Source organism: Ranitomeya variabilis, chromosome 3 (assembly GCF_051348905.1).
Source record: "Ranitomeya variabilis isolate aRanVar5 chromosome 3, aRanVar5.hap1, whole genome shotgun sequence".
NCBI classification, from domain to species: Eukaryota; Metazoa; Chordata; class Amphibia; order Anura; family Dendrobatidae; genus Ranitomeya; species Ranitomeya variabilis.
The window spans coordinates 399340186-399484364 of NC_135234.1; the positions used below are offsets into that span (position 1 = coordinate 399340186).

General features: G+C 45.0%; 2 protein-coding genes across 10 annotated transcripts in view; one reads left to right on the forward strand and one right to left on the reverse strand.

Moving 5' to 3' along the window:
- The first annotated feature begins 26578 nt into the window (after nucleotides 1–26578).
- TRIT1 (tRNA isopentenyltransferase 1) lies at nucleotides 26579–71557 on the forward strand. Its single transcript, XM_077296164.1, has 11 exons — nucleotides 26579–26780; nucleotides 50827–50967; nucleotides 51045–51140; nucleotides 51236–51402; nucleotides 53459–53601; nucleotides 53729–53840; nucleotides 54725–54834; nucleotides 57878–57955; nucleotides 61343–61452; nucleotides 70587–70704; nucleotides 70795–71557. The coding sequence occupies exons 1-11, from the start codon at nucleotides 26646–26648 to the stop codon at nucleotides 71055–71057; spliced, it is 1473 nt and encodes a 490-aa protein (XP_077152279.1). The 5' UTR covers nucleotides 26579–26645; the 3' UTR covers nucleotides 71058–71557.
- Nucleotides 71558–130576: 59019 nt separating this feature from the next.
- Nucleotides 130577–144179, reverse strand: part of LOC143816149 (CYFIP-related Rac1 interactor A-like) — a 180259-nt gene continuing 166656 nt past the window's right edge. For all 9 annotated transcript variants that reach the window (XM_077296184.1, XM_077296179.1, XM_077296181.1 and 6 more), the window contains 3 exons: nucleotides 139796–139922; nucleotides 132410–132480; nucleotides 130577–131703 (listed from right to left, as the gene is read on the reverse strand). In XM_077296184.1, the coding sequence (XP_077152299.1) occupies nucleotides 131640–131703; nucleotides 132410–132480; nucleotides 139796–139922 (262 nt within the window). In that variant the 3' untranslated portion in view covers nucleotides 130577–131639. The remainder of the gene's footprint in view (nucleotides 131704–132409; nucleotides 132481–139795; nucleotides 139923–144179) is intronic.

The window sequence follows — 144179 nt, forward strand, 5'->3', positions numbered from 1 at the left end:
TCATGAGATAGCAGCGCAGGCGCCGGGACACTTGAAAATAACACTGAGGAGGCAGTGCCTGGCGCCAAGAGGGCACGAGTGACGGCGGTGCTGCGTCTGCATTAGGGGGGAAAGACCTGCCCTCAGGACTGTTTCAAGGTATTTTGGACAAATTACAAAATGGATTATTTCTGCAGTTACAACACCAATAACTAAAAGAGCCACCTTGTCAGAATGCAGCATTAGTGCTGCACAAGTTGGCTCTTTTACTTACAAACGGCTGGGGGGGGACAGGTTCCCTTGAAGTTGGACCAGCCTGTAATTTGATTTTCCACTTTGATTTTGAGTATCATTCCAAATCCAGACCTCCATGGGATATTCATTTTGATTTACATTGATCATTTTTATGTTTTATTGTTCTCAATACATTCCACTATGTAATGAATAAAGATTTGCAACTGAAATATTTCATTCAGTGAGACATATATATACACTGCTCAAAAACAATAAAGGGAACACTCAAATAACACATCCTAGATCTGAATAAATTAAATATTCTCATTGAATACTTTGTTCTGAACAAAGTTGAATGTGCTGACAACAAAATCACACAAAAATCATCAATGGAAATCAAATTTATTAACCAATGGAGGCCTGGATTTGGAATGATACTCAAAATAAAAGTGGAAAATCAAATTACAGGCAGGTCCAACTTCAGTGGAAATGCCTCAAATGCTCCTGATGAGGCAGTGGATGGTCTCCTGAGGGATCTCCTCCCAGACCTGGACTAAAGCATCCGCCAACTCCTGGACAGTCTGTGGTGCAACGTGACGTTGGTGGATGGAGTGAGACATGATGTCCCAGATGTGTTCAGTCAGATTCAGGTCTTGGGAACGGGCAGGCCAGTCCATAGCTTCAATGCCTTCATCTTGCAGGAACTGCTGGCACACTCCAGCCACATGAGGTTTGGCATTGTCCTGCATTAGGAGGAACCCAGGCCCAACCGCACCAGCATATGGTCTCACAAGGGGTCTGTGGATCTCATCTCAGTACCTAATGGCAGTCAGGCTACCTCTGGCGAGCACATGGAGGGCTGTGCGGCCATCCAAAGAGATGCCACCCCACACCATTACAGACCCACTGCCAAACCGGTCATGCTGAAAGATGTTGCAGTCAGCAGATCACTCTCCATGGTGTTTCCAGACTCTGTCACATCTGTCACATGTGCTCAGTGTGAGCCTGCTTTCATCTGTGAAGAGCACAGGGCGCCAGTGGCGAATTTGCCAATCCTGGGGTTCTATGGCAAATACCAAGCATCCTGGGTCCAATCTCTGGACGTTGGGCACTCAGACCATCCTCATGGAGTCGGTTTCTAACCGTCTGTGCAGACACATGCACATTTGTGGCCTGCTGGAGGTCATTTTGCAGGGCTCTGGCAGTGATCCTCCTGTTTCTCCTTGCACAAAGGCTGAGGTAGCGGTCCTGCTGCTGGGTTGTTGCCCTCCTACGGCCCCCTCCACGTTTCCTAGTGTACTGGCCTGTCTCCTGGTAGCGCTTCCAGCCTCTGGACACTACGCTGACAGGCACAGCAAACCTTCTTGCCACAGCTCGCATTGATGTGCCATCCTGGATGAGCTGCACTACCTGAGCCACTTGTGTGGGTTGTAGAGTCTGTCTCATGCTACCACGAGTGTGAAAGCACAACCAACATTCAAAAATGACCAAAACATCAGCCAGAAAGCATTGGTACTGAGATGTGGTCTGTGGTCCCCACCTGCAGAAACACTCCTTTATAGGGGGTGTCTTGATAATTGTCAATAATTTCCATCTGTTGTCTATTCAATTTGCACAACAGCATGTGAAATTGATTGTCAATCAGTGCTGCTTCCTAAGTGGACAGTTTGATTTCACAGAAATGTGATTCACTTGGAGTTATATTCTGTTGTTTAAGTGTTCCCTTTATTTTTTTGAGCAGAGTACACACATATAAATATTTCATACAGAGATATAGATAGCAGAATAGCCGGTAATTCAATTGTCGGCTTTTGCTAAATCATTACCGAACCCGACAGGATATGAGATATGGTTTACATACAGTAAACCATTGCATAGCCATTATATTTTTATATTTCCCTCCCTAATAATGTTAGTAGTGTGTGTGTGTAAAATTTTGGAGCTGTAGATGGATGTAAAGGATTAATTCACAGAAAAAACTGGTGTGGGCTCCAGCGCAATTTTCTCCACCAGAGAGGGAAAGCTAGTGACTGAGGGCAGATATTAATAGCCTAGAGAGGGACCATGGTTATTGGCCCCCCGGCTAAAAACATCTGCCCCCAGCCACCCCTGAAAAGGTGCATCTGTAAGTTGCGCCTGTTCCTGCACTTAGCGCCTCTCTCTTCTACTGCCCTGTAGTATTGGTATATGGGGTAATAAAGGGTTAATGTTACCTTGCTATTGTAAGGTGACATTAACCTGGTTAATAATGGAGAGGTGTCAATAAGACACCTATCCATTATTAATCCAATAGTCTGAAAGGGTTAAAAATACACACACACACACACACACACACACACACACACACACACACACACACACACACACACACACACACACACACACACACACACACACACACACACACACACACACACACACACACACACACACACACACACACACACACACACACACACACACACACACACACACACTGGGCAGCACGGTGGTTCAGTGGATAGTACTGCAGCCTTGCAGCGCTGGAGTCCTGGGTTCAAATCCCACCAAGGACAACATCTGCAAAGAGTTTGTATGTTCTCTCTGTGTTTGCGTGGGTTTCCTCTGGGTTCTCCAGTTTCCTCCCACATTCCAAAGACATACTGATATGGAATTTAGATTATGAGCCCCATTGGGGACAGCGATGATAATGTCAGTAAAGCGCTGCGGAATATGTTAGCGCTATATAAAAATAAAGAAACAATGAAACACACAGGTTTTAACATCTTTACTCTACTCTCAATCCAAGCGAAGCCCTCGTTCTCCTGTAAAAAATTCCAAAATAAAAAAGCAACAATATCCCATACCTGTCCGCCGTACTGTCAAGTCCCATGCAGTAATCCATATCTGGGTGCATTTACATTTTACAACCGGGAGTGCTGCTAATGCGGCCACTCCCGGCTGTAAATGACTGGGGAATGAATGAAATGCAGGGAACGGAGCTTCGGTGACTAGCAGTGCCATCACCGAAGCTGCGCCTCCTGGCGGCATAAACTCATATGAAGTCTTCAGCCTGGGAAAATGCCAGCTTCATGGTGTGGCCAATCATTTAAAGGAGTAATCCCATCTCAAAGATCCTATCTCAATATGTAGTAGGTGTAATAATATTAGCAAATACGGTACCTCCAATTAGAAATGTAGTATAGTTCTTCTGATTCACTATGTTGCTAACCCCATGTACAGGGCATTGCAGTAGTTTAGGTATCCATTGTTATGACCACCCATATAGTGACAAATTTTAGTGGTCATAACCATGGATACCTAAGCTACTGCAATGCTTGGCACAGCAGGCACGATGACTTCCAACCTGCTTGCTTTTCCTAAATCTCCACAACCCTTCTTTGATTGACACCTCTGGCTTCATAGAGACAGAGAAGGGAGGAGTTAGCGGGAAAACAAGCAGGTTGGGAGGTGCATCTGTGCAGAGCTTCAGACTAGTGATGAGCGAACATGCTGGAGCATGCTTGTGTGCTAACCGAGTGTCTTCGACATGCTCGAATAAAATGTTTGAATCCCCGCCACCACATGTCTTGCAGCTGTTAGACAGATGCAACACATGCAAGGATTGCATAACAGCCCCGAGCCATTCAGATGCGGGGACTCAAATGAAGACACTTGGCTAGCACAAGAGCATGCCCCAGAGACTGAAGCAGCACGGAACGGGGAGAGGTGTGTATATTTTTAAATCTGTAAGTACTTTGTGGAGTTGTTTTGGGGACCATCATACTATTTGGAGAATTATTTGGGGGGGGGACCATCATACTATTTGAATGGCTATGTGTGTGTGAGGGGGTGGCATTATATTATTTGCAGGGCTGTGTGGTCGAACAGTTATACTGTTTGGAGGGCTGTGTGGGGGCCATTATACTGTTTCGAAGGCCGTGTGGGGGCTATTATACTGTTTGGCTTGCTAGTGTGGGCCAGTATACAGTGTGGAGGGTTGAACAATAGTTTGACATAGTTTGATCTGAGTGACGTTAGTAAGAGTATAATCAGCCCGATTCTCTCGCATGAGAGAACCAACGGCCGTGTGAGTAAGCCCTTAAAGGCACTGGTTAATGTACAATGAATACACCAGTGGACCCACAGATAGTTGCTGGGATCACAAAATTATTAAATTGGTTGTCCACTACTTTGACAACCCCTTCTCATTCCCACGTTTGGCTCCAATAAAATAAAAAGCCTATACTCACCTCACATCCCGACGCCGTTCCTGCGGTGTCAACAATTGCGCTCTCGGGGCTCTCGTACGGATGTATAACACATGATGCCTGGAGCCTAATTAGTGCTGGTGTCACTGTCCCCGCCTTCTGTCGAATTGTAGAGGAAGTCAGAGATCAGCTGCTGCCCGGAGCCGGCAAGGGAGGTGAGTATAGGCATTGCAAGGCTGCACAGAAAGAAAAACAAATTTGACACTGAAAAAGAAAAGAAAAAAAGATAACTCGGTAAGCGTAGTACATCTCAGGCTCTTGTTACATGTGTTAGGGGTCAAGTTCCCGCCTCTGCACAGGGGGAATCTCGAACCATCTCTGCTGTGGTCTCCCATTCGTCTCCAGCCACAGTGGAGCCTGCTCAGCGGAGACGTTGGTCCCAGCGTCTGGCTCAGCCTGATACGGTGCGAAGGGTTACTGCTGCCTTTCCAGGCTCAGCCATTGTAGCCAGTACTGGTCAGTGGCGAGCAGACATCTCTGGGACTAAGTCCTGCTTTTCCCCTTCTGAGCATGCCCGGGGTAAGACCTCTCATTGGAGGTCGGGGGTCACATGCTCCGGTACTGTGGCAGCTCCCATTGGTCCTCTAGGAAGGTCCTGAAGTTGCTCAGGTACTGTAGCAACTCCCATTGGTCCTCTAGGAAGGTGCTGAAGTTGCTGCAGCTATAAAAGGTTTGCATGGCCGCACGGCCATGCGCTACTATTAACTAAAGTTATGTGCTCTGCGCCAGTGTGGTCTTATGCATGTGGATTCAGGGTTCGGCTGTAATAAGCCCTTAGAATACTGGCCCCTCCTGTGAGGAATTTTGTGTGAGTGGATTCAGGGCCCAGCTGAAATAAGCCCCTAGAATACCGGCACCTCCGGTGAGGAGTTGTGTGTAAGCTTTGCTGACTGCATGACCACTGTTCACTCTATTTGCTAGCTGTTCCCCTGTGAGGTTAACAGGGCACAGCGTTCTCTTTTCTCAAGCGTCTCTGTGAAGCAACAGAGTTCGCTTATACCGCCATATAGTACCGCCATCTACTAGCAGCAGGTTTCTCTCCTGCACGGTGGACCCCGGGTTGCGAACGCACCTACTATTCAATATATATTTACGTTCCGCCAACCCTAACAATATGTGCATCAGATGCTCTATTGGGAGTCTCCGACGCAGATTCCACTGCATTTGATGGAAGGAATAATATTACATGAAGTAATGTTCTCTGTTCAAATGATGGATACCACAATGGAACCCCAGCGAACCCCATTGTAGAGATCTGTCAAGGACTGTTTGTATCTATCATAGGACAGATCCGGCAGATCATTGGGGCTTCACATATAAACAGAAGCCACAATAAAAATGTGAATAGCAATTCTCAGAGCCAGAACTACTGTACAGAAGGGACTGCTCATGGAAGAGGAACAACCCAGCTTTGTTGAGTAGTGTAGGCCACTCTATAACAAAAATGTATTGACTGGTACTATAAAGAAGTAAAAATCGCAGCTAACAGCTTAAAAATAGAAATAAGGACTCAAAAATAGAATGAAGTCGTGTATGCTGCAAATCAATATGGACACATATTAGTTCAAAACCCTAAACACAAACCAAAATAGTCACAAATTAATATGTTTCAGCAATGAGCTTTTTTAATTAAGCAGATGCTCATTGACAGAAAATATTAATTTGTCAACGATTCGATACAAAGGAATGAATCTTTGTCAAAGATATCTGTTATGTAATGTGAGGTAGGAGGAAAGTAGCATGTGTCTGCAGAGGCATGTTGTGCTGTTGGACTGGGGTGCCAAGGGCCCACCAGAAACATCAACTCCAGGGCTTCCATTTTTCAGCTCCATGCAAATATGACTTTACTAGATTGTGGCCCGATTCTAACGCATCGGGTATTCTAGAATATGCATGTCCCTGTAGTATATGGACAATGATGATTCCAGAATTCGGAGCAGACTGTGCCCGTCGCTGATTGGTCGAGGCAACCTTTATGACATCATCGTCGCCATGGCAACCATTATGACATCTACGTCGATACTGTGCCCGTCGCTGATTGGTCGAGGCCCAGGCGGCCTCGACCAATCAGAGACGCGGGATTTCTACGTCGATACTGTGCCCGTCGCTGATTGGTCGAGGCCCAGGCGGCCTCGACCAATCAGAGACGCGGGATTTCCAGGACAGACAGAAAAACCCTTAGACAATTATATATATAGATTCTTATTCACATATTACTATAGCAATAAACTGTGTTGATTACACAAAGGCAGCATCTTATTTATTTAACAAAGTGAATCAAGTATACAGTGCCAAGTACTGCTCATATAAGAGGGTGGTGACCCACTTCTGCACAGTGGCCCACCAGGGGATTGTCCTGTTCTCCAGTGTGCTAGTCTGAGCCTGCAAATAACATGTCCTTACCTCCACAAATGTACACTACTCTGCTTCTATATACCACTACCATAACATATCCTTGACAAAAATACTACTAAATAGTAAAGTTGGAAATCAATATTATGTATTGATCACCTGTCTATGACTCTCCGTAATTGTGCCATGGGTTACTTTATACTACAAATTGGAATATAGCTGTGTTTAGAATACACATTATCAAATAGCCTATGAGGCTTTCTAAGTTTTCAGTTAGAGGTTCTCACTAGAGCAAAGATCACTACAAAGAACATGGGTTTCTCTGGAGACCCAGCATGGCCAGCATCACAAGGATATGCTATTGACTGCAGTGCACATTGTGTAATTCATCAGTTGCCAAGTGGTTGTGTTGTTGCAGGCAAATTTAACACACACGGCCCAGTTCCCCCCCAAAACCAGAATAAATCACTGTGAGTCCCAGGAGAAAGAACCTGTGGGCAGCTATTCAGCTTTCTATCTAAAGGTACCTTCACACTAAACGATATCGCTAGCAATCCGTGACGTTGCAGCGTCCTGGCTAGCGATATCGTTTAGTTTGACACGCAGCAGCGATCAGGATCCTGCTGTGATATCGCTGGTCGTTGAACAAAGTTCAGAACTTTATTTGGTCGTCAGACCGGCGTGTATCGTCGTGTTTGACACCAAAAGCAACGATACCAGCGATGTTTTACACTGGTAACCAGGGTAAACATCGGGTTACTAAGTGCAGGGCCGCGCTTAGTAACCCGATGTTTACCCTGGTTACCAGTGTAAAATGTAAAAAAAACAAACAGTACATACTCACCTTCGCGTCCCCCGGCGTCCGCTTCCCACACTGACTGAGCGCCGTAAAGTGAAAGTGAAAGTACAGCACAGCGGTGACGTCACCGCTCTGCTGTTAGGGCCGGCGCTCACACAGTGCAGGAAGCGGACGCCAGGGGACGCGAATGTAAGTATGTACTGTTTGTTTTTTTTACATTTTACGCTGGTAAACATCGGGTTACTAAGCGCGGCCCTGCGCTTAGTAACCCGATGTTTACCCTGGTTACCCGGGGACCTCGGCATCGTTGGTCGCTGGAGAGCGGTCTGTGTGACAGCTCTCCAGCGATCAAACAGCGACGCTGCAGCGATCGGCATCGTTGTCGCTATCGCTGCAGCGTCGCTTAATGTGAAGGTACCTTAACATTGTAAAGGTATGTGCACATGACAGTAAAGAGCGATGTAAACCAGCACTGATGATTGGCTAAGATTATGAACCCGTAATGGGTTAGAAATATGTAGGCCAATATGTTTCATTTTGTATAGATTTATTTTAACCAGGAAGAAATAAATTGTGATTTTATCTTCTTCTGTGCTGGTTTACAACTCTTAGCTTATTACATCAAATAATTTACTACTTTCATCTGGAAGTCGCCTCAGGACTCCCTGCATGGCCTTCAAAACATCCTACAATTCTATACCCTGGACTGAATGGTGAGCTACCATCTTTATTCATCTATGTATATGTGCTCGTGACGCCTTTTACATGCGAGTGAACCCGCCGAGTTTTTAAAGAAGACTCTTCAGGAATCACGGATGTGTTTTTTTCTGAAGCGTCTTTCTTGTTGGTCATATCCTGAGCACTTTTTTTTAATCCTTTTTGCTTGTCTTGGTTTTCGAGCTATCCGATTGCTTTGTATTGTAAAGTATAGAGAATCTTCTGAAAGGAAAATTCCTGTAGAATGGGTCCCTAACTTCCTTTAACTGCGAGGTGGCTTTGGATACTTGAAGTAGTTCGAAGATGTTGAAAAAACTGAACCTATGAACAGTAAGTTATTTTACATAGCCTCTAGAGCAGTGGTGGACAATTAATTTTCCCGAGGAGCCATATGAGAGACCGTGACTGTTGTGGAGGGCCAAACCAATAGGCTGAAATGAATTACGCTCAATATTAATATCAACATATAATTATTAATAAAAGAATTATAAGTAATATTAATTATGTCACTTAATATTGAGCAAAATTAAGTATGCTGACATTCCCCTATGTACCGTCGGAACTCGAATACAGCCCCTTCTATATATCGTATGAGGCCCACACAGCCCCCCCATGTTCAGCATATGAGGCCCACACAGCCTCCCCATGACCAGCATATGAGCTCCACACAGCCCCCCCATGTCCAGCATATGAGGCCCACTCAGCCTCCCCATGTCCAGCATATGAGGCCCACACAGCCTCCCCATGCCCAGCATATGAGGCCCACACAGCCCCCCCATGTCCAGCATATGAGGCCCACTCAGCCTCCCCATGTCCAGCATATGAGGCCCACACAGCCTCCCCATGCCCAGCATATGAGGCCCACACAGCCCCATACCTCCCAACCGTCCCGATTTCAGCGTGACAGTCCCGCTTTGGCACCGGGGTCCCGCTGTCCCGCTTCGGGCATTTAAAATCCCGAATTTGCGGCCGCTGGTGAAGCCCCGCCCACTTCCGGGACGTAGAGAGAGCCCGATTAGGACTCCCGCACTCCGGGCGGGGTCAGGAAGGAGTGACGTAAGCGGCCGGCATGATCTATTGTCTGGTCATGCTGCTGCATCACTCCTGATCGTTTCCGGAGGTCTTGGTGGCGGGCAGCCCGTGCAGTAAGCAAAGTGCGGTGGAAGATTCTGGAGGCGGCGGAGAGGTGAGTAATGGGGAGGGGGGTCGGCAGCATACTTATTACCGCATCATGATTGCTTTGCGGTAAGCATTGCTGCCGTATTTAGCATTTTGGGGTGGCAATAGTAATACCTTACCCCTCTAAGCATCACCTCCAGCAGAACCCGCCGCTGTGCCCCATTGCCTCTACTAGTACTGCTACTGCCCCCCCCCCACTGTGACCTCCAGCATGCCCTCATCGCCTCCAGTTGTTCACATTAATTGAAGTAGGTGGAGTGTGGGATGGGTGTGGCCAGGGGTGGGGTTATGAGGGTGGGCGGGGCTTGGTTGTCCCTCTTTCCGTTCCTGTAAAGTTGGGAGGTATGCAGCCCCCCCATGTCAAGCATATGAGGCCTACACAGCTCTCCCCATGTCCAGCATATGAGCCCCACACAGCCTCCCCATGTCCAGCATCTGAGGCCCACACAGCCCCCCATGTTCAGCATATGAGGCCCACACAGCCTCCCCATGTCCATCATATGAGCCCCACACAGCCCCCCATGTCCAGCATATGAGGCCGACGCAGCCTCCCCATTTCCAGCATGTGAGGCCCACTCAGCCTCCCCATGTCCAGCATATGAGTCCCACACAGCCTGCCCCATGACCAGCATATGAGGCCCACACAGCCTCCCCATGTCCAGCATATGAGGCCCACACAGCTTCCCCGTATCCAGCCTCTGAGGCCCACACAGCCTCCCCGTGTTCAGCAAATGAGGCCCACACAGCCTTCCCATGTACAACATATGAGCCCCACACAGCCTCCCCATGTCCAGCATATGAGGCCCACACAGCCTCCCCATGTCCAGCATCTGAGGCCCATACAGCCCCCCCATGTCCAGCATATGAGGCCCACACATCCTCCCCATGTTTAGCATATGAGGCCTACACTGACACAGTCTCCCCGTGTCCATCATATGAGGCCCACACAGCCTCCCCATGTCCAGCATATGAGCCCCATACAGACCCCCATGTCCAGCATATGAGACCCACACAGCCAGGGCCGGTTTTAGACAAAGTAGGGCCCTAGGCAAAAGTTTAAAATGGGGCCCCAAATGCTAATATATTGCACATCACACAGAAGCATTTCTGTTGTGTTTACATGCGCTGAGTTCAGGCCGCTAAACGTGCCAAAAGATATGGGATGCACTACTATCACAATTATATCGATAAATATATTTGAAAAGTGGAGTGCAACACCTAGTCTGTATAGAAACGAGCAAACAGAAGAAAAAGACTAGACTAATAATGGTCTGCACATCCACTAGGTAAAATATGAAAAAACCTTTATTCCACCTCAAAAACAAACAACACACATAAAATACATGTTTTAACATGACCAATAAACCAACACCCCCGAATAATGCAGAAAAAAAAATCACAACATGCGTTTGTAGAGAGTTCAATGACCCTGTTATCCCATTCTAATGAACCTAAATGGTGCACGCAAACAAGTGTGAATGGCGACCTGCACAAACATCCCAAACAAAAAGGAGGGAGTGGTGTGTCAATGAGATATGGAAAATAGACACACTACGCCCTGTTAAGTATGCTGAAGGATAACAGCATGCGTATATATGTGCCACCACGAGGACCCCTGTCAGTGTAGCCAGGGCCGGTTTTAGGCAAAGTGGGGCCCTAGGCAAAAGTTTAAAATGGGGCCCCAAATACTAACATATTGCACATCACACAGAAATAGTAAAAAGATCTAATGTTAAAAATAATAAAAAAACAAAAAGACCGCTAAGTCATCTGGGTAATTTCGCAATGCATCTCTGGGAACGGAAGCTGGCAGCAGCAGCGCGTACATTGGGACAGCTTCGCTGGACGCCGGAGGTGAGTATATAACTATTTTTTATTTTAATTATTTTTTTTAACATGGATATGGTGCCCACACTGCTATATACTACGTGGGCTATGTTATATACTGTGTGGCTGCTATATACTATGTGGCCAGTGTTATATACTGCGTGGGCTGTGTTATATACTATGTGGGCTGTGCTATATATTACGTGGGCTGTGTTATATACTGCGTGGCTGCTGTATACTACGAGGGCAGTGTTATATACTACGTGAACAGTGTTATATACTGCGTGGGCTGTGTTATACACTGCGTGGCCACTGTTATATACTGCGTGGGCTGTGTTATATACTGCGTGGGCTGTGTTATATACTGCGTGGGATGTATTATATACTGCGTGGGCAGTGTTATATACTGCGTGGCTGTTATATACTGCGTGGGCTGTGTTAGGCTGGTTTCACACTTGCGTTTTTGTCCGCTGCGTTTTAGCGCTAAAAAACGCATGCGTTTTTTTCCTATACTTAACATTAAAAACGCATGCGTTTTTTTGCATGCGTTTTGACGCGTTTTTGGCAACGCATGCGTTTTTTATCCGTGCGTTTGTTTGCAGAAATGCAACCTGTAGTAATTTCTAGCGGCGTTTTTTTGCCGCAAAAAAACCGCATGCGTTTATTCGCGGCAAAAAAATGTATTGTTGTCTATGTAAACGCATGCGTTTTTAAGCACATGCGTTTGCTTGCGTTAAAAACGCATGCGTTTTTATAGAAAAACACAAGAAAACACAAGAAAAAACAAGAAAACCCTAACCCTAACCCTAAACACAAGAAAAAACAAGAAAAAACAAGAAAACCCTAACCTTAACCCTAAACACAAGAAAAAACAAGAAAACCCTAACCCTAACCCTAAGTTTAGGATCCCTAGTAACCCTAGGGATCCTAACCCTAACCCTAGGGTTAGGGTTATGGTTAGGATCCCTAGGGTTACTAGGGATCCTAACCCTAACCCTAACCCTAGCTATTTCTGTTTATAGTGGGTTTTCTAGTTGATTTTGATGATTGGCAGCTGTCACACACTTCTCAGCATGCGTTTAAAAAACACAAACGCAGGAAAAAACGCATGTAAACGCGGCAAAACGCCGCGTTTTTTTTCTGCATGCAAAAATGCATGCGTCTAAAAAACGCAGCGTTTGCACGCGTTTACATGCGTTTTTTCACCACATGCGTTTTTTTTTTTTAAACGCTGCAGGTCAAAACGCAAGTGTGAAACCAGCCTTATATACTGCGTGGGTTGTTATATACTGCGTGGGCTGTGTTATATACTGCGTGGGCTGTTATATACTGCGTGTCTGCTATATACTATGTGGCTGCTATATACACACATGCATACATATTCTAGAATATCCGATGCATTAGAATCGGGCCACCATCTAGTAGGTTACATAACCACGATATGTCTGGTATCTGCTCAACATATACTGTACAAATATACACACATATACTGTACATACATACAGATACACATATACATACAGTATATGCAAACACATACATATACCATACATACACACAGATACACATACATATACCGTCATACATACACATACCGTACATACACACAGATACACATACATATACCGTACATACATATATCTTACATACATACACACATACCGTACATACATATACACATACACGTACTGTACATACACACGCATACTGTACATACACACATACAGTTATATACACGTATTGTATACACATACCGTACATACATATACCATACATACTTACAGTCTTCCTTCAACCTTAATACATACACACAAATACACATAAATACAGTATACCGGACATACATACACATACCATACATAGATATACCGTGCATACACACAGATACACACATACCGTACATACAGATACACATACATGTACCGTACATACACACAGTATATACACATATAGTATAAACATACCGCACACACATATACATACACATACTGTATGTACATGCACATAAACATACATATATGCTATATACATACAAATTTATTGCACATACACAGATACACATACATATACAGTACTGTACATACGTACACATACTGTACATGCATACACACAGCCATACAAATATACCATACATACACACATACACCGTACATATATACACAGATATACACACAGATAGAAACATACACATAGATACACACACATACACAGATGCACATACATACACATACAAGCATATACACACACACATACTAATCTGTGATATCAGCTCACAGGTGATCAGAGGAGCCCTGGATGAGGTCACATAGTTCAGCTGGAGAGGGCTGCAGAACCCACTACTGTGGGGGATGGGGCACAGAGCAGGCAGGATTGATATCAGCCCCCTGGTGCTGCTGTGCTGTCCCGTGCAGTGAGCCTCCTCCCCATCTCTTCTCTGTGAGGAGACGCTGCAGCCTGCTCTGAATAGAACAGTGGAGGGAGCAGAAGACCCCCTGTAAGTCCTGCTCTTCCTCCACTGCTGTCTCTATGTGCTGTGCAGCCGGGGCCCCTGACTGTAGGTGAGCACTCACCATTGGGACGCTCCATGCAGGAGGGCAGACGGCAGTCAGTGAGCGCTCTCCTCAGTCTAGTGAGGAAAGCGTTCATTGGCCAGCGTCTCTCCCTGCATGACACGCCCCTTTTTTATCTCCTGCACTTCGCGCCCCGCTCTCTCCCCGGCACTCGGTGTTCCATGATTACAGGAGGGAGTCAGAGGGGCCCGATCCTGCATGATACCGGGCCTGCCTGCAGGGGCCCCCCTCCACCTCTGGGCCCTGGAGCAGTGCCATCAGCAATATGTCCACCACTGGCTGGGGGCCCCTAGGGCAGTGGGGGCCCTAGGCAGCTGCCTAGTCTGCCTGCCCCTAACGCGGGCTCTGCACACAGCCTCCCCATGTCCAGCATATGAGGCCCACACAGCCTTCCCATGTCCAGCATATGAGTCATACACAGCCTTCCCATGTCCAACATATGAGCCCCACACAGCCTCCCCATGTCCAGCATATGAGGACCATACAGCCTCCCCTTGTCCAACATATGAGGCCCACACAGCCTCCCCATGTCCAGTATATGAGCCCCACACAGCCCCCCCATGTCCAGCATATAAGGCTCACACAGCCTCCCCATGTCCAGCATATGAGCCCCACATAGACCCCCATGTCCAACATATGAGGCCCACACAGCCTCCCCATGTCCTGCATATGAGGCCCACACAGCCTTCCCATGGCAAGCATGAGAGCTTGATAACCTCACCATGTCCATGATAAGCCCCCATAGCCTCACCATGTCCATTATGAGACCCCCATAGTCTCCTCATGTCCACAGTAAGACAGTCATAGCCTCCCTATTTCCACAATAAGACCCCCATAGCCACAGTAAGACCCTCTTAGCTTTCCCATTTCCACAGTAAGACTCCTATAGCCTCCCCATGTCCACAGTAAGACCCCCATAGCCTCCCCTTGTGCAGCCAAACATCCCATATACATAAATAACTAAAAAAAGAAAAAAAAACAACACCACATACTCACCTTGGTCCCTTTCCCCAGTGCTCTGCTTCTGTTCCTGTCTCAGTGTCTCCGGTGCGCTGACTTGCCGCAGTACACAGCTGATGCGATCAAATGATGTCATCGCGTCAGCTGTTTCACATGCTGATTGGTGGAGGAAGTGGACGGAGGCTCCTTCTCCACCAATGCAGTCAGCGTGGATATAGACAGTGGAGACAGCAAGAGGGCGGGCATGGTGTGGCCCATGGGCCACTGTTTTCAGCCCATCGGCTGTCTCGGTCCACATCCGGCCCTATGGTTGCTCCAGCCCGGCCCACGGGCCGCAATTTGCCCAGGTCTGCTCTAGAGCATTTTCTGGTGGCTTTTACAGGTGGGTTTTAGACTGGACCTGTCTGAAAAGAACATCCTGTTTAAGTTGATTTTCTATACTGAAGAAACTAAAACAAAAAACCTAAGAGATGAACTGAGTTAGTGTGCATGCAGTGGATAGGTGCATGTTCACACTGGCCACTAAACACACCAAAACCCAAGATGAAAAACATACTAACATAGCAAATACACTGCAGTAAATGCAAGACAATAGTGCTTGAAAATAGCATAAAGTGCTTATTTAACATCATTTTGATAATAAAAAGTTTTGTTTTTTTTTGTTTCAGTTTGCATTCAGTGCATTTAAAGGTGTTCCCTGCCTTTTCTTTATTTTCATGTGGTCTCCCATGGCTGCATGTCCAATTGCCAGGTTCAGTCCTTCTCGGCCCTTATCCACATATACGTCACTTGACAAATAGTAAGGTTTTAACATTAGAGCTTAGCACCGTCCTGAATAGGGTCACCGTGACGTGGTGGGGCGGCTTTTACTTTTCTTTTTATCAAATTATGTCAACTAAGCTCCCTATGTTATTGTCATGCACTAGTGCTATTTATTTACTGCAGGGTACTTGCTTTTATTGTTTTTATCTTGGGTTTTGAGTTGACTGAAGAAACTAAAGTACTTGGCCGAGAACCTCGGCCCATTAAAACAGCTGATGATCTGGGAAACCATTTAAATGTAATAAGGGTATGTGCACAAGAAGTCTCTAAGAGACTGGCGCACCCACAAAGGTTTTCCTAGGTGAAGACGCTTTAGGAAAAAGCCTGAGGTATTTTTTCTTAAATGGCTCAACTGATGGTTTTGCTGTTATTTTTGTGATGTCTATTTTCTATTATTTAAACTACTAGACGGTGGCCCGATTCTAACGCATCGGGTATTCTAGAATATGCATGTCCACGTAGTATATAGCACAGCCACGTAGTATATTGCCCAGCCACGTAGTATATTGGCCAGTTACGTAGTATATTGCCCAGTCACGTAGTATATTGCCCAGTTACGTAGTATATTGGCCAGTTACGTAGTATATTGGCCAGTTACGTAGTATATTGCCCAGTCACGTAGTATATTGCCCAGTCACGTAGTATATTGCCCAGTTACATAGTATACAGCACAGAGCCACGTTGTATATTGCCCAGTCACGTAGTATATTGCCCAGTCACGTAGTATATTACCCAGTCACGTAGTATATTGCCCAGCCACGTAGTATATTGGCCAGTTACGTAGTATATTGCCCAGTCACGTAGTATATTGCCCAGTTACGTAGTATATTGGCCAGTTACGTAGTATATTGGCCAGTTACGTAGTATATTGCCCAGTCACGTAGTATATTGCCCAGTTACGTAGTATATTGGCCAGTTACGTAGTATATTGCCCAGTCACGTAGTATATTGCCCAGTTACATAGTATACAGCACAGAGCCACGTAGTATATTGCCCAGTCACGTAGTATATTGCCCAGTCACGTAGTATATTACCCAGTCACGTAGTATATTGCCCAGCCACGTAGTATATTGGCCAGTTACGTAGTATATTGCCCAGTCACGTAGTATATTGCCCAGTTACGTAGTATATTGGCCAGTTACGTAGTATATTGGCCAGTTACGTAGTATATTGCCCAGTCACGTAGTATATTGCCCAGTTACGTAGTATATTGGCCAGTTACGTAGTATATTGCCCAGTCACGTAGTATATTACCCAGTCCCGTAGTATATTGCCCAGTCATGTAGTATATTGGCCAGTTACGTAGTATATTGCCCAGTCACGTAGTATATTGCCCAGCCACGTAGTATATTGCCCAGTCACGTAGTATATTGCCCAGTCACATAGTATACAGCACAGAGCCACGTAGTATATTGCCCAGCCACGTAGTATACAGCACAGAGCCACGTAGTATATTGACCAGCCATGTAGTATATTGCGCCCAGTCACGTAGTATATTGCCCAGCCATGTAGTATATTGCCCAGCCACGTAGTATATTGCCCAGCCACGTAGTATACAGCACATAGCCACGTAGTATATTGCCCAGCCACGTAGTATGTAGTATATTGCCCAGCCACGTAGTATATTGCCCAGCCACGTAGTATATTGCCCAGTCACGTAGTATATTGCCCAGCCACGTAGTATATAGCACATCGCATGGAGTATATTGCCCAGCCCATGTAGTATATTGCCCAGCCACATAGTATATAGCACAGCCCATGTAGTATATTGCCCAGCCACGTAGTATATAGCACAGCCCATGTAGTATATTGCCCAGCCCATATAGTATATTGCCCAGCCACGTAGTATATAGCACAGCCCATGTAGTATATAGCACAGCCCATGTAGTATATTGCCCAGCCACGTAGTATATAGCACAGCCCATGTAGTATATTGCCCAGCCACGTAGTATATAGCACAGCCCATGTAGTATATTGCCCAGCCACGTAGTATATAGCACAGCCCATGTAGTATATTGCCCAGCCACATAGTATATAGCACAGCCCATGTAGTATATTGCCCAGCCACGTAGTATATAGCACAGCCCATGTAGTATATTGCCCAGCCCATATAGTATATTGCCCAGCCACGTAGTATATAGCACAGCCCATGTAGTATATAGCACAGCCCATGTAGTATATTGCCCAGCCACGTAGTATATAGCACAGCCCATGTAGTATATTGCCCAGCCACGTAGTATATAGCACAGCCCATGTAGTATATTGCCCAGCCACGTAGTATATAGCACAGCCCATGTAGTATATTGCCCAGCCTATGTAGTATATTGCCCAGCCCACGTAGTATATAGCAATGTGGGCATCATATCCCTGTTAAAAAAAAGAAAGAAAATAAAAAATAGTTATATACTCACCTTCCGGAGCCCCCGGATCCAAGCGAAGCGGTTACCGATGCTGCTCGTGCGCTCTGGTCTCAAGAGTGCATTGCGGTCTCACGAGATGATGACGTAGCGGTCTCGCGAGATCGCAGCATGGACCGGTTACCGGACGTCGCGAGCGGGAAAGGCCTGTTGTCGATCCGGGGGTATATGATGATTTATTTTTTTTTTTTTAACATTAGATCGTTTTACTATTCATGCTGCATAGGCAGCATGAATAGTAAAAAGTTGGTCACACAGGGTTAATAGCAGCATTAACCGAGTGCGTTACACCGCGGTCAACGCTGCCATTAACCCTGTGTGAGCGCAGACTGGAGGGGAGTACGGAGCGGACACTGACTGCGGGGAGGAAGGAGCGGCCATTTTTCCGCCGGACTGTGCCCGTCGCTGATTGGTCGTGGCTGTTTTGCCACGACCAATCAGCAACTCGGATTACATGACAGACAGAGGCCGCGACCAATGAATATCCGTGACAGACAGACAGACAGAAGGACGGAAGTGACCCCTAGACAATTATATAGTAGATAACTCAAAAACAGCTTCCCAAATATTGAGCTTGCTACTTCTTTTACCCATTCACGGTTTCTGAACTCTGAAGCAGATAAAAGTAACAACAGGCTGAACATGTGAACAGCAATGTTGTTTCTACGTTGTGATGCATTATGTTCACTTTTTGCAGAGCTTTATCAGGCTGAATTCAGGCAGACATGGTGTGCACATATACTTAGTGCTATCAGTTTCATTGTCAGAAGATTCTTATTTTCAGTATTTTAGTATACTGGACATTGGCCTAAGCACCGTGAGAAAAAAGTCAGTGAGTTCACCGCAGTTCAGCTTAGTGAGTTACCATGAGAAATTCTACAGTGAACGCATTGACTTTTTGTGACGGTGCTGAGGTCCCCGCAGTTAAGCCTGGCTGGAAATGCAGCCTCAAGTGACCCATGGTAACCTTGATGAGGTCACCGCTGCTCACTGATGCTGCGCTCGTAGCAGCTCATTCACCAGTGGTTCTCAGGATGGACTGTCGCATCTTGGCACCATCTAGGATGAAAACTATTAATCTCCAGACATGGATTACAGTGTGCGACAGAACGATGGACAGGTGAGGGATATGGATGTTTTTTATTTTTTGTTTTATTATAGGAGACGAGGGATTCAGTGGAATTAGGCATTAGGTGAGTATAACTGTCCTACAATGAAGAAAAAAGAAAATCCGCACCGCTGCTTATCATAAACCCATAGGTTCCATATCACCATATAGCTGTATTTTCAATGCCTCAAAAAACTTTTTGGGCCACCTCGGGTGCTACATCCATAAACAAAAACATAGTCCAGAATCAAAGGAAAAAATGGTGTGCACTCACCGGTCCCGTAAAATAGTTTCTTTTATTTGGACATTTGGCGGTTACAGACAGGGAGAAACGTGTAAAAGGACCTTTTACCTACACGTTTCTCCCTGTCTGTAACCGCCAAATGTCCAAATAAAAGAAACTATTTTACGGGACCAGTGAGTGCACATCATTTTTTCCTTTGATTCGTGAGTATAACTGTGTTTGCTATTTTTAAATAAAAAAAGGAAAAGTGTGGTTTGTTTTTATTTCAAATAAAGTACTTTATACTTATTGTGGTTTTTTTTTACAATAGAACTATAGGATTAGTAATGGCTAGGTAGAAAAGCAACAACCGACAGCACTCAGATGACTGGGATGCACGCTCCAAAGTCCATGGATCCCACTGGACCAATACTCACAAATATAGAAAAGGAAGCAGCATCCGTTCCAGGTGAAAATTGTATCAAAGAAGTCTTTATTCTGCCATCACATCATACAACGTTTCGGCCAAACATGGCCTTTGTCAAGTATACAACATGGTTCAAATGGCCACCTTAAATAGTGTGGAGCCAAAACAGGCACCAATCACCATCAAGGGGCGGCCTTTACTCAATCATTTAAAAGAGCAAAAAAATACATATGCAACGTAGCTAAACCTTAAAATACAGACAATATACAAACAGTGGATTATGTGACATAGAAAATATATACAGTATCCAAGAAGTATGTAACTCCTAAAGAAGTGCTCCAATCGTAGCATAGCTGTTTGATTGTCATGGTAACATTCCACCAATCAGCTGTTCTATATTCGTAAACAGACGTCTCATCCAATCCCAGGAAGTCTTCATATCGGCGCTTCAGCCCATAACAGCCAATCACCCCATGTATAACAACATGTATCAACAACGCTATATCCGCCGGTCAGAGACCGCCAGAGCGTGCACATAAGACACGCTCTGGCGGTCTCTGACCGGCGGATATACAGTGCCTACAAGTAGTATTCAACCCCCTGCAGATTTAGCAGGTTTAATAAGATGCAAATAAGTTAGAGCCTTCAAACTTCAAACAAGAGCAGGATTTATTAACAGATGCATAAATCTTACAAACCAAAAAGTTTTGTTGCTCAGTTAAATTTTTATAAATTTTAAACATAAAAGTGTGGGTCAATTATTATTCAACCCCTAGGTTTAATATTTTGTGGAATAACCTTTGTTTGCAATTACAGCTAATAATCGTCTTTTATAAGACCTGATCAGGCCGGCACAGGTCTCTGGAGTTATCTTGGCCCACTCCTCCATGCAGATCTTCTCCAAGTTATCTAGGTTCTTTGGATGTCTCATGTGGACTTTAATCTTGAGCTCCTTCCACAAGTTTTCAATTGGGTTAAGGTCAGGAGACTGACTAGGCCACTGCAACACCTTGATTTTTTGCCTATTGAACCAGGCCTTGGTTTTCTTGGCTGTGTGCTTTGGGTCGTTGTCTTGTTGGAAGATGAAATGACGACCCATCTTAAGATCCTTGATGGAGGAGCGGAGGTTCTTGGCCAAAATCTCCAGGTAAGCCGTGCTATCCATCTTCCCATGGATGCGGACCAGATGGCCAGGCCCCTTGGCTGAGAAACAGCCCCACAGCATGATGCTGCCACAACCATGCTTGACTGTAGGGATGGTATTCTTGGGGTCGTATGCAGTGCCATCCAGTCTCCAAACGTCACGTGTGTGGTTGGCACCAAAGATCTCGATCTAGGTCTCATCGGACCAGAGAACCTTGAACCAGTCAGTCTGAGTCCTCCAAGTGATCATGAGCAAACTGTAGACGAGCCTTGACATGACGCTTTGAAAGTAAAGGTACCTTACGGGCTCGTCTGGAACGGAGACCATTGCGGTGGAGTACGTTACTTATGGTATTGACTGAAACCAATGTCCCCACTGCCATGAGATCTTCCCGGAACTCCTTCCTTGTTGTCCTTGGGTTAGCCTTGACTCTTCGGACAAGCCTGGCCTCGGCACGGGAGGAAACTTTCAAAGGCTGTCCAGGCCGTGGAAGGCTAACAGTAGTTCCATAAGCCTTCCACTTCCGGATGATGCTCCCAACAGTGGAGACAGGTAGGCCCAACTCCTTGGAAAGGGTTTTGTACCCCTTGCCAGCCTTGTAACCCTCCACGATCTTGTCTCTGATGGCCTTGGAATGCTCCTTTGTCTTTCCCATGTTGACCATGTTTGAGTGCTGTTCACAAGTTTGGGGAGGGTCTTAAATAGTCAGAAAAGGCTGGAAAAAGAGATAATTAATCCAAACATGTGAAGCTCATTGTTCTTTGTGCCTGAACTACTTCTTAATACTTTAGGGGAACCAAACAGAATTCTGGGGGGTTGAGGGGTTGAATAATAAATGACCCTCTGAAAAAACTTTTCACAATTTAAAAAAAAAACAAAAAACAAAGAAATAACATTCTTTTTTGCTGCAGTGCATTTCACACTTCCAGGCTGATCTACAGTCCAAATGTCACAATGCCAAGTTAATTCCAAATGTGTAAACCTGCTAAATCTGCAGGGGGTTGAATACTACTTGTAGGCACTGTAGCGTTGTTGATATCACCCTGTTTATACACCATGGTATCCAGGAATTGTATCCTGTCAGTGTAATGTGTAACAGTAAATTTCAACTCTGGAAGTACATTATTCAATTCAGACAAAAAATCAAAAAGGTCAATCTGGGTCCCTTCCCATATGCAAAAAATATCGTCGATGTAGCGCCACCAGGATCAGACATGGCGCCAGAAGCTGGAACTGTACAGAAATTGGTCCTCGAGTACCTAATGTCTCTGGGGGTGACGTACGGCTTTGTACCGCTGCGCGTGCGCGGTGGGCTACATCGGTGCTGCGGTCATATGACCGTGTGCACGTGATGTGTCTTAGGCCATGTTCACACTTTGCGGTTTTTACCGCGGAACCGCCGCGATTTTGATGCTGCGGGTCCGCAGCAGTTTCCATAGCGTTTCCATTTACATGTAAACTCTATGGAAACCGCAAACCGCTGTGCACATGCTGCGGGAAAAACCGCGCAGAAACGCAGCGGTTTAGAACCCGCAGCATGTCACTTTTTTGTGCAGAATCGCTGCGATTCTGCACCCATAGGAATGCATTGAACCGCTTACTTCCCGCATGGGGCTGTGCCCACGTTGCGGGAAGTAAGCGGCTAATGTGCGGGTGGTACCCGGGGTGGAGGAGAGGAGACTCTCCTCCAGGCCCTGGGAACCATATTTGGGGTAAAAAAAAAGAATAAAAAAAAAAAATCATGATATACTCACCTCTCAGCGCTGCACGCGGCCGGCCGGTCAGAGTTGCTGTGCGAACAGGACCTGCGGTGACGTCGCGGTCACATGACCGTGATGACGCCGCGGTCACATGACCGTGACGTCACGAAGGGTCCTTCTCGCTCAGCATCTTTGGAACCGGAGCGCCGGGTGCAGCGCCGAGGAGATCCGGACATCAGAGGGTGAGTATAACCAATTTTTATTATTTTTAACATTACTATTGATGCTGCATACTGCTGCATATGCAGCATCAATAGTATAGGCGGAAACCCGCAGCGGAAACCGCGGAACAAACCGCGATAAATCTGCAGGGATAACCGCAGCGGTTTTGCGCTGCAGATTTATCAAATCCGCTGCGGGAGAACCCGCAGAGGGACGCCGCAAAGTGTGAACATGGCCTTATGCGCACGCTCTGGCGGTCTCTGACCAGCGAATATAGCTTTGTTGATACATGTTGTTATACATGGGGTGATTGGCTGTTATGGGCTGAAGCGCCAATATGAAGACTTCCTGGGATTGGATGAGACGTCTGTTTACGAATATAGAACAGCTGATTGGTGGAATGTTACCATGACAATCAAACAGCTACGCTACGATTGGAGCACTTCTTTAGGAGTTACATACTTCTTGGATACTGTATATATTTTCTATATGTCACATAATCCACTGTTTGTATATTGTCTGTATTTTAAGGTTTAGTTAGGTTGCATATGTATTTTTTTGCTCTTTTAAATGATTGAATAAAGGCCGCCCCTTGATGGTGATTGGTGCCTGTTCTGGCTCCACACTATTTAAGGTGGCCATTTGAACCATGTTGCATACTTGACAAAGGCCGTGTTTGGCTGAAACGTTGTATGATGTGATGGCATAGTAATGGATAGGTGTCTTGATGTCACCAGACAATACAAAGGTGACATCAACCCTGCAGATATGAACCCCACTTTCCACCGCCACAGGGCAAGTGGGAGGAGCCAGGGCAAAGCGCCAGAATTGGCGCATCTAATGTGAAGGAACAAATTATGAAAGGTTCTCCATTTTGTGCTAGATTCTCCATTTTGTGTTTTTGACTCCATTTTCTTGTTGCTTAAAGATAAACTCTGTTATTTCATTAGGTAAAAGGTTACAGCTGCCATGAAGTAATTTTATCTTGTTGTTCACAAGCCTGGTATGCAACTAGGCTATGGTTCATAATTGGTATAAAGACCTTGAGTCTTCTGACTCGAGCCAGATAATAGATTCGGGGGTGTATCACTATACAAGACTAAGGCATCTGTTAGAAAAACACATACTATGCCAAAAAGACATGACCATATCTGTAGTTTCCATTTTTCCTGTATCCTCATGGGTTAAGTTTTTCCTGCATTCTTATAGGTTAAGAACTGTGAGCGTGTTCTTATGCTGATTGGTTGAAGTATAATTTCTATGACTATGAAAACTCATACACAATAAACGGGGGCCAGAGATCTGCTCGATCCCCCATACAGAGGCACACGTCTCCGTCTGGTCATTTTCAGTTGCCGGCAACGCCCTGTAGATTAATTTGGAAATCACTGAGTTAACCGTGAAGGATCAATTTAGATCCTCCCTCAACACTAATAGATGTGCCTTTTCTGGCCAACTGTGGGCTGCTTTTTTTAGGCTGGCTATCAATGGCCCCTTACCAGCCTGAGAATACCAGCCCCCAGCTGTCAGCTTTAGCAAGGCTGGTTGTCAAAAATGAGGGGGGACCCCACGCTGTTTTTTAAAATTATTTATTTAAATAATTAAAAAATATGGCGTGGGGACCTATTTGTTCTAGATAACCAGCCTTGCTAAAGCTGACAGCTGAGGGTTGCAGCCCGCAGCTGCCAGTATTTATCAAAAATACAGGGGATCCCACGGCATTTAAAAAAGAAATAAATATATATATAGTATATATTTATAGTGCAGGTGAAGCTGCTGAATACTCTCATCAGCTGCCACCTGCTCTTGCTGTTATCAGCGGAATACAACTCTCAACATTCTCCCCTGCTAGCACTGATCGCAGCGTTAGCAATGATTGCAGTGCGAGCAGGGGAGAATGATGAGAGCTGTCTTCAGCAGCTGGAGCTGGAGAACAGCATGAACAGTACCACTGATTCACAGGCGCCGGTATGTGTCACACTGATGAGACACAGATGTCATTCATATGTCATCAGTGTACACGTGTATGGGACATTTTGCTGATCGTGCTGCTGTTAAAAAATGGACATGTCAACGTCTTTTGCGAATGGACACATGGTGCGTGGAAACACACTGACATGTGCACAGACTCCTTCACTTGAATGGGTCTCTGTGTGTGTCTCCGGTACGTGTGAAAACTGTCGCCACACGTACCGGACACACAGTGTGACAGAGGCCTAACCAGTACTCTCCAGGAGGTTTTGGCAGATTTGCCAACTGTTCCAAAAGTCCGAGAGGTCTCCTTTTTCTTAGGCCTTTTTCAGAGTAACGTATAATCGGTCACACAGCTTTATTATAGCCAGTATTCCTGGCCAATTTTCAATGCAGACCGAAGGGGTGGAGAAATTTCCAGCATGCAACACTTTGGTCCATTTCACGGACCAGACTAATGCATGCAATGAAAGGCAGATTCTGCACCCGCCTGCAATGCGAAGATGCATATAGATCTGCACACTGAGCCATGTCTGCAATTAGCGGACACGACAGGCACATTTTCTAATATGGCCATCTGAAACCGGCCTTAAAGGGGTATTCCCATCTTGAAGATCCTATCTCAGTATGTAGTAGGTGTAATAATAATATTAGCAAATACCTCTAATTAGAAAGGTAGTATAGTTTTTACTGATTCGTTCTCTTTCCTCATGTGCAGGCATTGCAGAATCTTAGGTATCCATGACTATGACTACTGATATAGTGGCAGTTAGCTAGTTGCTAGTGGTTGTAACCATGGAAACCTAAGGTCCTGCAATGCCTGCACATGAGGAGAGATGTAGCAAATCAGAAAAACCATACTACATTTCTAATTGGAGGTATTTTCGAATATTATTATTATTACTACTTCTACTACATATTGGGAAAGGATCTTGGAAATGGGAATACCACTTTACAGAGTTTGTCCACTACTTTTACATTGGTGGCCTACCCTTAGGATAGGTCATCAATGTCTGATCGGTTGGCACCCCGGCCGATCAGCTGTTATTGGTGGCTGCTGCCCAGAAGTACTTACTTGTGGAGATGGCTGGGGCTTGTACTGACATCCGCCTTCTATTGATTTGTATAGGAGGTGGATGTGTAGTAGCCCGCGGCAGCCACTACAGGTAGAAGGCCAGCTCCGCAAGTACTTCTGGCTGGCGGCCACCAATAGCAGCTGATTGGCCGGGGTGCCGGGTCCCAACTGATCAGACATTGATGACCTAGCCTAAGGACAGGCCACTAATGTAAAAGTAGTGGACAACCTCTGTAAGGAGGCTCCGGGTGAGTCCGGGGAATCGGCAGGACCAGTTGTCTGTAGCCGTGGCTCTGGATGGAGCCTCCATCACAAATGTCACCGTAGCCTTATGCCCCCATCACAGGTTTGCCTCAGTTCCATCATGTTTCTGCAACCTGATGCTCTCTTCCATCTACCACCCTATACTGCTGACTATGATGAATGGTTGTTGCCATTTTTAGGATCCAGTTTTGCTACCACAGAGCGAGGCACAGTATTTCTCTCTAAAATCGTGTTTCCTGAGGGATATCACAAGAGTCGTCGCCCCTGTCACTGTCAGGAAGTGTCTTCTGGGCGCGAGCGGCTTTGTTAGGCTGCGTCGCTAGGGGCCAGCTGGTTGTTAGGGGCCAGCTGGTTGTTAGGGGCGTGGCTTACTCTCGGCTGTGGGCTGTGTGTGACGGCGGGAAGATGGCGGCGCACAGTGTGAGACGTTCTCTACCTCTCGTAGTGATTCTAGGGGCCACTGGAACCGGGAAGTCCAAGCTGGCTCTTCAGCTAGGCCGGAGGCTCGGAGGGGAGGTGATCAGCGCGGACTCTATGCAGGTGACCGGAGACATGGCGCCTTCACATGCCTGCCTCATGGCTGTGCTATAAAGCACTGTCCTCCCATGGCTATGTGTAGAGCGTGTGCTATCCATGCTGTGACACTGATGTAGGCTCACACGGTGCGGTAGTTGCCTGTGCCCTCTCCTCTTCACACATATTGTAATGTTTTCTAAGGCTTCCTGTTGGTGATTATTGTGGACAGTCATGTCTTGTACGTCTCGGCTGCCATTGAAGTGGATGTGATCTGAGCCGCAGTACTGCGGATGACCACTATGTGGAGTAGTGTTCAGGCGTCATACAGAGGCTACCCCACTAAGCATCAGCTGATCACTGCGGGTGTCAGTAGTCAGACCCCTATGGATTGGATACGATGACCTTGCACCCTGGCTAGTCATCAGCCGGACACTCATTTCTGCCATTTTTAATAGGACGAGTGAAAAAAGGGGCTTCTGCCAGACACGTCTTATGGCAGCTTATGTTCTGGAGGGAAAAAGGTTGTTGTATTTCACTATCTGCAATGCGTCTTTTTGTGCCTGGTATCATATGTAGGCAGAGAGCTGGGAGGCCTCATACACAGGGATGGATGGATGCTCCCACTAAAGTCAGCAGTTTGGGACCACTTTAACACATACTGAAGGATTCAGATCGCCAGACTACAATTTAGCCACAATATAATGAGATTGAGTGGCCTGAAAATCAGAAGAAGTGCTAGTAGGTAGGAGGCTTGCAGGGCTTTGGTCCAGCTGCCAAGGGCTACCAACATGGCCACTGGATCAGGGTCTTTGTAATATCTTTGCTGTGTACCTTGGAGTCAAACTGCAGCATTTTTTCCCCACAGATACTGTCAGTGAGAAAAGTTAGCCATCTGCACTGCCTCATTAAATAACAAGGGTCGGTGTGCTGGCCAATAAATAGGATAGTATTTGTCCGATTTATACTCTCCTGTGCTGAAGCTCTTAAAGGGGTTGTCCGGTGTGAGTCTGCAGTCACTCTGTGTGACTGCAGACTTATGAATCCCCCCAGGGCACACACTACTGCGGGGATTCGCCAGTTGCGACACTAACTTCCACTCCTGGTTTTGGCATAGAAACACTGATGCAAAATAATGAGCAAATACTGATGTGTGTGAGATCTTAACCTGTATTGACCTTCCATGTCTAAAAAGTTGGGCCATTGTTATAATGCATTTACACCAGTAAATAATCGGCAAATGACGCTTAATTTGTTAGGGTATGTGCACACATTGCGGATTTTGCTGCAGATCCGCAGCGTTTCTGTAGCTGCGGGTCCGCAGCAGTTTCCATTGTGTTTACAGTTACATGTAAACCTATGGAAACCGAAAACGCTGTGCACATGCTGCGGAAAAACCTTGCCGCAACGCAGCGGTTTACAATCCGCAGCATGTCACTTCTTTGTGCGGAATCGCGGCGATTCTGCACACATAGGAATGCATTGATCCGCTTACTTCCCGCGTGGGGCTATGCCCACCATGCGGGAAGTAAGCGGATCATGTGTGGATGGTACCCGGGGTGGAGGAGAGGAGACTCTCCTCCAGGCCCTGGGAACCATATTTGTGTAAAAAAAAAAAAAAGAATTAAAATAAAAAATGATGATATACTCACCTCTCAGCGCTGCACGCAGCCGTCCGGGGTTGCTAGGCGAGCAGGACCTGCGATGACGTCGCGGTCACATGACCGTTACGTCACGAAGGTCCTTCTCGCATAGCATCTTTGGAACCGGACCGCTGCGTGCAGCGCCGAAGAGACCGGACGTCGGAGGGTGAGTATAACCATTTTTTAATTATTTTTAACATTACTATTGATGCTGCATATGCCGCATCAATAGTAAAACAAGTGCAGGAGTAAACCCGCAGTGGAAACCGCAAGACAAACCGCAATAAATCTGCAGGGATAACCGCAGCGGTTTTGCCCTGCAGATTTATCGTGAGAACCCGCAGAGGACCCCTCCTACATGTGCACATAGCCTTAGAAGGCTCTTTCCCTGTCAATGGAAATATGAATTTTTAATAATACTTTTTTATTTTGTGCAAATTATTGAATAGTGCTGGGATATATCAGATGGGTGTGGAGGTTAATATATAATTTTTTTGATATTTTTGGTAGTGTCCCATTATACCATTATATTGTGCTCATTTTTTATCAGCTATAGTTTGTGATTATACATTGTTTTTTTACCGCATAATATTTTCAATAAAAATAATTTTATACGCTGTCTTTTTTTTGCACTTTTTATTTGGGATGATTTATATGTTCACAAGTTGCATTTTTGCAGCGTTTTTTTTTTTTTTTTTTTTTTAAAGCAAGTTTTAAGCTGCATTTTAACCCCTTCATGACCCAGCCTATTTTGACCTTAATGACCTTGCCATTTTTTGCAATTCTGACCAGTGTCCCTTTATGAGGTAATAACTCAGGAATGCTTCAACGGATCCTAGCGGTTCTGAGATTGTTTTTTCGTGACATATTGGGCTTCATGTTAGTGGTAAATTTAGGTCGATAATTTCTGAGTTTATTTGTGAAAAAAATGGAAATTTGGCGAAAATTTTGAAAATTTTGCAATTTTCACATTTTTAATTTTTATTCTGTTAAACCAGAGAGTTATGTGACACAAAATAGTTAATAAATAACATTTCCCACATGTCTACTTTACATCAGCACAATTTTGGAAACAATTTTTTTTTTTTTGCTAGGAAGTTATAAGGGTTAAAATTTGACCAGTGATTTTTCATTTTTACAACAAAATTTACAAAACCATTTTTTTTAGGGACCACCTCACATTTGAAGTCAGTTTGAGGGTTCTATATGGCTGAAAATACCCAAAAGTGACACCATTCTAAAAACTGCACCCCTCAAGGTGCTCAAAACCACATTCAAGAAGTTTATTAACCCTTCAGGTGTTTCACAGCAGCAGAAGCAACATGGAAGGAAAAAATTAACATTTAACTTTTTAGTCACAAAAATGATCTTTTCGCAACAATTTTTTTACTTTCCCAAGGGTGAAAGGAGAAACTGGACCACGAACGTTGTTGTCCAATTTGTCCTGAGTACGCTGATACCTCATATGTGGGGGTAAACCACTGTTTGGGCGCACGGCAGGGCTCGGAAGGGAAGGAGCGCCATTTGACTTTTTGAATGAAAAATTGGCTCCAATCTTTAGCGGACACCATGTCGCCTTTGGAGAGCCCCCGTGTGCCTAAACATTGGAGCTCCCCACAAGTGACCCCATTTTGGAAACTAGACCCCCCAAGGAACTTATCTAGAAGCATAGTGAGCACTTTAAACCCCCAGGTGCTTCACAAATTGATCCGTAAAAATGAAAAAGTACTTTTTTTTTCACAAAAAAATTATTTTAGCCTTAATTTTTTCATTTTCACATGGGCAACAGGATAAAATGGATCCTAAAATTTGTTGGACAATTTCTCCTGAGTACACCGATACCTCACATGTGGGGGTAAACCACTGTTTGGGTGCACAGCAAGGCTCGGAAGGGAAGGCGCGCCATTAACTTTTTGAATGGAAAATTAGCTCCAATCGTTAGCGGACACCATGTCGCGTTTGGAGAGCCCCTGTGTGCCTAAACATTGGAGCTCCCCTACAAGTGACCCCATTTTGGAAACTAGACCCCCCAAGGAACTTATCTAGATGCATAGTGAGCATTTAAAACCCCCAGGTGCTTCACAGAAGTTTATAACGCAGAGCCATGAAAATAAAAAATTATTTTTCTTTCCTCAAAAATGATTTTTAGCCCGGAATTTTTTATTTTCCCAAGGGTAATAGGAGAAATTGGACCCCAAATGTTGTTGTCCAGTTTGTCCTGAGTACGATGATACCCCATATGTGGGGGTAAACCACTGTTTGGGCGCACGGCAGGGCTCGGAAGGGAAGGCACGCCATTTGGCTTTTTGAATGGAAAATTAGCTTCAATCATTAGCGGACACCATGTCGCGTTTGGAGAGCCCCTGTGTGCCTAAACATTGGAGCTCCCGCACAAGTGACCCCATTTTGGAAACTAGACCTCCCAAGGAACTAATCTAGATGTGTGGTGAGCACTTTGAACCCCCAAGTGCTTCACAGAAGTTTATAACGCAGAGCCATGAAAATAAAAAATAATTTTTCTTTTCTCAAAAATGATTTTTTAGCCCACAATTTTTTATTTTCCCAACGGTAACAGGAGAAATTGGACCCCAAAAGTTGTTGTCCAGTTTCTCCTGAGTACGCTGATACCCCATATGTGGGGGTAAACCACTGTTTTGGCACACGTCGGGGTTCGGAAGGGAAGTAGTGACGTTTTGAAATGCAGACTTTGATGGAATGCTCTGCGGGCGTCACGTTGCGTTTGCAGAGCCCCTGATGTGCCTAAACAGTAGGAACTACCCACAAGTGACCCCACTTTGGAAACTAGACCCCCAAGGGAACTTATCTAGATGTGTGGTGAGCACGTTCAACCCCCAAGTGCTTCACAGAAGTTTACAACGCAGAGCCGTGAAAATAAAAAAACATTTTTCTGTCCTCAAAAAAGATGTTTTAGCAAGCAATTTTTTATTTTCACAAGGGTAACAGGAGAAATTGGACCCCAATATTTGTTGCCCAGTTTGTTGTGAGTATGCTGAATACCCCATATGTGGGGGTAAACCACTGTTTGGGCGCACGTCGGGGCTTGGAAGGGAGGGAGCACCATTTGACTTTTTGAACGCAAGATTGGCTGGAATCAATGGTGGCGCCATGTTGCGTTTGGAGACCCCTGATGTGCCTAAACAGTGGAAACCCCTCAATTCTAACTTCAACACTAACCCCAACACACCCCTAACCCTAATCCCAACTGTAGCCATAACTCTAATCACAACCCTAACCCCAACACACCCCTAACCCCAACACACCCGTAACCCTAATCCCAACCCTAACCCTAATCCTAACCCTAATCCCAACCCTAACCCTAATCCCAACCCTAACCACAACTGTAACCCCAAAACACCCCTAACCCTATCCTTAACCCTAACCACAAGCCTAATCTTAACCCTATTTCCAACCCTAGCCCTAATTCCAACCCTAACCCTAAGGCTATGTGCCCACTTTGCGGATTCGTGTGAGATTTTCCGCACCATTTTTGAAAAATGTGCGGATTTCACCTGCGGATTCCTATTGAGGAACAGGTGTAAAACGCTGCGGAATCTGCACAAAATTAACATGCTGCGGAAAATACAACACAGCGTTTCCGCACGGTATTTTCCGCACCATGGGCACAGCGGATTTGGTTTTCCATAGGTGTACATGGTACTGTAAACCTGATGGAAAACTGCTACGAATTCGCAGCGGCCGATCCGCAGCCAAATCCGCACTGTGTGCACATGCCATAACCCTAACCCTAACCCTAGTTCTAACCCTATTTCTAACCCTAACCCTAGTAGAAAAAGAAAAAAAAATATTTTATTTATTTTTATTATTGTCCCTACCTATGGGGGTGATAAAGGGGGGGTCATTTACTATTTTTTTTTATTTTGATCACTGTGATAGGCTATATCGCAGTGATCAAAATATATCTGAAACGAATCTGCCGGCCGGCAGATTCGGCGGGCGCACTGCGCATGCGCCCGCCATTTTGGAAGATGGCGGCGCCCATGGAGAAGACGGACCGACACCGGGAGGCCCGGTAAGTATTAGGGGGGGTGATCGGATCACGGGGGGGGGGGGGGACCGGAGCACAGGGGGAGCGGACAGGACGACGGGGGGAGCGGACAGGACGACTTAGGGGGGCGGACCACATAACGGAGGACTGGGGAGGAGATCGGTGGGTGTGGGGGGGGGGCACAGATTAGGTTTTCCAGCCATGGCCGATGGTATTGCAGCATCGGCCATGGCTGGATTGTAATATTTCACCGTTTTTTTGGGTGAAATATTACAAATCGCTCTGATTGGCAGTTTCACTTTCAACAGCCAATCAGAGCGATCGTAGCCACGAGGGGGTGAAGCCACCCCCCCTGGGCTGAAGCACCACTCCCCCTGTCCATGCAGGTCGGGTGAAATTGGAGTTAACCCTTTCACCCGATCTGCAGGGACGCGATCCCTCCATGACGCATATGCTGCGTCACAGGTCGGATTGGCACCGACTTTCATGACGCAGCGTATGCGTCAAAGGTCGGGAAAGGGTTAAGCATGGCTGTGGAGTCAGTAAGCCACACCACTGACTCTGACTCCACAGCACTGCCTCACTACTGAGCATGTGCATAAAGTGCAGCACAGATTCATCTCAACTAAAAGTAGGTTTTGCTGAATTTTTTATTGCTGCGTTTTTGCACTTTCTTGTGCATGTTGATAAAGTTTAGTTGCCCTAACAAACAAAAAGCCTGATTTAACTTCCTTTTAGCACGAAAAACGCAACAAAAACTGATACCTGCTTTTTTGCTGCGTTTTTGCACTTATCCATTGTTTCCTATGGATGAAAAAATGCTGCAAAGACACTGAAAGAAGGAACTTGCTGCAGTTTTAAAAAACCCAACAGCTTTCCAAATCGGTCAGGAAAATAAAACCAATGTGTGTTCATGAGATTTCTGAAATCTCAGACGTTGCTGGTACTGTAAAACACAGCTGAAAATGTGGAAAAAAAGGCAGCAAAAAATAAAACGCTGCACAAACGCAATGTATGAACATGGCTTTTGATGTTTTGTGTATTTTTATCTGCTCAAGACCCCCAGGAATTTGCAGCTGAATATGGGGATCTCTTTGCTTGTTTTTTTACTACTTCACTTATGTGAATATTTGGTGAGTTTTCGATGATTCAGGTTATCTGCACCAATTAGGGTAAGTTCACACTAGGCATTTATTTCAGCATTTTTTTCTGCTGCAAAACCTGTAGGCAGGAAAGAAGCAGCGGGAAAAAAAAGCATGGATTTTCTTCTGTTTTTTTTGTGCATTTTTTGCTGAGGTTTTGGCATGTTAGATTTGTCTCTTGTGTGTGCTGATAGTTTAGTGTCCGGAAAAAAAAAGTCCTGTTCTACAGAATCAGGTTTTGGCACAAAAAATGGAGCAACACTTGATACCTGTGCTTTTGGTGCATTTTTTCAGTGTTTTCCACTACCCATTTATAATTTGAATTGGTGAAAAACACTGAAAAAATGGCAAAAGAAGTGACATGCTCTATTGTGCAAAAGCCATGCAAATCACAAAATACTGATGATAGAAAGAAAACCCGTGTGCATGAGATTTCTGAAATCTAATAGACTTTGCTGGTACTGTAAAACACAGCTGAAAAGTTGCATTAGAAAAACAACGCTGCAAAAAACTCCCAGTGTGAAGTTAGCCTTAGGGTATGTGCTTCTATTTACCGCTGCATAAACTCATCTGCAGTGCGGGTATACGAGCCGCAGCATGTCAGTTATCTGCAGCAGAGACTCACCCATAGCCATTCATTAGGTGCGGTAAATCCGCAGGGTTCAGTGAACACATGCAGATTTAACTGCGTGATTAGAACGCAGCATTGGATGGAGCAAAAATACACTGTATCCAACAGGCTGCTATTTCTAGATCGTGGGCAATTTTTGTCTTTTTGTATCATATTTCAAGTTAAGCTTCTTTTGTTTTTGATACTTCCTGATATTTGGCTTTGACTAAACTTTAATGATAGTAATGTGTTTTCAATTGTGCCTTTCCACTACAGAAGCGCAATAAACTCAGGGTACTTCCAACAGAAATTGACATATTGCGGATTTCAAGCACACACCGCGGCTCAGTTTACAGTGCATAGTGACTCCTTCAGACGCCCGTGTTTAAACACGTACATGTAAAAATGGTGTCGTGTCATTGGTGTGTGGTCCGTGTCACTGTTTTTTTCACGAACGGATAAATAACTTACAAAGCTTCTCCTATACTGTGTCATGTTAAATCCATGTGCTGTACATGTTCACAGATGCATGGATTTGTATTGGCGCTTGTCATCGTGCTGCCGGGAAGAAACAGACATGTCTCTGTGAGCTTTGCATGGACACGCGATCCATGAAGAAACAGGCATGTGAAGAGCACCACAGATTATAACTGGCATGTGTGGTATACGTGAAAAAAAACATACAACACCTATGTGAAACATGAATGTATGAATGAGACTGAAATAATAATAAGCGCAGAGGACATGACATTTACTGGAACTATAAGACACTGCGATTTGGCTCAGAAAATATGCAGCTCAAAAACTCTCCAAAAAAACCCCCTTCATAATGGAAATGTAACTTCCATTTAACGTTTCCGGAAGACAACAGTTTGTGCAGATACAAGGGGCATTCATTAAAGATTCCCCTGACCCACTCCCTGTGGACTGAGAGCAATGAAACTTGGCACCGTTATTAGTCCTTCTCTACATAGGTGCCACCTAGGGACACACACTTCTCCCATCTCTTTAAGCAACTGTGAACACCTCGCTTGAAGAAGTCGACAGGTTGCTCCAAAAGCCAAGTTGTGACTTCGGAAATCAGAGTCTCATCATCTGGAAAATGCTTAACAAATAACTTACCGTATTTTCTCGGTCTCCCATGACAGCACTACGGAGAGAGGGGATCCGCCCTTCGGGGACAGGAAACCTACAGATACATAAGGGCGGTACCTCTCCCTCGCATCAGTTGGTTTCCTGTCCCTGAACGGGGAACCTCCTTTCGGCGGTACCTGCAAGGAAGACGTCGTATCCACGGACCGGGACCGGACAGTCGAGTTCTGGCAGCGAGGAGGCTCCTGCCGCGGCTGGTCCGGCACCCGAAGCCGCCACCGCTGAGACCGATGGGGTTTTCAGGGTGAGCGGGGGAGAGGCCGCCGCCAGACTCCGACGGACGAAGGGGCGCTGGTCACCCGGAGCTCCTGTGCCGGCTGCTGCACGGGCCGGGTGTAGTAAGATGGCCGCCGCTCCGGAAATGCGGCATCAACTTCCGGGTCATCCCCGCGCGCATGCGCGGCAAGGTCTCCTCTCCCAGGGATGTGTGCAGGACCGGAAGTGACGGAAAACGCCGGAGCTGGCGCCGGATTTAAAAAGGGAGATAGTGCGACAATCATGTGTGCACCATCTCCCTTTCACTATGGAGGACAGCGATTCACAGCAGCTGCAGCCAAGGCAGCAGCATCATAAGAAAAATGACCCAAAGAGCTCCAGAAGTGGATCAAGCAGTCGATCCACACAGCGCAGCAGATCTGCTGCAAGTACTAACTCTCCTCCTCAAGAGGCTTCACTTCCAGATCCCGGCCCTCCTCCAGAACCGGTACCTGCCTCCACATCTGAATGGTGAGTGATCTCCGTGAAAGTACACATTTCCTATAATAGGGCTCCCTCTTCTCCCTTACTAGGGTAAGAAGAGCCTGGAGAAAAAGAAAAATAGAGTTTGCCCCACATGTAACAAAGCTTTGCCGGCAACCTGGGGAAAAAAGCTTTGTAAATCTTGTATCCAGCGTTTGTTATGTGAAGAAACCCCTGACTTCGCTTCCGAACTTAAAACCATAATTAGATCGGAAGTTCAGAATGCCCTATTATCCTCCAAAAAAGGGAAGGAAAAGGTGAAGGAGACGGTATATACTCACTCTGTCCGATCCTCATCTGAGGATGCGGACTCTGATGATTCCAAATCCTCCCTATCTTCCTCTGACGAAGATTCGGGCCGTCACTGCTTCCCATTAGAGGAAGTGGACGCTTTGGTTAAAGCCGTCAGGGCCACCATGGGGGTTGAGGATCCCAGACCCGATAAAACGGCTCAAGACATTATGTTCGGAGGTCTGACACAAAAAAAGCGGAGAGCTTTTCCATTAAACTCCAATGTCCAGACACTAATCAAAAAAGAATGGGAGAAACCGGACAGGAGAAATTCTTCAGTACCCTCGCTGAAAAGAAAGTATCCCTTCGATGATGAGGCGTCCACTTCTTGGGACAAGGCACCCAAATTGGACGTAGCAGTAGCTAAAGCTTCAAAAAAATTCGCGCTCCCATTTGAGGATATGGGTACCCTCAAAGACCCCTTAGACAAAAAAGCAGATACCTTTCTCAAAGGGGCTTGGGAATCGGCTGGAGGTAGCCTGAGACCTGCAGTCGCAGCGACCTGCACCTCCAGGTCTTTGATGGTGTGGGTTGACCAGCTGGAAAGCCAGATCAAGGACGGATCACCCAGAAGTAAATTGTTAGACTCAATTCCTGCAATTAGAGCAGCAGCAGCTTTTCTAGCAGACTCCTCAGCGGACTCAGTACGTCTAACATCCAAGGCCGCTGCTCTCTCCAATGCGGCCAGAAGGACCCTATGGCTTAAAAGCTGGCCAGGGGATCTCCAAACCAAATTAAAGCTGTGTTCTATTCCATGCGAGGGAAACTTCTTATTCGGGGAAACCTTGGATGACATCCTCCAGAAAGCGGGAGACAAAAAGAAGGGGTTTCCAAATCTGGGACCAGCCCCATTTAAACAGTCCTTTCGGAATAGAAAATTTTTTCGTCGAAGACCTCCTAGAGACCAAAATAAATGGGAAGAAGGTAGAAGGCGAGATAGAGGCTACCTCTTTGGCAACACCTCCCGCGACAAAAAACCCACCAAATGACATTGTCCCTGCGGTGGGGGGAAGACTCACCGCATTTCTTCCTGCTTGGAAGAAAATATCCAACAACACCTGGATTCTAAGACTCATACAATTTGGCCTAAAAATAGATTTCCTTTCCCTCCCCCCTCGAAATTATGTAATAACAAAAATGAGGTCTTCGTCGGTAGAGCAAGCGGCACTAGAGAAAGAGATTATCTCCCTACTGAAGAAAGCTGTAATTCAGGAGATTCCTCCTCAAGAAATGGGGGAGGGGTTTTTCTCCCCTCTGTTTCTAGTACCAAAACCCGACGGGTCCTTTCGGACATTTATAAACTTAAGAAACCTAAACAATTATGTAAGGAATCACAAATTCAAAATGGAGACAATAAAATCTACAATAAAAATTCTCTTTCCAAATTGCTACATGGTTGTGATAGATCTAACCGACGCATATTACCATGTGCCCATCCACGAGAATTCTCAAAAGTTTCTCAGGATGGCGGTATCCATAAAAGGGAAAATAAGAAACTTCCAGTACAGGGCCCTCCCGTTCGGGATTTCTATAGCTCCGCGGATATTTACAAAAATAGTAGCGGAGATGATGGCCCACATAAGGGAACAGAACATTATCATAGTCCCTTACTTGGACGACTTTCTTATTGCCAGCGACTCGGCTCAAAATTGCAGACATCAGAGAGACCGGGTAATGACTACTCTGACGGAATTAGGTTGGCTCATAAATATAAAAAAAATCAAAGTTGGAACCCTCTCAGGTACAGGAGTTCCTAGGGTTGACGTTAGACTCCCGGGTTCAAGAATGCCGGCTCCCGGGCCCCAAAAAAGACAAAATTTTGGCCATGATAGCACAAACACTGCAAAACCCCTCCATGACTCTAAGGAGGGCAATGTCTCTACTGGGGTCTCTATCCTCATGCCTGCCGGCGATACCCTTTGCACAATTCCACACAAGGGAGCTTCAGTGGCACATACTAGAATGGCAGGAAATTTTAAAAAACAATTTGGAAAGCAGGGTCACTCTAAATTACTCCGTTATTCATTCCCTCCTCTGGTGGGGAAAGAGCCAGAATATTTCAAAAGGGATTCCTTGGGTACCCAAAATATCTCGGGTAATAACAACCGATGCGAGTCCCAGGGGGTGGGGGGCCCACATGGGAAACAGAGTGACTCAGGGCAACTGGTCAATTCAGGAACTATCAGCATCCTCAAATCAAAAAGAACTCTGGGCGGTGTATCAGGCTCTCCTGTCGTTTCTTCCCTACATACGAGGACATCATGTCCGAATTTTCTCGGACAATATAGTGACAGTAGCTTACATAAATCACCAGGGGGGAACAAGGTCTTGGTCACTGATGAATTCCTCCGCCAAAATTCTCCGCCTTGCAGAAACGAATTTACTTTCCCTTTCCGCACTACATATTCTAGGTTCAAAAAACGAGAAAGCGGATTACCTGAGTCGAACTCAGTTGAGACAAGGCGAATGGTCCCTGAATCAGTCTGTCTACAACCAGATCACGAAAATGTGGGGAACCCCAACAATAGACCTGTTCGCCAATCACAAAAACAAAAAAGTAAACAAATTTTGTTCTCTAAGCCCAGAAGGGAATCCCCAGGCTCTGGATGCTTTTCTCATTCCATGGACACACAAACTAACTTACGCTTTTCCACCAACCATTCTAATTCCGGCGGTCATCCGCAAGGTCAGAGAGGACAAAACAAAGATGATCCTTATTGCCCCATTCTGGCCAAAAAGGACATGGTTTTCCTGGCTAAGGATGCTATCGGTCTCAGACCCATGGGTTCTACCGAATCTGCCAGACCTATTACAGCAAGGACCGATCCTCCACCCACAGGAGACGAACTTGCATTTGACAGCCTGGCTTTTGAACGGGAACTGTTAATAAAAAGAGGCTTTTCAGACAACTTGGTTGCAACATTATTAAAATGTAGAAAACCTATTACTACCAAAATATATGGCAAAACATGGAAAAAATTCTTGTCTGTATCCAAAGTCAAAATCCAGGACGGACCTTCAATTAATAAGATACTTGAGTTCCTACAAAAAGGACTGGAACAAGGATTAGCGGTTAGTACTCTTAAGGTGCAGATAGCAGCCCTGGGTGCTCTCTATAACCAGAATATAGCAGCCAACCCATGGATAATAAGATTCGTTAAAGCGGTAACAAGATCAAAACCTGTAGTTACCCAAAAGATGCCCTCATGGGACCTAAATTTAGTCCTTTCTGCATTATCTGGTCCACCATTCGAACCTATAGACACGATTTCCATAAAAACACTGTCACTAAAAACCATTCTTCTAGTAGCCTTAACATCGGCGCGCAGAATAAGCGATATTCAAGCCCTATCCTCTAACCCTCCTTTTACAAAAATATTGGATGATAGAGTTACTCTTAGACCTGACCCGGCCTATCTGCCAAAAGTGGCGTCTAAATTCCATAGGTCACAGGAGATATCCCTTCCGTCCTTCTGCCCGAACCCTAGAAATAGGAAAGAACAGAAGTTCCATAATTTAGATGTCAAAAGATGCCTAGTCCAATACCTAGATTCCACCAGGGAGTATAGGAAGGAAGGCTCTCTGTTTGTTTGTTTCCAGGGTCCCAGAAAAGGATTCCGGGCATCTAAAGGCACGTTGGCAAGGTGGATAAAAGAGGCAATAGCATTGGCATATTCATCTACGGGAAATGCGATCCCGGACGGTATAAGAGCGCACTCCACAAGAGCAGTTGCTACCTCATGGGCTGAGAGGTCAGAGGTTTCAATAGAACAGATCTGTAAGGCGGCCACCTGGTCATCACCGTCAACCTTTTTTAGACACTATAGACTAAATCTAGCCTCTACGTCTGACCTAACCTTCGGTCGAAGGGTTCTTGAGGCGGTGGTCCCTCCCTAAGCTTAGTCTCTGCAATTCTCTCCGTAGTGCTGTCATGGGAGACCGAGAAAGTCATAGTTACTCACCGATAACGGTGTTTCTCGGAGCCCATGACAGCACTCGCTTATTTCCCTCCCATCACAAGTGCGGTGAGCACCTTTAATTACATATGATTTATATAATGTATATATTACAATTTAGGCACGGGGTTCCTTTTTTTGTTAAGAAATGTTATAATATGGTATTTTCTCTGTTGTAAACTAACCTGGAGGTCCTCCGATGCTCTGTAAACCAACTGATGCGAGGGAGAGGTACCGCCCTTATGTATCTGTAGGTTTCCTGTCCCCGAAGGGCGGATCCCCTCTCTCCGTAGTGCTGTCATGGGCTCCGAGAAACACCGTTATCGGTGAGTAACTATGACTTTCCGGCGTATAAGATGACTTTTTAACCCCTAAAAATTGTCCTAGGTACGGCATGTGCAGGAAGCGATCCTGGATGTTCCCAGGGTCTGAAGGAGAGGAAACTCTCCTTCAGGCCCTGGGATCCATATTCATGTAAAAAATAAAGAATAAAAATAAAAAATATGTATATACTCACCCCTCCGAGAAGCCTGGCTGTCACCGCTGCAAGCGTCTGCCTCCGTTCCTAAGAATTGCACAGCGTGAAGGACCTTCGATGACGTCACGGTCAGGTGACCGGTCACATGAGCGGTCACGGACCAATCACAGGACCACGACGTCATCGAGGGTCCTTCATGCTCTGCAATTCTTAGGAACGGAGGCAGACGCTTGCAGCAGTGACAGCCAGGCTTCTCGGAGGGGTGAGTATATACATATTTTTTATTTTTATTCTTTATTTTTAACATGAATATGGATACCAGGGCCTGAAGGAGAGTCTCCTCTCCTTCAGACCCTGGGAACCATACGCCGTATAAGATGACTGGGCGAATAAGATGACCCCCGTCTTATAGAGCGGGCATATCCCAAATTCCATATTTTATATGGAAAAGTTGGGGGTCGTCTTATACGCCCAGTCGTCTTATACACCTGAAAATACGGTACTTGTTGGAAAGAGGTGGAAGTCTGATGGTGCGAGGTCAGAGAATAAGGGGAATGCGGTAGAATTTCAAAGCCACAGGAGCATGCTTCCATTTGGGCAACATGTGAGTTGTGAACTGGGGCACTATCTTGCAGAAGGCTGACACCTTTGGTGAGCATGCCACGTCTATTGGTTTTGATGGACTCCCGCAATTTCCGCAGCAGTGAAGCTAGTATGCCCCAGTGATCATAGTACCCTCTGCTAGGAAATCCATCAATACTACTCCGTGCTGGTCCCAAAGTACTGTGAGCATGACCTTGTCTGCCGAAGGTTGGGCACGTACCTTCTTTGGAGGCGGTGAGTCATGATACTTCCATTGCATCGCCTGGACTTTAGTCTTAGGATCATAGTGATGGACCCAGCTTTTATCATGTGTGATCAGTCTTTTGGAAAAAGTCCTCTTTGTTTCCATGGCACATCATCAATTGAGCCTGAGAGCATTCGACTTGTTCCTACTTCTGGAAAGGTGTGAGCAGCCAGGGAACCCAGCGAGCTGATACCTTATGCACGTGAAGATGGTATTGGATGATTTTTATCCACAGACCGACCCCACACTAATCTTGACATTTTGGGCTAGATGGCAAATGGTTACGCGGCGATTTTCCAAAATGGCATCCTCCACTTGCTGGATGGTTGTTCATCAATAGCAGAGTGGGGTCGCCCTGGAATCGGAGCTGTTTGCACCAAAGTCCGACCACATTTGAATTAACAATGCCAGTTCTTGACTACAACCCCTGGCAAAAATTATGGAATCACCGGCCTTGGAGGATGTTCATTCAGTTGTTTAATTTTGTAGAAAAAAGCAGATCACAGACATGGCACAAAACTAAAGTCATTTCAAATGGCAACTTTCTGGCTTTAAGAAACACTAAAAGAAATCAAGAACAAAAAATGTGGTAGTCAGGAATGGTTACTTTTTTTAACCAAGCATAGGGGAAAAATTATGGAATCACTCAATTCTGAGGAAAAAATTATGGAATCACCCTGTAAATTTTCATACCCAAAAAGAACCCCTGCATTAACCCCTTAATCCCATGACGTACTATCCCGTCTAGGTGACCTGGGACTTAATTCCCAGTGACAGGACGTCATATGCAATCGGCCGCGTGTCAGCTGACTATCGCAGCTGATATTCGTCACTATGTGCCAGGAGCGGTCACGGACCGCTCCTGGCACATTAACCCCCGGACCACTGCGATCAAACATGATCGCAGTGTTCTGGGGGCATAGGGAAGCATCGTGCAGGGAGGGTGCTCCCTGCGGGCTTCCCTGAGACCCTCGGTACAAGGTGATGTGCTCACTTTGTACCGAGCGTCTCCTCCCTGCAGGCCCCGGATCCAAAATGGCCGCGGGGCTACTTCTGGGTCTTGGAGGGAGATGGCTTACAAGCGCCTGCTCAGAGCACGCGCCTGTAAGCCTGGAGCAGTGCACGTCAGATCGCTGATCTGACACCGTGCTCTGCAAAGTGTCAGATCAGCGATCTGTCACTATACAGTGATGGTCCCCCCTGGTGCAAAGTGATAATGTAAAAAAAAATATTTAGATGTTTAAAAAAAAAAAAAAAAAATTATCCTAAATAAAGAAAAAAAGAAAGTATTGTTCCCATAAATACATTTCTTTAAATAATAAAAAAACAATAAAAGTAAACATATTCGCCCCGTCCGTAACGACCCGACCTATAAAACTGTCCTACTAGTTAACCCCTTCAGTAAACACCGTAAAAAAAGGCAAAAAACAACGCTTTATTATCATACCGCCGAACAAAAAGTGAAATAACACGCAATCAAAAAGATGGATATAAATAACCATGGTACCGCTGAAAATGTCATCTTTTCCTGCAAAAAACGAGCCGCCATACAGCATTATCAGTGAAAAAATAAAAAAGTTATAGTTCTCAGAATAAAGCGATGCGAAAATAATTTTTTCTATAAAATAGTTTTTATCGTATAAAAGTGCCAAAACATAAAACAGATATAAATGAGGTATCGCTGTAATCATTCTGACCCGAAGAATAAAACTGCTTTATCCATTTTACCAAACATGGAACGGTATAAACGCCCCCCACAAAAGAAATTCATGAATAGCTGGTTTTTGGTCATTCTGCCTCACAAAAATCGAAATAAAAAGCAATCAAAAAATGTCTCGTGCCCGAAAATGTTACCAATAAAAACGTCAACTTGTCCCGCAAAAAACAAGACCTCGCATGACTCTGTGGACCAAAATATGGAAAAATTATAGCTCTCAAAATGTGGAGACGCAAAAACTTTGGAGACTTTAATTTTTTTGCAAAAAAAGGCGTCTTTTAGTGTGTGACAGCAGCCAAACATAAAAATCCGCTAAAAAACCCACTATAAAAGTAAATCAAACCCCCCTTCATGACCCCCTTAGTTAGGGAAAAATAATAAAATTAAAAAATTTATTTATTTCCATTTTCCCATTAGGGTTAAGGCTAGGGTTAGCGTTAGGGCTAGGATTAGGGCTACAGTTAGGGCTGGGGCTAAAGTTAGGGTTAGGGTTTGGATTACATTTATGGTTGGGGTTAGGGGTGTGGTTAGGGTTAGGGGTGTGGTTAGGGTTAGGGGTGTGGTTAGGGTTATGGTTGGGATTAGGGTTAGGGGTGTGTTGGAGTTAGGGGTGTGGTTAGGGTTGGGATTAGGGCTAGGGGTGTGTTTGGGTTGGGGTTTCAGTTATAATTGGGGGTTTCCACTGTTTAGGCACATCAGGGCTCTCCAAACGCGACATGGCGTCCAATCTCAATTCCAGCCAATTCTGCGTTGAAAAAGTAAAACAGTGCTCCTTCCCTTCCGAGCTCTCCCGTGCGCCCAAACAAGGGTTTACCCCAACATATGGGGTATCAGCGTACTCAGGACAAATTGGACAACTTTTGGGGTCCAATTTCTCTTGTTACCCTTGGGAAAATAAGAATTTGGGGGGCTAAAAAACCATTTTTGTGGGAAAAATATGATTTTTTATTTTCACGGCTCAGCGTTATAGACTGTAGTGAAACACTTGGGGGTTCAAAGTTCTGACAACACATCTAGATAAGTTCCTTGGGGGGTCTAGTTTTCATTATGGGGTCACCTGTGGGGGGTTTCTACTGTTTAGGTACATCAGGGGCTCTGCAAATGCAACGTGACTCCTGCAGATCAATCCATCTAAGTCTGCATTCCAAATGGCGCTCCTTCCCTTTCGAGCTCTGCCATGCGCCCAAACGGTGGTTCCCCCCCCCCCCCCCACATATGGGGTATCAGCGTACTCAGGACAAATTGGACAACAACTACTGGGGTCCAATTTCTCCTGTTACCCTTGTGAAAATAAAAAATTGCGGGCTAAAAGATCATTTTGTGGAAAACAATTTTTTTTAAAATTTTCATGGCTACATTCTAAACTTTAGTGAAACAATTGGGGGTTCAAAGTGCTCACCAGGGCCGGACTGGCCATAAGGCAATTCTGGCAAATGGCAGAAGGGCCTGTCTGGTCATGGGCCGCATTGTCTGCTATGTTGTTAACAGAATCAGTGTTCTCAATACACCCATACTGTTAAGAGGTGTGACAAAGCACAAAGTTGCTGACTCGGTCACTTACCCCAGCAGGCCATAGGGAACATTAGAAATATTGGTCTTGTAGTAAATCTTCCTTTCCTCCATCCAGGGTAATATTAGTAATATATCCCATCTGGTGCTTGGGGATGGGGACCACATGGGCCTGTGTGATCTCAAATGCCAGGGCTGAATTTCAGCCCCAGTCCGCACCTGGTGCTCACCACACATCTAGATAAGTTCCTTAGGGGGTCTTCTTTCCAAAATGGGGTCACTTGTGGGGGGGTTTCCACTGTTAAGGTACATCAGGGGCTCTCCAAACGCAACATGGGTTTCGATCTCAATTCCAGCCAATTTTGCATTGAAAAGTCAAATGGCACATCCTTCCCTTCCGAGCTCTGCCATGCGCCCAAACAGTGGTTTACCCCCACACACGGGGTATCAGCGTACTCAGGACAAATTGAACAACAACTTTTGGTGTCCAATTTGTCCTGTTACCCTTGGGAAAATAAAAAAAAATTGGGGCGAAAAGATCATTTTTGTGAAAAAAGTTATTTTGTTTTTTTTACGGCTCTTCATTATAAACTTCTGTGAAGCACTTGGGGGTTCAAAGTGCTCACCACACATCTAGATTAGTTCCTTAGGGGGTCTACTTTCTAAAATGGTGTCACTTGTGGGGGATTTCCACTGTTTAGGCACATCAGTGGCTCTCCAAACGCGACATGGTGTCCGATCTCAATTCCAGCCAATTTTGCATTGAAAAGTCAAATGGTGCTCCTTCCCTTCCGAGCTCTGTAATGCGCCCAAACAGTGGTTCCCCCCCACATATGGGGTATCGGCGTACTCAGGACAAATTGTACAACGACTTTTGTGGTCCAATTTCTCCTGTTACCCTTAGTAAAATAAAGCAAATTGGATCTGAAGTAAAAAATTTTGTGGAAAAAAGTTAAATGTTCAATTTTTTTTAAACATTCCAAAAATTCCTGTGAAGCACCTGAAGGGTTAATAAACTTTTTGAATGTGGTTTTGAGTACCATGAGGGGTGCAGTTTTTAGAATGGTGTCACTCTTGGGCATTTTCTGTCATATAGGCCCCTCAAAGTCACTTCAAGTGTGAGGTTGTACCTAAAATAAATGGTTTTGCAAATTTTGTTGTAAAAATGAGAAATCGCTGGTCAACTTTTAACCCTTATAACTTCCTAACAAAAAAAGTTGTTTCCAAAATTGTGCTAATGTAAAGCAGACATGTGGGTAATGTTATTTATTCAAAAAAAGAAAAGAATGTCCAGCTTCATCGAATCCGTAAAAAAGAGTTTTCTTTATTCACAAACTTTTAAGCATAGAGGATACAGACTTCAGCACAAGCCATAAGGGTAAGAATCTCAACGCGTTTCTGGAGACTAAGCTCCCTTAATCATGACAAGGGAGCTTAGTCTCCAGAAACGCATTGAGATTCTTAACCATATGGTTGTGCTGAAGTCTGTATCCTCTATGCTTAAAAGTTTGTGAATAAAGAAAACTCTTTTTTACGGATTCGATGAAGCTGGACATTCTTTTCTTTTTTGGACTCTATACGCCTGGACACAGCGGGTCCGTGCTCCCGAGGATTGGTTTATGCATCACGGGTGAGCTGGTTTATATTCCTTCTTTCTAAATGTTATTTATTAACTATTTTGTATGATATGACTCTCTAATTTAAGGGCATAAAAACAAAAAGTTTAAAAATTGCAAAATGTTAAAAATTTTCGCCAAATTTCCGTTTTTTGTTTTTTTTTCACAAATAAACGCAAGTCAAATCGAATAAATTTTACCACTATCATAAAGTACAATATGTCACGAGAAAACAGTCTCAGAATCACCAGGATCTGTTGAAGCGTTTCAGAGTTATGACCTCATAAAGTGACAGTGGTCAGAATTGAAAAAAATGGCCTGGTCAGGAAGTTGAAAACAGGCTTTGGAGTGAAGGGGTTAAAGTGGTTGCCCTATTTGAAAGTATAGATGTCATAAAAGGAGCCTCCCTTCTCCTCTATGAGCCAGAGCAGAGAGATGATCTTAAGGCCATGTGCACACGTAGGTTCGGGTCCCTGCGGGTTCTCCCGCAGCGGATTTGTTAAATCTGCAGGGCAAAACCGCTGCGGCTATCCCTGCAGATTTATCACGTTTTGTCTTGCGGTTTCCGCTGCGGGTTTTGGTTTTACTATTGATGCTGCATATGCAGAATCAATAGTAATGTTAAAAATAAAAAAAAAATGGTTTATACTCACCCTCTGACGTCCCGATCTCCTCGGCGCTGCACGCGGCGGTCCGTTTCCAAAGATGCTGTGTGAGAAGGACCTTCGTGACGTCACGGTCATGTGACCGCGACGTCACGGTCATGTGACCGCGACGTCACCGCAGGTCCTGCTCGCACAGCAAACCTGAGACCGGACGGCCGCGTGCAGGTGAGTATAGCATTATTTTTTATTTTAATTCTTTTTTTTTTTACCACAAATATGGTTACCAGGGCCTGGAGGAGAGTTTCCTTTCCTCCACCCCGGGTAGCAACTGCACATTATCCGCTTACTTCCCGCATCGTGGGCACAGCCCCATGCGGGAAGTAAGCGGAACAATGCGATTCTGCACAAAGAAGTGACATGCTGCGGAATGTAAACCGCTGCGTTTCTGCGCGGTTTTTCCCGCAGCATGTGCACAGCGGATTGCGGTTTCCATAGGGTTTACATGTAAATGTAAACGCAATGGAAACTGCTGCGGACCCGCAGCTACAGAAACGCTGCAGGTCCGCGGTAAAACCCGCAAAGTGTGAACATGGCCTTAGACACAGCTCTTCTATGTGTTTCATGGTAAGACCTACAAATGAATGGCTGGCATGGAATCTTACATTATTCCTGCTGCAGTTCCAGAGCCTCTCCCTTTAGGAATCAGCGGTGTGTCTTCTATTTACATGGGATCAGCTAAAAATATATGGGTAGATTTATCAATTCGAGAAACGAGAAAAAAAAAAAACGTGTGCGGATTTCCTGCGCAGGGAGTCCTATTTTGCTCAGGAAAATTCTGCAGACATTCCTCAATGTGTGCACATAGCCTAAAAAGTGTCTGTATCTGACCGTGTACAGAACATACCACAGCTCCTGGGCAAGGGAGGAAGCAAAAACAATACATTACAGCAGGAGGTCGCAGAGGATACATTTTGTGAGGTAAAATATTGTTTAAAAACAGTCAGTGAAATATTTTACCTGACAAAATGAATCCCCTGCTGTAATGTCAGTATTGTCTTTTTGCTTCCTCCCCTGCCCAGGAGATGTGGTATACTCCGTACACTGTCAGATACAGACAATTTTTAAAATGAACTTTTGTTCGTGGGAAAACCCCTTTAATGTGACCGGCTTCCTCTGCGTGTAGACACGTCGCACATCTGCCACCGGGATCAGCCGAATGATTCACTGCACCACGTCTTTGTGCAGACAGATAGCGGCAGAACTGAGCATGCTCTCCTCCTGTACAAAGATGGCGGTGGTCAGTGAATCATTCGGCTGATCCCGGTGGCGGCGTGTTCGTTACGGTGTTCCGCTGGTTGTACTGCGCAAGAGGATGCGTACAGCGTATACAGTGTGTGTGTGTGGATGGGGTGCGTACGTCATATACAGTGTGTGTGTGTGTGTGTGTGTGTGTGTGTGTGTGTGTGGTGCGTACGGCATATACAGTGTGTGTGTGTGTGTGGTGCGTACAGTGTGTGTGTGTGTGGTGCGTACAGTGTGTGTGTGTGTGTGGATGGGGTGCGTACGGCATATACAGTGTGTGGTGCGTACGTCATACAGTGTGTGTGTGTGGTGCGTACAGCGTATACAGTGTGTGTGTGTGTATGGGGTGCGTACGGCATATACAGTGTGTGGTGCGTACGTCATATACAGCGTGTGTGGTGCGTACAGTGGGTGTGTGTGGATGGGGTGCGTACGGCATATACAGTGTGTGGTGCGTACGTCATACACAGCGTGTGTGTGGTGCGTACAGTGGGTGTGTGTGGATGGGGTGCGTACGGCATATACAGTGTGTGTGTGTGTGTGTGTGGTGCGTACAGTGTGTGTGTGTGTGGTGCGTACAGTGTGTGTGTGTGTGTGTGTGGATGGGGTGCGTACGGCATATACAGTGTGTGGTGCGTACGTCATACAGTGTGTGTGTGTGGTGCGTACAGCGTATACAGTGTGTGTGTGTGTGTGTATGGGGTGCGTACGGCATATACAGTGTGTGGTGCGTACGTCATATACAGCGTGTGTGGTGCGTACAGTGGGTGTGTGTGGATGGGGTGCGTACGGCATATACAGTGTGTGGTGCGTACGTCATATACAGCGTGTGTGTGGTGCGTACAGTGGGTGTGTGTGGATGGGGTGCGTACGGCATATACAGTGTGTGGTGCGTACGTCATATACTGTGTGTGTGTGTGTGTGTGTGTGTGGTGCGTACAGCGTATACAGTGTGTGGATGGGGTGCGTATGGCATATACAGTGTGTGGTGCGTACGTCATATACAGCGTGTGTGTGGATGGGGTGCGTACGGCATATACAGTGTGTGGTGCGTACGTCATATACAATGTGTGTGTGTGGTGCGTACAGCGTATACAGTGTGTGTGTGGATGGGGTGCGTACGGCATATACAGTGTGTGGTGTGTACGGCATATACAGTGTGTGGTGCGTACGGCATATATAGTGTGTGGGTGTGGTGCGTACGGCATATACAGTGTGTGTGGTGCGATGGTGTTCCGCTGGTTACACCGTGTAAGAGGCTGGTACCATCAGCAGTTTCCATATTGAGACACCCATCACTTGGGTGTCCCAATATGGCAGTCGGTGAACTTCCGCCGCTTGGAATTCTGGGGTCCGGACACATCTGGATAGAGTAGGATGTGAAGACATTACAAGGTAAGTATATATTAAGATAATACAACACTAGTTGTTTTCAACCAAGTACAAACGACCCTGTTTCATCGAAAATAGGACCTACCTTGAAAGGAAGAGCTAGCATGATTTTCTAGGATTTTTGGAGTATGCTTGAAATACTGTATAAGCCCTACTCCAAAAATAAGCTCTAGTTACAGTCAGGGCAGGTGAGGGGCAAACTGGGCAATTTCTCAGGATCACTACTATCTTGGGGCCTCTATCATTTCTATTCTGAGATTAAGACTGCTTAAAGACTTTTGTTATAATGTTACCAAAGGTCCTTTTACTAGAGGAATTGAAGAGGAAACAGGCTGGTATGTACCGTATGTGCAGTGTGTGTATATACATGTGTATGTATGTTCAGTGTGTTTGTATATACGTGTGTGTATATACAGGTGTGTGTATGTGCAGTGTGAGTATGTGATGAGGACATGATTATATTTGAATAAATAGTGATTTATTTTTTTGCTTTTTAAAGAATAATTGTGGATTGTTGTACAGGGACGAAAGTAAGACATCCACTGAAAATAAGCCCTCCTCCATCTTTTTAGGCAAAAAAATATAGAACCCTGACTTATTTTTGGGAATCGGGGTATATATGATAATGTCCAACAGTGACTTTTAAATGTGCCAATGTCTTCTAGCTAAAGCTCAGGGTTTTGTGATTTTTTTTATGTTGGGTCAAACAAATCTCCCAAGTTTTTTGTCATTTAAAGAAACACCGGCCTCATATTATTGTAGAACTGCACACAATATACTGGGCAGAGGGTTCCAAGTAGAGATAACGTACCAAAAAAGAATGTAAGATGGCAGAAAAAAGGTGGCATAAGAAAAGTTAGACTTTATTAAAACTATCCAGCCACGTGATGGTTTTACAGGTAAATATTTGCAATTTTGTTACACTTGGACGTTAAGTTTTTAGGAGCGGTTATGGATTGATTATTGCTATGGTAAATCACATTCAATCATGCTTGGAATAGTAAGTGATGGCCATGATAAGTCCTTTATATTGTGATGTCTTTTTTAGGTATATCAGGGTTTGGATATTATCACTAATAAAGTGACGTCGGAGGAACAGCAGCTCTGCAAGCATCACATGATCAGCTGCGTGGATCCACTTATCACAAATTTTACAGTAGTTGACTTCCGAAATAAAGCCGTGGCTCTTATATCCTTTCTATTTATGGCAAGCATGACAGTACGGCTGTAACCATCGCTAACCATTTATACTTCTTAATTATCAACATCGAAGATATATTTTCTAGAGATAAAATTCCAATTGTGGTTGGAGGGACAAATTACTACATTGAGTCACTTCTATGGAAAGTTCTAGTCAACACGGTATGTATGCTTTTATCTGTTCGCCTGCTTTTCGATACTTATTGACCGCTCTTTTGCACGCTGGTTAATGAAGTCCAAAATGATATAAATTACAGGGATCTCCACCTGGAGAGAAGACAGCTGCACATGGAGATCAAGTCTCGGCTGATAGAAAAACTGAACTGGAGAAATTAGACTTTTCGGAGCTTCATGCTCGCTTGAAAAATGTGGACCCAGAGATGGCAGCAAAATTGCATCCACATGATAAACGTAAAGTGGCAAGGTGGGCAACATGTGTATTGTGGTAATAGATCTGGCCGTATTTCAGAGGATCTCAAGGGGAATCTGTCATGTGAAAAAACGGTGTTAACCTGCAGATATGGGCTTAATCTGCTGGGTAATAGCGTTCTGGACCTGCCCGACGCTGGCACTTTTAGAGCCTGGCCGTTGGGATGAAATCAGCTTTATTCCTCCATTTGGGTTTCAGTCACAGGGGCGATGCCGGAGTGGGTTCAGTCACCGCTCTGTGTATAGAGTGGTGGCTGTAACCATGCACACTGGGCTGACTGACAGCCAGCCCTAATGCTGATCCTGCTGTCAGTCAGGGCCGGGGGCGTGGTTACTGCTGCCGCTCTCTATACACAGAGCGGTTACTGAACCCGCACAGGAGCTACCCTCGAAAGTGAAACCTGGACGCTGCCAGTAGGTATGACGCTCATTTACCTCCTGTAGCGGGGGTGTAAGTGCCAGCATCAGGCAGGTTCAGAATGCTATTAATCTGCAGACTAACCCCATATCTGCAGGTTAATAGTGGGTTTTCATGTGACCACTTCCCTTTAAACATTGTTTAGACACATTGTGCATTCAAAGAAATGAGATTAACTTTACGATCAATCCAGATAATGAAGGGGCCTCAGCAGACCCACCCCTGTCATACAGAAAAGTATGTACAAGTTAACCTGTAAGTGTAGCAAACACAAGTAACATTTTTAAATGTTCCTGTTTTCTGCTTGAGAAAGTCTTATAACTGATTGATCCATCCTGTGTCTTTTCTTGTGCGATTCTGTGTTTTGGGAAATTTTGAACTGTTTAATAATAAGCTTTATTCACACACCATAGGTTCAGCACTGCCCCTATTCTTTGTTGACAGGCTGTAACCAATCATTGGGCTTAATGGCCTTGTGCTGACTGCGTCAGCATCACCTCGGTGCGCAGTGATTGGCTGCAGACTGACAACAAAGACTATGGTCAGCTCCCTTCAGATTGTTATTGGACCCCCAAATAAAAGAGCATGGTGGGCTTGGGAAATAGTGTTCAAGTGACCCTACTTTACTGTATTTGAACAGGACATACTTCCAAGAATGAAGTATACATATGTGTTGAGCTGTAGCTAGGCTTTCTTTTCACCCAGAGCAAAAGGAAGAACGTGCTGCCCTCACCCTATATTTTAATACTTTGGTAAGGCAAAGTGGCTTGTTGGGGCTGTGTCTCCCCACACGTCCTACTAGTTGTGACCCGGCATATGTCTGTAGAGAGTATAAACCGAGTAGCAGTAGATTTAATTTTCAAATGTTCGGTTTCATGGTCCTAGTGGGAGCCACAAATTGCACCCCAAAGTCATTTTCCTCACTTCTGCTGGCATAGGAGATCAGAGAGTGGAAAGATGTAATGATAGCCATGGCGCCAAATCCTTGTATTGTTTGTCCCACAACGTTTATAATATGTGCTATGAATATTACTATTACTGCAGGTTAAGCCTTGTATAGCAATCATCTGTCAAGTCTCAGTATATGTTAGTGTTGCCCAAACAAGAAATAGCAATGGCATATCCACAGGTCACTTTAGCTGATTGTATAGTTAACAGAGCTCCTCTTTTTGGCTACTGCTTGGTTAAGAAGACCTCATAGGTTGGCGTCCTAGAAATAAGACACCTTAGGATTGGGTTAACAAAATGTTCTTTTTGCCCGCTTCATTTCAGTAAATGTTTGTAGCTATGTGCGATTGAGCCTGTCGGGGAGAACACTAGACCTTTCTTAGTTATGTGCAGAACACCTAACTCGGCAGCTCCCTTTGTTTCATGTTGATCTTTGTATGAACGGCAGGTGAATAGTTGCTAAGCCTGTCTAGTGACATAGTTCTCAGCGAGATCTGACTTGCTGTAACCCATTTAGGAAATCTAGAAAGTTTGCACTTCTCCCTGCCCTAAGGCCTCCAGGAGATGCATCTGCAGTTTGTTTAATGTGATGCTGAGTGGGACCTTTGTGACTTTTGGGGGAAGAATTCTGTCACGTCCTGAATATACTGCCTGATGACCCAGTGACCGTGTATCTGTCACACAGGAGCCTGCAGGTATATGAAGAGTCCGGTATCTCCCATACCGAACATCTAAGACGACAGCAAGAAGAAGATGGCGGTGGTCCCTTAGGAGGGTCCTTGAGATATCGGCACCACTGCATCTTATGGCTACACTCGGACCAGGAAGGTAAGGACCAATAAACCAATGATGCAGGACACTGAAAGGTGCTTGGTCTATAATATCAAATGTTTTCTTATGTTTTATCCATGTGTGTGGTAGTATCTGAATCTCTTTCTCAAAATTTGTTTTCCAGTTCTTAATGCCAGACTGAATGCCAGGGTGGATGAAATGTTGGAGATGGGATTGATTCAGGAGCTCCAAGACTTCCATAAACGCTATAATGAGAAGATGATTGCTCAATCAGGGTAGGTGTTTTGCTTGAAGATGGAGTTCGGTGTTGCTAAGGTTACTCATAGGCTAAGATAGTATGATGTGGTTAATGGGAATGATTCCGTTTTTAGGCTAGGTAATGATGCAATTTAAAGAGTGGCTAAACTTTCATTTTTCCTTTTTAATAATGCCCAGCATGGAAAATGATTAAGCTTTGCAAATAACTTTATTAGGGAATTTATCTTAATTTCTGTAAAGTAATGCATGTGAGTGGCTTCCGAACCCTTGCTTTTCCACAGCCTATTTGCCTGCCTACAGCAGCGTTGATATGAGTACAGATGATGGCAGTGAAAGACTAGTGATGAGCGAATGTGCTCGTTGCATACTCTGGTGTTATCCAAGTATCTTGGGTGTGCTCGAATAATATGTTAGAGTACCCTGCATGTGTTGCAGCTGTTAGACAGCTGCAACACATGCGGGGATTGCCTAACAGACAGATGCGAATCATGCAGCCGAGGGGACTCAAACATATTATTTGATCACACACAAGACACTCAGATAACATCCGAGCATGCTCAGATAACACGTTATCCGAGCACGTTCGCTCATCACTAGTACTGACCCTTTCACTGCCATCATCAGTACTACAAACAAGTACATTCTGATATCAGTGCCACTAATAATAGGCAAATTGACTAAGGAAAAGCAAGAATGTGGAAGTCATTTTCATGCACTTGTTTTGTACAGAATTGAAGACATTCCTTGATAAAATAATTGGCAAAGTTTAATAATTTCCCTTGTTGGACAAAATTATTATAAAAAATAAATAAACAAATTAGTCCTTTTTAAAGGGAATGAATGCTTTTTGGTTAGCCATGGCAACATAACGTGTACGTCCTACCTGACTTCTTCTTCATAGCCAGGATTATCAGCATGGCATTTTCCAATCTATTGGCTTTAAGGAATTCCATGAATACTTGGTGACAAAGGATATTACTCCAGGTCAGACGAATATTCTTCTACAGAAAGGTGACTATTATATCAGCAGTATTTTTTTTTTTTTTTGTAAACTCCGTAAAGAAATAAAATATTAAATACAAATGTTTAGATTTTTAATGTATATTTTTTTTTAAGCAAGTAAAACTTATTCATTGTGTAATTAAAAGTTTGTTATCTTTTTAACACTTAAAGCGAAATTGTCGTCAGGATTTTGCTGCAGGCACTGTCAAGTTGGCACCATTACACTGATTAAAATGATACCTGGGGTGATGGAATCCATCTTGTGGTTATTGTTTAATCTTTAACTAAAACTGCAAACAATGAGATTCTCGTGCTTCGGGGTGGCCTGTGGACAGGGCTTTATTTGGTGCTCAGGCCTCTTGGTCATCCTTGTGGACTTAAATGACAAATCACTGAACCTTCAGTGATCTGCCTCCTATTTTATATACTGCGTTTGCACAGTTAATATTGTGGTCTTTACTAAAAAATAATTTACTGTAGCAAAATGGCGCCAGCACAGTAGCATCTATCGCTATCTTTTTTTTTTTTTTTTTATTTGCTCCACCTAAATGGTGCCGGTGGCACATGCGCAGTAGCATCTATCTGCAAGCGATTCTCTCAATCAGCACCGCCAACCTCTTTTAGCTGGGTTTCAAAGGAGATTGTTACGTTATATTGCAGTGTATTGTCAAATTATAGCATGTGGTAATGAGATGATACCCTCCTCAAAAGTGACATTGCAATATCAAGAAGGAAAAGTTGTGGAATTATGAAAATCACAGGATCGATAGACATGTTAGTGATTTGCAAATGATAAAAAATGGAAAGAATTTTTGAAACCTCTCGGATTTATTTAAGTATCGAGTAAGCACTTGGGCATAGAAATCATCAAGATCTGCTGCTGGCACCTACTATTGCAATTGGCGACCAATGACATCTTAAAAGAGCTCACTGGTATAAAAGTTTGATGAAACTGCAGACCTTGGTAATGTGTTTAGGCCTTGCAAGTTGCTTGCAGTAACACGAGCGACATGGGGCCTGGCATTGTTGTGTTGAAAAACGACTCCTTGAACACTTAGGAGAAATGGTTGTATTTCTATCAAAAATAGCAGTGTATTGCCAAGATGTTAGTGTACCTGGAATGAAGACCAGAGGGTCCACCTCACACCATAATCCCACAAGTAGGAATGAAATGATGTTCCCTTTTGAAGGCTGCTTCACGACATTGCCCACATGGTCTCCAGATCAATCTCTGGCTGTCATTGACTACAAGACAAGAGCAAGCTATGGAGACCCGTGTGTCTTAAACAGTGCCTTCCCCCCCACCAATCCTGTAATGAAACACAGGCCTGGATGGGTGTAGCTGAAACCTTCTAGTCTTCATTCCAGGTACAGTAACAGCTCAGCCTTATATTGATGATCATGGAACCAGTGATACAGCCATTTCGCCAAAGTTTCCCAGGAGCAGTTTTTTCACCATGACCTCACAAGGCCTGTATGTTCCTCATATTAATATGAGCAGCCTGAATGGCCTAAACTTATTACCATGGCTTGTAGTGATTCTGGACTTGTCTACCATCAAGCACATCTTAGACGTTATTGATCGGCAATTGCAAAGGGAGCTGCCAGCAGATTTGCATATCAAAGTGCATTCAGCATAGCAGAACATTCCTATTAATAACTTCAGTGATGGCATGACAAGGCATTTATCAGTGGTTCTCAACCTGGATGGTCGCATCTTGGCACCATTCAGGTTGAAAACTGTTTATTCCCAGGCATGGATTACAGCGTGGGACAGAACGATGGACAGGAGAGGGACATGTTGTTTTTTATTTTTGTTTTATTTTAGGAGACGAGGGAATCAATGGAATGGGCGTTATGCAAGTATAAATGTTTATTTTTAATTTAAAAATGTAAAAGTGGTTTGTTTTTATTTAAAATAAAACACTTTTATTCTTGCTGTGTGTTTATTTACAATATAACTATAGGATTAGTAATGGATAGGTGTCTTTCTCCATTACTAATCTGTGGGCTTGATGTCACCTGACAATACAGAGATGACACCAACCCCATAAATATTACCCCACTCGCCACTGCTACAGGGCAAGTGGGAAAAGCAGGGCAAAGTGCCAGAATCGGCACATCTAATAGATGTGCCATTTCTGGGTGGCTGTGGGCTGCTCTTTTTAGGCTTTGGGGGGGCCAATATCCATGGCCCCTTACTAGTCTGAGAATAGCAGCCCCCAGCTGTCTGCTTTAGCAAGGCTAGTTGTCAAAATTGGGTGTTGCCCCACATTGTTTTTTTAAATTATTGAAATAATAAAAAAAAAAACAAGAGTGGGGACTCCTCTATTCTTGAGAACCAACCTTGCTAATGCTGACAGCTGAGGGTTGCAGCCCCCAGCTGTCAGTTTTGTCTGGCTGGTTATCAAAAATACAGGAGAACGCACTCCTGTTTTTTGTTTTTTTTTATTATTTATTTAGAGCGCAGGCGCCGGCTGATGAATACTCCCATCAACCGCCGCCTCCACTCACTGTTATTAGCGGCAGCAGGTGTCGGCTAATGGGAGTAGTAATCCCATCAGCTGATGCCAGTGATTGGAGATAAACTTTAGAACTCCGATCACATCTAAGGGCTCACGCTGTCATGTGACAGCATGGGAACAGCAGCTGTCTGACTGGCGGCAATGATTTTACCGCTGATCAGAAGCAGTGTTTGCCGCAGTGTTTGCCGCGTTGTCATTCAAAAGACAGCATGACAGATGCAGGATATTTGGACCCCCCATTGAAGTGAATGGTGTTTGGGTCCGGGTATTGTTCTGGTACCCAAACTTTTTTTTTTTAACTGTTCGGCCGAACCCTAACATCCAGGAGTCCGCCCATCTCTACTCATACTCAATACTAAACCTATCAAAATGTTTTGAAAATGTTTCCATTTTTCATCATTTGCGTATCATTAACATGTCTGTAGATCCTGTGATTTCCATAATTTCACAACTTTTCCTTCTTTAGTAACGGGTGTATGAATATATGTTCCGATACTGGTAAATAAAATAGTCAATTTATATTACAGGTATCGAAGCTTTGAAGCAGAGAACCCAAAAATATGCCAAAAAACAAAATAAGTGGGTGAAAAACAGATTCTTAAAACGTATGTAGCTTCATTTTACCTTTATTTTTGCACTGTTGCATGTAGCAGCTTCTAATGTGCACGATCAGTAAATTATGATTTATTTCTTAAGTTTTTGGAATGAAAGGTTGCACATACAAAGTTTTATATAAACTTTCTTACATGGCTCAGATATGATCAGGTATGTTCTAGAACAGGTGACAGGTGCCCACAATATTGTGGCCTTGGACATCCAATGCCAGAAAAATATATCTCCAAATAACTGAGTAAATGAATTCACAGATCCCAATATTTAGGATCTATGCATATATGCTTTCCATTTAGGTAACTTTTTTTTACTATACTATTTTTGTGATTTTTCTTCATATCCCTTGTCTTTTTAGATTGTTTCCCCCCACCCTTTTACTTTTGGATTATAGCCAATGTCAGCAGCTGCTCTTCGCATACTATGGCACAAAGCAGGCATGGAGCAGGTGCTCCTCCAAAGTTTCATATTTAAGGAAGAGCAGATGGAAGGCAGGTCCTGTTCCTGCCATGTTCATAACAGAAGGCACAATTTACTGCACATTTTTTGTGTTGCTATGTAGAAAAGGCTCTTATTAGCTATGTGCAGAAATAGAATCATTGAATATAATGCTTGAATGTTGTGCCTGCACAAGCAAATTTGGCTATGGTAAAATAACACCTCGGAAAGAATATACTGGCCCCAGTGGAATGGTTTTAATAGAAATAAATGACCTTTGTTTCAAGGCATTGTTTTCTATGCCAGTATTTCCCCTTTTTTGAAACGTGAGTTTCACAAAAATGTGCAACAAAATTGCTTGTGCTCGCTGATTCTGGGCTGTAGACATGACTGTGTGTGTGTATATATATATATATATGTGTGTATATATATATATATATATATATATATATATATATATATATATATATATATATACATATACATATACATATACATATACATATACATATACATATACATATACATATACATACACATACACATATACATACACTCACTGGCCACTTTATTAGGTACACCTGTCCAACTTCTTGTTAACACTTAATTTCTAATCAGCCAATCACATGGCGGCAACTCAGTGCATTTAGGCATGTAGACATGGTCAAGACAATCTCCTGCAGTTCAAACCGAGCATCAGTATGGGGAAGAAAGGTGATTTGAGTGCCTTTGAACGTGGCATGGTTGTTGGTGCCAGAAGGGCTGGTCTGAGTATTTCAGAAACTGCTGATCTACTGGGATTTTCACGCACAACCATCTCTAGGGTTTACAGAGAATGGTCCGAAAAAAGAAAAAAAATCCAGTGAGCGGCAGTTCTGTGGGCGGAAATGCCTTGTTGATGCCAGAGGTCAGAGGAGAATGGGCAGACTGGTTCGAGCTGATAGAAAGGCAACAGTGACTCAAATCGCCACCCGTTACAACCAAGGTAGGCCTAAGAGCATCTCTGAACGCACAGTGCGTCGAACTTTGAGGCAGATAGGCTACAGCAGCAGAAGACCACACCGGGTACCACTCCTTTCAGCTAAGAACAGGAAACTGAGGCTACAATTTGCACAAGCTCATCGAAATTGGACAGTAGAAGATTGGAAAAACGTTGCTTGGTCTGATGAGTATCGATTTCTGCTGCGACATTCGGATGGTAGGGTCAGAATTTGGCGTAAACAACATGAAATCTTTGGGATGTGGTGGAACGGGAGATTCGCATCAGGGATGTGCAGCCGACAAATCTGCGGCAACTGTGTGATGCCATCATGTCAATATGGACCAAAATCTCTGAGGAATGCTTCCAGCACCTTGTTGAATCTATGCCACGAAGAATTGAGGCAGTTCTGAAGGCAAAAGGGGGTCCAACCCGTTACTAGCATGGTGTACCTAATAAAGTGGCCGGTGAGTGTATATATATATATATATATAATGTGTATGTATGTATGTATGTATTTTTTGAACTATAGGACGCACCTAGGTTTTAGAGGAGGAAAAAAAATAGCAAAAAAAAAATTGAAGCTAAAAATGTTGTAAAATAGTTAATAACATGTCTGCTGACTCTGTTATGGGGAAATATCTTCTGCTGGAGGACTACAGGTTGTGAAACACTTCTGTATGGGGACACCAGTTTTGGACAACCTGTGTGGCTCTGCAGCTGTTGCCAAACTACAGTTCCCATCATCCCAATCTGTCTAAGCATGATGGGAGTTGTAGTTTTGCAACAGCTGCAGGGCCTCATTGACAGGTGGATCTGCAGTGGACTTAAAAAAAAAAAAAAAGAATCTCCTACAAATAGAGATGACCGAACCTGTCTTCACAACGACCCTCCTTTTTTAAGTTTTACGCTTGCGCCGCCCTTGCTGTGGGCAGCACTTGCGCACATTCATGTCCTGGCATTCTCCAGCAAAATAGCGCAGGGGGCAGCGAATGCTCAGATTAACCTCTGGCGGTCTCCAGAAAATTGGCGCTGGTGGGTGCACATGCTGAGCCGAGATCTGTCTACACATGCGCTGCTCTCGGCGCCATTTTACTGCAAACTGACCAATCTTCCTACAGCGGCAACCCTGCTCCTACCTCCTTTGACCCCCACACCTGCCTAAAAGTTTTACACAGTACTATTGCACAGTAATAATAATAATCTTTATTTTTATATAGCGCTAACATATTCCGCAGCACTTTACAGTTTGCACACATTATCATCGCTGTCCCCATTGGGGCTCACAATCTAAATTCCCTATCAGTATGTCTTTGGAATGTGGGAGGAAACCGGAGTACCCGGAGGAAACCCACGCAAACACGGAGAGAACATACAAACTCTTTTGCAGATGTTGTCCTTAGTGGGGTTTGAACCCAGGACTCCAGCGCTGCAAGGCTGCTGTGCTAATGTATGTATATTTTTCTAGTTTATTATATCAAATGTCAGCTATTTAAAATTTTTTCCAATAGAAACCCCCACACACAACAGCAATACTCTACTGTTTGCACCCAGTTCTGTATAACAGGGCAGACCTCATTAATAGGAGTGTTGCTCATACTACAAATTAAATAGACTGCAGATATAACATTCCACAGAAAGAAGGGACCCTAATCAATGTTTCAATGATTTATTCTCTAGACATACGGTATATTAATGAGTGATTCAGTGAGTCAAGAGGTGCAGAAAGATTAGGAAGGCCGTTTCACCTTGTATAATGCTTCTTCTAAACGCTGACCAGGTTACAAGTGTTATACAATTTGTGATGGACCTCGCCATCTTCATGCACCTCCTGCACCTTTGAATTTTACATTTGTTTGCTGAATATCTAGTGATGAAAGCTTTGAAATATTGATGAGTTCCTCTTGTTTATTTGCAATGTAAAATTTATCTTTGAAATTAACAGTAAGTTTAACTTTATTTGTAGGGCCGGGAACAAATGTGCCACGTGTGTATGGACTGGATGTAACCGATATTTCAGCTTGGGACAAAAATGTTCTGTCACCCGCTATACAGATAGTCAGCAGCTTCTTACAGGTTTGTATATTTGTCATTTTCCTATATTTTAAGTCTGTTGCCCCTAACGTAATGTAATGTTACCTCCTAATATTACGTATTGTTTAATTCCAATTTCCAGTCCACCACCTGACAGCACCATTGGAGGACGTCCTTCTTATCCGTAGTGGGACAGGAACCACAAGTTAAAAGGACCCTCCCCACTCCACCCATCAGTGTTTTTCCTGTCCCACTGCGGATAGGAACTGCAAGACGCCCTCCGACGGTGCTGTGCAGATGGTGGGGATCGGGGGGCCCAGCCTTTCCCTTCCCCGCCGCAAGATATCTGCGGCTGATACCTGCCATGGGGGGTCCCTCAGCCTCCCCAGTGTAGCGCTGCTCCTGGGGTCCGGTCCGCTTCCTCCTCGGGGGGCTCTCGGCCCGGGTGCCTGCATGCCGGGAGGTGTATGCGGCGACCGCTTCCAGCAGCGGCCGGCTCCAGCGTGCGGCCGCGGTTTCCGGGTCCAGCGGCCGCGTCACTTCCGGTCGCGACGACCGCGTCACTTCCGGTGCGACCAGCATGGAGGATGACGCCGGCAGCAGCGCCGGCCTCGGTGAGGGGCTCAGCGCGGTCACCGCAGCGGCGGTAAGGAGGGCAGGATCAACCAGGTAAAACGTGAGTGGGCTATGTAAAGCCATACCACAAAGCTCACCCCTCCCCCTGCTTCCTACTTACGGTGCCACGTGTCTCTATTTTACCCTAGGCTGAGCCTTCCATCCCCACAGCCGAAAGAAAAAAATCGGGGAAAAATAAATGCCCGATATGTTCCACTAAGTTTCCGGAAAACTGGCGGAAACCATTGTGCAAATCATGCACATCCAAAATTGTGGGTGATGAGCAGACAGCGCTACTATCCAGTATGAGGACCATGATACGACAGGAGGTTCAGGCTTCTATCTCAAGCTTGAATCTTCCCCAGGCTACTCAGTCAGAACCGCAGACTTCACGGAAGAGGCCGAGGGAATCTAGCCCCTCTTCCGAGGGTGAGGTTTCGGGGGATTCTGACCAGGAAGAAAGAGACGGATCTGTGGGCAGAGGGAAGAGATATCTCTTCTCCGCAACAGACACGGATGAGCTTCTTTATGCTGTGCGTAACACCATGCAGTTACAAGATACACCAGAGGAGACCTCGATCCAGGACGAGATGTTTGGCGGATTACATGCCCAAGTGACAAAGGTCTTCCCCGTCAACAACCACATTCGTTCCATGATCCTGGAAGAGTGGCAGGAAGCGGAGAAGAAGCTAGTGATTCCCAGGGACTTTAGACTTCGTCTGCCCTACAACCCTGAGGACATTAAAGTGTGGGATGAAGTACCCAAGATCGATGTCCCACTAGCAAAGGTGGCGAAGAAGACCTCAATCCCATTTGAGGACTCTTCCGCATTAAAAGATCCTATAAATCGTAAAGCAGACGGTTTGCTAAGGAGAACTTGGGAGTCCTCCGCGGCAATAATACGGGCCAATATAGCGGCAACCTCCGTAGCCCGGTCAATGCACTTATGGATTGACGATTTAGAGGATCACCTCAAAGCCAAAACTTCCAGAGAGGTTATCCTTAAATCATTGCCATTGCTCAAACTCGCAACAGGCTTTATGGCAGACGCTTCTGCCGAATCTGTAAGGTTCGCGGCTAGAAGCGAATCCCTGTCTAATGCGGCCAGAAGAGCCATATGGCTTAAAACCTGGTCGGGGGATCTCCAGTCAAAAAATAAATTGTGTGGAATCCCATTCTCGGGAAATAAAGTATTTGGGCCAATTCTAGACGATATTCTAGAAAAGGCCTCAGATAAAAAGAAAGGTTTCCCTGAGGAGAATACCAAAAAATATCAGCCCTTTCGTAGGTCCCGACCTGGTCAGAGGACAGACTACAAGGGGAAAGGGAAGACTGGGAGGTGGTCTTATCCCAAGGGTGGAAAAGGTAGAGATTCCATCTTCCCTAGTACAGGTACACCAAAGTCAAATAAATGACATAAAGGTGGGAGGTCGATTACAGAAATTTCTAGGGGGTTGGCAGAAGGTGTCCCAGAATCCTTGGATTCTACAAGTAATTGCACAGGGATACAAATTAGAATTCTCCGGCAGTCCCCCAGAAAGATTTGTAGTAACCCGACCTTGCCCGCTCTCCGACTCCTCCATGTGGACAAACATCCAGGAGCTGTTAGAATTAGAAGCGATTGTGCCAGTTCCCATCTCAGAAAGAGGCGAAGGCCATTATTCTCATTTATTTTCAATAAAGAAACCGTCCGGGGACTCCCGGACGATTATAAACTTAAAACCATTAAACAAATGGGTACGGTACAAAAGATTCCGGATGGAATCTATAAGATCCACGACGCCTCTAATAGACAAAGACATGGTAATGTGTACCCTAGATCTGAGCAATGCATACTATCATGTCCCGATACACCTCTCCTACCAAAAATTCCTGAGGTTTGCCATAATGAACAGGGGGATTGTACATCACTTTCAGTTCAGATGTCTCCCCTTCGGGCTTGCTTCAGCGCCCAGGATCTTTACCAAGCTGATGTCGGAAGTGGTGGCCTATCTGAGGAATCAGAATGTGACCATAGTCCCATACCTGGACGACTTCCTGATAATGGCGAAATCACAGAAACTCCTCAAGATAGACTGCACTTTCACCCTTTCCATCCTACAAGAGCTGGGGTGGATTGTGAACTGGAAAAAGTCCTGCCTGGTCCCAAATTCCAGAATAAAATTTTTGGGGGTGATCTTGGATTCCAACCTAAGAACTTCTTTCTTGCCAGAAGACAGACAAGAGGCCTTGATCAGACACATCCATCAATTCAGAAGAAGTACCCCCTCCATAAGAGATGCAATGAGGATACTTGGCTTCATGACAGCATGCATACCCTGTGTGAAATGGAGCCAATTCCACTCACGGGAGTTGCAAAGAGAAGTCCTAGGATCCTGGAACAGGAAACAGAGCTCCCTAGACAGGAAGATGTTTGTGTCTCCGTCAGTGAAGAGATCCCTAACCTGGTGGACCAGACCGAGGAACCTGAGAGAGGGAGTACCGTGGGTACTCGATCCCTGTGTTACAGTTACCACAGACGCCAGTCAATACGGATGGGGCGGTCATATAGGAAGAACATATTACCAGGGAGAATGGACTCCTCAGATTGCGGCAAGATCATCGAATTTCAGAGAGCTGTATGCGATCTGGAAAGTGTTGAGCCAAGCCCAGTCATTGGTCCGAGACAGACACGTGAGAATACTGTCCGACAATGTCACAGCAGTGGCATTTCTGAGACACCAGGGAGGTCCGAGACATCCACCACTGCAACACTTAGCAGACCAGATTTTCAGGTGGGCAGAAAGATCTGTCAAATCCATCTCGGCAGTTCACCTGGAAGGTACCAAGAATCAACTAGCAGATTTCTTGAGCCGAAAGTCGGTACATCCCGGAGAGTGGGAACTGAACCCGGAAGTATTCAGCTGTCTATGCCAGAAATGGGGCACACCTCAGGTGGACCTCTTTGCCGCCAGGTCAAACGCAAAGGTCAGAGCATTTTTTTCTCTGAATCCTCTAGATGGAGCCACAGCAGTAGACGCCTTGTCTCAGTATTGGGGAGAAGGCCTCCTGTACGCCTTTCCGCCTCTTCCTCTGATATCGAAGACACTCAGGAAGATACGAGACGAGAGAGCAACTGTAATCCTGGTGGTTCCCTTCTGGCCAAAAAGAAGCTGGTTTTCTCTACTGTCCAGGATGTCAACAGAAGAACCAGTCTTTCTACCGAACAGGCAGGACCTTCTGCTTCAGGGTCCGGTGTTCCACAAGAATCCAGACTCTCTGCACCTATCTGCTTGGATCCTGAACGGCAAACCTTAAGATCCAGAGGCCTGTCAGAAGAGGTCATTACCACTCTCCAGGCAAGCAGAAAGCCGGTGACTTCGGCGATTTACAACAAGATCTGGAAGCGGTATTGTTCCTTTCTGGGAGAAGGTCATGTGGATACTTCAAAACCAGATATCCCCAAGATCCTCGATTTCCTGCAACTCGGATTTGACAAGGGCCTTCGGCCTAGTACTCTAAAAGTACAGATTGCAGCACTTAGTGTATTTTTTGATACATCACTAGCCTCCCATCCCTGGATAGCAAGATTTTCCAGGGCCACACAGAGAATGAGGCCACTTGTGAGGAAATCAACTCCTCCTTGGGACCTAAACCTGGTCCTTAACACTTTGTGTAAAACCCCTTACTTACTGTCAGAAGATATGGACATAGCCAATCTCTCCTTTAAAACCGCCTTCCTAATTGCCATCACATCGGCTAAAAGGCTAGGGGAGATGCAGGCTCTTTCTATCCAGAACCCATATCTTCAAATCTTTGACGACAGAATAGTCTTCAAACATAACCCAGCTTTCCTCCCCAAAGTAGTATCATCTACCAATATAAATCAGGAAATAATCCTTCCTTCTTTCTGCCAACACCCTAAAAACGCAAAAGAAGGGGTCTACCATAACCTTGACGTTAGGGAGACTGTTCTAAAATACCTGGGGGCGACAGAAAGCTGGAGACGGGACACTAACTTATTTATTCAATACGGTGGTCCAAATAGGGGTTGCAAGGCAGCAAAATCAACCATTGCTAGGTGGATTAAAAACATGATTAGCCTAGCATATACAAACCAAGGGAAAGATCCCCCGGATACTCTTAGGGCCCACTCAACACGAGCTATCTCTACATCATGGGCAGAGAAGGGGGGAGCCTCAGCTGAGCAAATCTGTAGGGCGGCGACTTGGACTAGTCTTTCTACCTTTGCTAGACACTATAAAATAGATGTCGTATCAGACCAATTAGCCTTTGGTAGGAAAGTCTTACATGCAGTAGTCCCACCCTAGTTAACATCCTTTGGTATTCTCCAATGGTGCTGTCAGGTGGTGGACTGGAAAACGGTAATTAGTTCTTACCGGTAATTGTATTTCCAGGAATCCACCTGACAGCACTACTAGTTCCCTCCCACTGCAAACTTTTACTACTGACTAATGTGATGTAACATTGGTGTGTAATTGTAAATAAACTCTCTTTTTTGCATCCATCCAGATGTGGTACTTAGAAAATCACTGATGGGTGGAGTGGGGAGGGTCCTTTTAACTTGTGGTTCCTGTCCCACTACGGATAAGAAGGACGTCCTCCAATGGTGCTGTCAGGTGGATTCCTGGAAATACAATTACCGGTAAGAACTAATTACCGTTTTCTTGTGTTGAATTTCGGGTGCTGCTGTATGTCTGCTTCTGTATGTATCAGTGGGGCTGACAATGGATGAAGCAGGGATACGACGACTACACCATTACCTGCACAGTGTATGTGATACTTGTACCATCGCTCACCCCTCCTCCACGCATCTGGACTTGAGCAAAAGGGATGTATTATACTATATGTCCATGTGATGTCTGTATGCAAAACGGACTAATACATGTCAATGGATTTGTTCACATGAACGCATTTACACACGGACTGATGGTCTCAACCGGCTTTCTGGTCATACTCATTCATTAAACTCCATTAGTGCATTAAAAAAAGCGTACTCCATTCAGACACCAAATTGCATCCGTTTTTACATTGCAAATAATGACATATAAAACTGTGTTTGGTCTTGTACAATTTCTTTTAATTGTTGATGTATAGAAATGGATGCCAATGGATCTTATCCAGTTGTACAAAAATGGATATACAGATAGTATAAAAACACAATATAGATGTAAAAAAGCAGGGGTTTTTTTGCTGGTTACAGTACAATTTTACATAATCTTGTCTAAATCTAGCCTTAAAGAGGACCTGTCACTTGCTGAAAAAATTTAGTTAGATACCTTGTAAAAATCTGTGAGCTCTTCTGTGTCTGCAACTTTTTTCCGTTGTGTGCTGCGTCACTCTGCAAAAATATTCATATTCGTTGCTTGTGGAGCACAGTATGTGAAATCACTGTGTGCAGTCCAACTGGGAGTTTCTTCAGAGTCTTCTCTGGGGCTACGCACTTTTATTCCTCCTTTCCAGACACTACCAGTCACAACTATGCAACTTCTGAGACTGCTGAACTGCTAGCTCAGCTGCCGAGTTGTGAATAACAGCGTCTTCTCTGAGGCTGTGCACTTTTATCCCTTTCTCAAAGACTCTGAAGATACGCCTCCTGTTGTGCTACAAGCAGAAATGTCACCTATTGCTCTTCAGAAGCAATAAAAGTGAATACCTCTGCAATGGAGCGATGCAGTGCAAAATGACAAGCAAGACAACAGAATCAGGAGCGCAGGGCCTTTTTTTTTTTTTTTTTTTACAAGCTATTAAGTTACTTTTTTTTAGCAAGTGATAGGTCCCTTTTAAACAGCAGGTAAGTGACCAGGCTGGTTTTTCATAGTATGGCAGCTTCATGCAGCCACAACTATTTCGACATGCATTATTTAACCCCTTAACCCCCAGAGCTTTCTGTTTTGCGTTTTCGCTTTTTGCTCCCTTCCTTCCCAGAACCGTAATTTTTTATTTTTCCATCAATATGGCCATGTGAGGGCTTATTTTTTGCAGGACGAGTTATACTTTTGAACGACACCATTGGTTTTACCATGTCATGTACTAGAAAACAGAAAAAAAATTCCAAGTGCGGTGAAATTGCAAAAAAAAGTGCAATCCTACACTTGTTTTTTGTTTGGCTTTTTTGCTAAGTTCACTAAATGCTAAAACTGAGCTGCCATTTTGATGATTCTCCAGGTCATTACGAGTTCATAGACACCAAACATGTCTAGGTTCTTTATTATCTAAGTGGTGAAAAAAATTCAAAACTTTTCTTAAAAAAGCAAAAAAAAAATTGATACATTTTCCGATACCCATAGTGTCTCCATTTTTTGTGATCTCGGGTTAGGTGAGGGCTTATTTTTTGCGCACTGAGCTATGGTTTTTAATGATACCATTTTGGTGCAGATACGATCTTTTGATCGCCCATTATTGCATTCTAATGCAATGTTGCAGCGACCAAAAAAACATAATTTTCTTTATCGCTACGCCGTTTAGCGATCAGGTTAATCCTTTTTTTAATTGATAGATCTGGCGATTCTGAACTCAGCAATCCTAAATATGTGTAGGTTTATTTTTTTAATTTTTTTTACTGTTCTATTTTGAATGGGGCGAAAGGGGGGTGATTTGACCTTTTATATATATATATATTTTTTTTTTCAGATTTTTAAAAACATTTTTTTTTTTTACTTTTGTCATGCTTCAATAGCCTTCATAGGAGTCTAGAAGCTGGCATAGCCCGATTGGCTCTGCTACATAGAGGCGATGCTCAGTTCGCCTCTATGTAGCAGAATTACAGACTTGTTATGAGCGTCGATCACAGGGTTGTCCGCAGGAGACCTCTGGTTGTCATGCCGACGCACTGATGACCCCCGATCATGTGATGACGGTCACTGGTGCGCACATTTCCGGCAGGATGGCCAGAAGTACTTGTTAAATGCCGCTGTCAGTTTGACAACGGCATTTACTTAGTTAATAGGCGCGGGTGGATCATATGTCAGCAGTTCAAAACAGCTGACATGTCCTGGCTTTGATGCGGGCTCACCGCCGGAGCCCACATCAAAGCGGGGGATACTGCCAGCTGACGTACTATTCCGTCCGATGACAGATGGATAATGACTGCACATCATTACTATTAAAACAGAGGCCTATTAGCAGCCGCATGTGGACCTGCTGTTATCCCATTTGTTAAATTAATTTATAGGAAAGTGGCCAACTCCTAAATTCTCAATGACCCCTTCAGAATTATAATGCAAAATTTTGTATAATATAAAAGTCTCATCCTGTAAGTATTTCCAGAAACATTTTACTTACTCTTAAACTTGCCATAGACGGTAGCTGCTTCCTGAATTTTTTACTGCACTGACGTCACCAAAGACTGGTACATTTCATTATACCAAATATCCATATTGCTTTAATGAGAAGACTAACACAATTTTGACAGGTTCCAAATCAAGCTTGTGTGGTCCTTGATATTCCTGAAATCTGAAGATTGGCAAAGCTGAACTGAGTTGCAGTACCTGGCAATGACCACAAACATTTGGTGGAGCTGTCCTGTTTAAGCTACAAGCTAAAGTCCCTAGTTATAGAGTGTGACTATGGTTGTCTGTGGTCAGCTCGGTCTCTTGCTGTAAAACAAACTTTCTGTAGCTAATGGATACCTAGGAGACGGAATGTGCCAGTTATACAGAGGGCAGAACTTGAGATTACAGTAAAGGTACCTTCACACTAAGCGACGCTGCAGCGATATCGACAACGATGCCGATCACTGCAGCGTCGCTGTGTGGTCGCTGGAGAGCTGTCACACAGACAGCTCTCCAGCGACCAACTATGCGAAGTCCCCTGGTAACCAGGGTAAACATCGGGTTACTAAGCGCAGGGCCGCGCTTAGTAACCCGATGTTTACCCTGGTTACCAGTGTAAATGTAAAAAACAAACAAACAGTACATACTCACTTTCTGCTGTCTGTCACACGTCCCTCGCCGTCTGCTTCCTGCACTGACTGAGTGCCGGCCGTAAGGCACAGCACAGCGGTGACGTCACCGCTGTGATCTGCTTTCACTTTACGGCCGGCGCTCACAGTCAGTGCGGGAAGCAGACGGCGAGGGACGTGTGACAGACAGCAGAAGGTGAGTATGTACTGTTTGTTTTTTTTACTTTTACAATGGTAACCAGGGTAAATATCGGGTTACTAAGCGCGGCCCTGCGCTTAGTAACCCGATATTTACCCTGGTTACCAGTGTAAAACATTGCTGGCATCGTTGCTTTTGGTGTCAAACACGACGATACACGCCGATCTGACGACCAAATAAAGTTCTGAACTTTCAGCAACGACCAGCGATATCACAGCAGGATCCAGATCGCTGCTGCGTGTCAAACACAACGATATCGCTATCCAGGACGCTGCAACGTCACGGATCGCTGTCGTTATCGCTGCAAAGTCGCTTAGTGTGAAGGTACCTTAAGTGATGGCAAAATAAGATCTAAAAGTAAATGCATGAGCACAGCCATTTTGTATAATGTAATAGAATTCTAACTGGATGTACACTTTATTTTGATTTTTTTTTTTTTTTTTTTTTTTTTACCCCTAGGATCAGCTTCCAGAAATGAAGCCAATGGACATTGCTTCAGACAGTAATGAAAGCAAGAGAACTAGTCGACTGTGCAATTTCTGTGATCGAATTATCATTGGTGATCGAGAGTGGGCAGGTATGTGGCAAACAATAAACCCTTCAATTTTTTTTTAACTTTTTAGTTTCATTTATTTTATTTTTTTATGTTTCATTTTTCTCTTTTTAGCACATACAAAATCCAAATCACATCTTCATCATGTGAAAAAATGTAGAAACCAGGGAGAAGAATTGAGAAATGTGGAGAAGAGGAAGATGAGCTCTAGCTTTAATCCCGAAAGTCATCTACAGGAGGTAGAGGAAACCTCTCATACAGACTGTGTATATGATGTGCAGGAAAAAAGGATGTGCACTCTTCATGCCAACACCACTTGGGATAGGCAGGACTCAGAATCCCAGAAGCAAACTGCTGTTGAATCTAAAGATTTATGAATGGACACTAAGACGCTACATCTCTTTGTATTTAATGAAAATCGGTGAAGATTCAGAGAATTCTATCAGTCTAGATTATATTAATCTGTACAACAGCAATGAAATGTCCTCCTATAATTTAATTTTGGTTTTAGTTGCTCAACTCCTACGTTCTTGGCAATCTAGCTTTATTTCAAGAAGCCTGTTTCCTCTTAAGACGTAAAGCTAATTTCTGTACTTTCATTATGCAAATATATTTACATAAATAAATAGGGATGCAAATTTGTCCTTGGAGCACATGTATGTGTGGAACTAGTGTTCACTATAGCAAATTAATAAATAAACTAAACTATATGGCTTACATTTACTAAGCCTTTTATTTTTTTCTTAGCTTTAACTCCAATCCAAAATTCAGAAGTCTGACCTGTGACCTATTTATCAGTTTTTCAAAACTGATACAAAAAATTTGCCTTCAGAGATTAATCTAAAGGCAAATTTATCATGTTAAATGTTAAAAAGGCAAAAAAAAATTGGTGCAAATGTACACCATGCATAGGTTTCATTTTTTTTTCTCCTGTTTTTATATGTTAGAATTCTCCCTGGCAAAAGGCTTTTAAACATAGGAGTGAAATCACAGCTGCCTTAAGGTACCTTCACACGAAGCGACGCTGCAGCGATAGCAATAACGATGCTGATCGCTGCAGCGTCGCTGTTTGATCGCTGGAGAGCTGTCACACAGACCGCTCTCCAGCGACCAACGATGCCGAGGTCCCCGGGTAACCAGGGTAAACATCGGGTTGCTAAGCGCAGGGCCGCGCTTAGTAACCCGATGTTTATCCTGGTTACCAGCGTAAAAGTAAAAAAAAACAAACAGCACATACTTACATGCGTCCCCCAGCGTCTGCTTCCTGACACTGACTGAGCTCCGGCCCTAACAGCACAGCGGTGACGTCACCGCTGTGCTTTCACTTTCACTTTTAGGGCCGGCGCTCAGTAAGTGTCAGGAAGCAGACGCTGGGGGACGCGCAGGTGAGCATGTACTGTTTGTTTTTTTTACTTTTACGCTGGTAACCAGGGTAAACATCGGGTTACTAAGCGCGGCCCTGCGCTTGGTAACCTGATGTTTACCCTGGTTACCAGTGTAAAACATCGCTGGTATCGTTGCTTTTGCTTTCAAACACAACGATACACAGCGATCGGACGACCAAATAAAGTTCTGGACTTTATTCAGCGACCAGCGACATCACAGCAGGATCCTGATCGCTGCTGCGTGTCAAACGAAACGATATCGCTAGCCAAGACGCTGCAACGTCACGGATTGCTAGCGATGTCGTTTCGTGTGAAGGTACCTTTAGTAAATCTAGGCATGTGCTTGTAAAGGGCAGTGGTCACAGGCCACAGCTCCCCAACAGGGCTGTGTGTTTGCATAAAGTGAGTTCATAGATGTCTTGTGTCCTTCTAGAACTGTTTGCATACCTTGTCTGGAATGTGCTGCTTGTGGCCATTAACCCCTTAGTGACCGCCAATACGCTTTCCAACTGACCTGAGATATGAGTGTATAGCATCCCGCTGTGCTCTGCTTTACGGCCGGCGCTGACAGTCAGTGCGGGAAGCTGACGCCGGGGGACGTGACAGACATCGGAATGTATGTACTGTTTTTTTTTTTTGTTTTTTTACTTTTACAATGGTAACCAGGGTAAATATCGGGTTACTAAGCGCGGTCCCGATCCTGCGATGACAGCTGGTGATCAGCGACCAAATAAAGGTCCTGATCCTTCCCTACGACCAACGATCTCCTAGCAGGGGCCTGATCGTTGGTCGCTGTCACACATAACGAGATCGTTAAACGGGATCGTTGCTACGTCACCAAAAGCGTGACGTTGCAACGATATCGTTAACGAAATCGTTGTGTGAAGGTACCTTAAGAATCCACTGGCTATAGTGACCTGTTCAGAAGTTAGCAACAATTAGGTGGTAAAAGTAAAATTTTTCTTTCCTGTCATTCCACTTTGCATTAATTCCTGAAAAAACACCTGAAGAGTTAATTTCCCCAAAGTAACCTGAAAATTTGAATAGGTCCCTAAAATTTTTTTTGTAAATTTCCTTGAAAATATGAAAAATTACTGCTACAATATTAAATAAAGCTTATAACATCCTGATATAATAAAAGAACATTTTACAGATGGTACTGATGTAAAGCAGACATGAGGAGAATTTTATTTATTAACTGTTTTGTGTGGTAAGTAGTGATGAGCGAATATACTCGTTACTCGAGATTTCCCTAGCACGCTCGGGTGTCCTCCAAGTATTTTTTATTGCTCGGAGATTTAGTTTTCTTTGCCGCAGCTGAATGATTTACATCTGTTAGCCAGCATAACTACATGTGGGGGTTGCCTGGTTGCTAGGGAATCCCCACATGTAATCAAGCTGGCTATCAGATGTAAATCATTCAGCTGCGGCAAGAAAAACTAAATCTCTGAGCACTAAAAAATACTCAGAGGACCCCCAAGCATGCTCGGGAAATCTCGAGTAACGAGTATATTCGCTCATCACAAGTGGTAAAACTTTCTGGATTAAAGAGATAATCCTTCAAAGTTTGAAAATTTGCCAATTTTTATTACAATTATAGCTCTTCCTAAATGTATAATGGTACTGGTACTTGTTCCGGATCTTTATTCACTGTTGTTTGGAGCCCACTTTACTAGTGCTGTCTTTACTTCTTCTGTACATTGAATATTCAAGGCAGCCACCTGTAGCTCCCCAAATACTGTTTCAAAGCCCTGGAGATTATATTGTATGTCTGACCTGGCTTTTTGAAGTGTTGCAGGCAGTTAATGTGATGGATGCCTTTGTGGGTTAACAGGTGACTTAAAGGGGTATTCCCATCTCCAAGATCCATTCATAAAATGTAGTAGGTGTATTAATACTAATATTAGCAAATGCCTCCAATGAGAAATGTAGTATAGTTCTTCTGATTTGCTATGTCCCTTAAGGTACCTTCACACTAAGCGATGCTGCAGCGATACAGACAACGATGCCGATCGCTGCAGCGTTGCTGTTTGGTCGCTGGAGAGCTGTCACACAGACCGCTCTCCAGCGACCAACGATGCCGAGGTCCCTGGGTAGCCAGGGTAAACATCGGGTTGCTAAGCGTAGGGCCGCGCTTAGTAACCCGATGTTTACCCTGGTTACCAGTGTAAAATGTAAAAAAACAAACAGTACATACTCACCTTCGCGTCCCCCGGCGTCCGCTTCCTGCACTGACTGTGAGTGCCGGCCCTAACAGCAGAGCGGTGACGTCACCGCTGTGCTTTCATTTTACGGCCGGCGCTCAGTCAGTGCAGGAAGCGGACGGCGGGGGACGCGAAGGTGAGTATGTACTGTTTGTTTTTTTACATTTTACACTGGTAACCAGGGTAAACATCGGGTTACTAAGCGCGGCCCTGCGCTTAGTAACCCGATATTTACCTTGGTTACCATTGTAAAGCATCGCTGGTATCGTTGCTTTTGCTGTCAAACACGACGATACACGGCGATCTGACGACCAAATAAAGTTCTGAACTTTAAAGGGCCACTGTCACCCCCCTCCAGCCGTTATAAACTAAAAGAGCCACCTTGTGCAGCAGTAATGCTGCATTCTAACAAGGTGGCTTTTAGTTTTAGGTTCAAGTATACCCCAAAAAAGCGATTTGATACTTAGCCATAATTGGTGTCTCTAGCCACGTAGGCTGCTCCTCACTCCCCAGCTCGAAACGCTCCTCTGCCGTCACTCACATCTTCTTGGTCTTTCTGCGCAGCCCCCTCAGCGCTGTTTACGTTTTCAAACCGGCGCCTGCGCGGTGTAGTACTGTTCTGCGCAGATGCAGTAAGCTCTGGCCGTCTGCCGTCCAAGCCAGGCTTTCACACTGCGCCTGCGTGGGCAGTGCGGCCCCCACCTTTGGAATCCCCGCCCCGCACTGTGTTATGCATTATGCACAGTGCGGGGCTGGTATTCCTGGGCATGCGCACAGCGTGTTGCATCCTGTCATCCCGGTCCCCCGCCTTACTGCTTCTGGATACAATATACAGATCATGCCTCCTCCTCCTCTAGCAATCGCCGGGCAAGAAGCAACTTTGGAAACTTGCCTGCTAGGTGGGTAAAGATCACCCCCAATTTATTATCAGATCAAGACCCATAAATAACACACCTAGACACAACACACACCACCTAGCAGGCAAGTTTCCAAAGTTGCTTCTTGCCCGGCGATTGCTAGAGGAGGAGGAGGCATGATCTGTATATTGTATCCAGAAGCAGTAAGGCGGGGGACCGGGCTGACAGGATGCAACACGCTGTGCGCATGCCCAGGAATACCAGCCCCGCACTGTGCATAATGCATAACACAGTGCGGGGCGGGGATTCCAAAGGTGGGGGCCGCACTGCCCACGCAGGCGCAGTGTGAAAGCCTGGCTTTGGACGGCAGACGGCCAGAGCTTACTGCGTCTGCGCAGAACAGTACTACACCGCGCAGGCGCCGGTTTGAAAACTTAAACAGCGCTGAGGGGGCGGCGCAGAAAGACCAAGAAGATGTGAGTGACGGCAGAGGAGCGTTTCGAGCTGGGGAGTGAGGAGCAGCCTACGTGGCTAGAGACACCAATTATGGCTAAGTATCAAATCGCTTTTTTGGGGTATACTTGAACCTAAAACTAAAAGAGCCACCTTGTTAGAATGCAGCATTACTGCTGCACAAGGTGGCTCTTTTAGTTTATAACGGCTGGAGGGGGGTGACAGTGGCCCTTTAATCAACGACCAGCGATATCACAGCAGGATCCAGATCGCTGCTGCGTGTCAAACACAACGATATCGCTATCCAGGACGCTGCAACGTCACGGATCGCTAGCGATATCGTTTAGTGTGACGGTACCTTTACTCCATGTGTAGAGCGGTAGCTTAGTTGTCCATGGTTATGACCACTAACTAATTGTCACTATATGAGTGGTCTTATCCATGGATACCTAAGCTACTGCAATGCCCTGCACATGGGGTAAGCAGCATAGCTAATCAGAAGAACTATACTACATTTTTAATTGGAGGTATTTGCTTTAACACCTACTACATGTTGGGATAGAATCTTGGAGATGGGAATACCCCTTTTAGCCCTCCAAACACATTAGACTATCGGACGCAGCAGCTGATATACTGACAGGTTCGACTGACACTAATATAGTGATCCCCAACCTTTCTTACCTTGAAAGCCACATTTATTACTGAGAGGGTCACGAGCCACATCCAGAGCATCCCCCAAATAGTGACATGCAGATCCTGCCTAAATTGTGTCAATATAAATATTTGTCAAAGGTTGTTACAAGGTCACATCTCTAAACTGTCCAGAGCCAAACAGGGAGTATTTGTAAGCTTAGATTCCCTGTATTCTCACCTTTCCATGCATCAACTGGTTCGGTCATGTCTGTGTTCTTCATGCCGCGCTGCCTGTTAAACCTGTACCTGATTGCTTACTACCTGTCTGCATTACCTACAGGGCTGTGGCCGTTTTTTCCTGTAGATTTTCCTTACTTGCAATGCTTTCTAATTTCCTCCTTCTATGTGCCTTCCCCACCCTCATTACTCATAGTAAACTCCCGCCACTTTGCGCTCCACATTTCTTGGCGGCAAAGACTTTTGTCTTGTACGCGGGGAAAGTTTGACACTCCCTGTAGACTGGCAGTTAGCCCAAGGTGAGGACAAAGAGGTTAACCTTAGCACATAATTACATCTAAACTGTAAAACGGCAATGGGACTTACATGTCAAGGTACAGTACTAAGTATTGAAATTGTATACTGAATATATAGAATTGTTTTAAATAAAAAAAAATAAAACTATAGTGTAAAGGCTTTTCTATGTTGTGTTTCTATTACAACTGAGTTTTTTGTGTTTGTTCCTCTATTCTTGTGGATTGCTTCCATCCTCAAATACACCTCCTAAATGTTTTCAAGTCTTCCGTTTGCTTTTTCTTTTAACCGGCCATGTCTTGGATGATGCTACTAGAGATGAAAGTTGGCATGTAACCATATAACTGCAAAGCATGGCTTATACAATAAGAAAAACCACTAGACCACAGATAAGCAATATTCAGTATTATCTGACTTTTTACTGTACTTCAGAATGTAAGCCCGCAAGGGCAGGGTCCTCGCCCCTCTGTATCGGTCTGTCATTGTTAGTTTGCTTACTGTAAGTGATATCTGTATTTTGCTGTAACCCCTTCTCATGTACAGCACCATGGAATCAATGGTGCTATATAAATAAATAATAATAATAATAATACTTTTCACCCTGTAAGGAATCCTGGTTATATTGGGTGTGAATATAACCTTCCTCAGAGGGAATATGTCATCCACAGAGAAGCCACTACACTAATTAGAATCTTTCATGCACCTACACCGTTATGTACATAGCAATGAAGCAGAGGTTACTTAAATAAAGAGAGCTTAGGAGGATCCTGACTCCCCAGAAGCACAATCTTGGCACCTTCTTATCTCTTGCATGCAAAGTAGCTGAGATTGTGCTAATGACTTGTTTAACCCATGAGTGACAGAGTCAATTTTGACTTTATTGCCAGATTTTAAAATCTTTACTGTCACTTCATGGGGTAATAAGCCTGGAACGCTTTTTTTCGTGACACATTGTACTTTTGTTTTAGTGGTAAATTTAGGTTGATATGGTTTACATTAATTTGTGAAAATATCAGATTTTGGTAGAAAAAATGGCAGTTTTCAAACTTTCAATTTCTATATCCTTAAATCAGTTTGTCATGCTGTACAAAATAATAAATATTATTTCCCATATGTCTACGTTACATCTGCATCATTTTTCAAATGTAATTTTTTTTTTTGTTAGGATGTTATAAGGGTTTAGCAGCAATTTCTATTTTTTTCCAAGATATTTACAAAACCTGTTTCTTTAGGGACCTATTCAGATTTAAATGGACTATGAGGGGCCTATTTATTGGAAACTCCCCAAAAGTGATACTTTCTTAAAAACTGGAACACTTAAATACTTCAAAACTCTTGTCACAAAATGTTTAACTCTTCAGATGCTACGCATGAATTACTGCAAAGTGGAATAAAAAATAATAAATTGTAATTTTTCCTCTAAAATGTTGCTTTAGCCACCAATTTTTTTTTTTACTTTTACAAGGAATAGAAAATGGACCACAAAATTTGTTACCCAGTTTCTTCTGAGCGCGATGATACCTGGCACGGTATCAGTACCAGTCTGTCACTGTAAATTTGTTTACTGTTAACGGTATCTATAACCCTGTATGTAACCCCTTTTCACATGTACAGCACCATGGAATTAATGGCGCTATATAAACAAATAATAATTTGGACAAAAGCAGGGTTTGAAAGGGAAGGAGCACCATTTGAATTTTTTAACACATATTTGGCTGAAATTGACTGCGGGCGCCAGGTTGGATTTGCAGGGCCCCTAAGGTGACTAAACAGCAACAATAAATGACCCCATTTTGGAAACTACACCCCTCAAGGAATTCTGTCCAGAGGTATTCCCACAGGTACTACACAGAATTTGATAACATTAGGTAGTCATATTGGAGATTACCCAATATTTTTTTTCTTCATGAAATTGTTGCTTTATCCCCAAATTTTTCACTTTTGCAAGAAGAAACACACAAAAAGCTTCAGTTTGTTACCCACTTTCTTCTGAGCAGGGCGATAAACCACATGTAGTCAAAAAATTCTGTTTGGACACATGCCAGGACTGGGAGGGGAAGATGCAACATTTTGTATTTGGAATGTAAATTTGGCTTGAATAGATTGCAGACACCTTGTCTCATTTGCAAGGACCCTGAGGTACAAAAACAGAAACCCACACAAGTGAATCCTTTTTGAAAACCAGACCCATAAAGGAATCCATCTAGGACTATGCTGAGCATGTAAAACCCATAGGTGCTTCACACAGTGGTCTGTAAAAGTGTTATTGTCATCAGTTAAGCAAGTTGAAGGCTAAATGATCTCTAAAAGACCTAAGGTTAAGGGTATGTGCACACGTTCAGGTTTTTTTTGCGATAAAAACGCTATAAAAACTCATTAAAAACGCATACATTATGCATCCTATCATTTAGAATGCATTCTGCATGTTTTGTGCAAAAAAAAATGCATCACGCTAAAAAAAGCAGCATGTTCATTAATTTTGCGGATTTTCCACATTTTTCCCGCAATTCTATGCATTTGGAAAAAAAACGCGACAAAAACGCATGAAAAAACGCGAAAAAAACGCATGCGGTCTTCTGGGAGAAATGTCCATTTTTTGTCAGAAAAATTTCTGCTAGAAATCCTGACGTGTGCACATAGCCTAAAGATGACAAATTTCCTTTGTATGTTAAGAAAAAATATATATTGTCATTTTTTTCATTTTAAAAATTACAAAAAGGATAATGGGCAGATGCAAACATTTTGGGCACACTTGGAGATTTGTGTGTTCAGATAACTTTGAACAAGTTTTCAGACCTTAATTAGCTTGTTAGGGTTGTGACCTGTTGACTATCATTGTTTGGAAAGGCCAGGTGATGCAAATTTCCGAGCTTTATAAAAACCCAGCCTCCTCGAACCTAGTGCCAAAAAACAGCAGCCATGGGTTCTTCTAAGCAGTTGCCTAGCACTCTAAAAATCAAAAGGGTGTAGGCCAACAAAGTATGACAAGGCTATAAGAAGATAGCAAAGCGTTTTTCAAGTTGCCCTTTCCTTAGGGTACTGTCACACAGTGGCACTTTTGTCGCTACGACGGTACGATCCGTGACGTTCCAGCGATATCCATACGATATCGCTGTGTCTGACACGCAGCAGCGATCAGGGACCCTGCTGAGAATCGTACATCGTAGCAGATCGTTTGGAACTTTCTTTCGTCGCTGGATCTCCCGCTGTCATCGTTGGATCGGTGTGTGTGACACCGATCCAACGATGCGTTCGCTTGTAACCAGGGTAAACATCGGGTTACTAAGCACATGGCCGCGCTTAGTAACCCGATGTTTACCCTGGTTACCATCGTAAAAGTAAAAAAAAAAATAACAGTACATACTCACATTCCGGTGTCCGTCAGGTCCCTTGCCGTCTGCTTCCCGCACTGACTGACTGCCGGCCGGAATGTAAGAGCAGAGCACAGCGGTGTCCTCACCGCTGTGATCTGCTTTCACTTTACGGCGGCACTCAGTCAGAGCGGGAAGCAGACGGCAAGGGACCTGACGGACACCGGAATGTGAGTATGTACTGTTTGGTTTTTTTTACTTTTACAATGGTAACCAGGGTAAACATCGGGTTACTAAGCACGGCCCTGCGCTTAGTAACCCAATGTTTACCCTGGTTACCCGGGGCCTTCGGCATCGTTGGTCGCTGGAGAGGGGTCTGTGTGACAGCTCTCCAGCGACCACACGACGACTTTCCAACGATCACGGCCAGGTCGTATCGCTGGTCGTGATCGTTGGAAAGTTGCAGAGTGTGACAGTACCCTTAGTTTGAAATGTAATTAAGAAATGGCAGTTAACAGGAACAGTTGAGGTCAAGATAAGGTCTGGAAGACGAGGCAAAATTTCAGTGAGAACTGCTAGAGAGGTAAATCAGAACCCCTTAGGCTACTTTCACACTAGCGTCGTGCACTGCATGTCGCTATGCGTCGTTTTGTAGAAAAAACGCATCCTGCAAAAGTGCTTGCAGGATGCGTTTTTTCTCCATAGACTTGCATTAGCGACGCATTGCCACACGTCACAACCGTCGTGCGACGGTTGCGTCGTGTTGCGTCGGTCCGTTGCCGCCAAAAAACGTTGCATGTAACGTTTTTTGGTGCGTCATGACCGTCTTTTCCGACCGCGCATGCACGGCCGGAACTCCGCCCCCGCCTCCCCGCACATCACAATGGGGCAGTGGATGCGTTGAAAAACAGCATCCGCTGCCCCCGTTGTGCGGCGCTTTCACTGCTTGCGTCGGTACGTCACAACGACGCAATTCGTCGTGCATCGTACGACGCTAGTGTGAAAGTAGCCTTATGTGTTTGAGCACACGGCATGGATCAGATGGGAAGGAGCACTACTTGGCTTCTAGAACGCAGATTCCGCTTGAAAAAATTGTGGACGCCATTGGCCGAGTACCTGAAAAGCCAAAACATCAGAAACGACCCACACTGCTTCAGTATTTCATAAAAGGTGCAGTGAGTATTTGGAACCCGCAGGTGCGTAACAGAATTTCATAACATTGGAACGTGGAAATATAATTTCGCTATCGCTTCATTAGGGGACACAGGAAACCATGAGTGTATGCTGCTGCCACTAAGAGGCTGCTACTATGCACAAAAAAATTAGCTCCTCCGCAGTGTACACCCCACCGACTGGCACTAAGATCTTCAGTTTAGCTTAGTGTCAGTAGGAGGTGGACATGGGTCTTTTACTAGACCCATATCTACTTCAGTGTTCAAAGTTTCTTTTCAGATTGATCTTCTACCTTAAGGCCCCGTCTCACATAGCGATTTACCAACGATCACGACCAGCGATACGACCTGGCCGTGATCGTTGGTAAGTCGCTGTGTGGTCGCTGGGGAGCTGTCACACAGACAGCTCTCTCCAGCGACCAACGATCAGGGGAACGACTTCGGCATCGTTGAAACTGTCTTCAACGATGCCGAAGTCCCCCTGCAGCACCCGGGTAACCAGGGTAAACATCGGGTTACTAAGCGCAGGGCCGCGCTTAGTAACCCGATGTTTACCCTGGTTACCAAAAAAAACAAACAGTACATACTCGCCTTTCGGTGTCCCTTGCCGTCTGCTTCCTGCTCTGACTGAGCCGCCGTACAGTGAGAGCAGAGCGCAGCGGTGACGTCACTGCTGTGATCTGCTCTCACTTTCCGGCCGGCAGTCAGTCAGAGCAGGAAGCAGACGGCAAGGGACCTGACGGACATCAGATGGTGAGTACGTACTGTTTGGTTTTTTTTACATTTATGCTGGTAACCAGGGTGTAAACATCGGGTTACTAAGCGCGGCCCTGCGCTTAGTAACCCGACGTTTACCCTGGTTACCAGTGAAGACATCGCTGGATCGGTGTCACACACACCGATTCAGCGATGTCAGTGGGACCTCAACGACCAAAAAAAGGTCCAGGCCATTCCGACACGACCAGCGATCTCACAGCAGGGGCCTGATCGCTGGTACGTGTCACACATAGCGAGATCGCTACTGAGGTCGCTGTTGTGTCACAAAACTAGTGACTCAGCAGCGATCTCGCTAGCGATCTCGCTATGTGAGACGGGGCCTTTACCTCTGGAGGGATACAGTGTTAACAGTCACAACTATACTCCCACGTTGAGACTATGAGTACGGTGTGTACTGCCACCCTGTATCCTCAAATGTCTAGCCGGCAGGACCCTAACACAGAAGAGTGTTTAGGTGATCCTAACATTGGTCCTGGCCCCTGTCTCCTACCCACTCGTCCACCAGAGCCTGTCGGTTTCAGGAGGCATGGGCGTCCCACATTCCCAAGAGGCTCAGACATCCAATGAAAGTCTGGATGGAGAGTTACATCTCCCTTTCTTCTCTATCAGGTGCCCAGAAGTGTCAGGGGAGAAGATCCGGACAAAGAAGAAGAAAAACGGATGAAAATAATGTAAAGATGGAGGAAGATGACTGAAGAAGATGGGTGAGTTTTACTGCTCCCCTATCCCCCTAGTTGTTTATTACTAGATTTGTAGTTGGAGGCGCCTTCCTTTTCCCCTAACTTATATTCAGAATCTGTAGTACAGGAGCCTTCCTTTTAGATATAGGCCCTTTTTGGTCTATAGGGGGGGGGCGTTTCCCCCTTCATTCTGGGTTACCTGACAGGCAGTTGGGCCTCTGCGCCACCCTCCCGTCTCTGGGGCCTCAGTTAGAAATTTAGCCCCCGGCTTCAGTGCGGCTTAACTACAGCAGTTAGCTCCGCCCCCTTCTCGGCATCTTCGGGCGGGCTTTTTTCCCGCCTTTTAATGCACGCCCTCTCCTACGGTTTCCGGCTGTTAGCTCCGCCCCTTCATCTCGGACGTGCATTGTTCCTGGGCGTCACTCTCCCTCCTCTTGTTTGCGGCACCTAGCTAGCCCACTTCCTCTGCCCTCCCGACGGTTAGCTCTGCTCACTTCCCAGAGGTAGCTCTGTCCACTTTTGGCCTCGCTGAGCAGGCTTTTGAACTAACGCCCTCTCTTCTCTCCTTCTGTGCGTCCTTTCTCCCTGTGGACCCTCCTCTTCCTCCCTGCGGTCGCCATTTGTCAGCATCCGATCCCGGAAGGTGGCATCTCTGCAGGGAACTCTCTTCTCCTCCACGATTATCCTGCAGCCCTGGTTGTCTTCTTGAGCCCTTTACAGTCCGGCAGCCAACCTCAGGACCTGCATTTTCCTGTTAGTAGCTCTGCTCTGCAGACTGTCGCCCTCCTCTGCAATCTGCTTTTGTCCCCTAACCTTCTGGCATCAGTTAGTGAGTCTGCTTCTCATCATGCCTAATCCTAAAGGAGAGCACTCTTGTGCTCCTGCATCTTCTTCCTCTGCTCTTGTCAGACACTTTGTTTGCACCACATGTAATTACAAACTCCCTTCAGGCCATTCCTCTCCCCTCTGTCAAGACTGCAGCAGGCCTCTCGCGCCTGCTACCCAGGAGTCCTTTTTTGCCCCAGGAGAAAGTGGTGCACCCATCCCAGTGTAGGCTACCTCTGTCGCAGTCAGTCACGGACCTCACCAAGATTTTGCAGTCCCTGGTGTCCGTCCTTGACAGATTTTCCCTTCCTACCTCCGCCATTACTAGCAGATCGCAGGAGTCTCCAGCTGGGCCTACAGTCAGGGGATGTAACAGACCTAGATGGGAGCGTTGTAGTCCTTTCTCCCACTCCCTCTCTCCCCATGACATCTGCCGACGGACATCTTTTTCCCGGTTCTCTTCCCTGGAGTCTGCCATGGCAGTTTCAAATGTACTGTCCGAGGATTACTCAGACCGAGACTCTCACCGGGCCTCTAATAGGGGAGACATGGTCCAGAGCCTCATTGCGGCTGTCAACCAGACATTTAACATTAAGGATACCGCTACAGAACCCGCAGAACAGGTGGTTTTGTTTGGATGGTCGAGACCAGCTCCTAAGGTCTTTGCCCCTCATAGAGAACTTGAGGAGGTACTTACCAGGGAAAGGGAGAACCCGACCAGCCGCTTTCAAAGAGGAAAGGGCCTCGGCATCCTATATCTCTTCCCCCTGAGCTCACTGCTAACTGAACCACTTCTGCAACTGTGGACCCTCCGGTTTCCAGACTGTCCACCAATACAGTCATTCCTCTTCTGGATGGAACATCACTCAAGGACACCAATGACAGGCTCATAGAGTCCTTTGCAAGGTCAGCCTTTGAAGCAGCCGCCTCTTCATTGTGCCCTGTCTTTCCCTGCACGTCGATAACAGCATGGGCTAATCAGCACCGTCAAGGCATTCTTTCTGGAGCCTGACTGGAGAAATTGGCCAACTTCGCGGACCAAATTGCTCATGCAGGGAAGTACACGGTACCTCCCTGGACTCTGCTGCATGTGCTGATTGGGCGTCCAACAATATAGTGGCCATCCGAAGGACCATTTGGCTTAAAGCGTGGCAGGCGGACTTATCCTCAAAGAAGTCCCTTACCAACTTGCCTTTCCAGGGCTCCAGTCTGTTTGCCTCCAAGATGGACCAAATTATTAAGGAGGCCACCGGAGGGATGAGTTCTCTCCTTCCTCAGGCCAGACCTCGTCGTTCTCCTTTGTCACGTGAGTTTCAGTACTTCCAATCTTTCCCTTCGACAGAGGAGTTGTCCCACCAACAGAAGATAAATCCCCCAGGAACAGTCCTGGTAGATTTTCTTCCGCATGACTCATCATGGATCTAAGATTACTGAACAGAGGAGTCCATCTTTGTCTTCTCCGGATGGAGTCTCTTCCTCAGTAATTGCTTCCTGTAGTGGCAGCAGCACACACCCATGGTTTCCTGTGTCCCCCCAATGAAGGCTCCGAGAAACAGTTTTATGGTGAGTAGCCAAAAAATCCTGTTATTTTAGTGGTAAAAATGTAATTTTTTTTATTTTCTGCAAATTTGTCAGTTTCACAAGGGCTAATAGGTGAAACTAGACCCCACAATTTATTGTGCAATTTCTTTTAAACATGGTGCTGCCCCATATGTTCTCAGAAATTACTGTTAGGTCAGACGTCTGTGCTGAGAGGGAAGGAGCGTTATTTGGCTTTTTGAGCACGGATTTTGCTAGAATAGTTTATGGGTGACATTTCCGGGGCCTCAAAAGTGCCAGAAAAGCAGAAAACCCCCAAAAGTGATCTCAGGCTATGTGCGCACGTTGCAGAAATGCTGCGGAAATGTCCGCAGCATTTCTGCAACTCCCTGCCGCGGGTAAAATGCATGCGGAATTCACATGCGTTTTGCAAGCGTTTTTAGCTTGCAGAATGCTTGCGCTTTTCCAAGTGATTTGAAGCATCACTTGCAAAAATTGATTGACAGGTTGGTCACACTTGTCAAGCATAGTGCTTGACAAGTGTGACCAACTTTTTACTATTGATGCTGCCTATGCACCATCAATAGTAAAAGATAGAATGTTAAAAATAATTTAAAAAAAATAAAAATATGGTTATTCTCACCTTCCGACGGCCCTTGATCTCAGCGGCACTTCCTGTACATTCCGTTCCCAGGGATGCTTTGCGCAAAGGACCTTTGTGATGTCACGGTTGTGTGACCGCGACGTCATCCCAGGTGATTCGCTCAATGCATCCCTGGGAACGGAAGCCGCCCCGTGCACCGCTGAGAGCCAGGAGGACTCCGGGGGCCATCAGAAGGTAAGTATATCCCTAATTTTTATTTTAATTCTTTTTCTTTTTTACAGGAATATGATAGCTAGGGCCTGGAGGAGAGTCTCCTCTCCTCCAGATCCTGGGCACCATCCGCACATGAAGCGCTCACTTTATGCATGGTCGGCATAGCCACATATGTAAAGTGAGCGTTTCAATGCAATCCTATGGCGGCGGAATCGCCGCGATTCCGCAGAAATAATGAATGTGCTGCAGAGTTTACCGCTATGCGATTCCGCAGCGGGAAGATCCGCAACATGGGCACAGCAACTGTGGAATCCCATAGGATTGCATGGGAATGCGTTTTTTTAAGCGTTTCCGCTGCGGCAAAAATGCAGCGGAAACGCATACAAAACGTAACGTGGGCACACAGCCTTATTTGTAGAACTTCTGCCTCTTAATGACATCTACGGTGCAGTGACTATTTTGTAACATCCACGCCAGGCTTTTTTTCTGAAGAATTGCAAATCTGCCAGTCTACTACCCATACATTGTGCTCAGCTTGTGCTTCTGGAGACATGCAATGATAAATTGTTAGCTGGGCTCTCCCGCATGTGGCCACTTACTGTGGTTTAGGCACAATGGGGCTCAGAAGGAGGGGGGCATTTGAATTTGGGAGTGCAGATTTCACTGGATTTTATTTAAGAGGGTGAGAGCAATGTTTCCTTTTCCAGAGTCTTTATCAGTAATGTGGGAATCCCTTATATTTCCAGTGACAGATGGTGGACCTGAGTGGGGGCTGGTTTTGTTCACGATAAGTTCGTCTTTATTGGTAACATTTTGGGATATATAAAATTTTTTGATGACTTTCAAAATAAGGCTGAGATCACATTCTTGTGTTCTATTCTGAACTCTTAGGGTATGTGTCCACGTTCAGGAAACGCTGCGTTTTTGATGCAGTGCTGAGCCGCAGCGTCAAAAAACCCAGCGTCCAGATGTTACAGCATAGTGGAGGGGATTTAATGAAATCCCGTCTCCACTGTGCATTAAAAAACGCATGCCTTTTTCCCGCAAAAACGCACATGCGGTGCGTTTTTTCAGAACACTACATGTTGCTACAATGAGCAAAACACGCAGGAACACCGCAGGTGACCTGCCAGTGACCTCAGGTGCATTTTTGGTCAGGATTTTACCTGCATAAAATCCTGACCAAAGCCTGAAGCAAACCTGAACGTGGACACATACCCTTAAGTGGAGTTTCTGTGTAAATCCCACAAAACGCCATTCGGTTAAAACCTCAGTGGAACCACCCACCATGAGGCAGATGGAGACACTTATGAGTCCATTTGGCATCTGCTCTGGTGGTATCCATCTTTTTAGGCAAGCACAGAACTGTGGTTGACCACTGTTGTGGGCTAAAAAGACGATTAAAATAATGTGACACAACAAGACGATTAAAAGAATGTGACACAACAAGAACAGAGATCAGACAGAGTCAAAAGTGCCTCCATCTGCCTCATAAGTGAGTGGTTCCATTGGGGGTTTACACTGAAACCCTGATACAAACGCTCAGCAATAAGCACAGGATAAATGTGAGCCGAGCCTTATTCCAATTTTTGGGAGGCAGTATAAACAAACAGACATAAATGATAAGGCAGATTTATTATTTGGGTCAGTGCGATTACACCGATATCTGATTTATACAGATTTTTTGTTTTCTTGTTTTTCTACTGTCACACACTAAAAATGCTTATTGTTGTTTTTCAGAGCTGTAACATTTTTATTTTTGGCAAACAGAGCTATATGAGTTGGGGTTTTTTGCACAATGAGTTGAACTTTTTTTTTTTGTACCATTTTGGGGCACACAACGTTTTTTGATCGCTTTTTATTCAGATTTTTCAGACATAGAATGAAAAAAAACAAACCAGCAATTCAATTTGTGTGTGTGTGTGTATATATATATATATATATATATATATATATATATATATATATATATATATATATATATATATATATATATATATATATATATATATACAGTGCCTTGCGAAAGTATAAAGATACCAAATGGTAAAGATACCAAATGTAAATTTTTGGTGAAGAATCAACAACAAGTGGAACACAGTGGTGAAGTTGAACAAAATTTATTGGTTATTTTACATTTTTGTAGAAATTCACAAACTGAAAAGTGGGGCGTGCAATATTATTCGGCCCCTTTAACTTAATACTTTGTTGCGCCACCTTTTGCTGCGATTACAGCTGCAAGTCGCTTGGGGTATATCTATCAGTTTTGTACATCGAGAGATTGAAATTCTTGCCCATTCTTCCTTGGCAAACAGCTCGAGCTCAATGAGGTTTGATGGAGGTTGTTTGTGAACCGCAGTTTTCAGCTCTTTCCACAGATTCTCGATTTTAATTGAGGTCTGGACTTTGACTTGGCCATTCTAACACCTGGATACGTTTATTTGTGAACCATTCCATTGTAGATTTTGCTTTATGTTTGGGATCATTGTGTTGTTGGAGGACAAATCTCCATCCCAGTCTCAGGTCTTTTGCAGACTCCAACAGGTTTTCTTCAAGAATGGTCCTGTATTTGGCTCCACCCATCTTCCCATCAACTTTAACCATCTTCCCTGTCCCTGCTGAAGAAAAGCAGGCCCAAACCATGATGCTGCCACCACCATGTTGACAGTGGGGATGGTGTGTTCAGGGTGATGAGCTGTGTTGCCTTTACGCCAAACATATCGTTTGGCATTGCTGCCAAAAAGTTCGATTTTGGTTTCATCTGACCAGAGCACCTTCTTCCACATGTTTGGTGTTTCCCCCTGGTGGCTTGTTGCAAACATTAAACAACACTTTTTATGGATATCTTTGATAAATGGCTTTCTTCTTGCCACTCTTCCATAAAGGCCAGATTTGTGCAGTGTACGACTGATTGTTGTCCTATGGACAGACTGTCCCACCTCAGCTGTAGATCTCTGCAGTTCATCCAGAGTGATCATGGGCCTCTTGGCTGCATCTCTGATCAGTCTTCCCCTTGTTTGAGATGAAAGTTTAGAGGGACGGCCGGGTCTTAGTAGATTTGCAGTGTTATGACACTTTCCATTTCAATTTGATCGCTTGCACAGTGCTCCTTGGGAAGTTTAAAGTTTTGGAAATCATTTTGTATCCAAATTCGGCTGTAAACTTCTCCACAACAGTATCACGGACCTGCCTGTTGTTCCTTGGTCTTCATAATGCTCTCTGTGCGTCAAACAGAACCCTGAGACTATCACAGAGCATTTATACAGAGACTTGATTACACACAGGTGGATTATATTTATCATCATTAGGCATTTAGGACAACATTGAATCATTCAGAGATCCACAATGAACTTCTGGAGTGAGTTTGCTGCACTGAAAGTAAAGGGGCCGAATAATATTGCACGCCCCACTTTTCAGTTTTTTAATTTCCACAAAAATTTTAAAAAAGCAATACATTTCGTTTAACTTCACAATTGTGTTCTACTTGTTGATTCTTCACCAAAAATTTACATTTGGTATCTTTATGTTTGAAGCATGATATGTGGGAAAAGGTTGAAAAGTTCCAGGGAGCCGAATACTTTCGCAAGACACTATTTCTATTGTATGACCTCGGGGAGACCAAAACATCCAACACTGCGGAGACACCATCACGTGTTTCTCAACGCAGTGATCCAGAACAGTTCTGGATCACTGCGTTGAGAAACACGTGATGGTGTCTCCGCAGTGTTGGATGTTTTGGTCTCCCCGAGGTCATTCATCTGTTCCTTCATAGCCTTTCACCAGGCACTGCTCCTAATAGCCAGTTTCCTACTCCACACTGATGAGGGGCAAAAACCCCGAAACAGCTGTTTGTGGATGGATACCATGCTTGGCATAGGTGGTCTTCCTTTATTGGATATTCTCCTTTATTGGATGCTGCCCTTCCCGTGGTTGTTCCTTCCCGGAGAAAGGCCTGTCTATTCATTGCTTGCGTTGAGAAACACGTGATGGTGTCTCCGCAGCTTACTTTACATGTGTTTGCATATTTCCCATAAGGGATGGGGGCAGTGTTCTGGATCACTGCGTTGAGAAACACGTGATGGTGTCTCCGCAGTGTTGGATGTTTTGGTCTCCCCAAGGTCATTCATCTGTTCCTTCATAGCCTTTCACCAGGCACTGCTCCTAATAGCCAGTTTCCTACTCCACACTGATGAGGGGCAAAAACCCCGAAACAGCTGTTTGTGGATGGATACCATGCTTGGCATAGGTGGTCTTCCTTTATTGGATATTCTCCTTTATTGGATGCTGCCCTTCCCGTGGTTGTTCCTTCCCGGAGAAAGGCCTGGCTATTCATTGCTTGCGTTGAGAAACACGTGATGGTGTCTCCGCAGCTTACTTTACATGCGTTTGCATATTTCCCATAAGGGATGGGGGCAGTGTTCTGGATCACTGCGTTGAGAAACACGTGATGGTGTCTCCGCAGTGTTGGATGTTTTGGTCTCCCCGAGGTCATTCATCTGTTCCTTCATAGCCTTTCACCAGGCACTGCTCCTAATAGCCAGTTTCCTACTCCACACTGATGAGGGGCAAAAACCCTGAAACAGCTGTTTGTGGATGGATACCATGCTTGGCATAGGTGGTCTTCCTTTATTGGATATTCTCCTTTATTGGATGCTGCCCTTCCCGTGGTTGTTCCTTCCCGGAGAAAGGCCTGGCTATTCATTGCTTGCATTGAGAAACACGTGATGGTGTCTCCGCAGCTTACTTTACATGCGTTTGCATATTTCCCATAAGGGATGGGGGCAGTGTTCTGGATCACTGCGTTGAGAAACACGTGATGGTGTCTCCGCAGTGTTGGATGTTTTGGTCTCCCCGAGGTCATTCATCTGTTCCTTCATAGCCTTTCACCAGGCACTGCTCCTAATAGCCAGTTTCCTACTCCACACTGATGAGGGGCAAAAACCCCGAAACAGCTGTTTGTGGATGGATACCATGCTTGGCATAGGTGGTCTTCCTTTATTGGATATTCTCCTTTATTGGATGCTGCCCTTCCCGTGGTTGTTCCTTCCCGGAGAAAGGCCTGGCTATTCATTGCTTGCGTTGAGAAACACGTGATGGTGTCTCCGCAGCTTACTTTACATACTATTTCTATTGTGTCATATAATGTGTTATAGGGAAAGTGCAGTACTTTAATTAGCATGCTTGGCGTAGTAATAGGGTTAGCCACTACAGGGAGCATTATAACACACAGATTAGAGATAGGAACTCCGGAACAGTATATAGTTAATCTAGGAGGGGCCTGCTGTGGGTAAGTAAGGGAATTTTCTGTTTTCAAGTCAGTGGAGCCTGGGAGCTGAGACAGGCCAGGAGGGCCAGAGTGCCCAGACAGTCCCATAGGGCCTTAGAGCCTGGGGCAACATAGTGGGCCCCACGATGTTCCAAGAGGGAAGCCCAGTTATCCACGGTTAGTGGGCCAGAAGTATAGCAATGACAGCAGCGGTGCAAGAAGCAGTGACAGTGGTAGGGAGAGCAGGAGCTACCGAAAAAGTCACAGCAAGACAGTGCCGCAGGTCGCTCCGAAAATGTGGCAGCTTGCTACTTGGACTGATGCCCTTATGTCTGGTGCGAAACAGGAATCCTAAAGGTAGTCAGACTGGACAGGGAGGGCTCTGTGTTACCAAGTGGGACGGGAAGTCCCGGGAACACATTGAAAAGCACAGGGAAAGTGAAGGACATGTGCTATGTGGAACCTAATGCTGATGCTGGAACTGAAAAGGCAAAGGAAATATGCTGTGTGGAACCTAATGTTGATGCTGCAAAAGACATGGATGTGCTGAGAGAAGAAACCAGTAAAGTTATCTGTTTTAAGTTTTACGTGGACTGTGTCTCTATTTGTGCGACAACACCCCCAGCAGAACTACGGCCGCTCAGATGGGACCCCGATTGCGCAGATGATGTAGCTGAAGGTATGCTAAAAAGGTGACATTGTTTTCATGTGGCGGGTCAGGGCCCGTGTAAACAGATAGTCTCATCCACGAGTACGACCCTGGCCCTCCCTCACAAAGACTAATTTTGAAACCGTCTTGTTTACTCATGTGTGCCGTGCAATCCTGACTGGTTGAGATGGATGGAGTAGTGGATAGCTGATGGATGGCCATCATGTCCAAACTGCTACACAACCAGCTCTACTCAACAATCCCTTGTAGATTTTGAGCCCTCACGGGCAGGGTCCTCTCTCCTCCTGTACCAGTCATGAGTTAAATTGCTTAAGATTATTGTACTTGTTTTTTATTATGTATACCCCTTGTCACATATAAAGCGCCATGGAATAAATGGCGCTATAATAATAAAGTCCAAACAAGGCTGTAACATTTGCAAGGAAGTGGCGTATTTACCAATACCAGTTCACAATATTATTGCACAGCCGCACATCGACCCGTGATAAAGACTGACGAGGCACAGATACAAAGTACTGATAAAACAACCACTCGCATGCCGACCATTCAAGGAGGCGGTCGTTTCCTTGCATTGTAAGTACACATGGATAAGGCTTGTATAGGGCACCAGACATGGGGTTGGTTACATACAGCTACCTTTTTTCTGTGATGTTTTCATGTTTCTTGAGGTCATAGACACCATCATTTTAACATCATCTGCATAGTATGAAAGATCCCTCTTGTGCCTCCAAAGTGGCACTAAGCTGTTGAATAAAAGCAAGGACTTCACAAGACTTCTGATGTGTCCTATTGTTAGCAGCAGGTCCTGTAAAGGGTTATTCTCATAATCTTAAATGGGTAAAATTGCAAAGTGCTTGTAAAAATAAAAGACTGCAATTTACTTCTGCAAATTCTGTTTTGTTTTTTATTTCCTCACTTACGGCTAGTTGCTTAGGTACACTGGCCACCACTGCAATAATAGTCTAACATGAGCAGTGTTAACAAGCTCTTTCCAATAGAACTTGTAAGTTCTGCTCTGAAGCTGTCTGGAATAGCTAGCCATTTTAGGTGCCACTCCTCCAATGCTGTATACTAAACTGCCTTTGCATGCAGCATTGCAGAGCACATACAGGTGCTTCTCATTGTTAGAATATCATCAAAAAGTTAATTTATTTCAGTTCTTCAATACAAAAAATGAAACTCATATTATATAGAGTCATTACAAACAGAGTGATCTATTTCAAGTGTTTATTTCTGTTAATGTTGATGATTATGGCTTACAGCCAATGAAAACCCAAAAGTCATTATCTCAGTAAATTATAATACTTTATAACACCAGCTTACAAAATGATTTTAAAATCTGAAATGTTGGCCTACTGAAATGTATGTTCAGTAAATGCACTCAATACTCGGTAGGGGCTCCTTTTGCATCAATTACTGCATCAATGTGGCATGGCATGGAGACGATCAGCCTGTGGCACTGCTGAGATGTTATGGAGGCCCAGCTTGCTTTGATAGTAGCCTTCAGCTCGTCTACATTGTTGGGTCTGGTGTCTCTCATCTTCCTCTTGACAATACCCCATTCTCTATGGGGTTAAGGTCAAGCGAGTTTGCTGGACAATCAAGCACAGTGATACTGTTGTTTTTAAACCAGATATTGGTACTTTAGGCAGTGTGGACAGGTGGCAAGTCCTGCTGGCGAATGAAATTTCCATGTTCAAAAAGCTTGTCGGCAGAGGGAAGCATGAAGTGCTCTAAAATTTCCTGGTAGACGGCTGCGCTGACTTTGGTCTTGATAATACACAGTGGACCTACACCAGCAGATGACATGGCTCCCCAAACCATCACTTATTGTGGAAACTTCACACTAGACCTCAAGCAGCTTGGATTGTGTGCCTCTCCACTCATCTTCCAGACCCTGGGACCTTGATTTCCAAATGAAATGCAAAATTTATTTCATCTGAAAACAACACCTTGGACCAAAGAACAAAAGTCCAGTTCTTTTTCTCGTTGGCCCAGGTAAGACGCTTCTGGCGTTGTCTATTGGTCATGAGTAGCTTGACACAAGGAATACAACACTTGTAGCCCATGTCCTGGATACATATGTGTGTGGTAGCTCTTGAAGCAATGACTCCAGCAGCAGTCCACTCCTTGTGAATCTCACTCAAATTTTTGAATGGCCTTTTCTTAACAATCCTTTCAAGGCTGCGGTTATCCCGGTTGCTTGTGCACCTTTTTCTACCACACTTTTTCCTCCACTCAACTTTTCATTAATATGCTTGGATACACCACTCTGTGAACAGCCAGCTTCTTTAGCAATGACCTTTTGTGGCTTACTCACCTTGTGGAGTGTGTCATTGACTGCCTTCTGGACATCTGTCAAGTCAGCAGTCTTCCCCATGATTGTGGAGCCTACTGAAACACAACTAAGGGACCTTTTTAAATGCTTAGGAAGCCTTTGCAGGTGTTTTTTTGTTAATTATTCTAATTTCCTGAGATAATGACTTTTGGGTTTTCATTGGCCGTCATTCATAATCATCAACATTAACAGAAATAAACACTTGGAATAGATCACTCTGTAATGACTATATAATATGAGTTTCACTTTTTTGTGTGTTGAATAACTGAAATTAACTTTTTGATGATATTCTAATTTTGTGAGAAGCACCTGTGGTCTGGACCAGTATTCTGACAACAAAGTTGGTCTGAACTGTCAATCAGGAGCACCTACACCACAGCCAGTAGGAAGACAGGAGGGTTGGGGAGTGGTGCAATCCTGCTCTGGAAGATAGGACAACCCTTATAAGTCATGTCATTTACAAGATAGTACCTTCATGAATTGCACTTGTTCTTCCAGCACATTTAAACAATATTCTCTTGCATTGAGATCTTAAAATTTTCAAAATCAAGCCAACATCTTGAAATCTTTTTAAAAAATATCAGAAATGGTTTGAGAAACATTAAAGGGACTCTGTTATCACAGAATCACTGTTTATATCAAGTCATGTGCACCCTTGGTAGGGTCAATCATTTAAATGCACCTTTCCACCTGCTTGGTTTCCATGTATCTCCACCATTCACTGACTCTATAAAGCCATAGCTGTCAATCAAAGAAAAGGGGGGAGGAGGGGGGGGTGTAGAGATTAAGGAAAAACAAGCAGCTAAGAAGGTATATTTAAATGATTGCCTATGATGCCCTAAGCACCTGTATTTAATTTGTACATTCATTTTGTGCTGACAGAGACCCCTAAATAGGTATAAGGGTGCATTTACCTGCTAAAATAGACCACAGTCGTTCTGGCATATTTGGTTTGTAACAATATTTACATTGCATATGTGAAAGTTACATCCGCAAGAATGACAGTTGTAAGAATTCCCAGTAGAACATGGCCCAGAGCAATGGTGCCCAATCTTTGTTACCTTGAGAGCCACATTCAGCTTTAAAAGAGGATCGTGAGCCATATCCAGTCTTCCAGTTTGTAAAATCAAGCTCCAGTATCCCCCCAGTCCACCATAGTAGTGACACTCAAAACTCCCAATATTGGTGTAATGACAGCCAAAGCTTCCCCATATAAATCATACAAAGGCAGGATACTTACATTGAAGGTTTCCTACATTACTTCCTTTCAGTATTCTTGCATAAAGAACTCCCACCACACCATCCCATCCAGCATTAAAGGGGTATCCCTATCTCCAAAATCCTATCCTAATTTGTAGTAGGTGTAATAATAATTGCGAGGAGCTGGCCTTGTTCTAAACACTATTGGACAAATGGATGTAGAGCGGAGTCCACATCTCTAAAGGGGATGCATACTTTTTACAGCACGGAGCTCCGGTTTTGTCGATATTATTGTGTTTTATTACAGATTTGCTTGCTCTGCAGTTCAGCCTCAATGTTTCCATTCAGTGACAGTAAGCAGAGGAAGACATGCTGGTTGGATCTTATGCATACATAAGGGTACCGTCTCACAAAACAATTTACCAACGATCACGACCAGCGATACGACCTGGCCGTGATCGTTGGTAAGTCGTTGTGTGGTCGCTGGGGAGCTGTCACACAGACCGCTCTCCAGCGACCAACGATGCCGAGGTCCCGGGTAACCAGGGTAAACATCGGGTTACTAAGCGCAGGGCCGCGCTTAGTAACCCGATGTTTACCCTGGTTACCAGCGTAAAAGTAAAAAAACAAACAAACAGTACATACTCACATTCCGGTGTCCTTCAGGTCCCTTGCCGTCTGCTTCCCGCTCTGACTGAGTGCCGCCGTAAAGTGAAAGCAGATCACAGCGGTGACGTCACCGCTGTGCTCTGTACTGCCTTACGGCCGGGAGTCAGTCAGAGCGGGAAGCAGACGGCAAGGGACCTGAAGGACACCGGAATGTGAGTATGTACGTTTTTTTTTTTTTACTTTTACGCTGGTAACCAGGGTAAACACCGGGTTACTAAGCGCGGCCCTGCGCTTAGTAACCCGATGTTTACCCTGGTTACAAGCGAACGCATCGCTGGATCTCTGTCACACACAATGATCCAGCGATGACAGCGGGAGATCCAGCGACGAAAGAAAGTTCCAACGATCTGCTACGACGTACGATTCTCAGCAGGGTCCCTGATCGCTGCTGCTTGTCAGACACAGCGATATCGTATGGATATCGCTGGAACGTCACGGATCGTAACGTCGTAGCGACCAAAGTGCCACTGTGTGACGGTACCTTTAGGCCAAGCAATCATTCTATTAATCTCATTGGTATCTTAGGGGCCTCAATCCATTGTTCTCCCAGCCAGAAGGCACATTGTGTGAATGGGTATAGTACACCCAGGGGAGCCATCACAACAGGGGTTCTCACATGCAATCCCAGGTAATGGGCTTCTGAAATATTCTTCATTCTTTTAGCTAAAAGCAAATGTTTAGGGGGGAGGGTGTGAATACTTTTGTATATTCAGGGGCTAATCCCAGGGAGGGAGGAAGAAGTTACATGTTTTGTCAGGGAGTGGTGAAGAGTAGGGTTGAGCGAAACGGATCGTTCATTTTCATAAGTCGCCGACTTTTGGCTAAGTCGGCGTCTCATGAAACCCGATCCGACCCCTGTGCGGGGTCGGCCATGCGGTACGCGACTTTCGCGCCAAAGTCGCGTTTCAATGACGCTAAAAGCGCCATTTCTCAGCCAATGAAGGTGGACGCAGAGTGTGGGCAGCGTGATGACATAGATCTCAGTCCCCACCATCTTAGAGAAGGGCATTGCAGTGATTGGCTTGCTTTCTGCCGCGTCACAGGGGCTATAAAGGGGCGTTCCCGCCGACCGCCATCTTACTGCTGCTGATCTGAGCGTAGGGAGAGGTTGCTGCCGCTTCTTCAGAAGCAGGGATAGTGATAGGCAGGGTCCATAAAGCTACAAACCGCTTGTGCTGTAGCGATTTCCACTGTCCAACACCACCTTTTGATTGCAGGGACAGTGGAAGCTACATTTTTTTTTCCTCAGCGCTGTCGCTCATTGGGCTGCCTTAAGGTACCGTCACACTAAGCAACGTCGCCAGCGATCTGTGACGTTGCAGCGTCCTAGGTAGCGATATCGCTGTATTTGACACGCAGCAGCGATCTAGATCCCGCTGTGAAATTGCTGGTCGCTGCTAGAAGGTCTGCACATTATTTGGTCGCTAGGTCGCCGTGTATCGCCGTGTTTGACAGCAAAAGCAACCATACCAGCGACATTTTACGCTGGTAACCAGGGTAAACATCGGGTTACTAAGCGCAGGGCCGCGCTTAGTAACCCGATGTTTACCCTGGTTACCAGCGTAAAATGTAAAAAAAAACAAACACTACATACTCACATGCTTCCCCCGGCGTCCGCTTCCCACACTGACTGAGCGCCGCAAATTGAAAGTGAAAGCACAGCACAGCGGTGACGTCACCGCTGTGCCCTGCTACTGCCGGCGCTCAGTCATTACAGGAAGCGGACGCCGGGGGACGCATGTAAGTATGTACTTACATTTTACGCTGGTAACCAGGGTAAACATCGGGTTACTAAGCGCGGCCCTGCGCTTAGTAACCCGATGTTTACCCTGGTTACCCGGGGACCTCGGCATCGTTGGTCGCTGGAGAGCGGTCTGTGTGACAGCTCTCCAGCGACCACACAGCGACGCTGCAGCGATCGGCATCGCTGTCGCTATCGCTGCAGCGTCGCTTAGTGTGACGGTACCCTTAGAAGGCTCCCTGACCCTGATAGCTGCATTGCTGTGCCTGTGTGTACGCCGCTGTGCAAACCAACTGCTTTTTTCAAAGCACAAATCCTGTATTTCCTTCCTTTCTGCACAGCTATCTTGTGTGTTTGTCCACACTTTTGTGTGCAGCAGTCCTTTTTCTAGCTGCCTGCCATACTTTTCTGAGATAACTGCAGGGAGATACATATTGGCAAGTCTGCCTCCGTGCCATTGCTGTGGGTGGCATCTCTCTCTCATTGTGTGGCACCGAAAAAACCACTGTGTGATACTTGGCCATTTTTTTTATTTTTTTTGGCTACATTTTCCCTTTTAAAAAACAAAAAAAATAGTGGGAGATAAATATTGGCAAGTCTGCCTCCGTGCCATTGCTGTGGGTGGCATCTCTCTCTCATTGTGTGGCACCTAAAAAACCACTGTGTGATACTTGGCCATTTTTTTTTTTGGCTACATTCTCCCTTTAAAAAAAAAAATTAGTGGGAGATAAATATTGGCAAGTTAGCCTCCGTGCCAGTCCTGTGTGTGGCATCTGTCTCTCATTGTGTCCCACCAAAAAGCACTGTGTCATACTGGGCCTTTTTTGTTTTTTTGGGTCAATTCTCCCTTTAAAAAAAAAATAGTTAGTGGGAGATAAATATTGGCAAGTTAGCCTCCGTGCCAGTCCTGTGTGTGGCATCTGTCTCTCATTGTGTCCCACCAAAAAGCACTGTGTCATACTGGGCCTTTTTTGTTTTTTTGGGTCAATTCTCCCTTTAAAAAAAAAATAGTTAGTGGGAGATAAATATTGGCAAGTTAGCCTCCGTGCCAGTCCTGTGTGTGGCATCTGTCTTTCATTGTGTCCCACCAAAAAGCACTGTGTCATACTGGGCCTTTTTTGTTTTTTTGGGTCAATTCTCCCTTTAAAAAAAAAAATAGTTAGTGGGAGATAAATATTGGCAAGTTAGCCTCCGTGCCTGTCCTGTGTGTGGCATCTGTCTCTCATTGTGTCCCACCAAAAAGCACTGTGTCATACTGGGCCTTTTTGTTTTTTTGGGTCAATTCTCCCTTAAAAAAAAAAAAAGTTAGTGGGAGATAAATATTGGCAAGTCTGCTTGAGTGCTGCTCCTGTGTGTGCCATCTGTCTCAAATTATTGGGGCACAGAAAACCTAGTGTGTAACATTGGGCCTGATTTTCCTTTCAGTGTCAGGCACCTATAAAGGTATATATAAATCCTACAGAAGTTTGAGTTAAACTTATAAGTTGTTTTACAGTAACAAATAGCGTTACTTTGGTTACGTTTTGCAAACAATGAGGAAGTCTAGTGGAAGAGGTCGTGGCCGTGGGCGGTCATTGTCAGCTGGTAATGATGGTAGTGGTGGTGGTGGAGCATCAGGTGGTCGTGGTAAAAGCAGTACAGCACCTAAGTCTCGAGTTGTTGAGCCAAAAACGTCGTCTGCCTACACAAGGCCTCGAACGCTCTCTTTTCTGGGAGTAGGAAAACCACTTTTGAAGCCGGAGCAGGAGGAACAAGTATTGGCTTTCATTGCTGACTCTGCCTCTAGCTCTTTCGCCTCCTCCTCGGAAAGTGCCAAATGTCAGAGTAGTGCATCGTCAGTGAATGCTCCCGGTCAGGAACAAGTCGCTTCCTTGTGTCCTTCACCCAGAACAACAGTGAAGGATGCGTCAGTCGACACAACAGGTTACTCCATGGAGCTCTTTACACATACCGTTCCTGGGTTAGACAGTGAAACAGTTAACAGGCCATGCCCATTAGAAGTTGAATCGGACATGGAGTGCACAGATGCACAGCCACAGCCAGATTACTATGCTGTTCCTTTGACTCAGACCAGAACATTGCCCTCGCAGTGTACTGAGGCAGAATCAAACCCAGCGGAGACTATGGTGCCCCGTCACGAATGCTATACCACCGGCTTACACGGTGACACAGACGAAGTTGCACACGACATAGAAGAGGAGGTCATAGATGACCCAGTTGTTGACCCCGATTGGCAGCCATTGGGGGAACAGGGTGCAGGCGGCAGTAGTTCTGAAGCGGAGGAGGAGGAGCCGCAGCAGGCATCAACATCACAACAGGTTCCATCTACCGGGCCCGTATCTGGCCAAAAACGCGTGGCAAAACCAAGACCAGTTGGAGGACAGCGTGGCCATCCGGTTAAAGAAGCCCAGTCTGCAATGCCTGAAAAGGTATCCGATAGTAGAAAGAGTGCAGTCTGGCATTTTTTTAAACAACATCCAAATGATCAGCGCAAAGTCATCTGTCAAAAATGTTCAACTACCTTAAGCAGAGGTCAGAATCTTAAAAGTCTAAATACAAGTTGCATGCATAGACATTTATCCACCATGCATTTGCAAGCCTGGAATAACTATCAAATGTCCCTAAAGGTTGCAGCACCCTCGGCCAATGAAGCTAGTCAGCAACGCTACATCCCTCCCCTCACAGTAAACCCACCATTTCCCGCACCACCTGCAGTATCTGTGCAGCTTTCGTCGCCAGGCCAAAGCAGTCAGGGAATCGCCAGGTTTGCAGTAGGAAACACTACATGTAGGGCACCGGCAAGAATACCATCTCCAACCCTCTCTCACTCACCCATGTCCACCGGCACCACCGCTAGTTCCACAATCTCCAGCTCTCCAGTCCAGCTCACCCTACATGAAACTCTTGTTAGGAAAAGGAAGTACTCATCCTCGCATCCGCGTACACAGGGTTTGAACGCACACATTGCTAGACTAATCTCATTAGAGATGATGCCCTACCGGTTAGTTGAAAGCGAAGCTTTCAAAGCGCTGATGGACTACGCTGTACCACGCTACGAGCTACCCAGTCGGCACTTCTTTTCTAGAAAAGCCATCCCAGCACTCCAACAGCATGTTAAAGACCGCATCGTCCATGCACTCAGGCAGTCTGTGACTGCAAAGGTGCACCTGACAACAGATGCATGGACCAGTAGGCATGGCCAGGGACGTTACGTGTCCATCACGGCACACTGGGTGAATGTGGTGGATGCAGGGTCCACAGGGGACAGCAATATTGGGACAGTTTTGCCTAGCCCACGGTCAAGGAAAGAGTTGGCTGTAGGCGTTCACCCCCCCTCCTCCTCTTCCTCCTCCTCATGCAGAAGCGAGAGCTCGTCCACACACCGCAGTCGCACATCCACTCCATCCACAGCTGCCACTGTTGCACACCAGGTGTGCCATTATGGGACAGCTAGTGGCAAGCGTCAGCAGGCTGTATTGGCAATGAAGTGTTTGGCCGACAACAGACACACCGCGGAAGTTCTGTCCGAGTTCTTGCAGAATGAAACTCAGTCATGGCTGGGCACTGTACATCTTGAGGCAGGCAAGGTTGTGAGTGATAACGGAAGGAATTTCATGGCTGCCATAGCCCTTTCCCAACTGAAACACATTCCTTGCCTGGCTCACACCTTAAACCTGGTGGTGCAGTGCTTCCTGAAAAGTTACCCGGGGTTACCCGACCTGCTCCTCAAAGTGCGCAGACTTTGCTCGCATATCCGCCGTTCGCCCGTACACTCCAGCCGTATGCAGAACTATCAGCGGTCTTTGAACCTTCCCCAGCATCGCCTAATCATCGACATTGCAACAAGGTGGAACTCCACATTGCACATGCTTCAGAGACTGTGCGAACAGAGGCGTGCTGTTATGTTTTTGTGGGAGGATACACATACACGGGCAGGCAGTTGGATGGCAGACATGGAGTTGTCAGGTGTGCAGTGGTCGAAGCTACAAGACCTGTGTCAAGTCCTTCAGTGTTTTGAGGAATGCACACGGCTGGTTAGTGCAGACAACGCCATAATAAGCATGAGCATCCCCCTAATGCGTCTGCTGATGCAAAGTTTGACGCACATAAAGGAGCAGGCGTCTGCAGCCGAGGAAGAGGAAAGCCTTGATGACAGTCAGCCATTGTCTGGTCAGGGACGTGTTGAGGACGCGGTAGCGGGCGAAGAGGAGGACGAGGAGGACGAGGAGGATGATGGGGATGAGTACTTTTTGAACGAGGAAGCTTCTCCTGGGACAACAGACATTAGTGGAGTTGCAAGGCCGGGTTGTCTTTTTTTAAGGGAGACAAGTGACGTAGATTTGCCTGTAACTGCCCCTCCAAGCAGCACAACCGCAGATTTGACAACTGGAACTTTGGCCCACATGGCGGATTATGCTTTACGTATCCTCAAAAGGGACACACGCATTATTAAAATGATGAGCGATGATGATTACTGGTTGGCCTGCATCCTTGACCCTCGCTATAAAGGCAAATTGCAAAATATTATGCCACATGAGAACCTCGAACAAATTTTAGCAACCAAACAAGCTACTCTGGTAGACCGTTTGATTCAGGCATTCCCAGCACACAGCGCCGGTGATGGTTCTCACACAAGCTGCAGGGGGCTACATGGCAGAGGTGTTAGAGGTGCACAGATCAGAAGTGGCGTTGGACAGAGGGGTTTTCTGACCAGGTTGTGGAGTGATTTTGCAATGACCGCAGACAGGACAGGTACTGCAGCATCTACTCAAAGTGACAGGAGACAACATTTGTCCAGTATGGTTACTAACTATTTTTCATCCCTTATCGATGTTCTCCCTCAACCGTCATTCCCATTTGATTACTGGGCATCAAAATTAGACACCTGGCCTGAATTGGCAGAATATGCGTTGCAGGAGCTTGCTTGCCCAGCAGCTAGTGTGCTATCAGAAAGAGTATTCAGTGCTGCTGGTTCAATATTCACCGAAAAAAGGACTCGTCTGTCTGCCCAAAATGTGGATGATCTCACCTTCATTAAAATGAACCACTCCTGGATTTCAAATTATTTTGCCCCACCTTTCCCGGCTGACACCTAGCTTTCCTATAGAAAGTGCTTGCTTGTGGACTGGTCTTACTGAGTGTTCCAATCTGTTAATTTGCAGCAGCTGTTTGGCCAGCATACGACATGTTTACACCTCCCGTAATGTGAAAACTCCCCCCACGGGGCCGTGGTCTCGCCACTTGGCTCAAGCACCCGTTACAGAGCTGTTTGTCTGAAGAGGTGGGTGTGCCCGCTTTTGGTCGACGGCACTGCCACTGGGTCCCTCATAGTACAATGTAGTGTCTCTGGCGGTGGTGGTGCGCACCCAACGTCAGACACACCGTTGTAACATGAGGGGCCCTGGGGCGGTCCCGCCGGCCACAAGAGAGTTCCCCCCTCCCCCAGCTCAAACTGTGCTCTACCACGTGCAAAATTATGTCGCACAGCTCCACCAATGTTTAGTCTATTCGCTGACATCATTCAATGTCTGGCACTGACAATACAAATTTGTAGACATCTATGATGCTACTTAAAGTAGTCTGTGTCAGTGTCCTATATTGGCACCATTAAATAGTTACTGCCAAATTACTATGTCAGAAACTCAGCAGATGAGCCCACCCCTGTACCTAAGTATGCCACCTTTTTATTTTTTTTTGGTTGTTTTGCGAGACATTAACATCTATTTATATTTTGGGAGTACTAGGACAGACACTCCTTGCAATACTCCTCCACTGACCACAATGCTGCCTGCCTGTGTATCCATGTAACTGATGTAAAACTGACTTGAGCCTATGTTTTGTTATTTTAGGCCTTTGATAGCCTGTCTGCGGTCCCTACTTGCAATACTCCTCCTCCGCTGACCACCAAGCTGCCTGTGTATCCATGTAACCTATTTTAAACTGCCTTGAGCCTATGTTTTGTTATTTTAGGCCTTTGATAGCCTGTCTGCGGTCCCTACTTGCAATACTCCTCCTCCGCTGACCACCAAGCTGCCTGTGTATCCATGTAACCTATTTTAAACTGCCTTGAGCCTATGTTTTGTTATTTTAGGCCTTTGATAGCCTGTCTGCGGTCCCTACTTGCAATACTCCTCCACTGACAACAATGCTGCCTGCCTGTCTATCCATGTAACCTATTTTAAACTGCCTTGAGCCTATGTTTTGTTATTTTAGGCCTTTGATAGCCTGTCTGCGGTCCTTACTTTAACCCCTTAATCCCATATGACGTACTATACCGTCGAGGTGGGGTGGGCCTTAATTCCCGGTGACGGTATAGTACGTCATACGCGATCGGCCGCGCTCACGGGGGGAGCGCGGCCGATCGCGGCCGGGTGTCGGCTGCATATCGCAGCTGACATCCGGCACTATGTGCCAGGAGCGGTCACGGACCGCCCCCGGCATATTAACCCCCGGCACACCGCGATCAAACATGATCGCGGTGTACCGGCGGTACAGGGAAGCATCGCGCAGGGAGGGGGCTCCCTGCGGGCTTCCCTGAGACGATCGGTACAAGGTGATGTACTCACCTCGTACCGAACGTCTTCTCCCTGCAGGCCCCGGATCCAAAATGGCCGAGGGGCTGTATCCGGGTCCTGCAGGGAGCACTTCCGGGTCGGAGCAGGCTGCAGATGAAAGCTGCAGCCTGCTCCGATGAAAGTATGATCGCAGATCTGATAGAGTGCTGTGCACACTATCAGATCTGCGATCTGTGATGTCCCCCCCTGGGACAAAGTAAAAAAGTAAAAAAAAAAATTTCCACATGTGTAAAAAAAAAAAATAATAATTCCTAAATAAATAATAATAAAAAAAAAAATATTATTCCCATAAATACATTTCTTTATCTAAAAAAAACAAACAAAAACAATAAAAGTACACATATTTAGTATCGCCGCGTCCGTAACGACCCAACCTATAAAACTGGCCCACTAGTTAACCCCTTTAGTAAACACCGTAAGAAAAAAAAAAAAAATGAGGCAAAAAACAACGCTTTATTACCATACCGCCGAACAAAAAGTGGAATAACACGCGATCAAAAAGACGGATATAAATAACCATGTTACCGCTGAAAACGTCATCTTGTCCCGCAAACAACGAGCCGCCATACAGCATCATCAGCAAAAAAATAAAAAAGTTATAGTCCTCAGAATAAAGCGATGCCAAAATAATTATTTTTTCTATAAAATAGTTTTTATCGTATAAAAGCGTCAAAACATAAAAAAATGATATAAATGAGGTATCGCTGTAATCGTACTGACCCGACGAATAAAACTGCTTTATCAATTTTACCAAGCGCAGAACGGTATAAACGCCTCTCCCAAAAGAAATTCATGAATAGCTGGTTTTTGGTTATTCTGCCTCACAAAAATCGGAATAAAAAGTGATAAAAAATGGTCACGTGTCCGAAAATGTTACCAATAAAAACGTCAACTCGTCCCGCAAAAAAACAAGACCTCACATGACTCTGTGGACCAAAATGTGGAAAAATTATAGGTCTCAAAATGTGGAGACGCAAAAACTTTTTTGCTATAAAAAGCGTCTTTTAGTCTGGTTTCACACTTGCGTTTTTATCTGCATGCGTTTTTTTAAAAAACCGCATGTGTGAAAAAATGCATGTAAACGCGGTAAAACGCATGCGTTTTTATAGAAAAACACAAGAAAACAAGAAAAAAACAAAAAACCCTAACCCTACCCCTAACCCTACCCCTAACCTGAAATACGTGGCACTGAAATACGTGGCACTGAAATATACGTTTATATACGTATATACGTATATAAGTGCCACGATATTTCAGTGGCCACGTATATAAGTGCCACGTATTTAAGTGCCACGTATTTAAGTGCCACGTATTTAAGTGCCACGTATTTAAGTGCCACGTATTTAAGTGCCACGTATTTACGTGCCACGTATTTTTCAGTGCCTGAAATACGTGGCACTGAAATACGTGGCACTGAAATATCGTGGCACTGAAATATCGTGGCACTGAAGTATTTACGTGCCACGTATTTTTCAGTGCCTGAAATACGTGGCACTGAAATACGTGGCACTGAAATACGTGGCACTGAAATATTGTGGCACTGAAATATCGTGGCACTTAAATACGTGGCACTTAAATACGTGGCACTTAAATACGTGGCACTTATATACGTGGCACTTATATACGTGGCACTTATATACGTGGCACTTATGACTGTCAGAAAATGTTCAGTAAACGGTTAGGGGTAGGGTTTCAGGTAGAATTGGGGAGTTTCCACTGTTCAGGCAAATCAGGGGCTCTCCAAACGCGACATGGCGTCCAATCTCAATTCCAGCCAATTCTGCGTTGAAAAAGTAAAACAGTGCTCCTTCCCTTCCGAGCTCTCCCGTGCGTCCAAAAAGGGGTTTACCCCAACATATGGGGTATCAGCGTACTAGGGACAAATTGAACAACAACTTCTGGGGTCCAAGTTCTCTTGTTATCCTTGGGAAAATAAAAATTTGGGGGGCTAAAAATCATTTTTGTGGGAAAAAAAATATGTTTTATTTTCACGGCTCTGCGTTGTAAACTGTAGTGAAACACTTGGGGGTTCAAAGTTCTCACAACACATCTAGATAAGTTCCTTGGGAGGTCTAGTTTCCAATATGGGGTCACTTGTGGGGGGTTTGTACTATTTGGGTACATCAGGGGCTCTGCAAATGCAACGTGACGCCTGCAGACCAATCCATTTAAGTCTGCATTCCAAATGGCGCTCCTTCCCTTCCGAGCTCTGTCATGCGCCCAAACAGTGGTTCCCCCCCACATAGGGGGTATCAGCGTACTCAGGACAAATTGGACAACAACTTTTAGGGTCCAATTTATCCTGATACCCTTGTGAAAATACAAAACTGGGGGCTAAAAAATCATTTTTGTGAAAAAGAAAAATAATTTTTATTTTCACGGCTCTGCGTTATAAACTGTAGTGAAACACTTGGGGGTTCAAAGTTCTCACAACACATCTAGATAAGTTCCTTGGGGGGTCTAGTTTCCAATATGGGGTCACTTGTGGGGGGTTTGTACTGTTTGGGTACATCAGGGGCTCTGCAAATGCAACGTGACGCCTGCAGACCAATCCATTTAAGTCTGCATTCCAAATGGCGCTCCTTCCCTTCCGAGCTCTGTCATGCGCCCAAACAGTGGTCCCTCCCCACAAATGGGGTATCAGCGTACTCCAGACAAATTGGACAACAACTTTTGGGGTCCAATTTATCCTGATACCCTTGTGAAAATACAAAACTGGGGGCTAAAAAATCATTTTTGTGAAAAAAAAAAATAATTTTTATTTTCACGGCTCTGCGTTATAAACTGTAGTGAAACACTTGGGGGTTCAAAGCTCTCAAAACACATCTAGATAAGTTCCTTAGGGGGTCTACTTTCCAAAATGGTGTCACTTGTGGGGGGGTTTAATGTTTAGGCACATCAGGGGCTCTCCAAACGCAACATGGCATCCCATCTTAATTCCAGTCAATTTTGCATTGAAAAGTAAAATAGCGCTTCTTCCCTTCTGAGCTCTGCTGTGCGCCCAAACAATGGTTTACACCCACATATGGGGTATCGTCGTACTCAGGACAAATTGCACAACAACTTTTGTGGTCTAATTTCTTCTCTTACCCTTGGGGAAATAAAAAAATGGGGGTGAAAAGATCATTTTTGTGAAAAAATATGATTTTTTATTTTTACGGCTCTGCATTATAAACTTCTGTGAAGCACTTGTTGGGTCAAAGTGCTCAACACACATCTAGATAAGTTCCTTAAGGGGTCTACTTTCCAAAATGGTGTCACTCGTGGGGGGTTTCAATGTTTAGGCACATTAGGGGCTCTCCAAACGCAACATGGCGTCCCATCTCAATTCCAGTCAATTTTGCATTGAAAAGTCAAATGGCGCTCCTTCCCTTCTGAGCTCTGCCCTGCGCCCAAACAATGGTTTACACCCACATATGGGGTATCAGTGTACTCAGGACAAATTGCACAACAATTTTTGGGGTCCAATTTCTTCTCTTACCCTTGGGAAAATAAAAAATTGGGGGTGAAAAGATCATTTTTGTGAAAAAATATGATTTTTTATTTTTACGGCTCTGCATTATAAACTTCTGTAAAGCACTTGTTGGGTCAAAGTGCTCACCACACATCTAGATAAGTTCCTTAGGGGGTCTACTTTCCAAAATGGTGTCACTTGTTAGGGGTTTCAATGTTTAGGCACATCAAGGGCTCTCTAAATGCAACATGGCGTCCCATCTCAATTCCAGTCAATTTTGCATTGAAAAGTCAAATGGCGCTCCTTCCCTTCCGAGCTCTGCCCTGCGCCCAAACAATGGTTTACACCCACATATGGGGTATCAGCGTACTCAGGACAAATTGCACAACAATTTTTGGGGTCCAATTTCTTCTCTCACCCTTGGGAAAATAAAAAATTGGGGGTGAAAAGATAATTTTTGTGAAAAAATATGATTTTTTATTTTTACGGCTCTGCATTATAAACTTCTGTAAAGCACTTGTTGGGTCAAAGTGCTCACCACACATCTAGATAAGTTCCTTAGGGGGTCTACTTTCCAAAATGGTGTCACTTGTGGGGGGTGTCAATGTTTAGGCACATCAGGGGCTCTCCAAATGCAACATGGCGTCCCATCTCAATTCCAGTCAATTTTGCATTGAAAAGTCAAATGGCGCTCCTTTGCTTCCAAGCTCTGCCATGCGCCCAAACTGTGGTTTACCCCCACATATGGGGTATCAGCGTACTCAGGACAAATTGTACAACAACTTTTGGGGTCTATTTTCTCCTGTTACCCTTGGTAAAATAAAACAAATTGGAGCTGAAATAAATTTTGTGTGAAAAAAAGTTAAATGTTCATTTTTATTTAAACATTCCAAAAATTCCTGTGAAACACCTGAAGGGTTAATAAACTTCTTGAAAGTGGTTTTGAGTACCTTGAGGGGTGCAGTTTTTAGAATGGTGTCACACTTGGGTATTTTCTATCATATAGACCCGTCAAAATGACTTCAAATGAGATGTGGTCCCTAAAAAAAAATGGTGTTGTAAAAATGAGAAATTGCTGGTCAACTTTTAACCCTTATAACTCCGTCACAAAAAAAAATTTTGGTTCCAAAATTGTGCTGATGTAAAGTAGACATGTGGGAAATGTTATTTATTAAGTATTTTGTGTGACATATGTCTGTGATTTAAGGGCATAAAAATTCAAAGTTGGAAAATTGCGAAATTTTCAAAATTTTCGCCAAATATTCGTTTTTTTCACAAATAAACGCAAGTTATATCGAAGAAATTTTACCACTAACATGAAGTACAATATGTCACGAGAAAACAATGTCAGAATCGCCAAGATCCGTTGAAGCGTTCCAGAGTTATAACCTCATAAAGGGACAGTGGTCAGAATTGTAAAAATTGGCCCGGTCATTAACGTGCAAACCACCCTCGGGGCTTAAGGGGTTAAATACTCCTCCACTGACCACCAAGCTGCCTGTGTATCCATGTAACCAATGAAAAACTGCCATGAGCCTATTGTTTGCTATTTTAGGCCTTTGATAGCCTGTCTGCGGTCCCTACTTTAAATACTCCTCCACTGACCACCAAGCTGCCTGTGTATCCATGTAACCGATGTAAAACTGCCATGAGCCTATTGTTTGCTATTTTAGGCCTTTGATAGCCTGTCTGCGGTCCCTACTTTAAATACTCCTCCACTGACCAGCAAGCTGCCTGTGTATCCATGTAACTGATGTAAAACTGCCATGAGCCTATTGTTTGCTATTTTAGGCCTTTGATAGCCTGTCTGCAGTCCCTACTTTAAATACTCCTCCACTGACCACCAAGCTGCCTGTGTATTCATGTAACCGATGTAAAACTGCCATGAGCCTATTGTTTGCTATTTTAGGCCTTTGATAGCCTGTCTGCGGTCCCTACTTTAAATACTCCTCCACTGACCAGCAAGCTGCCTGTGTATCCATGTAACCGATGTAAAACTGCCTTGAGCCTATTTTTAGGTATTTTAGGCCTAGGAAGCCTGTCTGCAGTCCCTAATTCAAGTTGTCCTCAAATGAATAAAGCTGAGCTTCTACCTTCTGCCTCTCATTAACTGCTGTTTTTTTTAAAAAAAATGGTGTTTAGGGCCTACTAACGGTTTCTGCCCCTCCCTGGTGTTGCCCTCAACTGAATACAGCTGAGCTTCAACCTTCTGCCTCTCATTAACTGGTGTTTTTTTAAAAAACAAAATGGTGGTTAGGGCCTACTAACGGTTTCTGCCGCTCCCTGGTGTTGTCCTCAACTGTATAAAGCTGAGCTTCAGTCTTTAGGCTTTTGGCCTATAGTAGCAGATATTAAACTGCATTTGGCCTACTAGTGTGGTTGGGCCCTTAAAACAGTGTCTGCTGCTCCAGGGTTTGCTACTCCACTGAACAAAGCAATGCCGCCTGTTTAGTCCTGTTACCAATTTTGAACTGCATTTAGCCCACTTTATTCTTTGGGCCCATATCTGTTTCCCCCTCATCCTGCCCATTGCCCAGCCAGTGATAGATGAGTCTGCTGGTACATTGACCCATAATGCAACATTCCCCGTGCACGCTACACTGCAAGATTGTGACCCTGCTGAAAGTCAGGTCCCCCTTCCCGCATAAAATACCACCTTACACGGGGACAAAGAGGAAGGTGCAGATGAAGGTGCAGGTTCCTTCATCAGGTGGGGGGAGGAATACTCGTTGGCGACGTCACTGCCACAGGGCCCCTCATAGTACACAAAAGTGTTGCTACCGGTGGGAGGCGCCCCCGCCGTGCAAACACACCGCTGTACTTTGATCGGTGACTACCCAGATAACGGTGCAGCTACGACACTTAAGTAAGCCCACCACGAAGTCCATCCCGACCATCTCCCAGGGCCTGTCTGCCACTGGCAGGGGGTAAAGTAGCCCAGCAGGCCGTTGCCGAGTAGACCGATTCTTGGCGCAGGAGACACATGCCCGAATATTATCCCCGACGTCACGAGCCATATGCGGCCACCAGTATGTTCTCGCCAGAAGCTCAAATGTCCTCTTGATCCCGAAATGTGTACCCTCCTTGGACAAAGGAGCCCAACAGAGAAACTCCGGTCGCAAATTTGATGGTACAAAAGTCTTGCCCGGGGGAACAGACTCTAGTGAATCCGGAGCCACGGTTCTCAGGCTCTCAGAAGGGACAATAAGCCAAGGCTCCTCCTCCTCTGATGACACTACGGAGCGGGAGAGAGCGTCGGCACGAATGTTCTTCAACCTGGAGAAAAAAGTTAGGGTGAAATGGAACCGGGAGAAGAACAGGGACCATCTGGCCTGGCGAGAATTTTGCCGCTGGGCTGTCTGTTAGTCACAAAATTTTTTTGGTCTGTAAAAACTTTAGGAGGTGTCTCCACTCTGAGAAAGACAACTTCATGGCTAGCAACTCCCTGTCCACGATGGAATAATTCCTCTCCGCTGGTGAGAAGGTCTTGGAGAAGAAGCAAGGATGCTTCCGACCTTGAGCATCCTTTTGGAAGAGGACTGCTCCAGCACCAACGGATGAGGCATCCACCTCTATTATAAATGGCTTATCTACATCGGGGCGATGTAGGATGGGAGCGCTAGCGAAGTGTGACTTAATAGTGAGTAGGGCCTTGGAGACCTCCTCCGACCACAACTTGGGATTTGCTCCCTTCTTGGTGAGGGCAACCAAGGGAGCTACCAAAGATGAGAAGTGTGGGATGAACTGGCGATAGTAATTAATGAACCCCATAAAGCGCTGCACTGCTTTAAGAGAATGGGGTTCTTGCCAGTCCATTACAGCCTGTAGCTTGGCAGGATCCATAGCCAATCCCTGGTCAGAGATGATATAGCCAAGGAAAGGCAAAGACTCCTGCTCAAACACACACTTCAGTTTGCCCGTAAGAGGTCAAAAACTTTGCAAACATCTCTCTGATTGGAGTCAATATCTGGAGAGTAGATGAGAATATCATCCAGATAGACTACGACCGAGGTGGTGAGCATCACCCGGAAGATGTCGTTCACAAAGTCTTGGAAAACGGCTGGGGCATTACAGAGTCTATCAAAGAGCTCAGATATCAAGGGCAAAGGATACTTATTCTTAAGTGATGGCGTTAAGACCCCAGTAGTCTATGCATGGACGTAGTTCTCCCCATATTGACAGCAGCATCAGAGGGGCTAAACGCCCACGATCAATGCTAGCAGGGCGTCACCTCTCATATTGAGTTGACACCCACATTTGATCGTGACGGTGCTTTGTGTGAGCTCATATGATCCCACAGCACTGTACATATATGGCGCATGTTGGGAAGGGGTTAAGAAAGAAGTGTGTAAAGACAGAAGACACAACCTTCAAAGAAATCATGCATTTTGGAAATTAAGAAAAGTAAACACTGAATCAGAAGGCAAACATTTTAATAAAATTCACAATACTAATAACAATACCACACACAATACAATACAACCACTCACCGATTCATCAAACCTACATACTAAAGATGACCTGCTAATAGTTGTTATCACATTTTACTGTCTTTATAAGTATAACAGCAGCTCTAGAATGTTGTCTTTATGTTGTTTTTTATCTATTTTGAAACACTACTGCTTTTGACAGAACAAACTTGACATTTCAGTCTGTCTTAAAATATTGTGCACAGGGCAACAAGCTCAGAGTACAAAACCAGCACTAAAACTACATATAAATTATGCAAAAGGAATCAATGAAGAAAGTAATGCAATAAAAGGAACAAATAATGTCATGTCAAATGCATACAGGTTGCTGGGGAGAGGATGTATGCCTACAAAAAAGTGCTGAATGATTGCCCACTGTCCTTAAAAGGTGATGATACCCATGGTGATAATTACAATCAGTTCCTTCTATAAAATCTTGCAATGGCTTTAAAATATAACACATTAAGTAGCAATGAAGAAAGTGTTTAAGTAGGAAAGATGGATATGCTTCTTAGACCAGCTAATTTTCCTTACTGCTCAGTTCACAGATCTGGGGGTATGACCTAGAATAATGGCCCAACAGACGGAACTTGATAACATTTCACCTGAGAAGAGCTGACAAGTGTCCATTCAGTTTTTATTATATATAACAGTAAAGGCATAACAATCATTTCCAAACCATGAAATCTTTGAGATCTCTTAGAGCCACAATTCCAAAAAATATATAATGTGACTCATTAGAAACACATATATAAGACACTTTATAAGCGTGTCCCGAGGAACACTCCGGTATAAAACATCAGAAAATATAAAAATAAGTATTTTGCTTATAAAAAAGAAAATACTGGAGAGATATCAAATGCAGACATTTTAACATTAAAAACAAAAACACATACAACAAAAAACTGGTACAGTACAAAAATTGGCCACCAGCTACAAAAACTTTCTCCTGCAAGTAGTTAACTAAAAGTTTTTTTTCAGTTGAAAACACAGATATGGCATCCACCGAGTGTTGTCCTGTCGCGTCTTCTTTATATTATTGCCAAGAAGCTGCAACTGAATAAAGCTGTGCTTCAACCTTATGGCTTTCGGCCTATAGTATCAGATATTAAACTGCATTTGGCCTTCAACTTTGGTTACGGCCTACTAACGGTGTCTGCCCCTCCCTGGTGTTGTCCTCAACTGAATAAAGCTGTGCTTCAACCTTTTGTTCCAAATTAAGATTTTTTTAAAAAAAATTGGGTGTTTAGGGCCTACTAACGGTGTCTGCCCCTGCCTGGTGTTGTCCTCCACTGAACAAAGCTGTGCTTCAACCTTCTGGCTCTTATTAACTGCTGTTTTTTAAAAGATTGGTGGTTCCGGCCTACTAACGGTGTCTGCCCCTCCCTGGTGTTGTCCTCAACTGAATAAAGCTGTGCTTCAACCTTCTGTTCCAAATTAAGATTTTTTAAAAAGAAATTGGGTGTTTAGGGCCTACTAACGGTGTCTGCCCCTGCCTGGTGTTGTCCTCCACTGAACAAAGCTGTGCTTCAACCTTCTGGCTCTTATTAACTGCTGTTTTTTAAAAGATTGGTGGTTCCGGCCTACTAACGGTGTCTGCCCCTCCCTGGTGTTGTCCTCAACTGAATAAAGCTGTGCTTCAACCTTCTGGCTCTTATTAACTGCTGTTTTTTAAAAGATTGGTGGTTCCGGCCTACTAACGGTGTCTGCCCCTCCCTAGTGTTGTCCTCAACTGAATAAAGCTGTGCTTCAACCTTCTGTTCCAAATTAAGATTTTTACACAAAAAATTGGGTGTTTAGGGCCTACTAACGGTGTCTGCCCCTCCCTGGTGTTGCCCTCAACTGAATAAAGCTGTGCTTCAACCTTCTGTTCCTGATTAAGATTTAAAAAAAAAATAATAATGTTTAGGGCCTACTAACGGTGTCTGCCCCTGCCTGGTGTTGTCCTCAACTGAATAAAGCTGTGCTTCAACCTTCTGGCTCTTATTAACTGCTGTTTTTTAAAAGATTGGTGGTTCCGGCCTACTAACGGTGTCTGCCCCTCCCTGGTGTTGTCCTCAACTGAATAAAGCTGTGCTTCAACCTTCTGTTCCAAATTAAGATTTTTAAAAAAGAAATTGGGTGTTTAGGGCCTACTAACGGTGTCTGCCCCTCCCTGGTGTTGTCCTCAACTGAATAAAGCTGTGCTTCAACCTTCTGGCTCTTATTAACTGCTGTTTTTTAAAAGATTGGTGGTTCCGGCCTACTAACGGTGTCTGCCCCTCCCTAGTGTTGTCCTCAACTGAATAAAGCTGTGCTTCAACCTTCTGTTCCAAATTAAGATTTTTACACAAAAAATTGGGTGTTTAGGGCCTACTAACGGTGTCTGCCCCTCCCTGGTGTTGTCCTCAACTGAATAAAGCTGTGCTTCAACCTTCTGTTCCTGATTAAGATTTAAAAAAATAAAAATAATGTTTAGGGCCTACTAACGGTGTCTGCCCCTGCCTGGTGTTGTCCTCCACTGAACAAAGCTGAGCTTCTACCTTCTGGCTCTTATTAAGATTTAAAAAAAAAAAAAAATGTTTAGGGCCTACTAACGGTGTCTGCCCCTGCCTGGTGTTGTCCTCCACTGAACAAAGCTGAGCTTCTACCTTCTGGCTCTTATTAAGATTTAAAAAAAAAAAAAAATGTTTAGGGCCTACTAACGGTGTCTGCCCCTGCCTGGTGTTGTCCTCCACTGAACAAAGCTGAGTTTCCACCTTCTGGCTTTTTTTTTTTTTTTTAATTGCTGGATGGGGCCTAATAGCTCTGTTTGCTCCTCCCTGGTGTTTGTCCTCAACTAAAAAAAGCTGAGCTTCAACCTTCTGGCTTTCGGCCTATAGTATCAGATATTAAACTGCATTTGGCCTTCAACTTTGTTTCCGGCCTACTAACGGTGTCTGCCCCTGCGTGGTGTTTGTCCTCAACTGAATAAAGCTGAGCTTCAACCTTCTGGCTTTTGGCCTACAGTAGCAGATATTAAACTGCATTTGGCCTATTAGTGTGTTTGGGCCCTTAAAACAGTGTCTGCTGCTCCTGGGTTTGCTACTCCACTCAACAAAGCAATGCCGCCTGTTTAGTCCTGTTACCAATTTTGAACTGCATTTAGCCTACTTTATTCTTTGGCCCTATATCTGTTTCCTCCTCATCCTGCCCACTGCCCAGCCACTGCTACATGAGTCTGCTGGTACATTGACCTAGACCACTACATTCCCCTTGCACTCTACACAGCCAGAATCTGACCCTGCTGAAAGTCAGGTTCCCCTTCCCGCATGTTATACCACCTTACACAGGGACAAAGAGGAAGGTGCAGATGAAAGTGCAGGTTCCTTCATCAGGTGGGGGGGGCATACTCGTTGGCGACATCACTGGCACAGGGCCCCTCAGAGTACGCAAAAGTGTCGCTGCTGGTGGGAGGCGCCCCCGCCATGCAAACACACATCGCTGTACTTTGAGGGGCCCTGTGCCAGTGCCAATGCGAATGAGTGGCCCCCCCCTGCTTGCTCAGGATCACAGCACTTGCAACGTTGAAATACTTACCTCTCCCTGCTCCACCGCCGTGACGTAGTCCACGTTTCCTGGGACCACTAAAACCTTGAACCAGCCCTACCCCCCACAACTTTTGCCAAATGACCCCCAATTTCCAGTACCCAACTATTATTATAAAGTTAATTAAGATTGACAAGCTTCAGAAAACAAGAATGGATGTTTTTGGCATTAAAATGGGCACTGTAGGTGTTTTCCTGGCCTCCACTCACTGCCGACTATGCTTCCCCATTGACTTGCATTGGATTTCGTGTTTCGGTCGATCCCCGACTTTTAGCGATAATCGGCCGACTGCACTCGACTCGACTCTGGACTAAGTCGGGTTTCACAAAACCCGACTCGATCTTGAAAAAATGAAAGTCGCTCAACCCTAGTGAAGAGTGATGCTAAAGGGAGAGGATCTAGGATGAGGTCCTGGAGCACATGGATAGATGGCCTATGGAGTTTGGAGATCGGTTGTGGACTGGGCTGGACACATGTGCTACTGTTGAGGGATCTGTCAACTTGATCTCAGGAACTTTCTTAAGGACTTTTTCTGCTGGATACATAGGCTTCGGTTGTGATAAATGCCATCTAGTAAAGCGTGGACTGTGACTACAGACTATACTGGCAGCAGATACGAAATCTGTGGGCCAATCAAAAGTTAGGAGACAGTGAGTGTCGCCTGGTACAGGGGCAGTGCCACTACCAGCCCCGAGGAGGGAATCTTGTTGACTGGGGGGCAATGTATTTTGTCCATCTTCCCGGAGTTTTTGTAAAACCATGGATTTAAGAAATAAAAGATAGTTGCATCGTTAACCTGCCTAGGTGATTATTACAACCTACAACCTCAGATATTCACAATAATAATATTAGCGAATACCTCCAATTGGAAATGTAGCATAGTTTTTTCTGATTCACTTTGTGTCTTTCTTCATGTGCAGGCATTGCAGGACCTTAGGTATCCATGGCTATGACCACTAGCAGCTAACTAACTGTCACTATATCAGTGGTCATAACCATGGATACCTAAGGTCCTCCAAAGCATGCACATGAGGAAAGAGACATAGTTAATCCGAAGAACTATACTACATTTCTAATTGGAGGTATTTGCTAATATAATTATTACACCTATACATGTTGGGATAGGATCTTGCAGATGTGAAGACCCCTTTAAGCACTTCCTCTGACTTGCAGCATCATCGTATATCCTGTTTACCATTCTTAATCTACCTGTGAAATCAAGTTTGCTCTTCTGTGTGGCTACTCACAAGTCACCAAATGGAGCCCTGCTCTTAATAGCTATTTGTTAAACCTGGTACTAATTCACAAAGCTGGCAGATAGTCATGAGCCACACATCACAGGCTCCCAAGCCACAGGTTGGGGAACTCTGGCCCATAGCATCACATTGACTTGGCTTACTTGCCTTTTTGTGAGCATAAACGATTGATGGCGTAAAAGGCTGCATTATCAGTAAAGTCTGCTTTTACATGATTTCTATTTTGCTTAGGATAATGATGTCACAGGCATTGATTTAATTCACTTACTGTTGATTCTCCAACTGTATTTGTTGAAATTTTATTCCAAGTGTCTACTTCTCTTTCAGTAAAATATTTTCTGACATTGCTTCTGATCCCGCTACCCCTCAAACAATTTCTGATTGTTCTTGTGTTAGCTTCCTTTTAAAACCAATTCTCTCCGTAACCCTTTATAACATTTCTAGTGGTCCCTTCTTTCCTTCCCCACGACATTACCCAAGGCTTCTTCTAATAAATAATCGTGTTTCTGTTTCTTCCTCAGGTAGGCAATGCATCTGGCCATCCGCACTGATGTGATTCTTCAGGTCAGGCCATCTTCTTTCATTTCTCTGTAGTCCACTCCTGATATTCAGGTACCCATTGATTGGTAGTGTTCAGGCTGGACACTGGTCAGCATGACTCCGACTAGTCTCCAGCTATACATCCCCATATGCTGCAAGCTGCAGTACAGCGTGGCCCCGATTCATCAGAATTATGGCGTAAAACTTTTGAAATGTTTCCAAATTTTTGCACAATTTGCAGCTGCACAAAAATTTTGCAACTTCTCGCATTTTTTACTCCAGCTTCGCCAACATTTTCTAGAGTGGGTAAAGTTTAGTGGTGAGGGGACATAGTGGAATGTGGCTGACAAATTCATCACAATTTGCACCATTTACTCCCTGCCTTTTGTACATTTCTTACGTTGGCGCACAGCAATTGAAAGATGGTCATTTAGAGGCATCCATGCATCTTAAGGAATTTAGCATATCTTACTCCAGGTCAGTCTTCATCAAGACTGTGTGTTCTGACATCTTGGCACTGAGTTTAACTGTTTCATTGAAACCACTGGATTGCAGATATCATATAATAGTTTCAAACTCTGAAAGGATTTCTGTTGTCTTAATTTAAAGAACCTATTAGGGACAGTAGAAAATTGTTAAAGGGTTATTCTCGCAATTGCAGTGTTTTTCACAAAGCACAGTAAAAGCATACTTATTGTTTATATACAGACTAAAGGTACCTTCACACTAAGCGACTTTGCAGCGAGAACGACGACGATCCGTGACGTTGCAGCGTCCTGGATAGCGATCTCGTTGTGTTTGACACGCAGCAGCGATCTGGATCCCGCTGTGATATTGCTGGTCGGAGCTAGAAGTCTGGAACTTTATTTCGTCACTGATCACCCGCTGTCCATCGTTGGATCGGCGTGTGTGACGCCGATCCAACGATGTGTTCACTTGTAACCAGGGTAAACATCGGGTTACTAAGCGCAGGGCCGCGCTTAGTAACCCGATATTTACCCTGGTTACCATTGTAAAAGTTAAAAAAACAGTACATACTCACCTTCTGATGTCTGTCACGTCCCCCGGCGTCCACAGGGTTACGCACTGCTGCTGAGAGCTTCCTGCACTGACTGTGTCAAAGCAGAGCACAGCGGTGACGTCACCGCTGTGCTCTGCTTTACTGCCGGCGCTGACTCATTCAGTGCAGGAAGCTCTGAGCAGCAGCGCGTAACCCTGTGGACACCGGGGGACGTGACAGACATCAGAAGGTGAGTATGTAGTGTTTTTTTTTTTTTTACTTTTACAATGGTAACCAGGGTAAATATCGGGTTACTAAGCCCGGCCCTGCACTTAGTAACCCGATGTTTACCCTGGTTACCCGGGTGCTGCAGGGGGACTTCGGCATCGTTGAAGACAGTTTCAATGATGCCGAAGTCGTTCCCCTGATCGTTGGTCGCTGGAGAGAGCTGTCTGTGTGACAGCTCCCCAGCGACCTAAACAGCGACGCTGCAGCGATCGGCCCGTTGTCTATATCGCTGCAGCGTCTCTGAGTGTGACGGTACCTTAAGCCCAACATAACATTTATTTCTCCATTCAACCCTTTGTGCATTCAGCTTCACATAGCTAAAAGGGTTATCCTATTCTTCCACTGCTAAACACTACACTACTAGCACTTGCTTCTCCTCAATAGTTTAAATTATACAATTGAATCTTCATTATTGTTACTTTCATCCTTATATCTCCCATTCTTTCAAATATTCTAATTATTTTCCCCACCTATATCACCTTCCTTCTCTACTTCCTTACTAAGTCCTCTCTTTACCGCTTGAGCTCATATTACCTACGCTTTATTAATTATTATGCCCTAAAAATTACAGTTGCATCAAACTCTGTGTATTTTGTCAGTTCCTCTTTTCAGTGCCCCTTCTCAGTTTTATTCGTTTCCTACTTTATCATATGCTCTTCAACATTGAAATTGCATTACCAAGAAGGAAAAGTCACGGAGTTATGGAAATAACAGGGCTGGTAGAGAAGTTAATGACTTGAAAATAATAAAAAATTATATACATGAGGTTATTAATGGTTGTCTAAGGACTGTTCTGCCATGCTGAATGCACTTTGGCACGCAAGTCATCAGAATCCACTGCTGGCAGCTCTTTTTACAATTTTCAATCAAGGATGATGAGATGTGCTCAATGGGAGACAAGTCCAGAGATGATGCAGACCACGATAGGCACACATTTAAGCCATGGAGGCTCCGGTCAGTAGCATGAGTAACATGTGAACTGGTGTTGTGTGTTGAAAAATTGTTCCTGGGACACTTTGGAGAAATGGCTGTACTACTGATTCTATGACCAAATCAATGTATTTTTCTTTCCTTAGTGCTTGTACAAATTACTGTAATGTTGAGCTGTTAATGAACCTGAAATGAAGACTAGAGAGGTCTGTCTACTGTACATTGTCACCCCACACCATAATCACCAGGAGGACTGTTGTTATTTTAAATTGTAGAAATTGAATAGCACTTGGACCGCCCTACCAGAGCAGCGGGGTACTTGCTACCGGGTCCGGTCTTAAAGGGGATGTCACGGTGGCTGTGACCCGGTCTGTGGCCCTGGGTGCCCAATTAAAGGGAAAGGTCTTTAAGGGGATTTGTGAATAAAGTCTATTGTTCGTGACGCCACCTGTGGTGTTCGGTCAGTGTGGACCGACACTGCTTAAAGGGGTCCTCTGGGGTGATGGTATGCAGCAAGATGGTGACGCTTCCCACAGGTGAAGCGGGGTCCCTATGGCTTCCCAGATGTAAAGCACCGATGGTGTGGTGGATGGTGTGGCAAAGAACGAGTACACAGGTTTGCAGTCTTTACCTGGTTTACTGATGATAGTAGTAGTCCCCAGTCCATGGTACCAAGTTTAGGGTAGCTGTGGTCCGGCCAGCTTGGACCTCTCCCAGGTGAGGTCCGTAAGCCTTTCCTACTTGCGCTATTTAGTTGATTAGGTCCCTGCCGCTTGGAGCTTATTGCAAGTCCCCTCTCTCCTGTCCTAAGACAGATGTCTGTACGATAGGCAGTTTGAGCCTGTTTATAGGGTCTCTATCATGACCCGGGCTCTAAGGTTACTGCTTCACCTCAGACTTGATGCAGGCAATTGACATACCGTCCTATGCCCTCCGGTTCTGCTGTGCGTTCTGGAGAACAACACGACCTTGGGCTCCCGGTACCCGGCTTCTGCGCTCTGGCTCCTAGGGTGTCCTTCCACTGTTCCCCTCCTCAGCCTCTTCCTCCTCTGTGCTTCTTCCCTCTAAGCTCCTCGACTATTCAACTATCCTTCAGATTCTCCCTCTTTCCAGGGGTAGCAGCTCCCTCGTGGTTGCTTGGCCCCTACGTCTGCTCCAGACATCCTTCTACTCTCCTCACTCCTATACAACTCTACAAGACTGACTAGCTCCTCCTTCAGACCAGGATACATAAAGTGTAAGGAAGCTCCCCTGAATCCGGGCCCTGAGCTCCCCCTCCTGGCCTAGATTCAGATGTGTTGAATGTGAGTGCCTTACCTGATAGAAAGAATGTTCCTTGCCTCCAAGCGTGACATCACCCTCCCCGAAAGGAAGGCAACATCACTGCAACAACCGGTTCCCTGGGGAGTTGCACACGCCTATGACACACAGCAGAGTGCTGTTTTTCCCCATAGACCCATGAAAATTGAATGGGCAAATTTCATCTGCAAGTTGATCATAAATATATGTACGCTATGTTTTCTCTTCTTGTGAAAAACAGAACACCTATATCAAATAGGGAAATATGAATGGGCCTTTCGTATGGATTAAAGCTGTACCTACCAGTCAGCAGAAAATGGTATTCATCACATATGTGGGCTGTTTTAATGATATGGGTGATCCATGTGTGTATGTATTTATACAGTGGCGATAAAAAGTTTGCATATTTTTTAAAAGTGTGATTACTTCTGTCTGGTTGCTGTGAAGCCATTTTCATGGTGATGAAATGAAAGTGCATGAAGTTGTCATCATGCAAGACCTTAACTTTACCAAAAATGCTTTAGAATATAGGGGTAATGCTGCTGCAGTGCAGTATAGTGCAAACTCCACCAGGAGATGCTGGCGAGGGAAGAGAGGTTCTACAAACAAGTTAACACCACTGAACAGCAGCACAAGCGCCACCTGTTGGTGAAAGAGTGGTCAGACAGGCCGAGTCAGAAACAGTCAGGGCGAGAGGTACCAGCGGTCACAGCAATACACGTGGTCTAATGCAAGCCAGAAGTCAGAGCCAGAGGGGAGCAGAGATTACAGAGACGAGAGACAGTCAAACAGGTCAGAAGACAAGCCGGGTCACATACCAAGAGGTCCAAGAAGAGGGAGTGAATACTAAGACAAGCAGGGTGGCAGGAAAGGGAAGTCATGGGGACAGAGTAAATGGGCAGAGGACAAAAACACGGTATCAAGGGGTCAGCTGCTCTAGCCTGGAAGCATGAACTATCACTGACATTGGGTTGCAGGCACAGCAGACTGAAATAGCCACACCGAACCCAAAACGAGGTAGAGAGCATGACCAGACTGGGGAGAGAATAACCTGAAACAAACCCTGGCCTGGATCATGACAATAGGTTTGGTCATTTCATTAACCCCTTTCCGACATCGGGTGTAAATGTACGTCGATGTTGAACTCCCTCGCTTTGATGTGGGTTCCGGCACTGAGCCCACATCTTTCCCGGCAGATGTCAGCTGTTTAGAACAGCTGACATGTGCCTCTAACAGTTGCCGGTGGAATCATGGCAAGTCAGCAATTCTGCTACATACAGGCGATCAGATCATCGCCTGTATGTAGCAGAGCCGATCAAGTTGTGCCAGCTTCTAGTCTCCTATGGAGACTATTGAAGCATGCCAAAAGTAAAAAAAAAAAGTTTTCTCTAGTCACCTTCCACGACAGCAGGATCGGAGGATGTCTCCCCGCCCTAATAGGGGACAGGAAATCAAAGAGGTTAAATACCCTCCCCTTCCTGCAACCACCAGTGTTTTTCCTGTCCCCTATGGGGCATGAAGAGGTTCTCAGATGGTGCTGCCGTGGCCGGTGATCGGATCACTATTACCTGTATAGCCGGGCAGTTGAGGTCGGGGGGTTCCGCTCTCCTCCTCGGTGACTGCTCCCATCTCCGCAGCCTCTGCGCGACTTGGGACCCTCCATCCCACCCTTCCTGCGCTTCCCTTGTGGGGCAAAGCAGGGCGGTGAAGCTCTCCGGGGTCTTCCTGTAGCTCCCCGGCTCTCCTCGCTGCCGCTGGAAGCCGCGCGTCGCGCACCGGAAGTGACGCTGCCGAACTTCCGGTTTAAGCCTCCATGCTCCGGAGGCCTCTCGCGAGACGGCCGGCGTCCCAAACCGGCGGCAGTCATGACAGGCGGTTCAATCACAGCACCCCCTACGGACCCTGGGAGGAGGAGGAGCATGAATTAGCTGGCGACCTCGATGAGTATATATTCCTGGTCGGGGGAAGCCTCCAGGTAAGGCCTCTGTCTGTGTCCCTGCTGACCAGTGACTGACTGACTGACTGACCCTATGGACGGCGACAAACCCCTGCACTCTGCTTCTGCAGAGCACAGTGTGCACCCTCCTACTGTAAGTAGAGGATGAGGTCCCTTGCTGTCCAGTTGTATTGTTATTAAAAACTTAGTCAGCCTCTCTCCCTCTTTTCTAGGGAGACAAGGCCTCTGCCCCTAAAAAATCCAGCCGCAAGTGTGGTACATGTGCGACCAAGCTTCCTTCGGCTTATAAGAAAACGCTTTGCCAACCATGCACGGATGAAGTGCTGCGTAGTGAACAGCCCTCCCTCCTGGACAGTATCAGAACCCTCATCAAACAAGAAGTTCAGTCCTCTATGGTGGCCCTGTCCCAGGCCCCGACTCCACAGCCTCCTCCTCCTAAGAAAAGGAAGATGGCTCCTACTATATCTGACACTGACTCGGGCGAGATTCATACCTTGGGTTCAGAGGAGATTTGGGAGAATGAGGGTTCTACTTCCAACCCCAAAACGGACAATAAAAAATATCTCTTCTGTTCCGAGGATATGGGAGAGCTGATCTCCATGGTGAGGGGCACTATGGGGGTGGAAGAGGAGGTAACAAGTCATTCCGTCCAGGATGACATGTTTGGAGGGTTAAAACCTAGGACCCCAAAAGGTTTCCCCATCCACGAGAATATTGAGAACCTTATCCTTCAGGAGTGGGACCTACCTGAGAAAGCTTTGAGTGTCCCATCAGAATTGAAGAATCGTTTCCCTCTTGAGGGGGACTGTTCTTTATGGGAGATGCCTAAAGTAGACGTACAGGTGTCCAGGGTGACCAAAAAAACGGCTCTACCCTTCGAGGATTCCTCACAGCTCAAAGATCCTATGGATCGGAAAACTGAGAGCTTACTGAGGAAATCCGGGGACACATCTACTAATTTGCTGAAGACGGACGTGGCCTCCACATGTGTTGCCAGATCTCTATTTCTCTGGTTACGTACCTTAGAAAATCACCTTTCTCAGGGGACATCTAGGGAGGAAATTTTAAATTCCCTACCATTACTCCAGAAGGCTACGGGGTTCCTGGCGGATGCTTCCACTGAATCGGTACGGGTAGCTGCTAGGTCCGCAGTTCTCTCCAACTCCGCTAGGAGAGCTCTATGGCTTAAGTCCTGGGGAGGTGATTTAACTTCTAAATCCAAGTTATGTGGTCATCCCTTCCAAGGACATTATATGTTCGGGCCAGCCCTCGATGACATCCTAGACAAAGCTACGGATAAGAAGAAAGCTCTTCCGGAGCCAAAAAACTCGAGGAAATGCTTTTTTCGCCCCAACCCCCGTGAACAGGTCCCCCAGAGGGATTACAGGGGTAAAGGTAAAATGGGTCGGTGGAGTTACTCCAAAGGGGGTAAAGCTATGAACATCCTTGTTCCTCAACCCCAGCAGACCCCTGAGAAACAATGACTGCTCTCCTGTCGGAGGCCGACTCTCAGGTTTCTTTCCCCAATGGCAGACCATCACCACAAATCAGTGGGTCCTGCGTACCATTCGGGAAGGATTAAGGTTAGAATTCGAGAGTCCTCCTCCTCACTGTCTAACAATTACATCCCTACAATCTCCACACCTTCGAGGATGCCTCAATGCAGACATTCTCGATCTGCTTCAGATAGGGGCAATCTCCCGGGTACCTCCTCAGGAAGTAGGAGAAGGCCACTATTCTCACCTACTTTTGGTGAAAAAACCCTCTGGGAAACACCGGATTATCATAAACCTGAAACCCCTGAATCAGGTAATCAAATACCACAGATTCAAAATGGAATCAATCAAATCAGCAATCCCGCTGATTGGCCAGGACTGGGTAATGGCTACGTTGGATCTGAGGGACGCTTACTATCATGTGTCGATACATCCCGACCACAGAAAGTTCCTCAGATTCACGGTGACCCAGGACCATCGAACCAGCTATTATCAATTCAACGTCCTCCCATTCGGGGTCTCGTCAGCTCCACGGGTTTTTACCAAGATCATGTCAGAAGCAGTGATCTTCATCCGGCATCAAGGGATTTGTATCATCCCATACCTGGACGATTTTCTTATTACCGCTCCATCTGTCCCTCGCTTAAATCAGGATGTGACGAAAGTCCTGGATATCCTGAAGTCACTAGGATGGATTCCGAACTTGGAGAAGTCGGACCTCCATCCATCACCAAGGAAAAAATTTCTAGGAGTTCTTCTGGACTCAAGGGAAAGAATGTCCTTCTTACCCAGGGACCGTCAGGACGATCTCGTACACAGGATCTCCAGGTTCAGGAGCCAGAATTTCCTGACCCTAAGGGACTCAATGTCAATCCTGGGTTCATTGACGTCCTGCATCCAGGCAGTCTCCTGGGCCCAGGCTCACACAAGAGTCCTTCAGACCCACATCCTGAGACATTCAAAAGAAACCCAGAATGCTCTAAACAGGAGGATTTCCCTTCCCAATCACGTGAAATCCTCCCTTTCATGGTGGCTGAACTCCCAGAACCTTCAAAGAGGAGTCAGCTGGGATCAAAGGCCTCTGAAGGTACTCACAACAGATGCGAGCCAGAGAGGGTGGGGTGCCATAATCGAGGGTTCCCACTTCCAGGGGTTGTGGCCCCCAAACGATAGATCAAGATCCTCAAATCTGAAAGAACTGAAAGTGGTGGAGGAGGCGCTAAAAGCAGCTTCTGCCCTCATCCAGGGTCACCATGTACGAATTATGTCCGACAACACAACTATGGTGGCCTAACTCCGTCACCAGGGAGGCACGAAATGCACCAGCCTAAAATCAACCGCTGCAAGGATTTTTTCCTGGGGAGAAAGACATCTCCTGTCCATCTCGGCAGTACACATAAGGGGGTCAGACAATGCCCAGGCGGACTTCCTAAGCCGGAAAGATTTCCATCCTGGAGAATGGTCCCTGAACCAAGAGGTGTTTCTATCCCTAGTCCGGAGATGGGGAAATCCCGACGTGGACCTGTTTGCCAACAGCGAGAACACGAAGTCGAGCACTTTCTTCTCCCTCAACCTCTCAGGCGGGGCTCAGGGATTGGACGCCTTCTCCCATCCTTGAAAGTTTACCCTGGCATATGCCTTCCCACCAATTCCCATGTTGCCAAGGACGTTACAGAAGATCCGGATGGATCAAGTCACAACAGTTCTGCACCAATGTGGCCAGGAAGAAGCTGGTACGGTGCACTAACAGACATGGCTCTTCAACAGGGACCACTGCTACACCCAGACTTACACAGGCTGAAACTGGCAGCCTGGTTACTGAGGCCGAGATTCTGAGAGCTAGAGGTCTCTCAGATGACGTCATTAAAACCCTACAAAGAAGTAGGAAGCCTATAACTAATGCCATTTATGGCAAGGTCTCGAAATTTTCTTCTTGGTGTGCCCCAAACAAACCTGATCCATTCCATCCCAATATCGCTCAGATATTAGGATTTCTCCAAAAGGGTCTGGAGCTAGGTCTCTCACCTGGCACCTTAAAAGTTCAGGTGTCGGCTCTAAGTTCCTTCTTTGATCAGGATTTAGCAGGCCACTGATGGGTTAAATGTTTTATGGTTTCCACAGCTAGAATTCGTCCCAGGTTCCAGGTCCAAGCCCCTCCTTGGGATCTGAACCTCGTACTAAATATTCTGACCAGGGACCCCTTTGAGCCTTTATCAGCCATTAGTCTAAAAATCCTGACCCTCAAGACTGTCTTCCTAGTAGTAATTACTACCGCTAGGCGTATAGGAGAACTGCAGGCCTTGTCAGTACAGGAGCCATACCTAACAATAACCATGGATAGCATAGTCCTTAAGCTGGACCCTGCCTTTATGCCGAAAGTAGTCTCAGACTTCCACAGAAATCAAGATATTGTCTTACCCTCATTCTGTCCAAATCCCTCTAATCAGAAGGAAGAAACCTTTCACACCCTGGATGGCCGCAGGGTGGTCCTCTTCTACCTCCAACAAACAGAAGGTTGGAGGATTGACCAAAACCTTTTCGTCCAGTGGTCAGGATGGAATAAAGGCAGAAAAGCAGCTAAAAGTACAATCGCTAACTGGATCAAGCAGGCCATCTGTCTTGCATACTCAACCCGGGGAATGGCTCCCCCGGCATCACTGAAAGCTCACTCGACCCATTCAGTCTCAACATCCTGGGCAGAGAGAGGCAACGCATCATCGGAGCAGATATGCAGAGCTGCCACCTGGTCGTCAATCCATACATTCACCAGGCATTACAGACTAAATTTCAATAGGGATCTATTGTTTGGCAGACGTGTTCTGCAGGCTGTTGTCCCTCCCTAGAGAAATTAGCTGTTGGTATATCTCCGATCCTGCTGTCGTGGAAGGTGACTAGAGAAAATAGAATTAGTTCTTACCGGTAATTCGGTTTCTAGGAACCTTCCACGACAGCACTAATTTCCCTCCCTATCTGATATTCTTATTGGATGATTCCTGCACTTAAGTGGTAACTATACTTGCTACTGTGTCCAGAAAAAACACTGGTGGTTGCAGGAAGGGGAGGGTATTTAACCTCTTTGATTTCCTGTCCCCTATTAGGGCGGGGAGACATCCTCCGATCCTGCTGTCGTGGAAGATTCCTAGAAACCGAATTACCGGTAAGAACTAATTCTATTTTTAAAAATATTTAAAAAAATATAAGATTTCAAATCACCCCCCTTTCACCTCATTCAAAAGAAAACAATAAAAAAATCAAACATTTACATATTTGATATTGCCGGGTTCAGAATTGCCCGATCTATCAATATAAAGAAAGAATTAACCCGATTGCTAAACGGCGTAACAAGAAAAAAGGTCAAAATGCCAGAATCACTTCTAGGATTGTCAGCTGTTCCATAACCTCTTTTTTTCTTTCTTTATTATACTTGACACTTGACTCTGAGAGCAGCTGAATTCCGTAGATACCTCTTTTTGGCTTTTATCTGACATCAATCTCAGAATAATAAAGCTTCCTGACATCTGGTGATAAATTTGGCATTGTCTTTGCCATGTTTTAACCCAAAAACAAAGAAACACAAATTTTTTTTTGCAAAATTCGACAAAAGAAAACGAAATCTCTGAGCACTAAAAAATACTCGGAGGACCCCCGAGCGTGCTCGGGAAATCTCGAGTAACGAGTATATTCCCTCATCACTAATCCTTATATCTGACAACTAGGGTTGAGCGACCTTTAGTTTTTTTTGGTCGAGTCGGGTTTTGTGAAACCCGACTGTCTTAAAAGTCGAGTCGAGTGAAATCGGCCGACCACCGTGAAAAGTCGGGTTTCGGCCGAAACACGAAACCCAATGAAGGAATTTTTTTTTTTTTTTTTTTCCTCTCTCTCTCTCTCTCTCTCCCCCTCTCTCTCTCTCTCTTCCCCCCCCCCCCTCCGTCCCAGCACAGAAAATTTCGCATTGCACATTCCAAATCCCTACTGCGCACAAGCGATAACATGACAATAGGCGTTCACTCCCCTAAGACCTATGTCATCACTCTGCCCACGCTCATTCATTGGCTGAAAAAAATGGCGCTAAACGCGTCATACGAAACGCGACTTTAGCGCCAAGATCGCGTACCGCATGGCCGACCACGCACAGGGATCGGGTCGGGTTTCATGAGACGCCGACTTTGCCAAAAGTCGGCGACTTATGAAAATGCACGACCCGTTTCGCTCAACCCTACTGACAACCATTTGCTTCCGGTTTACTAAAATCACCAGTAAAATGGCATCACAACAACCAGACAGAAGTAATCACACTTTAAAAAAATGCTAAACTTTTGGTCGCCACTGTGTATGGAATTTTTTATGCAAATATTAAAATTGTCTCTTCAGAAAGGAAGAGGATTTGCACTCTAGTGCCACCTATTGGAAGTAGCGATCCTACACGTCATTATCAACCTAAATATGACTTAGGATAAAAGCCAAATCAGAATCTCAATTTGTAGGCACAGTGTTTTGGGGGTACTGCCCCTCGTCAGTATAAACTATGGGATCTCATTTGGCCACTTCCTCTTTCTCTTTGAAGAGACAATTTGCATATTTAATTTCCCAGAGGAGCATGCAAGGCATTTACCGTAAAGGTACCTTCACACGAAGCGACGCTGCAGCGATAGCGACAACGATGCCGATCGCTGAAGCGTCGCTGTTTGATCGCTGGGGAGCTGTCACACAGACCGCTCTCCAGCGACCAACGATGCCGAGGTCCCCGGGTAACCAGGGTAAACATCGGGTTACTAAGCGCAGGGCCGCGCTTAGTAACCCGATGTTTACCCTGGTTACCAGCGTAAAAGTAAAAAAAACAAACAGTACATACTCACCTGCGCGTCCCCCAGCGTCTGCTTCCTGACACTGACTGAGCTCCGGCCCTAACAGCACAGCGGTGACGTCACCGCTGTGCTTTCACTTTCACTTTAGGGCCGGCGCTCAGTAAGTGTCAGGAAGCAGACGCTGAGGGATGCGCAGGTGAGTATGTACTGTTTGTTTTTTTTACTTTTACGCTGGTAACCAGGGTAAACATCGGGTTACTAAGCGCGGCCCTGCGCTTGGTAACCCGATGTTTACCCTGGTTACCAGTGTAAAACATCGCTGGTATCGTTGCTTTTGCTTTCAAACACAACGATACACAGCGATCGGACGACCAAATAAAGTTCTGGACTTTATTCAGCGACCAGCGACATCACAGCAGGATCCTGATCGCTGCTGCGTGTCAAACTAAACGATATCGCTAGCGAGGACGCTGCAACGTCACGGATCGCTAGCGATATCGTTACAAAGTCGTTTCGTGTGAAGGTACCTTAAGTCTCCTCATATTGGTGAGCCAGACCTGACATGTCACTCTTCACAAGGAGATACCTTACCCCTTATGCACAATAGATAAAAGAATGTGACCGCGTGAACGAGCTCTTACATTTATTTGCATAACTACTGTCAATAAAATTTCAATGAAAGACACATATCTTAATGTTAAAACCAAAATCTCTTTCATAGACTATGAACGGTTTCTTTAATTTGGCTCATAGGCGACTTTTTTTTCTTTCTTTTTTTTAAAACCCCTCAGAATTTTCCACATTGAATCAGATGCATCTTTGCCTTGTAAGAGGTATACTTGGGGAGCGGTTCATAGATAATTGCTAAATAATGCTATATAATGGTAGCTCTGTGTAATATTTTACTGTGGAGCGTGTGGTATTGTGCTTTAGAAATACAAAAAAAAAATAAAACCGCTTTTTCGGATTGCTGAAGAATTATGTACAGGGATCCTTTTAATGAATGTTTAGATTGAATGACTACTTTATATTGTTGGAGTCCTATACATCTGCAGTTTAGTTGGTTCAGTATATTTTAGCATTGTTTATTCACAAAAGTATATTGAAATCTATATTTTCACACCTTTGGACCATGCTGCCCCCTGCTGGTGTTTGGTTTAATGCACCCACTTTTAGCTGCGATAGCGAGCAGAGGATTTCATCAGACACCACCGACCAGAACAGGACATTTTATTGAATTAGATTTATAAGAGGAACCATCAGAGAGAAGCTTTAACGTCTCGTGACACACAGAGCCCGGCAGGAGTCCTTGTGAGAGTGTCCATGTTCATGTATTCTTTGTACTCTGACAAATGTTACATCTCGGCACGTGTAACACGAAATTACATGACTTTGATATATACAGTGTCCACACACGCACACGCACATATATATGTAGAACAGGCTGGGGGATGGCATAATCCACTATTCTACTCGATGATGGATTTTTGTGCATATTTCTGTTTTTGGTTGAAATTCTTGATCCAGGTTTAAAGACGAGGCCTTATCACCAACCGACATATTGCGAATAACATGGAAAACGCTGGACATAGTGTGCTTGTAGGTATATATACAACTCGTCATACTGCGCTATTTATTATAGTGTGCCCAGCACTCGCAGGTCTTCCATTTGTGTCTGCTCACTGGCCATCCACCATATTGTACCTTGCTTTTAGGAATATGATGCCGGATTAATAGATCTTTTTCTAGATTGTTATTATGACTCTCAGAGTTGTATTCATACATAGGACTATAAAGGGCACAAAGAATAACCACAGAACTCTGTGCTGTACGGGGGACTATAGAGGACGTAGTAGTGACACGGCTGTGGACACCAATAAGAAACATGGGATTCCTCCTTAAATTACAGTGACAGTTACTGACCCATAAATATAGATTTAGCCCTTTCGCATATGCAGCAAGGGGCAATGCATGGAGATTGTATACGTTGTAAAGCTATTGTACAGAAATAGTTGCAGATGTCTTTGCAGAACAGTAATTGACAATTAGACCTATAGGGACATGGATGACTCTAGTACTCTGTAGTAAAGTCATGAACACAGACCACAGTGAAGCACTGATAAAGGCCTTTACAAGGATCATTGATGTTCACAGCCTCACTACATTAGATGCAGGGTCAAGGCATTTGATCGATTAGGAACAGAGCCCATCTTCTCTCTTACACAGTGTTGGTGCATGGGGACACATGCAATGGCTCATTGTAGGAGAGCTCTGATCTGTTTAGATGTGGTGTCGTCATGGAGGTGACGGGTTGTATATCTAAAAAATAAACAGAAGAGTTGTCATGAAACATGGCCTTTTTATGGTCTCTAGCCAAGATACTACTGTAAAGCCCCCACCGCACTTTAGATAGCTGTTGGGTCATTTAGCTGAAAGCCCAACTCCTCATTGCATTGTCTTGCAAAGAGGACACTCCTTTGTCCTTCATGACAGACATTTTTAGTGGCAGCTTATCTCTTAGAGAATCAAAGGATCAGCTATCTGAAATTTGGCATGCCAGATACTTGTGTCCCCCAAGATCATCTGGAAGCCTCCACCAAATCCATCAATATTGTTGGGATTGGCCGACATTAGTCTAATTGAAAAGGTCCTGTCACCAGATGAAAAGTGGCCATTTTTTGTTTTTATTTAATTCCCGCTGCTCCCCAGTAGTCTGATTTTTTTTTTCCAATCCAACATACAGTTCCATATATATGGATCTTTTCATGTAGTGATAATTTTTGTGTTCTTTATAAGGGGTGTTTCTTACAGAGTAATAATGCAGAGCATCCTAAATACATGTCCCCAAAGAATACCCTTTTGTAAAGACCGTAAAAATGTGCACTAAATAAAAATTCCTCTATCTCTGGAACCATACGGTGGATTTAAAAAACAAAACAAAATATGGATTACTCAGGGTAGCAGAGAGAATACAATTAGGCAAAAACTGGACAATATTGATCTGGTGCCGAGACACAGTGCATACCTGAGAGCATTGAGTAGACCTTCTGTGCTTGTTGATGGCTGGTCTTTTAGCACCTTGATACAGCCTTTCATCTATAAACAAGATAAATGGATATGTAGATAGATATAAGATTTATATTACCAGCTTAAATAAATTGTATGAGAATATTCACATAGTTGCATCTGAGCTCACTATTCCATAGCTTTTTCTTTTTCTTATTGCTTTTACAACAATGTTGGACACCAATAGAGTGAAGAAAGCTAACCTTTGCCAAAAGAAACTCAAAATGGACCCAAGATATGACTTTGACAACGAACCTTAAAAACTATTTTCTATAGTATGTTAAAACACATAGACAGTCAATCAGCTTTACTCAGGGCCGGACTGGCCATCGGGCAGTTCTGGAAAATGCCAGAAGGGCCGGTGGCAGTCATGGGCTGCTCGCCAGCGCCGCCTCCCCCGCCAGCGACGCCGCATTCAACTGCACCGGTGTCTATGACGCTGGTACAGTTGAATGCAATGATGGAGGAGAGAGCGTCTACTGACGCTCCCTCTCCCATCATTCCCCGCTCTGCCTCGTGCTGACACTGCGGGTGCGCGATGACGTCATATCATCGCGCACCTGCTGTGTGTCAGGCGGGCAGGCTGCAGCTGCTGAGACCGGAGCCGGGAGCAGCGCGGGCAAGAGGAAAGGTGAGGAGTGTTTTTTTTTTTAAATATGTCAGTGAGTGATAACTGGATTGTGGGGCTATTGGGGGCTGGCTGCATTACATTCTATGGGGGCTGTGCTGCATTACATTCTATGGGGGTTGTGCTGCATTACATTCTATGGGGGCTGTGCTGCATTACATTCTATGGGGGCTGTGCTGCATTACATTCTATGGGGGCTGTGCTGTTACATTCTAGGGGGGTTGTGCTGCGTTACATTCTAGGGGGTTGGGCTGCATTACATTCTATGGGGGCTGGCTGCGTTACATTCTATGGGGGCTGGCTGCGTTACATTCTATGGGGGCTGTGCTGCGTTACATTCTAGGGGGGTTGTGCTGCGTTACATTCTAGGGGGGTTGGCTGCATTACATTCTATGGGGGCTGGCTGCGTTACATTCTATGGGGGCTGGCTGCGTTACATTCTATGGGGGCTGGCTGCGTTACAGTCTATGGGGGGCTGTCTGCATTACGTTCTATGGGGGCTGTCTGCATTACGTTCTATGGGGGCTGTCTGCATTACATTCTATGGAGGAGGGCTGTATTACATTCTATGGGGTGCTGTATTATATTCTATGGAGGGGCTACATTATATTCTATGGGGGGCTGCATTATTCTCTATGAGGGGGCTACCATATATTATATATGCAGGGGCTGAATTATACTATATGAGGGAGCTGCATTATATTATCTGGGGGTTACATTATACTCAGGGGGCTACAATATATTCTGTGGGGTGGCTGCATTATACTCTGGGGTGGCATCATTATACTATATGTGGTGTGAGGCTGTGGCCTCTGATACAGCTAGGGGGCGCTGTTTGTTCTCCCCAGAATGTGCATGCAGACGGATGAAGTCCATAGGTGTGCATGAGAGTCATGGATTTCCGGTCCGGGTTTTCCAGGTGGCTGAAGGCCACAGGTTTGTGTGTGTTTAAAAGCCCTCCAGTAAGGGGTATGGGTGTGTCAGGCCGTGCAGGCCGTGCCAGGCATCTGGCCAGGTCAGGCCAGGTGTGTGAGGTGCACGTCAGTGTCAGACTGGTGTGTGCTGGTCTGCAGAGTGCATGGAGGCCAGCAGAGCCAGCACCCAGGGCAGCTGAATAGCCTGGCACCCGCAGCGTACACAGAGATGCAAGTCGTCCATGGTACTGGTCTCGGATGTGGACAGTCCTGTGCCCGGAGGTTGACAGTCCTGTGCCCGGAGGTGGTTGTCCTGTGCCCGTAGGAGTCGGATGTGGACAGACCTGTGCCCGGAGGTGGATGTTCTGTGCCCGGAGGTGGATGTCCTGTGCACGAAAGAGGACTAGCATGTGCAACGATTGCAAACAGGTGGATATAGGGCCCGGCTGCTATCCGGAGGATATCCTGAACTGTGTACGACTGTGTGAGTAAAGAGTGAGTACAGAGACTCTGTCTTATTTGTACCCGGCTGCACTCCAGAGGATAAAGAGTGCAGTGCGCTGAGTGAGTACAGAGACTGTGATACAGCGATGCACGACACCCACGAGAACTAGTCAGAGAAGGGCTGGCGTGAGTAGTGTCTGCAACATATGAGGCTGTGTGTGTATGGAGTCATATAGCCATGCATTATTAATGGACTGTATGAAGAAGCCGTTTACTATATTGATTGTGTGAAGTAACACAATAAAAGGGACTTTTGTGTTTGAATTTGTGGGTCACTGCTTCTTCACTGCGTACGAAGCTACTACAGCTTTACAGTGGGCTGCATTATACTGTATCGAGGACTATGGGGAATACATTATACCTATATGAAGAACTATGGGGTGCATTATACTATGGGAAGTGAATTGTACTACATGGATGACAATGGCGGGGCATTATACTATATGGAGCACTATGAAGAATGTATTATACTATTTGCAGGACTGAGGAATATATTATACTATATGGAGGACTATGGGGAGTGTATTATACTATATGGAGGACTGAGGAGTGTATTATACTATATGGAGGACTGTGGAGTGTATTATACTATATGGAGGACTGAGGAGTGTATTATACTATATGGAGGACTGAGGAGTGTATTATACTATATGGAGGACTGAGGTGCAAATTATAATATATGGAGGACTATGGGGTGTATTATACTAAACAAGCAAAATGCTGCCTAAATGCTGCCTAAATCCTTGTTCTCAGCAGCACATCGCCAGTGTAAACTGTAGATGTGCTGCTGATAACATGATACTGTATTGGGACAGATTGATCTAATTGTGATTGTTCTGTTCCCTTCATTCTTTCTCAGTTGGTGTAAAGAGGCCGGGAAACAAGCGAACGACTTCAGTATTGTCGATCACACTCGTTTAGCGGCCTGAGATCAGTGCATGTAAATACAGCAGAAATGCTTCGCAGGGAGACCAGGCAAGGATGATGACAGTTGTAGTTAGCCCCCAGCGCCTGGAAATAGCGCTAACTCTACTGCTTTTCCAGCCGCCAGAGCATTTAATTCTGGTATGTGTAATGATTTTTAGGGTTGATGTCAGCTGCGTAATGTCAGCTGCTATCAATCCCTGGTGTAAGTAATGGAGAGGTGTCTATCAGACACCCCCACTACTAGCCCAGACCTGGCGAGACCCAACGACTCTGGAGAGTGGTGACTGTAGTAACAATACCGCTCTTCACAGTCGCCGAGCTCAAAGCAAGACCCGGAATATCTGAAGAGCGGTGACGTTACTGATGTCACCGCTCTTCAGAGTCACCGGGTCTCATGCTGCGCAGCGGAACCAAAAGTGGCTGTAGGCAAAGTTTATGGAGCATCAGAATGAGGTTCCATAGCCTTTGGTCATCTCATCCCTTCATTATCTACGAGATCCAGTTATGTAGGTAAAGTAGCTGCTTTTCTTGGTACTGCAACTAAAATCAATAAATAGGACTGAGCTGTAATGCTGGATACAGCTGTGATTATAGGTTATATAGTCGTGTTACACTCCCCTCACTTCTTGTAACCTAAGTGTACAAAGATATTATACAGTCACCATGTGACAAGTGGGCCTGTGTGACTTCAAATGCCAGGGCTGAATTTTAGTCCCAGTCCGGCCCTGGCTTTACTTTACCAAAAAAACAAAAAAAATAAAACTTTTACTTCAATTGACACGTGTTTTTAGCAGTGAAGATCATATTTGCATTTACGCTTTTTTTTCTAGTTTCTGGAACTTTTCGCCTGTTTTAATTTCCTAAAGCCTATTTTCTATGTATTCACCTAGTTTTTTTTTATTAAGTTCACCAGTGAGAGTGAGTTTTGGGGTTTCCTGATGTTTTTGGATGATTCATCACTTGCGACTTCTCAAAAAGTCTCAAAAAAGGGACACAAATGTACTGCTGTTACCCACTGGAGTGATATTAGGTATGCCAGATATTTTTTTTTTAACAAAACGTGCAATTTTTGCTCTAAAATGTAATAAAACAGTTGAAAGCCAAAAATAAAGAAAATTTTTTTTTTTATTTTGAGTAAAAATTCATGAACTAGAAAGAAGTTAGTGTAAAAAATGTCAATGACACAAGAAAAAGGACAAAAAAAGGAAAATGGACTTCAAATAACGCACAAATAATGAATCGTGCCCCATGAGTTCAGCTGTAGTAAAGCGTAAAATTGAACAACGCTTAAAGTGTTAAAATAGCCTTATATTGATAAGATCTGATCTTGAAACCCATGACTGACAGAACAGAAACCAACAGGAGGCGACTCCTTTCCGGTCATGTGAGGACGGTCAGTAAGCACTACATGCAGCATCCTCAGATGGTTCTCATGTAGCGGGATAGTTATTTCCATAGTGCCACTGCTGGGATGATGAATTAGTGGTAAGATATACCAGCATCAATCACACATCTGACATCACTCACATGCTCCAGTAATTCCATTTATAAGATCCCTCACCCATATATACTTTATCACTGATTTCTGTGACGCCTGATACAATATAAAACACTATTTCTTATTATAAGTAATAAATATATCATTTAATTATTATTCTAGAGCTGTCAGCATCTCAGTCACATACTGTACATATTTATAATTAGTAGAGACACCTAGAGATGGATACAATTTCTTTGTACATATGTTTATCGTCATATGCACCATTTATGAAATATTAATAACATTTATATGGTTTTTTTTTTAGCTGGAAATACTTATCAATTTGTGACCAGCCTTCTAATATGTTCCCTGTATAAATATCTTTATAATTTCTTCGTAGCATTAGAGCATGGGCGGACATGTAGCCTGTGCAACCTGTGGAGAAGAAGGGGGCACCTTTCTAACAATATTTTTAAAAATAAAAGATTTTTGCACCTGGGCTCCACCAGTGCATTAGGTAACTTATGACCCCAGGAAGTTAAAGTGTTAGTACCAGAGGGATAACATCCACAAGGACGCACAGCGATTTTGAGAATGGGGCTCTGAAGAATCCCCATATGGTATGAAGCGGAGGTCGAGCATGTGCACCTCTGATCTATTCATTCTCAATGAGACTGCTGGATATCATTGAGCTGTCTCCGTTAGGCCTCCTTCACTCGTCCGTGTAAAACCGGTAAAGAAAAAACAGTATTGGTGTCATCTGTATGTCATTCTTGTGCCATCAGTGTGTCATCAGTATGTCGCCTGTGTGTTGTCAATGTTGTCATCAGAGTGTCATCAGCTTGTCATCAGCGTGTCATCAGTTTGTCATCAGTGTGTCGTCAGTTTGTCATCAGTGTGTCGTCAGTTTGTCATCAGTGTGATATCAGTTTGTCATCAGCGTGTCGTCAGTGTGTCATCAGTGTGACATCAGTTTGTCATCAGTGTGTCGCTAGTTTGTCATCAGCGTGTCGTTCAGTGTGTCATCAGTGTGACATCAGTTTGTCATCAGTGTGTCGCTAGTTTGTCATCAGCGTGTCGTCAGTATGTCATCAGTGTGACATCAGTTTGTCATCAGTGTGTCGCTAGTTTGTCATCAGCGTGTCGTTCAGTGTGTCATCAGTGTGATATCAGTTTGTCATCAGCGTGTCATCAGTGTGACGTCAGTTTGTCTTCAGTTTGTCTCTAGTTTGTCATCAGCGTGTCGTCAGTTTGTCATCAGTGTGATATCAGTTTGTCATCAGCGTGTCATCAGTATGTCGTCAGTGTGTCATCAGCGTGACGTCAGTTTGTCATCAGTGTGATATCAGTGTGTCGCTAGTTTGTCATCAGTGTGCTGTCTGTATGTCATCAGTATTTTTCTGGTATAACATGAGAAAAAGAAATTACAAAGTTTCTCCTATACTTTGCAATGTTAAACACGTACAGCACATGGATGGCGCACGGATGCCATCCGTGTGCTGTACGTGGTTTTCACGTACCCAAAGACTTGTATTAGCCCTTATCATCGGCGTTGCCGGTAGAAAATTTACATATCTCCGTGTAGTTTATAGAGACACATGGTCCGTGTAAAAACACGGATATGTGCCCAGCAGCATAGCTTATAATGGGTCCGTGAAAAAAACAGATACCACATGTACTGGAAACACGGACATGTGAAGGGGGCCTTAGGGTGGGGTCCTGTACACAATTCTTACACAGGGGCCCTTTTTCTCCCAATGTCCACCCCTGCAATATCATTTATATGCATGGCCGCCCATGTGCTTTTATCTAAGATGATTAGTTTAATTAGTAATGCCCAAGGAAAATGTAAAAGAAGCCTCAATCCAGTAACGAAGGTGCGAACAAATTCCCATCATTGGAAACATATGCATAGAGCTAACTTTAATTGTCGTGCCACAGCTTATACAGTGGTAAACTCTTATCGGCGCTACACTTTCATGATAAATTTGCCGCTAAACTACAGGGTTGCTAATAAGGGTAAAAGATAATGTAGCGTATAATTTATGTGACTTCAGAAATGTATGCATTGAACAGGACAATGCTGCCCAATGTCATGCTGACCATAACTGCATGCACCTGGCACAGAGGCTGTACAGCGGCACGTGGGGTGTCGGGTACTACGGGACAATGCATGGTCTTTTGGTGGCGTATCAACACCGCTATTTTCCTTTGGAAGCCATAGAGATGGAGAAACGCTTTATACAAACCGTTTCTGATGGCGTATGCCACTAGAATGGCTTTATACACCTCTGTATAAAGAAATCAGGGGGCATAAAGAGATACAGTCCATGGGAGACCTATTACAGCTCAGTAAAACATGGAGCTAACACGGCAGTATGCATGAGTACGAACTGTGCATGATGGGTGCTACTGATCTTTACATTTTTAAGGAAGTGAAGGTAATAATAATTTAACAATCCTACAACCCTTGTAAAGCCTCTCATACACAAAAGATGTCTGTCTGCCAAACGCTGGTTCGGGCAATTGGCAGCAGCTATAATGGCCGTTCCTCCCATACATAGGAGCACTCCCGTTTTCTCTCTCAGATATCCTATGCCGGACATCTATGGAGGGAAAACAAAAGAATCGGCTGTCCAAAATCGTACATGCTGGATCCTTAACTCTCCTGACATAATCTGCCTGGGACCCCATTACACGGCCTATATCGGCATGTGCGGTTGACTGTATGGGGGTTTACATCAGGGTTGCTGACCATCCAGAACTTTATGATTATGGTTTTACAATGAGTCTGTATATTGGCTGTCTGTCATTTTTGGATTAGTTGTCAAGAGAAAAAAAATACAATAAATTTAGTAATCCTGAGTGAACTGCAAAATGTCATATACTTACATCAATTTTGGAGGTTTTTGCAAATGCTCCAACAGGATGCACATGATCATACAGAATGATAACGCCGACCATCACTCTCATACAGAACAGAAGTGTCTCAGTGCTGGTAAATCTGCTGCGGTACCCTCTGCGGTGAAGGAAAAAAAATAAAATGAATGGCGTCTTACACAATAATCCCATTGTGTGGTCTGGCAGCTGAAACCATGCTGAAGGGAAAAGATTATATGTGTGGGATCCCTAGCTTTTAAAAGGACGTACCTAAAAGGGGGACTGCTTTGTGATTTTCATGGGGAATGTGAAAGCTGTATTGTTAATAGGACAGGCCTTCTAATGTCAATTCACATCTGCTTTATATTGCCTAATAAATTATATGTACACAATGAGGGGAGAAGCTTCCTATAAAAAAATATTAATTTCACAATTTTTAAGATTTTTGCTTGCTGTCAGTGGATGAAAAATTTGTTCTTTTCATGCAAAGGCTGTAAATCTTTTCAGAGCTAGAATTATATGTGAGCTGCAATAAGTCCATCAGTTCCATTTTTATAATATGTCATTATAGACTGTACAAGTCTAGGTTGTTTAGCTGAAAAAAGATTGCTTTGATTGGATAAAATTGGAACAAACTCACAGTATTAGGGCTCACTCACACGATTGTATAGGATGAGTGCTATCTGATGTTTTATCAGATAGCACTCAGACCGATGTTATCCTATGGGGCAGTGCAGATCTACATTTTTTTTTCTTATGCCGATTAGATAACATTCGCAGCATGCTGCGATTGGCTCTTTCACCCATTCAAGTCTATGGGTGCGTGTAAAACATCAGACTACACTCGGATGTCATCTGAGAGAATTGGATCACAGTAAACTGACACTTGGCTCAAACTCTGATCATAGTTTGAGCCAAGTGTCTTTACCGTAATCGATAAGATTCTCTCCGAAGAGAGAATCATCACTTGTTTCAGCGAGCCCAGATGTGTACGGACAGTGGTGCACTTGCCACCCTCAAAGGCATACAGTGGGGGAAATAAGTACGGTATTTGATCCCTTGCTGATTTTGTAAGTTTGCCAACTGACAAAGACATGAACAGTCTATGATTTTAAGGGTAGGTTAATTTTAATATTGAGAAACAGAATATCAAAAATAAAATCCAGAAAATCCCATTGTATAAATTATATAAATGTATTTGCATTTTGCAGTGAGAAATAAGTATTTAATCCCTCTGGCAAGCAAGACTGAATACTTGGTGGCAAAACCCTTGTTGGCAAGCACAGCAGTCAGACGTTTTTTGTATTTGATGATGAGGTTTGCACACATGTCAGGAGTCAGGAGGAATTTTGGTTCACTCCCCTTTGCAGATCATCTCTAAATCATTAAGATTTTGAGGCTGTCGCTTGGCAACTCAGAGCTTCAACTTCCTCCATAAGTTTTCTATGGAATTAAGGTCTGGAGACTGGCTAGGCCACTCCATGACCTTAATGTGCTTCTTTCTGAGCTACTCCTTTGTTGCCTTGAGTGTATGCTTTGGGTTATTGTCTTGCTGGAAGTCCCAACCACGACCCATTTTTAATGTCCTGGCGGAGGGAAGGAAGTTGTCACTCAGGATTTTACGGTACATGGCTCCATCCATTCTCCCATTCATGCGGTAAAGTAGTCATGTGCCCTTATCAGAGAAACATCCCCAAAACATAATGTTTCCACCTTCATGCTTGACAGTGAGGATGATGTTCTTTGGGTCATAGGCAGCATTTCTCTTCCTCCAAAGACGGTGAGTTGAGTTAATGCCAAAGACCTAAATTTTTGCCTCATCTGACCACAGCAACTTCTCCCAATCACACACAGAGCCATCCAGGTGTTCAAGCTCGAACTGGCCCATAGGGTAACAGGGGAAACCCCCGGTGGGCCCCTGCACAGATCTGGGGTTTTGACTATATATCACAATAAAGACTGGATATTAAGCAGATGGTGAGTGCTCGCTCTTCCTTAAGACTTTTGCAATACATGTTTGGATTTTTTCTCAGTGTGAGCACCCGATATCTGCATGGGCATCAACGCAATACAGGAGGACACTGAGTGGGTGTGTGCAGGTGATATAACCAGCTGATGGTGCGGCTTTCTGTTTCTCTTTTTCTTTTTGATTTGGTTATTCACTTGATTCACTCTATACAGAAAAAAGCAGTATTATTATTATTATACATTTTTATAGCGCCATTTATTCCATGACGCTTTACATGTGAAAAGTATATCATCATTCCTTAAGCAAACTACCCAGTTTATTATTATATAGAGATATAGGTCAATTTATGAATGAGAGTAGCGTAATATTTGTGTGCAGGTGAAAAGTGAGCCCCCTCAAAGTCAATGTCGCTGGTGGGCCCTTGGCATCCCAGTACGACACTGCAGGTGTTCATTGGCAAACTTCAGACAGGCCTGCACATGTGCCTTCTTGAGCAGGAGAACCTTGCGGGCACTGTAGGATTTTAAACCTTTACAGCGTAATGTGTTACCAATGGTTTTCTTGGTGACTGTGGTCCTAACTGCCTTGAGATCATTAACAAGTTCCCCCCCTGTAGTTTTAGGCTGATCTCTCACCTTCCTCATGCTCAAGGATACCCCACGAGGTGAGATTTTGCATGGATGCCCCAGATCGATGTCGATTGACATTTTGTCATTTTGAGGATACGCTAGGAGAGAGTAGAGCTGGTTGTATGGTGATTCAGTAGGTTGAGGAACACTGCAGGTTGCGGCTTGTCGGAAGAGGTGAGTCTTCAGGTTCTTTTTGAAGTTTCCGTAGTAGGCGAGAGTCTGATGTGTTGGGGTACAGAGTTCCAGAGTATGGGGGAAACACGGGAGAAGTCTTGGATGCGGTTGTGGGAAGAAGAGAAAAGAGGGGAGTAGATAAGGAGATCTTGTGAGGATCGAAGGTTGCGTGAAGGTAAGTACCGAGAGACCATGTCATAGATGTATGGAGGAGACAGGTTGTGGACGGCTTTGTATGTAATAATAAGGGTTTTGAACTGAAGTCTCTGGACTCCAGTGAAGGGCTTGGCATAGGGGAGAGGCTGGGAAATAGCAGGGAGACAGGTAGATTAGTCTGGCAGCAGAGTGCAGGATGGATTGGAGTGCCAGAGTGCTAGAAGGGAGGCCAGAGAGTAGGAGGTTGCAGCAGTCAAGGCGGGAGATGATAAGGGCATGCACTAGTGTTTTTGTGGTTTCGTGTAAAGGAATACGCGGATCCGGGAAATAATTTTGAGTATGAGACAGCAGGAGGAAGCTAGTGCTTGGATATGTGGCTTGAAAGAGAGGGCAGAGTTGAGGATCACCCCGAGGTACCGAGCGTGTGGGACTGGGGAAAGTGAACAGCCATTGACATTGAAGGATAGGTCTGGTGGAGGGGTAGAGTGAGATGGGGAAAGATGACGAATTCTGTTTTGTCCATGTTAAGTTTTAGGAAGCGAGCAGAAAAGAAGGCTGAGATAGCAGACAGACAGTGTGGGATTTTGGTGAGTAAGGAGTTGAGGTCAGGTCCGGATAGGTAGACCTGCGTGTCATCGGCGTAGAGATGATACTGCAAACTGTGGGATTCTATGAGCTGTCTGAGGCCGAAGGTGTAGATGGAGTAGAGTAGGGGTCCTAGAACTGAGCCTTGAGGAACACCGACAGACAAGGGGTGAGTTGAGGAGGTGGTGTGGAAGAGGGACACACTGAATGTACAGTCTGTTAGATATGATGAGATCCAGGACAGGGCTAAGTCTGTGATGCCAAGAGATGCTAGAATCTGTAGCAGGATGGAATGGTCCACAGTGTCAAAGGCAGAAGACAGGTCCAGGAGAAGGAGGACAGAGTAGTGTCGCTTGCTCTTGGCGGTTAGTAGGTCATTGGTGACTTTAGTTAGGGCAGTTTCAGTTGAGTGAAGGGGTCGGAAGCCAGATTGTAACAGGTCAAAGAGGGAGCAGGAGGAGAGGTGGGAGGACAGTTCAAGATGGATATGCTGTTCCAGTAGTTTTGAGGCATAAGGGAGAAGAGATATCGGGCGATAGCTAGATGCAGAGGATGGGTCGAGGGAGGGCTTTTTGAGGATGGGAGTGATTGAGGCATGCTTGAAGGATGAGGGGAGGACGCCAGTTGTGAGTAGGAGGTTGAAGAGGTGTGTTAGGGTTGGGATGAAGACTGTGGCAACGTTTGGGATAAGGTGGGACGGGAGCGGGTCGAGCGTGCAAGTGGTGAGATGTGATCTTGACAGGAGGGTGGAGAGCTGATCTTCTGTCATGGTGGAGAAGCTGGTTTTGGAGGAACAGGGTTGAGCAGCTAAGAGTGGCATTGGGCGCTGCGGCCAAAGCTTTCTCTGATCGTATCGACCTTCTGTTTAAAGAAAGAGGCAAAG

Coding starts and splice junctions, on each gene's coding strand:
- TRIT1 (XM_077296164.1), top strand. CDS start 26,646: ATGGCGGCGCACAGTGTGAGACGTTCTCTACCTCTCGTAGTGATTCTA. Junction 53,602..53,728: donor GCTACACTCGGACCAGGAAG/GTAAGGACCAAT, acceptor TTTGTTTTCCAG/TTCTTAATGCCAGACTGAAT. Junction 53,841..54,724: donor AAGATGATTGCTCAATCAGG/GTAGGTGTTTTG, acceptor TCTTCTTCATAG/CCAGGATTATCAGCATGGCA.